Genomic DNA, 112,416 nt, shown 5'->3' with positions numbered 1-112,416 from the left:
AAAAGGGGGCTGGAAGTAAAAGGGGGCTGATAATAAAGCGGGGATGATAGTGAAAGGGGGATGATGGTAAAAGGGGGACGATGGTAAAAAGGTGGTAATAATAAATGAACAAATGAACAAATAAGCAACGAAACCAATGAGCAGTGAAACAAATAAGGGTAACGAACGAAGAAAAATCAGCAAATGGTGTCAAACAATACGGAGCGAGGGGGGAGGACCCGGCGCCCGGCGGGTCCCGCGGGGCGGCCGAGCCGTGCCACCCCCTTACCTGAGCGGGGCGCGGCGGAGGCGGCGCTGCCTTCGCCTCCTCCTCCTCTTCCTCCTCCTCCTCCTCCTCCTCCTCCTCCTCCACCCGCTCCGGCGGCGGGTGTAAAGGTCGCCCTCTCTGTCGCCTTGTCGCCCTGTCGGGCCGGCGGCCCCCCCCCCCCCCCCCCCCACCCTATCCCCGTAACCTGCCGGCCCCATGCCCCTCGCCTAGCGCTGCCCATGCCCGGCCATGTCCGCAGCCCAGCTCTACACCAAGGTGAGCCGAGGGGGGGGGTTTGGGGGGAAGATTTATGGGGTTTGGGGTCGTTTCGTTCTGGGAAAAGCGGGGCAGCAACTTGCCTGCCCCCAGGACACCCCCCCACCCCCCCTTACCTTGCCCCTCTCCATCCCTCCCCTGCGCCGCATCCGCGCCCCGACGCGCGGCTCCCCAACCCCCCCCCCCCGCCTCCCCGCGGGGGTTTTGGGGCAAAAAAAGCCGAATTTCGCCCGGTGAACCTCATGAGGGGCTCGAAAGGTGCGGCTCCGAGCCGCTCCTCTTCCCGGACGGGAACTTTTTGACGAATTATTCCCCGTGGTCCCGAAACACCGGGCTGGAGAGGGAAGGAGAAAAACCTGCCGGGAGCGGGGCGCTCCCGGGCGCCTTGGTGGATTTCCCTCTTGGTTTTGCAAATCCCAAATCGTTTATTTTTATTTGTTTGTTATTTTATTTATTTTTTTTCTCAGCAGCAGGCGAGGCCAAGCCGCTCCCTCCTGGCAGCAGGGAGGGGAACATGGCCGATGGGCGAGAGAGGAGCCCAGATTTGTTCCCCAGCGAGCCGCGCTTGTGCCAACGGGGGGGCTGCCAGCCAGCCCGGGGGCTGCCTTTTAGGGCTGGGAGAGGTGGCATTTGATTATTTTCTTTTTTTTCCCCTTGCTCTCCTGCTCTTTTTCTTCTCCTTTTCTCGGTTCTTTTCGTTCCGCTCCGTGCGGCTGCTTCCCAGCGGATCAGTTCCCGCTCTGCCCAGCCGGCCGGCCCCGGATAAGCAAATGGCATTTGCATGCCAGGGTGGAGGTGAGGTGCAGGGGAAAAAAAAGAAAAAAAGAAAATAAAAAAAAGGGGAAAGCGCCCTTGGGCAGGACCCTTCGACCTGCAAAGGGTTTGGGATGACGCCTGGTACCGTGGAGCCACCGCTGTGGGGTCCCCAGCCGAGGTGGGGACGTGCGAGGCAGAGGCTCAGCGAGAAAAGTTCTCGGCTCTGAAACCTTTTTCTGCTGGCAGACCGAGAGACGCCGGCGTCGCCTGCCGTAATAACGAGGATTTTCAGGTTTTAATGAGGCTTTTTGAGGGTTTTCTCCCTGCGAGCGTGGTCAGGGTGGACGGGGGGGACCGATGCTGGGCTGGCACCAGCCCTTTCAAGGAATGGCTTTCTGTCTCCGTGCCAGTCTCCCAGCTCCAACTTCGCTGCGGATTCCTGCTTCTGTACCCAGCTCAGGCGGCCCTTATGTAATAGTGGGGGGGGGGGGGTCCCGTCGCTTATTTTCGGGGCTGTCCGTATCGCACGGGCGCGGGATGAGTCGCGAATTCGGCAGCTCGTCCTTCGAACCTCTGCGAACGTGAGAATCCCTGCTGGACGCGGCAGGTCTGCCCGTGATTTGGCTGATCTCCTCCTTTTTTTTGGGGGGGGGAGCCCTTGTGAACCAAAACCGCGGGTTTTCCACGGCAAAAATCTCCGCGGGAGCCCAGGCGGAGACGCGGTCGGATGCAGACCTCAGCATCTCCGTCGGCCGAGCGCGGGGACGCCACAGCAAGTGGCCCCGGGCAGGAGGCTCGCCGCGAGCGCCGCGCTGTCCCTATCTGTGGGCTGGTTGTAACGGTGGGGTTAGCTGATTCTTAACTTGATGATTGGGTTAATTAGCCCGGGTTGCGCGTTTTTATGCTAGCTTGATTAGGTTTGCGCTCCCGTCCGTCTGCCGAACGGGCGTAAGATGCCTGCGGGTTATCCCGTGGCACCTGGGACGCCACGGGGATGCAGTAGCCGTCCGCGTGCCCTGTTTTCGATTTGTTTTTCATAATGATGAGATTCCTGATGAGCGCCGGTGCTTCAGCGCCGATCCTGCTGCTGGCACCCACCTGCCTCAAGGGGACATTTTGGGGATGCAGCAAAAGCGGGCAAGGTTTGGCCGTGCCGCCGCCCATCACCGGGGCAGGTTGGAGCCGTGCGTGGTTCGCAGATGTCCCCGGGCTGTCCTCTCCAGGCTGCTTTGGGAAAATACCAGGATGGATCACGGTGCTCACCCGTGCATCACCCTTTGCGTGTCCAGCCCCGTGGCCTGAAGCTCCGTTGAGCACCTACGGCTCATCCAGCCCCCAAAAATACCGGGGGGAGAAGACACCCGCTGCCTGCCCTGGGTTTTGTGGCACCCTCTTGCGTTTTCTGGCCCCCTGCACAACCTTACGCACGGAATTGAGGCAAGGAAAAGATGCCGGATGCAGGAGCGCTTCCGTGATGGATTAGGAGAGGACTTTTGGAGCGCAGGACGGCGGCGCCTCCTGGATCACCTTGCCGGCAGGACGGGAACGACGCTTTTTGAGCGAAGATGCGGACGAAGATGCGGATAACCCGGCTGCCTGGAGTCGATACTCCCAGCTAAGTGCCCATCGATCCGCTGCGGGGTGTTGCATTAACCCAGCCACAACATTATCCCCCTCCGAGCCCTTCCTCTGGCTGCGTAAACCAGAAGGAAAGGAGCTGCTGAAGGGCCTTTTGTGTCCTCCTGCCGGCTGCAGGAGCTGCGACATGGTTCAGAGACCTCTAACCTCCACTTGAAGCTTGCAGCGGGTCTCCTGGGCCCTCATGGGACACGCAGCACTTTCTTAGCACTTATTTAGTGCTCGTTAAGCCACGCTGATAAACATATTACTCTGAGGAGTTTATCAGGCAGGAGAGGAACCTGCCCTGGAAACATCAGCAGCTGCGAACTCCCGGGGAAGGCCCTTTTTTGCATCACGGCTCACCTGTGACCCTTCAGAAGGCATGACTGGTGTTTAATAGCCCCCCCCCGTCAAGCGAGATAATTAGCAGCCGTGCCTAATTAGGAGCAGGTGAGTGGCTCCCGAGCAGCTGGTGTGCATCAAGCTTCAGGCACGTGGGACTCTGCGTGGGTAAATAGTTCTGGGGAGACCCCGAGCACGGTTTTCTTGCTCCCCGGTCCTGTGCCCAACAGGAATTCAGTGCCCCTGGGTCCTAGGGGAAGAGGAAGGTGAGTAGAGGAGGCGTGGTGCTATTGAGGGATCCTGTTTGCATAAAAACACTAAAATCAGAAATAGAATAAAGCCCGTTTCAGACGGAGAATGGCTGGAGCTTTGTGGGACCCCGTGCAAAGGTTTTGCTGGGGCTGCTCGCGCGCTCCCGCCACGTCCCCAGGTTCCTCTTGCCCTGTCGCTGACGCTGCTAAAATGCAGCCGAGGCAACCGCAGCTCAATCCCTCTAAGCCCGGGCAGATGCCGGCGTTGTCCCGTAATGGGATAAGAGGGGAAGCTCCCCCGCCACGCGTCCCTCCCTCTGCGAGCTTTGCCTCCGGAGACGCTTGGATTTGCAGCGTGGGGCTCGCTTACGCGCCTGGCCTTCCTCCTCGGCACTCTTCGTGTTGCTAAATCGAACACAAGGACTTTTGCTTCTGGATATCCTGCTCTTAAAGGTGCCTCCTGACCCGTGCTAATTAGAAGTTTAAAGTTTAGCCTCGAAACCTCACGCCCAGCAGCGCTCTGCCTGCCCCGAGCATCGGCTCTGCCTTCTCCTCCAGGGCTGGCGTGCAGCTCGGGAGATGCTCTTCCGAAGTTTTGCAAGCCTTAACGAGTTAGAAACCAGGCTATTGATTTATTTAGTTTTTTTCCCCTCCCGTTGTGCAAAGTGACTCTTACTTGCCAAGGATTATTATTATTTTTTTTAATAGGCACCAGACCTTAACGCATGGAAAAAAAAAAATCCTTTCCTAACGTCTAAACTCTGACTTTCGTTTAAAGTTGCCTCGCGAAGTGCTGTAGCGGGAATGGATCGACGGTTTCTGACGCTGGGGAGAAACTTTTCAAAAGCCCAGCTGCCCGGCGTGATCCCCCGCTGGTTGAATGAACCGCTCGGCGTAAACCCTCTGATTTCTGAACGCCTTTCTGGAAACGTTTTGTCCTTCAAGGCTTCCTTAGCGAGTGCCTGTGTGTTGGTTTGAGGCTGAGGAGCAGCTGGGAAGGAGCAGAGAGGATTTTCTGCTTGTTACGCTGGAAAAAAATATTGGGAATAAGTGTGCCAAGAGCTGCCTGGCACCCTGGGGCGGCGTGGAGAGGAGTTAGTCCCATGCAAAGCCTCGGAGCAGGCAGAGCTGCTTTCTTTGCAGCTTTTCTGCCCTTCACGTGACAAATACGTCTTGGAAGCTGGTCTCGGTGACCGTAGTGCTGAGCACGTCAAAGCTTTTAGGACTTTTAATTTCCGTGTGGATGAGTTTGTAGCTTTGTCCTAAAAAAAGAGCGGAGAGCTGGGCTTGGCCTGGGGTGGTTGTGGGAAGCACGGCCCTACAACAGCCCAGTTTCAGCTCAGGGGTGGACTTTGGACCCTCCGAGTTACCGGCGGCGCAATAAACGGCCGATAGCGTGGGTTATCCTCTGCTCTTCGACCTCTTCTGCAAACAGCAGCGTTTCGGGGCGGTTAAAGGGATATCAGCACAAAGCACAGCTGGGATCAGGAAAAGGACTGCAGCGAAACTCAGAGCCCTGGCAGGCGCCCGAAATGTCTGCTCTTCTCCGAGGACAAGTCTTCTTGCTTCGGGTTGCCCAGCTTTGTCTTCTCGTGACCGTTTCCCATCCTGCCGATCCCCAACCGGCCCCTGCGGGGATGGGCACGTCTTCCACCCAGGCGTGGAGCCAGAGAGCCCCGTGTCCTCGCCCTGCCCTGTGACACCCTTACGGAGGTGTGGATACCCTTACGGAGGGGTGACGTGCTCCTGGGATGTGTTAAACACCATTTAGAGGGTTGTCTCGTGGCTGAATCACGGCCATTATTTATCAGAATGACATGTTGCATCCCAGGAATGCGCCCTAGTGGGTTGCGCCTCTTCAAAGCCCAAAGACCCGTAATATATTTTAAGGTCCCTCTTACATATCTCGAAGGACGGCTCTGGGAAGGTCCAGCTTCGTGCAGAAACCCCACGAGGATGACTTCTTGTGGCCGAGGCGAACCTCCAGGTGCTCTTTTGTCACCCGCTGTACCACATCCCCGGGCGCGCGAGCGGGCAGCTGGAGCGCCGACGTGCTCCTGGGCAAATCGGTGTCAAAAAAAAAAAAAAAAAGGGTGAAAAATAAATAAATAAATGCGTGGGATGGCACTTGGGGCGTACAGGCAGGCACAAGGCGAGGTTGCTTTGCCTTTTCTTTACTGCTTAACCTGGGGATGTGGTTTGGACGTGGGGGTGGGTTTGTCCACCTGCTGAACTCTGCAGTTGATGTCCCTGGTGAGTGAAAGGTACCGCAAGGCAGCGAGGGGATGCTGAGATACCGAGCTGATAGGAGCGGTTACTTTCAATCTAATTAGGCTGAGTACCTCCCTGGTGGATTTCTGCTTCTTAATTAAACCCCGAGCTCTGATAACGCGGGCGCTGCGCTGGTTTTGGGGTAGGGAGCGTGATGCCCACCCGGGCGGAGGAGCGGTACCCACCGAGAGCTCTCCTGCGGTGTTTTTATGGCCCTTGGCATTATAAACGCCCTGGCCAGAGGGATAGGAAGGCTGAAATACCAGGTTTGAAATGTGCTCGTTTTCTTTTTCCTTTTTAAGCCTTTTGTCATTTGGACCCACCCCAGGTGGGGTGACGACTTGTTCCTCCCTGTGCAGTGGTGAGACAAGCGCTTACATTTCCCCTGCTCTGCTTTATTTTAAAAAAAAGGAAATAAATTAAAAAAAAGGGTGTTTTAAGCATGTAAATCCAAGTTCTAGAAAATATCGACGTGTTTAAAGTGAAATTAAAGCTCTGATGCTTTCCAGAGCTCAACAGCAGCCACCCTCCAGCCCCTCTGTGCTCGGATATTTTAGGGAAATCCTTGCCCGTTGTGGGCATGGTCCCTCGATGCTGGGTGGAGGCGAGTGGCTTTGGGGAACCTTTGCTCAGGGGAGATCCATTTGCTGAGGGGAAATCCGTTTGATTTTCGAGGTTCTCCACGCTTTCACGGTTGTATTTTTATTTCTTAATCGAAAAAAAGTGCTGTCTGCTCGCAGCCCGGTACAAAGTTTCGGGTCACGTGGAGCGAATTAGCAGAATGCAAGCTCTGCTGGTGTTGGCTAAACTTTGCCCGGGTCTCATCTAATCGCTCGGTCAGGCTGTAACTAATCGCCAGGGTGACCCATTTTTTGCTCTCCCTGTGCTAGGAAAAGACTGGATGTTGTAGCTGACGGAGGAAAGATAGAAAATCCCCGAGACTTCAGTGTGCAAGCGGGGTTTTAACTATTGAATCTTTCCATTCATAAGTTGGTGAGGTTTCAGCCTCTGGAGGTGGTTTCTCATCATTATGCGTTCACAGAATAAAGTTTGAACATTTTTAAAGGAGAAACCTCCTAAAACAGTAAAAAAAAAAAAAAAAAAAGATTTCATTTTCTCCAGTAATATTTTGGGGGCAATCCGTTGGCAACTCTTTTATCCAGCCTGTCATCTCTCGCCTTATAAACCTCTTTGATGTGGCTCATTCAGGGGAAAAATGGCATTACACGCTGCCTCAATCACTCAGATGTCAGCGAGGATATTGCCTTTGACTAATCAGGGGAAATTTGGGAAGGTTTAGTGATGCCAGGAGACATGACCCACTTTCGGATAAACGCTTTTTCAGACAACGGAGGTTGTGCTACGCAACGGGGGAGGGAGAAGCATTCGCGGGGTAGGAATGAGTATTTACGTCTCTTAATTGTGCTGGCCCTTTTCCAGATTTAGGATGGGTTTCACAAAGCCCGCTCTTTCAACGGCCACATTAAAAGCTTCGAGCATCTTTACCAAGCAGACCAGCGCTTTCCCCAGGTTCAAGTCTTGCTTCTTCTGCCTTTTAAGCCTTGAAGCCAGAAGGCTGGTGGTTCTCTGGGTCCGACCGTGTCGGTGTATACCATTAAATTCTCTGTGAAGGTGCTGTTTTAGCAGGACCTGGCTCCACTCCTCCTGCAGGCACACCGCCTGTGTAATGGAGCAGTAAGGGCAGAGCAAAATCCAGCGGTCGAGGCCGAAAAGAGCCAGCGCGCCCGCTGGGTGTGCTGGAGATAAGAGGAAATCTCAATCACGGTTCATAATTTTAAGCCTTGAATAGCTTTGGAGCTGCCCCAAGTGTTGGAAGAGCGCTGAATTGTATTTGCCTTACGTACTTGAGCCCGAGAAGCAGTCCTGACCCTCGTCTCTTATGGGTTTTGTACCTAATTTATAACTGCTTTCAACATTGGCTGCTACAGCGACCCGGTGGGGCAGTCTCGTGGAAGCTGCGGGGCCTACTCGTGCGATTCACCTTAGATGGCTGAATTAGTGTTGTATTGAGGGTGTTTATGGTGTTTTATAGGAGCAAGCTGGTTAAAAGCGGAGGCTTGTTGTTTTCAGGCAGAGCTTGAGAAAGGCCGACGCCACCAGAGGAGCACCTGTAGGTCTTGTGCTCCGGTAAGCAGGCTGCAGCGAGGAGGGGCTGGGGTCTCCCACGGGGCCTCCTCCGTCCCAGAAACGTTTGATTGATCCCACTGAATGTGGGCAGCTGTGGTGGTTTTACTCGGGTGGGCAGCCGAGCTCCACCACGGCCGCTCTCTCACTCCCCCTCCTCAAAGGAAACGGGGGAGAAAATACGATGCCAAGGGCTCAAGGGTCGAGATAAGGACGGGGAGGTCGCTCAACAATTGTCGTGACGGGCAAAACAGACTCGGAGGAGGGAGACAGTAAGATTTATTGCCTATTACTAACAAGCTAGAGGGGTGAGAAACAAAGGAAAGAAACCAAAAACGCCTTCCTCCCATCTGCCCTCTTCCCCTGCGCTGTGGGGTCCCTCCCACGGGATGCCGTCCTTCCCGAACTGCTCCTGTGTGGGTTTCCCACAGGCAGCAGCTCTCCAAGAACTGCTCCCACACGGCTCCGTACCGCGGGGTCCATCCATCCCCCAGGAGCAAACTGCTCCAGCACGGGTCCCCCACGGGCGGCAGCTCCCCCCAGCCCCCCTGCTCCTGCGTGGGCTCCTCTCCGCGGGCTGCAGCTCCGGCCCGGGGCCTGCTCCTGCGGGGGCTCTCCATGGGCCGCAGCCTCCATCAGTGCAGGTCCCCCTGCCCCACCGGGGGCTCCTCCCCGGGCTGCAGCGTGGAGATCTGCTCCGTGTGGGACCCATGGGTGGCAGGGGGCCAGCCTGCTCCACCATGGTCCTCACCGCAGGCCGCAGGGGACTTCTGCTCCGGCGTCTGGAGCACCTCCTCCCCCTCCTTCTTCGCTGACCTTGGCACCTGCAAGGCCATTTCTCACTCCCAGCTGCTGTTCCCCAGCAGTTTGTTTTTTTTCCCCCCTTTCTTAAATCTGCTCTCACAGAGGCGCAAACAACATCGCTTATTGGCTCGGCTCTGCTCAGCAGCGGGGCCCTTATCTAACATGGGGCAGCTTCTAGATCCTTCTCACAGAAGCCACCCCTATGGCCCCCTGCCACCAAAACCTTGCCCCGTAAACCCACTACAGCAGCCGAGGCAGGTACAAAAATGTGTTTGTGGCAATGAAATCGAAGTGCAGCACTCCGTCTAGCCGAAGGAGCGGCCCGTATCCTCTTGTGTGCCTGGTGGCAGGGAGGGATTTACAGCTCGGTGTCCCCGGTGGTGGTGCGCAACGAAAACCTCCGAGAACGGGCTGAAGCGTCCTGCGAACAGGTTAAGCTGCTTCCCTAAGAAAAAGAGCCCTTGTGAAAAGCCGTACCTTGGGGATTCTCCCCGGGACGGCAGCGCTGGCAGTCGAAAAGTGTTTTGGCAGGCTGTTGTGTGATGGAGGTGAAAAGGCTGGGCACGGGCTTAAATTTGGAGAGCCCCGAGGCGCTGCTCGTCTCAATATCCCGTGAGGAAAAGAGGCAAGGGTACGCATTATTCATCAAAACTGAATCTCAGTGGCTATTCCGATTATTGAGTCGTTGGTTTGAGGTTATTTTATTCTTCAAACAGCCCGCGCTTTAGTTTGCTACGCGTTGCTTTCGTTGATTACATTCTAATAACGATGGGTTGCATCTGATATTCTGAAATTGCTGGGAAAAACGGCTATTGGTGTAGTTTCTGTGGGATATAGAGAGTCAACCCAAGCAGGGAAGTTTGGGATGTGATGGAAAGCCCTTCCACCTGCTAGGCTGAGCTTTGGGTAACTGCAGCTGTCCTGGGTCCCTGGTGCTGCCTTAGGGAAGTCACCGTCCCCCGGGAGCGTCCCCGAGCTTGTCCCCAGCCCAGTGGGGGCTTCAGAAACCTGAAGCACGGCTCTTCTTACTTTGTAAGCCGATAGAAAGTGCATTCCACGTCCTGATTCCTCCCCTTGCAGCTTAATATTACATATATTTTATATATATATATGTATATGAAGTGTATATATATGTGGTAGGCTTTTCTCTGAATTTCTGCAGAAGGACTGCCCCGAGTTTCTCTCTCATCCTACGAGGAACACCTATTGCTTGAGTAAAGTCATGTAATTGTCCCCAAAGCCCAATAATGGCTGGGTTATCCCTGATGTCACCTAGAAAAGCACAACTTCCGTGTGATGTAAGCCCTAGAAAAGAATTGACTCTTGTCTCGCCCGCCCCACCCAGCCGGGTGGGGAAAAAAAAAAAACCCTCCTCCCCTCTTACAGGTGGTTTTGGCTGGTGTGGCGAATGACTGCAGTCCACGTCGGGAATTTGACTTTAATCCCATGGTTGTTCTTGGTGCTTGTTCGTGATGCTGCCCTATAACGTTCAGAAGGCTGCCCCAGGTGGAGGGGCTGCAGCGCGATGCTGGGTTTGGGTGCTATGGGTGCCGCCCCGTGCTGGTGCTCAGCCAGCTCTCACCCTTCAACTCACGGCAACGGGTAAAACGGATTTCATTTGGGGCAGCGAGTTGGAAACACCTTCACCTAAGCTGAAGGTTAAAATTCCTCTAAGCCGTGCAGTCTCCGCGTGAAGCGGAGTTAAAGCTGCTCTGGGTGTTTCCACTCTGCATTTCTGGGGATTCAGCTCTGTGGGTCGTGTTTGGCTTCACACACTGGGGAAAGAAGCACGACATGGAGTCGAGTGCCCCAAACAGCGCTCGTAGGGTGGTTTTTTTTGGTATTCATCTGTTGGTTTGTTGGTCCTCCTGCTGGCTTTCGCTTCCATCCTCCCGTCGGACACGAAGGTGCCGGTGGGTGCCCTCCCGGCTGTGTCTTAGCAAGAAAATCCCGTGATTGCCAGGGTATAAAGGTGGCTCCTGCACGTGTAACGCTGCTGTAGAGGAGGAGGTGGACGAGCGTGCTCATCTTTTCTTGCAGCCTGGTGAGATGACTCTGGCTTGGCTTGCGGCAGCCTGTTTTCCCACTCGCTGCTGGGAGGGAGCTGGCAGGGAGGCGGCGTGCTGTGAAAAGCAATCGCGGTTCGGAGACTAATTGCTGTGGAACTCGAAGCACGGCTTATTGAGCGGCTATTGTCAAGGAGGGTGACGCAATCTTGACGCTGAAGGCTCGGGAAGCGGTTCCTGAAACACAAATTCAGGCTTGTTGCATGCCAGCTACGAGGCGGACAAGTCTCTGCAGATCCGCACGCGAGGCTTGGGGCAGGCTCCGGGCCGGGCAGACGCGTGCCTTGTCCCAAGAAAACACCCAGAAATATTTTTCTGAAAGCTCCCAGCCCGTGGCAGGACGCTTGCCATCGTGGGGAGGATGAGAAAGGTGGGTGGCCGGATGAAAGCGCACTGATGAAGGGACGGCGCTTCAAGGGAGAGCTCTTGGAGGCACCTTACGTGAATTTAAGTTAAAAATAGTTTTAATGTGATTTTTCGTTGTTTTAATTTCATTTTTAAGGCTCGTGCTTTCTTCTCCCCTACGTTCAGCAGAGGAAGCCACCTGTGGGATTAAGGGGATTGCGAGGGGATGGAAACCAAACCCCGTCCTTCCCTCCCGCAGAGCCCTTCTCTGCCCCCCAAGCAAGGGAAGCATTTGAATGATTTTTCTACCCCTTCAGCTATTTTAACTGAAGTTATTTATCCCGGTTTTGCTGCGTCTTGACCACTGGTGCCGTTCCCCAGGTATTAAAGGTCTCCCTGCCAGCAAACCTTATTGCTGGAATTTTTTAATTATCGCTACTAAAACGCCGCTTGCTTGAATCCTCAGCGATCAATGCGTTTTCCATCAGTTGTTTAGCAACGAAAAAGCCTCAGAGGTGGCCGCTGGGCCTTTCCAGCCCTGGTTAGCCAGGGCTGAAGAAAAGCTTCATAAATTCATTTACTTTTCAAACCTCCTTTGGGCTAAGCACGTGCAAAGTGATGCTCCGAGAGGGTTTGGAAAGCGTCAGTGCCGGCGAGGCGAGGGGTAAGCGTGCGGGTTTAATTCATCCTATTGGTGCTTTCTAATGAAAGATGTCGGGTGGAAAGATTGCTCCATCCTGTGAAAATTAAACCTGGATTTTGGTAATGCTGCTTGGCAGGAGCGTGCCGGGCAGGGAGGGCGTTTGCACGGGACGATGCTGTGCTGCTTGCACCTGCACCAGCAACGGGAGGGCACAAGATGCTCGTGGTGTTACTGCAATTAAATGCTGCATCTCCTCCATTTAAAAACAGTATTTTATAATGATACCTCTATTAAAAATCAGGTGCACGCGGTGTATATTGAGCGTTTTTTGGATCCGGGCTACGTCCGTCAAGGAGGTTACGTGGAATTCAGATGGGGAATGGCACCGCGAGGGCAGGGTTATGGCACGGCACTGCTGCTCGAGGCTTTGATTAATCGAGAATTAAGGGAGAGCAGGGTAATTAGCGCCAGTCAACGGGGATTTGCAGAAAGCAGCCAGGAAGGATTTAACTTTTGCGATTTTTGGGGGAGTAAAAGCAGCGACGCTTTATGCAAATCGCCATCCGAGTTAATTCGTGCGGGGTAATAAATTTCAGGGAGGAGGAAGAGAGCCGAGCTGGCGCTGGGGGGGGGACGTGGGGACATCCATCAGCCTGGCAGCCCCCCGGGGAAGGAAACAGCTCCGACCCCGTATGTGCTGTGCCCGTCCCAGTGCAGCAGCTCCGCATCAGGCCGCTGCCTTTCCCCCTGAGTTTAGTGCTTTGAGAAAGTTAACACTTCCATTTTATAGCTGTTTCTAGGGTTTTTGAGTAAGGAAAATGCCATTTATTTACTTTTCCTTTTTCCCCTGCCCTAAAGGAGTGCATGCCCCCCGCTGTGTGCCGAAGCACTGATTTGCACGACCTCTCCTTTCTGCCTTTTGGGGTTTTATGGTGAGCAAGAAGTCGGGGTCCAGGGGGTCCCCGCTGCAGGCGGGTGCCCTACGGCCAGCCTGGGGACACCGCGGTCTCCTGGGGTGGCACAGGCAGGTGGTGGCCATGACCTCAGCTGGCCCCGTGGGGCAGAAACCACCCCCAGGGTGAAAATCTCCTTCTGAGAGGCTGCCACAGTTGGAAGTAAAAATAATAATTAAAAGGCAATGATCCACAGGTCGCCGAACAGATTTTCTTTTGGTGTGTCTTCTTCGAGACCGTTTGGAAATACTGGACCATCCTATTTCTTCCATCCTATTTCTTCCTCGTGTAACGAGGCTGGCACTAAGCCCAGTGCAGAGAAGGGAAAAATAGAAGTGTGCTTTTCCTTTTCGAAGCAAAACGCCCAGATATTTGTCCCGGTGTCATTGGCCAACGCTTGTGTCCAACGGTTTGAGCCTTTCTAGCTGCTCGGGAGGCTGCGTTAGTGCTCAGCAGCCGAACAAATCCCGTCCCTTCCCGTGTAATGCTGCTCCTAATCTGCCTCCGCAGCGGCAGCCTGCTAAAATCTAAATCAAATCATGAGGCGGGGATTGAGTTTATTCACCAAAACCTCTGCTTAATTTGGGTCGAATAGCGCGAAAGGCTCCGAGGGCGCTGGGTTGTTCCAGTTGGGTGCGGGTTGGGTGTAAATGTTGATTTTCTCCCTTGAGTCTTGAGCCAGGATCTGGAGCCAGCCACCCAGCTGAGCACAGATAATGCAAAAAACACGTTTGAAAAGTGTCCCCGAGGGTGGGACAGTCGTGCCGGAGGTGAGGTTGTAGAAGTAGAGGCTCTCCAGCCTGGATGGGGACTTCCTTTTGGCTTGGTTTTGGTCACCCGGTGGCTTTGAGCTCATCCATCTTCCCCGAGGGCTCCTCGTCCTGGCCAGGGCTGGCTTAGAAAAGAGGTTTTTTGGGAAAAAAAATGGATGCTTGAGGAAATGCTTTCAGATCGGGTCATAACAGCCTCTTCTCCCAGGCAGCCTGCGGCTATCCGTTAGGGTGGGAAGGCCTCGGTTCGGGGGCGCAGGTGCTGGAGCAGCGATAGCTTTGGGGTTTCCCAGCTTGGGAACGAGCTTGCAAAGACGTCGCAAACGCGGCCATCTGATTGCTTTCCCCGCTGCACGATCCCTTGGACGTGTGTACGCACGAGGAAAATCACTTTTATTATTGAAACTCCGTAGTTTTGCAGCCGGGATGGACGAAGGGATACAAAACCCAGAAAGGTTTTGATTTTGTGGCTGCCTCGAGGCGGGTACGTCCTGATCCCCGACTATTTCGGGCATTTCTGGAACGCGTTTGATCTCCGGGCGCCGGGAGGAGAGATCAGCCCGGGGAAACTGGGGCGAGGAGCAGGGGGCGAGGAAAGGCTGTGCCCAGCTTGACCTGCTCCTTTCTCCATAGCAAGGTGAAAACCAGGGCTCCTGGCCATACCAGCCAGGGGTATTTGCTATATTTACGTATTATTTAGCCTTATAAGACAGGGACCAAACCCCTCTGTTCTGCAACACTGTCGGCATCGCCTGGATTTGCCCCAAACTCTCCTGTTCTGACCAAATATTTGAGGTCTCAGCCCCCCACTGGTTATTTCTTTGGCACAGGGGGAATCTTTTAGGCTGCCAGGGCAGAGTATTTATTGAAGTTGGAATTGCAGTGTTTCATAAAAAGCTTCTAAAAGGTGCTTGGAAATTAAATTCCCTGCTTACCTTGAGTTTGTACCCTGCTTTGTTTGATTGGTAGCAAGCCAGTTGTATACCTTGCCCGGGAGAAACCTGATTGAAAGTCTGCTTGGAAATCAGACTGCTGGCTTATAATTTACCCCCAAACCTAAAATTAGGACTTTTATTTTCAGGCTGACACAACGTTTTAGCAGCTCTGACTTTACAATGAATGGTGGATTGTGTCCACGGGGAATTAATTTATTTCTGACTTAATTTCTTGATGTTTCGAGCTTTTATTACTATTTTTTTTCCCGTGTTTGAGCTTTTCTTTCTTTCTCCCCCTCTGCAGTACACCAGGGTTTGGATTCCTGACCCTGACGAAGTTTGGAAATCGGCCGAAATTATCAAGGATTACAAAGAGGGAGATAAAAGCCTCCAGCTGAAACTTGAAGATGAAACTGTAAGCTTTTGAACATTGTTATTCTTTTCGGTAATTTAAACCCTCAAATTAATGTGTGGGAAAAAAAAGGCCTGAGCCATCTCACATTTTTCAGAAAACATTTTTAAATGCCTCAGCTCTTGCAGCTTTCCCCTGCCTGCTCCCTCTCCGGGTGCTTGTGTTAGAGGAGGCTGCGAGAAAAGCCTTTGACCTCCCTCAACGCCTTTCATCCTCTGGCAAAGTTGCGATAGCAGAACAATTTTATTTTTATGTAGCAGCGGAGTGTTAGAAATATCAGACTATGGGTTTTTGCTGCTGAGCAAATTGGAAGGAGCATGGCTGGTAACATCTACTTGAGACTGGACACCGATGGAAAATCAAATAGGACATGATCCTATGGTAAAAGATACTTTTTTTTCTGGGCTATATTTATTCTTTGTGCATTAAAAAAAAAAAAAAAAGCAGGATGGAGGCTGGGGTAGAGTGGCTACTCTCTGTCCTCAGCCCAGAGCTCGTGGTCTGGGACATCCTATAACTATAGGGGCTGCAAGTGGAGTTAACCATGGGGATTTGGGTGTTTTTTGGGAAGGGAGCAGCCGTGCCATGCACCTGCCACGAGGTGCATCCCACCTGCATGAAGAAGAATGTGGTTTTTTCAAGAAGAACTTCACCTAAACCAGCTTTCCTCGCTGAGCAAGCAGGGTTCCCGTGATCACGTAGCAGGTGATCTGCTCTGTAGCTAAAACATTTAAGAGAGGCCGCTTTCTCCAAATTGGAAATCCTCCGAGGATGGTGAGTAATTCACGTCCCTTGCCAGCCGCCCGTTTCCACGCGGGGAATACTTTTTACCGAATGACTTAATGGCAAGATGGAGAGGAGGAATGAGGCACGCTTGATTAGGCTGCTCTTCAAAACAATTTTGCTTTCAGAGCAGCAAATGCGGGCCAGTTGCAGGACGTCAGCGTGCTGGGCTTGAAAAGGAAGGGATTTGCGTTGAAATGTGTGCCTGGCGTGCTTTGGCTTGTGGAGCTTTTCTTGCACCGGCTTTGTTGGGGTCAGTCCCTGCCGTGCTCGTTGTCCTCCCCATTTTCTCTTCCCTGGGGGAAATGCTGATGTTTTGCAGGGCTGCGTGACCTGTGCCAGCAGGAAGCACGCCGGTGGGTTGTCTGCAACCAAAAAGCAGCGTAAAAGCCCAGCATCCGCACGTGCCAGTTCAGCCCCCTGTCCCCGTCAGCTCTTTTAGAGTTGAAGTTGAGTTTAGATTATTAAATTGAAGTCTTTCCTCCAAGTTATTTGTGCCTTTTACTGTAATACATAGTTTTTTTTTTGTTTTAAACCTTGTAACTGTCATTCAGCGTTGTGTTGTACCTTGAGTCAGAGCAGGTTTTTTTGTTGGATCCCACCTGTTTCTGTCAAACACGACACAAAGGGATACAGAAGTTTTTTCCTTTAATAATTCTTGCAAAACCTTTTTAATGCTCTTCCCCACAAAGCCCTGCCTGGACCCCACGGCATGTTGGGCTGAAGAGCATCACCAAAGGGGAACCGTGCAGGTGTGCATCAGATAAAAAAAAAAATCAGAGTATAAATAACTTCAGGGGAGTCAAAGCTGTTGAAAGCAAGCCTTTAGTTCCTGACAGCCAACATGCATTACCCAACGGGTTAATGCTTCCCTTTTGTCCTTGCACTTTAAGTGAATTTTCACGCGTTTTGTGGTTGCTGGCTGCATACAGCGTGCTCCTTCCCAACGATGAGCTAAGTTTTAAATATCACGGGGGATCCCTGGTGTGCTTGCCATTAAGATGTGAGGCTGAGTGCAAACTCTTGAAAATTGGCATCGGCTACGTGGGATTAGAGTATAAAACCAGCCTGAGATCTCCAAACGCGTCGTGTGAGCCTGTCCTTGTGCACATGGGTTGATCCTTGTGCAATTCACGTAGGCAGTGATCCGGCGGTGGCTTCCTTCTGCTTGCAAGCTGGATTCCTCCCTTTGGCTGGGAGCTGAGCGTTGGGGCCCCTTCCTGAGACACTTATTTATTTACTCCACTGCAAAGGGAGAAAAAAAAAATACGCTTTTTCTTTAGTTGGTGGCTCTGCTGCTCGTCTGGGGATGAGCCAGGAGCACTTGGCGTATGGGCAGCCGTATGCTTCAATGTTATAACCTGGCTCTTCAGAGATTGAAGCAGCAGGGACTCTGCTTCTCCGTGTCCTTCTCTGCCTGAAGGGGTGTAAGGATTTGAGTATTAAAGTAGCCTGAATTAAAGATGCGCTGAAAAGTCATTCTGCTGGGAAGAATGTGGTTTATTCTGAAATGAGGCTGTCCTTCAAAGAGCGTCAAGATGCTTAGATCAGCTGAAGCTGGGGTTTTCTGTAGGCTACCTCTTACTGTCCAGAGCTGGCCAAAGGCTTTTTGCCCCAAGGCTGGCCTGAAAACAACTCAGGTGTGCTCAGGTTGGAGTTTCTGGACCATCCCTGTCCCCTAGGACCATCTGTTGGCCATGGCCATCTCCAAGCTCTTTAGCAAGGGGGTTTCCTGTCTGGATCATCCAAGTCCCTGTAGTATTTAGCATCAAAAGTATGTAATTACAGTTAAAGCAGAAGGTACAGGTATTGCATTGTATCAAGCTGGAGTTATTCTTGAGTAAGTTACAAGATATTAAAGGAGCCGTTGGTTTTTGTGTTCTTACATTCCTCATGTGTGTCTCTTCAGCTCTACGAGTTTGACCTCCAAGGCAATGAGCTGCCCTTCCTCCGCAACCCAGATATCCTGGTGGGAGAGAATGACCTGACGGCCCTGAGCTACCTGCACGAGCCTGCAGTCCTCCACAACCTCAAAGTCAGGTTCCTCGAGTCCAACCACATCTACACGTACTGTGGTGAGTATCGCGGTGGGGCCGTGTCCAGGTCTTGTAGGCTAAAGGCTCCTTTCTAAACTCTTCTTCCTCGGATCGGTTGGTCATATACTATCTGACCCTATGCTGGGGTGAAGACTACTCTCTGAAAATTTATGTTTGAGTATGTCCAAGTGTCCAGACCATGTATTTATCTCCTGGAGGGCGTCAGGTCAGAGCACATCTACGCAGAAACCTCTTACCACCACGAGCAAGAGGCTGTGCCATGAGTAAGGTCCAGGACTGTGAATTTGGGGTGGGTGGGAAGCACGTGTGTGGCCAACAAGTTTTGGGTTATATATATCTGGGGGCAGGGGACATAGTACACGATTCTTGGTGGAAAAGCCTTATCAGATGACTTTGAGGCCAACTTGGTGGTCTGTGGAGAAAAAGTAGGACCTAGGAAACCACGGGAGAACAGCAGCATGCCAGGAAGATGTCATCCAACTCCGTGTCCATGGTGTGTTTTCCTCCCAAAAGAGAGTTTCCTGCTGTCACGGGTTTATAACGGGGACCAGATCTATGGGATTTGATGTCCCAGAAAATTGCACAATTTATCCAGTCACGAGAAGAATTACAGAACATAATTCTGTAATTACGCTACGGAAGAGTAGACAATAATGATGTTCGGTTAGCATTGTTGCCAAGCATTATTATTTTTTTTTTAATTTTCTGCAAGAGAAGCTCCTTTCTGGAGACGTTTCCATCCAGCACTTGTGATGTCCAAAGAAAATGAGTGTTGATGGCAGAGGTTAGCAGTGTGTGGGTGGAAAAGACTGCGAAACAAACCTCGCTGCCCTGCCTTTTCTTGATGATTTTTGGGGTCATCAGGCTCTTAAATTCAAAGCTCAAGGAGGCCAGCTGTGAACTTGGGTTTGTCATCCCCGGGGAGAGAGGCCTGCCAAAATCATTCAAGGCAGCAGTTACCTGTGGGTGGATGGCAACAGATCGCAACCTTTATAATAAAAATAAAATTAGAAAAAAAGCTGACTCAGCCAGTTTTCTGCAGTTAAGCGGGAGAATATTGAATATTGAACCCTCTTGCTGGCACTCGAGGTGATCTTGCTAGCAGAGTAAAACCCAAGGAGGTTTTACTCAGAAGTTTAAGCCAGGGGAAAGTCCGCCTTTGCACAACGGAGATTATTTTCTATTCGTTTTTCTCACCAGTTTCATGTGCCTCCTCTGTAGCTATCCTGCAGCTTATTCCCTTGCTATCAAAGCACAGCACTTTGAAGGAGATGCCGAGATAAGAACTAGGAGTCTTTCCCATTCCTTTTTCATTTCTTTTCCCCAAGCTTCGTATTTAAAAAAAATCAATTCAGGCAAGCCCTGTAAAGCCTGAAGCCTTAACTCCAGGCTTGCTTTATAACGTATCTGTGTATTTATCTCTTCTAAGGCATTGTCCTTGTGGCCATCAATCCCTACGAGCAGCTGCCGATCTACGAACAAGATGTCATCTACGCGTACAGCGGCCAGAACATGGGGGACATGGATCCCCACATCTTTGCGGTGGCGGAGGAAGCCTATAAGCAGATGGCCAGGTGAGTACTGCTCAGTCGCATCAAATTGTCGGATCAAAAATGGGCAAATAGGGAATTAAACGTGGCAAATGCACGCTTTTGAGTTAGGAGGCACCTCTGGTGGGTACCTGGAGATATTTACGGGTCTGCAGAAGCAGCGTCTTCCCCAGATGAATGCAGTGTGTTTTACTTTATTTCTGTATTTATCGTGGTGCTGCGGACAGATGTGGGATTTTGCTCTTATCAGATAAGCCACGGTCTAAAAGAGGATATAAGAGGAAGCCAGAAGTTGTAGTGCCGGGGATCATTTTGCTGTAGCTGGACTCGCACCGTACATTTAGATTTCTTGTGATTTGGCTATGATTTTTTAAAAATTATTCTGAATTACTGACCGTGCAGGATGCTTTGTATCCCCAGCTCTGCTTTCGGCAGCTGGGGTGCACGTGAGCATGGCGGGACCTGGGCAGGACTGAGGCTTCTGAGTGTGTTAAATTGGCGTGAAACCATCACTTCTTTGGGTTAATTTTCACATGATTACATTATGTCCACCAGCCGATGGGGCCAGAAACACAATTTTTGGAATAAAATAAGTGCAATGAGCTGATTTTACAGAGAAAAAGGTCTCGGGTAATAAAGGACTTGCAGGAGCCTCTGAAGAAGTGTGTAGACTGGTGGCAGGAGAAGTGCCGGCCTCCTTATTTGCGTGCGCATGCATCAGCTGATGGGGTAAGGGATGCACAAACATACCGTGATCTGATCCAGGTGTAAATCTGCCAAACTGGGACTGCAGAACATTGAATGTTCTCCTGCCAAAAGCCTGCCAGGGCTTGGCAGACCTTAGCTGAGCCTTGCGATGTCAGGGGGCAAACAATTGTGCAGGTAGCGCCTTGGTTAAGCGGGAATTTTCTTCTCTCCCAGCATTAGGATCTCTGAGCAGTGCTGTTTACATTTGCTGGAGAAGAAATAAAGTAAGAAATGCAAGAATGAAGGTGGGGATGAGCTCAGATTTTACAAATCTGGGCCATAGAATAATAGCATGGAATTTAGGAAACGGAGAAGCCAAGGGGGATGTATGCTGTTTGGGGTTAGAGATGGGATGGGGAGGAGAGGGTGAGGCTTTGGGAGTTATCCCACAAGCACAGCAGTTGTGTAGGACCGCAGGATTTGCAGAAAAAGCTGGATGCACGTTCTCCAGGGAGGGTATAAGGAAGGAAACAGGAGAGACTGCAGGTAACGCTTCCTAGGGGCTAAAGGAGAGATCCGCTGGTCTCACTTGCCCTGCTGTGGCAGGGAACAGAGATGCCACACTGCTGGGATGGCACTGGGCGAGCCTGGGCAGCGGAAAACCCCAGGAAATCCTTCCTGGGAGGCTGCAGAACAAAGCCTCCTCCCGAGACAGCTCCGCAGGGGCCAGCTGCTGGCTTGGGCTGCAGCCAGCGATGCTCCGCGTCGCGATCCCAACGCAGAAAAAGAGCATCTGGGTGTCAGGTAGCTGATAAAAGTGGCCAGGTGAGTGTTTGGCAACTCTCTCGAGACTGCACGCTGAGGAACCCCTGACCTTATTCACTGTGGAAGAAGGAGAGCTGTGTTCTTCACCCCAACACCTTTTGCAAAGCATAAATCCCAGGAGGAGGTCATCTTCCTTGTGTGCCCCCAGGAATTCATGGAAAGAGTGGAGACAGGTCAGCGTTTTGCAGCAAATTCCTATGCGTCAAGCTGGAGTAAGCAGGATTTTCCTTGCTGCGTTTCCAGCTGCCTGGGGAGAAGGTGCTGAAACGAGCCACGAGGGACTTCGGAGCCTGTGTGGGTGTAGGTTGTCGGTGGAAGAAATTCTTTTTTCTCCCCCATCTGCAAAAAAGCACTGTATAAAAGGGTTCTCTACCCCTCAAAAAATAAAAAAATAAAAAATTGTGTAGGTAACCCATACTATTTATCGAAGATACAGCATAAAAAAAGACCCAGGTGAATACATAGCATTTGAAAAAAACATCCTCATGTCGATGCTGGCTTTACCAGCTGCAGCATAAAATGAAATTAGAAATGAGAACGATCTGGGTCTTTGGGGGCTGTTTATCTTAAAAATGTGCGACTTCTGTCCCTTTGTTTGAAGGCAGGGTTGACGATCTCAGTTTATTTCATTGCTGTTATTTGGGGGAGTGCAATGCAATTGTATTAAATCCTTACATATTTATATACTGCTACCAATGCAATGTAACACCGACACGTGCTTTTAGTCCCCACTTTGGGACTTTAAGGGTGTTCTTGTTACGGTCAGGCTCAATTTGAACTACGGTGCTTAAAACATTTTTAATCTTCCTGCTGCTTTATGGCCACTAATCCTCAGAGCATCCAGCAAGACGGAGGTTAAACATCACTTCCACGGCGGAGATGCGGCGAGTCATTGACTCATGCCTCAACACGGAGAATTAGTGTCGGGCAGGGATTGGAGCTGGAGTGACCCCTGATAATTGCTCCTGGGATCTGGCTCTGCCCTCATTTGCTTCGGATATTCTTTTTTTTTTCCCCTCTTTAAGGTTTTTAGTGTGAGTGCCTTTGCTCTCTCTGCTGAGATCGAGATGAAGTTGTTCAGCAGTTTGCTTAAAGCTCTAGCGATGGCTTCCGAAAAAGAAAACAATGAAAACAACAATGAAAGAGTTGTTATATGACTTAGGTCTGGAGAATACTCAGGGTATATTTGTTTTCAGATACTCCAGCTTTCCAGAACTATTTCCAAAGGCTTAAGTTCTTGGCTGCATCCATGTGCACCAAGATATCCTCCATCTCTTCTCGCCAGTCAAAGGGCAGTCAGGAGCTGCTGGTGGTGGAAACCGTCGCTGTCCTGGGGCTCAAACCCTTGTACAATGCCCCGGCCGTGGTTTTTATCACCAGGTTTGGTGTCTTTTGGGGAATGATGGTGTTTTGACAAAGGCAAGCCAGGGGGAGGAAGGAACCACTCAGCTGAATGAGCTCCCCAGGTGGAAATGATCTTTGCCTCCCTCAACCAGTTGCACTCTTGTATCTGAAAAGGCATGGAAAAATGTCAAAATTGGTAACAAAAGGTCTTAATTATGAATCCCAGATTAAAAAAAAAGCCCAGCTTACACAATGTTACCTGGTGGCAGTGCTGATTGGATATTAAATAATGCATAATTCCGCTCTTTTGAGCTTTATTGGCTTCATTCAACTGAAGAGACACCCTGCCTGGTGTGGTTTTCATCTTCTGGCTTAAAGGAAAAAGCCTGGGGCTAAGTTCCCCAAAATGTGGGAACTTGGGCAGCATCCGTCCTGCTGAGATGTAAGGGTAAGAAGCAATAATTACCAAGTGACTTCTAGGCAAGAAGTCCAGCACTGGAAGAGTCCAGACTTGACTGTTTATTTAATTGCACGGGGGATCAAACGACTTTTGCTATTTCCTAATTTTAGGGCGCAGCAGCGCTTCGTGCAGGATTTCATCTCGTGGTGTCTGTGCAAACGCTTGGTGATGTTCTGGAGATGTTCAGGGTGCCCTTTACGCTTTAGCAGAGAGGCATCACAATTTTCTGTTATTTACCATTACTCTTGTAGAGTGCAGAATAAATTCAGGATTCGTAATGTAGGTGGTAACAAGGCAAGGGAGATGGAGACACAAGGAGATGGAGGATGATGGCGTGATGCGAATGTGTTATCAACAAGAGGACAGGTTGATTTATGAAAGTTTTTCTTGTCTGCTGTCACAGGGATGAGAAGAACCAGTCCATCATCGTGAGCGGCGAGTCGGGTGCTGGAAAGACAGTCTCTGCCAAATATGCCATGCGCTTCTTTGCCACCGTCGGTGGCTCTGCCAGCGAGACCAATATCGAAGCCAAAGTCCTCGCGTCGAGCCCGATTATGGAGGTAAAAACTGAAATTTCCTTCTGTCCTGCTCGCAGCGATCTCCGTTTCTCTCCAGATGTCCCTAAAACAGCGAGAGCTGTGCAGAGAGGCCGTGGGAGCTGTGCTTTTGTCTGGCGCTGGGTTTTGCTGGGGAGGAGCCCAGCCTGTGGCTGCAGAGCATCTCCAGAGGGCTTGGATAAAGCTGGTGGTGAAGGAGGGTGTGGGTGTCCTGTAAGGCAAAATAGAAGCGCGGTGGCTCTTCGGATGTCGGTGGTGGAATCACTGAAAACGTGGTATTGCCAGAATTTTTATGGAATTAAAACACACAGTGACAGAAAGGAGCATTTGTACAGCAAGCGAGGTCTTCCCCTAAGCCACACCGCTCCTTCGTCAGCTCCCGGCGCTCTCCCTTCTGCTGCTGGCAGGGGGATTTCCTCGAATCCTCCCATGACTATTTATGTAAAGCTGATTACAAATTTAATGTCTAATTTCCTTTCACGCAGGCAATTGGAAATGCGAAAACAACAAGGAACGACAACAGCAGTCGCTTTGGGAAGTACATTCAGATCGGCTTTGATAAAAGATACCACATCATTGGTGCCAACATGAGGACGTATCTGTTGGAAAAATCAAGAGTTGTGTTCCAGGTGAGGAGACCTTTCTTTCGGGGGCTGTACTCAGGGAATTCAATAGTCTGGGTCTTTTCTTTGCATTAAACAAGTCACCTCGCTGAAGGGACATTTGATTGCATGTTGGTTTGGGAGTCTAAATTAAACCGTGAGGTATCAGCAAAATGTCCCAAGACTATTCTTTTTTTTTTTTGTTTAACTTTTCCTGAAATAATCAGTGTTTCATACAATCAGTATTTCATACCATTCCTTCTTTCAAATGCAGAAGTTATTTGAGCTCCACAGTTGTGCAGATAGCCCCATTCGTCAGTGCAAGCAATCCCAGAAGCCAGTCTGTTATTTTTTTTCTTTCTCTTTTCCTCCAATCTTTCATCTCCACGCCTTCCCAGAGGCCGCTATACGGCTTCGTTACATAGGATTAATGCAAGACATCACTCCCAGGTTTGCATTACTGCAGGCAGATATAGAATATAATGCTCATAAACATGTCAGTCAGCGCATAATGCCCCGCTCCTTCGTCCTGAAGGTTGGGAAAAAAAATGATGCAGGCCAGTCTCTCTCCTGGCAGAGCTGTTAACGTTGGAAAATAAATCTACAGGTTGGTAACAAACGTGCTCCGTGTCACATAAACGGACCAACATGTAGATATGCAAATTGCCACGTATTAATTAGACCATGCAGACTAGGCAGGGCATGGAAATGAAATCAGAATCTTCATTTCTGAAGATCGCTGGATGCCCTGAAGCACATTGTGGCCTTCCTGGTGGGTCAGGCTCAGCCTTTTGCAGTTTTTCTAGATGGTGGGAGAGCTGCTGGCAACCTCTTCTCCCCCCCATTAACTCGGTGTTTTCCCCCGCAGGCGGAGGACGAGCGCAACTACCACATCTTCTATCAGCTTTGTGCCTCGGCGAGCCTCCCAGAATTCAAAGACCTTGGTCTCAGTGAGTATTTCCACCTCCCCGTGCTGTCTGAGGGCAATAGGAAAGCACGGTGGGGTTAGAGATGCCTGTCGCTGCGGGAGAAGGGGAGAAGCCTGCCTGTAGCCCCTAGAAACTGCACACAAAGCTGCTGTGGAAGATGCTTGCTGAAGCAGGGAGATCGTGTGTTAATGTTGTACGAAACTTTTGTAAAGATCTGTGTTTCAAATGAAGCCTGGGTTGATCCGGCCAGTTTCTTGGCAGGAGCACTTTTGTCCTTTGAGTCTATTCGCCTTCCAGGTCCGCTGTTAATGGTTAACCCCTGGGATGCATCCCGAGTTGTTGTGCTTTTTTTCTTTGTTTTTGTCCCGTTTCCCCCTGTGATTTCACAACCACAAGCTGCCAGCGGAAATCCAAGTCTTTTTCAACGTGGCTCTTTAAAAGCCCGGTCTGCGTTTGCCGTGACTGGGACACCGAAGGCTGAGAGCTCCCTGGTGCATCACCCAGGGCGTCCTGATGCTGCTGTGCAGCTTTCAACTTCACTTCTCGAGGGAGAATGCGAAACGGCAACAGCTGGCACCGCAGGAGGCGGTGGGCGCGGGGCTGCTGTCCCACGGGGCACTTCTCTGGAGGAGAAGCCTTTTTGCATCATTTCTACTCAAAATTTGATGATGTCGGTGTGTGTAGTCTCCAGCTGTGCTTTCCCACGCTGCTTGTGCGTTTGCTTAAAATGCAAAAAAGAAACGATTCTCTGCAAAAACGTGAAGCTCTGTCTTCGGTGTTTTCTCCCCTTTTTACTAAACTGAGCAAGATGTTTGTTTTCCCATATCAAAAGTAGGAGCTGTTGCTTCTCCTTGGAGTCTCACACACACAAAGAACTGTTGTTGCCCCGTTTTATATTGCAAAATGCTGGACAAGAGTCTCTAAACTTTCTTGAGCCCAGCAAAGCGATCCAGTAAGCTGGTTCTTCAGGTAGGGCAATGCACGAGATGTGCCGAAAAGTTGAATTTTAAACTGGCAAGTAAATGTGTGACTTAACACGTGGGAGCTGGCATGCATCACAGCGCCCTTTCTAAGCCTGGTGTTGCCCTGAAATAACTTCGCAGAGCGCGGATGCTTGGATGGGGTCACGAATGCTGACTCTGCTGGCGTCTCTCCATGCCCTTTGCCCCCCTGTGTTCGAGGCATTATGCTGAGAAGGTGCTAAAATACTTGAAGCTGTCACGAGTAGGTAAAAATATTTAAAAATATATTAAAAAAAATCAAAAGTAGGAGATAAAGGTAGGCAGATCCTAAGTCAGATGAAAGCTTTGATCCAGCAGGCTGGGGATGAGGCGAAGCGGCTGTGGTGGGCGAGTGCTGCTCGCTGAGGCTTTTTTGTTTCTTCTTTTCTAGCCTGTGCTGAAGACTTTTTCTACACTTCTCAGGGAGGCGGCACGTCTATCGACGGCGTGGACGATGCTGATGACTTTGAGAAAACCAGGCACGCCTTCACCCTGCTCGGTAAGGGGCTGCTGGGCTCGGAGGCTTCCCGGCAGCAGTCTCAGTATTTTGCCTGAAAAAAATCCATCTCCTCCATCTTTCTTTTGATCTACCCCTAAAGGTGTTGCCAAGCTCGTGGATTTGGGGTCTTGTCTCTGGCCCAGCCTGGCTCACCTCTTGTTAATTAATGCCAAGCAGCATCCTTGGCTTTGCGCACGTCCACAGCAGTGGTCAAATTGTTTTGATACGACCATTTCTGTAAAGACATAACAGCACGTGAGGGGCTCCTCTGGCATCTGAGCTGTTGTTTCGGAACCATGGGGTGAGGATGGGTTTGTTGGGATACTTCTGATAAGTCCCAAAAGTCACAAAATCAGCAGCCCAGGCGGGGAATCGAGCACCACGAGCGCTTCAAAATGAACTGAAAATTGCAGTTTGTGTCGTTTTGTCGTGAAAACCAGCTGTCGATTGCTCCCCTAGGAGTGAAGGAGTCTCACCAGATGGCCATTTTTAGGATAATCGCTGCCATTCTGCACCTGGGAAATTTGGAAATTCAGTCGGAGCGGGACGGCGATGCCTGTAGCGTGTTGGTAGGTCACCAGTGGGAGTGGGGAGCTTTGTGTGCTCGTCCATCAGCCCGTGCTGAGTGTGCTGTGCTTTAAGCAGTGCCCTTTTGTCTCCAGTCCTTTTCCTCCTGGCATTATTTCCTCGCTGATCCATTTTTCTTGGGAAATGGTGCCTCATTTCTCTTCTTTAGCCTTCCCATAAGCAAGATGATGGAAAGGTTGTTTGCCTCTGTATGTCAGCTTTTCTGCTTTCTTAAGAGTCTTGGTGCATGCCCTACTGGGGGGGCAAAATCAATTTCCTACAAGCACTTTGCTGCTGGCAAAGCCACCAGGATCCAAGACTCAAAGGAGGGTGGCACAAGCTGCTACGTATTGCAATTAATTAGCAAGAATAAATAAGTTTAAAGATGCCTTAGCTGGGATTTTTCCCTTTCTTTCTGTTGGTTCAGGGTTAAAAATAAATAAATAAATAGATGATATGGAGAGCACCGTCCTATCAATTATCATTGCATCCCAGACTGGGTCGTTTGTTCCTAATTAAAGTATTTAAATGGGCTCTGCACACGTTTTAGCGTTACCCTTGAGATAATGCGGTGTGCAATTAGTGGGATGCTGGGGGTAATTTGCTTGATATTTAGTCGTATGGATATGTAAAACTGGCCTGCTCCAACAATGTTGAGTTCTGTAATGGAGTTCATGGTGTTTAATTGCCTTCAGATGGAACTGTGTGGTATTAAATGAACCCCGTTATGACTTTGAATCCGTGGTCCAAAATATGTTGCAGCAAAAAAGCACCCCGGAGGTGTTTTAAAATGCATTTTTCTCCCCGTTCTCAAGCCCATTCCCTCTTCTGTACAAACAAGCATCTAACGGGAAATAATTGCCTTCCTTTTGATACATATTATTACGCCGAGTTAAAGGGAAATTGATTTCTCCTTGTCCAAAAGAAAGTGCCGCCTTAGCATAACAAAGCCTCCCCACTGCCATGGTTTATTGGGGGGAAAAAAATAGAACGCACTAGGGAAAATTGTTTGCTTTTCATTTCATCGATCGTGTAAAACGGTGCCTTCTGGTAATGCCTATTTTACAAGTTTGTTATTCAAAATTGAGTTAGTTTGTAAGAGGTGTTATGTGCCTAAGGTCTACCTGGGGGCTTGCTGAAGGATGGTTTTTGGGGTTGGGAGGCGCGGGTGGGTTGCACGGTGGGAAGAGGGTGCCCTCTCCTCTCCAAATCTCGGGTTGGAAGAGTCAGCACCCGCTCATCTTGCCTTCTGCTTGCCCGTAGAGCGAAGACGAGCACTTGAACCACTTCTGCAGCTTGCTGGGCGTGGAGCAGGGCCAGATGCAGCACTGGCTTTGCCACCGCAAGCTCGTCACCACCGCCGAGACCTACGTGAAGAGCATGTCGGTGCAGCAGGTGGTCAACGCCAGGAACGCGCTGGCCAAGCACATCTACGCCCAGCTCTTCGGCTGGATCGTGCAGCACATCAACAAGGCCCTGCACACCACCGTCAAGCAGCACTCCTTCATCGGCGTGCTCGACATCTACGGGTAGGCGTGCTTTCCGCTTCCGAGGCCCCGAAACTAGCACCCCTTGATGCGTTTCGCCCTTCTGGCAGAGCATCCTTGACCTTGGCTTGCAGCAGGGGATGGGAATCATAGAAAGGGGTGGAAAAAAGCGCGGTCGTGGAGTGCAGTTGGCAGTTTCACCCGATCCTGCTTTAGATTGTGCAACCCTGACCCCGAAACTGGGCGTGCAGACCTGCCAGAGCGCTGGCTTTCAGGATTTATCTCCCGCACCATTCGATGCTGTTCAAGTTTAAAGATGAGCTGGGCTGAAGGTGCAGATGTGGAGACGAAGACAGGCTCCTGTGCTGGGCTCTGCCTGGGGTTGCTGTGGGAAGACGGGGACTTTCCAGTTGTGGGGTGCGCAAGGAAAGAGGCCCCCTGGGTTTATTCCCTCTTCCCCTTCAACCTTGTCCCCTTTCTGTCCCTTTGGGGAGCAAGGAAAAGGGAGCGGTGGGGCAGTAGTGACCCGCTGTGCTCCCTTAATATACCGAGATGCTTGATTACTCTAAGTTCGGAGGTGGGGTGGGATGGACGAGCTGTAGCCACTCCAGGAACTGGTCCCTGACCCATTGCTGTGCTTTCTCAACCCCACATCACCTAATTGCAGACTCCTTGTACGGTCTGTCAAATCCAGGTAAACCTGAAATTCCGAATGAAATCCTGCCTAAGGGGTTCTGGGCCAGCTACAGAAAGCTTCTGTGGCTGTAATACCAGTTGAGTTACTGGAATTCCTCTGTATGAAACATCACGTGGGGTTCCTATGGCTGCTGGCTTTTGGGATGGGGATTTTAAGGTCCCGTTGGACAGCCTGACGGAAGTCAGTGCTGGAGCGTCGGCATGGCCCATCTCCATCAGCATCTGCTGCCACACGGCCAGGTTTATGGGAAAATTGTACCAAGTAGGGTAAGAGTGCAATCCTCTTGGGCCTGGGATGTCAGTGGGAAGGTTTGGGGTGGTGAGGTTGCTGTCAGAGGTTTGTAAGAGTCTGGGCTCTCCCAGGTGAAGAGCACAGGACCTTAAATGTCTACTCCAGTTTGGAGGGGTGAATATATACATTTTTTTGCACTGAGCTATAGCGCATTGAAATGAACAGATGCAAAGTTTGCTTTTCCCTTTGGGGTGCAGATTGAGAGCAGGTTGGGGTTTCCTGCGGGGCTGTTGGGCTGGGAAAAGCAAAAACCCTGCTCCTTTCTCCCTATTTTGCACTTCCTTTCCCCATGGGCTGACGCATTTTATGGGCATTACACCTGGCAATGACCGGGTGCTAATTACGTCGTGGGGATAGCAGGTCTTGGTCCTGGAAGGTATTAACCACTGTTTATGTTTTGAGGAAAAAAGGGCTTCATTCAGTGCTTTTAAGACTGTTCTGCTGGCTCCTACAGCACCTATTACCTGAGCAATTACTTCGCTGCGCATTAATCACTGCAGCGGCTTATTCATTTAGCACGGGGAGCTTTGCCACTTCTTCCCTTACTTTAATCCTTACAGGCACTTTTCAAAGACCTTCCCCCTCTCTCCTCCCTACTGTGCCTTAGAAATAACATAATTCCCCGTGGTAGCTGAAAAATGCCCTTTTATAAGAGCAAGCCCAGCTCCCCCAAGCTGCCCCTGTGAGGAACGTGTTGGATTTGGAGCTGGAAGCTCCAGTTCTGCCTTCGAGGGGTCTCTTGCTCACACGTACCCAGCGTTTGTGCCACCAGGGCTGCAACGCAGAGGCTATAATTATGAATTTAATATCTCATGTGCTCTGTCGAATTACACGGAAAATAACGTCGTGGGTCTCTTAAAATAGCAGCTACTCTTTCTCCGTCGCTTTTGCAGGAAATATATTTGGACTTAATATTTAATAATATTCTTCCCAATCGATGCTGTTAGATTTCTTATCTCCTTCAGTACTACCGCCTGATGGGCAGGAAGCTACAGTTGTACCAAATACCTGATACACGCTTAGACCTCTTGAATCCCTTGAGTTGTGGCCATGTTTTGGGGAACGAGGGCTAAAATGTAGATCTGGGATGCGAGCAACGCGAAGAGACGGGTGGATAACTGGCCTTCCCTGTCACACAGATGATGCTCTTGCAGAGTAAAGTAGATTTTCAGATGAAGCAACGCTTACTGCTGATTTATTCGTTGCTTTGCAGGTTTGAAACTTTTGAAGTGAATAGCTTCGAACAGTTCTGTATCAACTACGCCAACGAGAAGCTCCAGCAGCAGTTCAACTCGGTAAGGTCGGCTTGGAAACCTTCCACAGAACTTAGCAGAAAATTCATCAAGGCACGGCTGGCTTCCGCTTAATGGCACTTATCTGCAGCCTGACCAGAACCCGTGGCCAGCATGCATGTGGTCCCTGCGGTACCATCTCCTGGGCAATGATTATGCTGAGTAATTGCACTAAATATTCAGATCAAGTTGAAAATGATGCTTGGTTGATTTATAGGATGGATACTGGTAGCAGGCTTTTGCAGAGCCCCATTGATGTTTCTGAATAGGTAGAAAGTTTGTGCTTTCCCCCCTTATTTTACTTTTTTTTTGCACAGTTTCAGTCCTCACCCGTGCTAAACTTTTTTGGTCTTGTGCTGAGTCTGGATTTCCAGTGGAAACCTTCCTATGAAGTGTCTTTTAAACGGCTGCAACTAAAACTCTGTGTTAAATGGCAGGACTGGACACACTTCCCATTTTTCATGTGACAAAAAAAAAAAAAGAGAGATTCTTCTGTTTTATTAGATACAAGCACCTACCTGCACTGAAAATGAATCCATTAATGGGTCATCTTCTGCTTTTGCTGTAAGCAGGGAAAAAAATTACTGCTATTTTCAGGATATGAGGCAAAACTTGTTAAGTTTGAGCAGCTGTGGGGGTTAGTTTGGCACTTTGGACCCGTATCATATGCACAGACACGAACATTTTTGAGATATCTAATGCCTCAGATCACTGCTTCTAAAAATGAGAAGTAAATTATGGATTGTATTTGCACTATTCATATCTTTCTTAGTATGTCCAGCTATCACTTCTGAAGCTTATAAATTCAAACTCGGAGATGATATGTTTGAAGAGATTTTACAAAGCTATCTTTGAAGAAAAAAAATGCGTTTGAAAAATCTTTTTTTTTTTTTTTTTTAATGTCCTTAGAGTATCTCAGAAATAGCCAAAGACAAATTATCTGCTTGGGCAGAGGTCTGAGATATATAAGCCATGCAAAGATTTGATTTTTTTTTTTTTTTTTTAAATAATCTGCAGTGGAAATGTTCCTGAGTCGGTCAGATACCGATGCTGATATCTTCTCCAGGACGATGGGTACATTTTGGGAAACTCTGCTCACACATCAGGGCACAAGTGCTCAGCCCTGGCTTGGTCCCAGCTTGTGAATCTGCTGCAGGTCACTGGTTTCATCAGTGGAGCACCAGGAGAGAGGGATTTTTTGAAGCCCAGCAGCTATATTTCACTGCCATTCCAGTATGTGGCTTTCACCTGATGGCTTCAGTAATTTTCAAGTGAAAAACTGCTTTTTTCTTCCTGCCTCATGATTTCCTAGCGTAATACTTGTGTTTTCCTTGCAAGTGGCAAAGCCTGTATGAAGGTGTATGTTAAGGAACCTGAAGTTTCTATGACTTAAAGCACTGAAGGAAAGCTCTACTCGGGTGGGGACAAATGAGGAAAGGGGGAAGGGGCTGGCACTGGAAGGGGCTGGCGTCGCGGTCACTAACTGTGTGGTTTGTCCAACCCCAGCACGTGTTCAAGCTGGAACAGGAGGAGTACATGAAGGAGGGAATCCCTTGGACTCTCATCGACTTCTACGATAACCAGCCTTGCATAGACCTTATAGAGGCAAAGCTTGGGATCTTGGACCTACTGGATGAAGAGTGCAAGGTAGAGAGGACGAATCCCCTTTGTTTTTATAAGATGTTATTAAAGAAGGGCTTTACCTGTGGTATCTTACAATGTGTGAACATCTTCAAGCACTCATGGCTTAGGCAGGCTGTTGGCATTTGCTTTGCTTTAGCGCAATTTGGATCCTCCTTGGCAGAAGCTTGCAATTAACCTGGGTGCCTGATCTCACCGTGTGATGCCAGGGCTCGTGCTCCTGGCCCAGGGACAGCCCTTGCTTGCAACTCTTTATTCCCTCAGTGTTGTTCAGGAGCTGGAGTTCCTCCCTGCCTCAACATTTGTCTTGTCCCAAGGGAAAATCGAGTTTTCTTGCGATAGCTATTTGGGTAAAGGCAATTGTATTTAGACTTCAGACTCTGGAATTTGTGTTCCTGTGGCACTTGGTGTATGGGCAAAGTGCACCTGGGAGGGTCTCCTCTTTGGTTAACCATGTGGCATCGAGGGACATCGGCCACATACCAGGGACTTGCTGAAGGTGATGCCAAGCTCCGTCTGACTTCAGACAAGCCTGAGTTTTGTGTCTCTTTTGTAGAAGACTGAAATTGCATGTCCTCTGTGCTCCTTTGAGGTAGAGAAACAGGAGCTGGGATGACCTGTAGGAGTCCTACGGCATAGGCTTCTTGTTTAGCTCTTTCTTCACCAATTTTCGGTTGGTACTTGTGTAGTCTGTCTGCCTTTGTGAGTTTCAGAGAGGGGTTCAGACAATTTGGCACAAGACAAAGCGGCGTGCAATAGCTAGAGGTTAAGTTAGATTCAGCTGTGCAATAAGCCTTCTGAATGCCGAGGATAGCTTGGTGGGAAAGGGATGATGACTGCCTTTGTGCAGGTGAAACCCTTAAAAGAGCCTCCTAGCCAGTGCTGGCTAAGAAGGAGGTCAGATATACTTGATACTCAGTGGCATTTCATTTTGTGTTATTAAGCCTGTTAAATGATTCAGGCTCTAGCAGCTCTTGGGCATTTTGAGGACCGTAAGGAAAGTTTTCCTCGCGCCATATGGGTTGATAATGCCCTTTGCTCCTCTCCGAAGCACTGGTTGCTTGTGATGTTGCAGCAATTTCTATGCAACGGCAGTAACACGGGCAACTTCGCTGTAAAATCTGCCTAGCGCTTTTTTCACATGTGCCTTTTTGACCAAAAAAAATGTGAAACACATCATCTACACTCCCCCTTCCTCGCCGTCAACATCAAATTCCAATTATCTTGGTATTTACCTGTCACTGGGTTATGCTGCGATTAGTCACAGGCACTTATTACGGGCCCTCTAATCGGCTCTTTTATAATAACCCTCAAACCTTCTCCAGCTTTATAAAAATTTCAACAAGCTGTCAACTGAAAGCACGGGTTTATGGATGGAAACCTTCACCCCTGCGGTACCGCTTCACCTTTCCGTGGGCTCGCCGTGCCGTCGCGAAGGAGCCCGGCAGCTTCTGCCACAGCCCCGCGGAGAGACCGGGGCAGCGCTACAATTAGGGTAATTGCAAGTCACCTCGTTAAGCATGTACTGCAGCCTGTAAATGTACTCCGGGACCGAAATGGCATCGAGGGGGTCCTGCTAACATAATGAAGCATTAGCGCAAAAGGCGGAGGGTTTGTCGATAGAGTCCTCGCTTCGCAGTATGGATTTTTTTAAATTTATTTTTAATGTGAGGTTGGGGGGGGGGGGGGGGGTGGCTGGCTATGTGCTGAAGTAGTTCAGCTAACGAAGGTCGTAGACCCTTGGTGTGTAATGAGAGTCTTGTCACCATCTAGAGAAGAAGGGACCCAGGCAGGATAGAAATGGCAATCAGCAATGAAAGAGAGGGCTCTCGAGTCACAATTGGAGCTGTAAGGACTCAACCTATCGCATGAAAGGAAACGATAAAACCCTCTGGCTCTGTAAAAACAGAGGGCTTTAAGATATGTAGGGTTTACTTTTTTTTTTTTTTTAAACAACTTTGTGGTCTTATGAGTTGGAAGCTGCTGTAGAGTTACTGATTTTGGAGGTGGCATCTGGAGATCATTTGGTCCAACCTCTAGTTATCACAGAATCGTCTAGGTTGGAAGAGACCTCCAAGGTCACCGAGTCCAACCTCTGACCTAACACTAACAAGTCCTCCGCTAAACCATCTCACTAAGCTCAACATCTAAACGTCTCTTAAAGACCTCCAGGGATGGTGACTCAACCACTTCCCTGGGCAGCCCATTCCAATGCCTAACAACCCTTTCGGGAAAGAAGTTCTTCCTAACATCCAACCTAAACCTCCCCGGGCGGTTATGTCCATGGTCTGCCCAGGAAGCCTTATTTCTCCATGGAACTGGGACATTTTATCCTCTGTTAAGTGACTTTGGAGTCCTCAAAGAGTCTTTTGCCATCTTCCTGCACTGGAGAGTCACCTTGCCTGGATCTGGTGCTTTTAGGACCTCTTGGTTTTACTTCGGCATGAAATGGTGCCAGAGGAGCAGCGAGAGTCACGTCCCATGAACAGAAACACAACAACACAATGGGAACAACAGTGGGGTTACACAAACTGGTGGGCTGTGAGAGCAAGGAGACCGACATAGAGCCCATCAGAAGAAATGGTAATTAAGGAAGGGTTAAGAAAGGGAGACTGTCTTCTGAAAATCCAGTCCTGGGGAGCTGGGAAGGCATGCAGAAGACTTGCTGTGGATATCTGGGACAGCTTTAGTGTCTGGTTGTCCTCACTGTGCTGACTTTGGAGAGGACGGCGGACTCCCCAGGAAGACTTTGAAGGCTTTGAGGTTGGAGGGATCATGTGAAGAGTGACTTCAGAGCGCTGGAGAGGAGGAGCCGGTCCGGGCTGATTTTCAAGAGACTTAACTTATCCTCGGAGGAAATTGAAAATTCACTAAGAAATGCAGCAGGGTCTCTGCATCAAAGCTGGATGAGGTTTCTTGCTTTTCAAGCTAAGAAACCCCTTGCTGTGAGTGCTGTGCATCTTCCATACGCTTCCCAAGAGTCATCCAAGTGCTGTTTGGAGTTGCTGTGGGTAGCCAGGTTTCTCTGGAAGGTGCCCTGCTGCCTCCCTACTTTCTTGCTTTTATTTATCCTGTTGGGATGGGAGTGGGAGTGGAAAAAAATGCGGATAAAAATTCTGTTAGCAGGACATGCATTTAAAGGGGTTTAATCAACAACAACAGGCTGGTGGGGAAGGTTGACGTGTCAATCCTGACGTCTGCATCCAAGTATTTATTATGAATCTCGGTGAAATTCTTTCTGCTGAGCTGCGGTGTGAGCCTGAGGCTGCTAGAGGAGGACGTGTCTAACCAAAGCCACGAGCTCCCGTGTGTTCTCAAACTCTCTTGTGGCTCCCTTTTTGTGTTTTGTGGCACGTTGCCATCGCATTGCGCTGTTGATGTGCCAAATGCGTCTTCTAATGCCGTTCAAAAGATGATCTTTAACCTTCCCCGTGTCCTTCTGTCAAGTGGTAGAAGCACTGAAGGCTGCTTCCAACGGACCAGCTTTCAACCCTGCTTGCCTCTCCGCGCTGCTGTGAACTCGGGGATCTGAGCAAATGCGTTTTCCTTGTCTTGCCTCGTTAGGTTCTTGAACATCAGAAACCAGCACGTCGCCTTCCCCTACCGGTCGGTTTCATCTGAGGGGATTTCTGCTCCACGAGCAGATATACGTGACTCCGGAGCACAGAGGAAGGCTCTTTCCAGGATTTAACATATGTAGAAGCGATAAAGAGAAAAACCAAAATTTAAATAGCTCCTACTCTGTTTTAAGAGTGTGACTTAAATATTGTTTTAATGGACCTCCATTGCTTATCTGGTCCTCCTGCTGGAGGTGGTAGCAGGGGGAATTTCACCCTGCAGTCTATGTAGCTCCAAACACATCCTCAGCAGCCTCGTGGTCAGGGTAGGTTCTTAACCATAGGATGCCTCTGAAACTAAGGGGTCAGGCTCGAGCCTAGGCACTGCCCCTGGCTTCAGTGACTAGGTTTGAGGTGGGTTGCAACAGCTCCTGGCAGCTCGGAGGATGGTGTATGAGGACGGGAGGTGATGCTGGCCAGGATTCGGCCCCTATCAGGTGCTTCTCAGGCAGCTAAAAATACCCAGGCTGCACAACGGTGCGCAGGGAGCGGCGTGGATGCAGTGAAACCCTCTTTCCAGGAGGCAGGAGCGAAGCTTTTGAAGTTTGGCTCTGAGATAAGCAGGTTTCTCAGCAAAGTGGCTGGCCTGGAAGAGAGCCGGGGCAAGGTAAATCTGCTTTCCACAGAGCCAGGCAGCTCAGGTGTCTGCAATATTCCTGCGCTCCACCCATGGCTTGGTCCCAGAGAGCCTAATAAATACTCCAGAGAGGGTGTTCGCATCAGTTATAATGCATATAAATATGTTAAAGATAAATAAATAAAAAATCTGCATTTATATAGCTCCGTAGTTTAAATATGCACATCAATCTTGCATCAATAAAACGTGCGTAATTGCATAAATAAGTACTTTTTAATATTTATGTGTAATCTCTACATTACTGTGTCTTCAGAATTGGCTACGCTTAAAACTGTAAAACATGAAAATAGTTCTGGGATCCCATTTCTCGCCGATGGAGTAGGCAGGAGCAGCTTGTCCCTGTGTCCCCTTCTGGCAGATTTGGGGTTGTTGCTGTAAGAGGCTGCTCCGGAGAAGCATAAGGAAATATTCATCATCTGCCTCGAGTTGTCCTTCTTCTTGCTTGCTGCCCCTATTTCCTTTGTCGCTTTTCCTACAAAGGTCCCCGCAAAGATCTGACGGATGATCAGAGCTTTTCCTGACTCTGCACGATTGTTCTGGGTTTTATCAGCTTTGTCCTATCCCATTTTAAATATCGCCTAACTCTTCTCTTCCGACAGCTTTTTCTAACATGAATAATGCGGTCAGACTTTTTTTTATTAAAAATGGTATGTGTGAGTGCTCCTCTTGCAGTGATGTGGGGGGACGCCAGCCCCTTCCAGGTGGGCAGGAGGGATGGGATGAAGCCCCCCGTAACTTTTGGCTTTGTGTCAAGGATCTTGGTCCTTCTATCCCCGTTCAGGTTCCCAAAGGCACCGACCAGAACTGGGCGCAGAAGCTCTACGACCGGCACGGGGGCAGCCAGCACTTCCAGAAGCCCCGCATGTCCAACATCTCCTTCATCGTCCTGCACTTCGCGGATAAGGTAACCACGTGTGCTGGGGTGCAGAATATGAAATGCACGCCTGGAAAGAAGACAATTATAGAACCAGCGAGATGCTTTTTGGTGATAGGGATGCCCAGTTGCTGGTAACCTTGCTTCTGATCCGGATCAGCTCGGAGGACTTCAGCCTCTGAACTCTCTCACTAAGCTTTTAACAGCCGCGCTTTCTCGAGGAGAGGAAAATCCCCTTTCTGAAAGCTGTAGTGAAATGAGTTTCTGTTAGGGCAGCTTCACTGCAAATATATTGGCAGGGGGAGTTATTTTTGAAGAGCAGGAGCTTTGAGCAGAGGCGAAGGGTGGTGGGGAGGAGCGCAAGAGCTGACCATGTGCCAGGTCCCACTGTCTGGAGGAGAAGATGCTCCTTGTGCATCTCCAGATCCCGGGGGCTGAAGCTTTAGGGTCTCATCCATGGGCTCCAGTTATATTGAAAACCTGACGTGGCGAGCCACTCAAATAAGAATCCTGGAAGCTTGTAGTTATCCAAACACACCTCTGTTTGCAAGGGAAATGAAGGAGCAGCCTGGGGATGTGCCAGAGGAGCCACGCGATGTGCAGGTGCTGCAATCCCTTGCAGGAGCTTCTCTGTAACCTGGCATGCCTGGGATGCAAGAGGCACTTTTCATGGTGAAGGCTGATATTTTCCTTTCCTTAGACATATGATTTTGCACACATACACTTCAAAACCGATATTTCTTTGCAGGTGTTGCCTGTCAGCTTTGTGATAAGTTATTTCAGCTGACTTAAAATGTTTAAAAAGAAAAAAGAAACAAAAGTTTCCCTCTTTCTTCTCTTTTGTGTTCCCCAATCCTCCGCAATCTGAAAACCAAGAGACCTACAGGAGACACAGCTAGGAGATCTTTTCAGGTTCATTGATTGACTTGCAAGGAGCCTTTTAAACGAAACGTCCTGTTGAGGGACAGATAATCCTTGCATTTCTACCGCTGGCTTGAGTGGAAGCGCAGCTGCACCCAGAGCAATTTAATGACTTAAAGCAGTCTGTGTTTGCGCAGAGGATTTTGCTTTCATTCAGATTCACTTTCTTTAATAAAAAGCAACCTTCGGGTTCTGTCTGTTCCCTTGCCCTCGGGTTTTTCAGGTGGGCCGCGGGCAGAGCGCCTTGTAGCTGCGCTGTCGGCTTTTGGGTGGGCAGAATGCGACCTCTGGGCTTTTCCCTTTGTCCCGTGCTAGGTGGAGTACCAGTGCGAGGGATTTCTGGAGAAAAACAGGGACACGGTGTACGAGGAGCAGATCAACATCCTGAAAGCCAGCAAGGTAAGCGCAGCCCGTCGGGGCAGCGGTCGCGGCTGAAGCTGTTGGCACTGCTGCTTTTCCCAGGGAGAGCTTGGGATTTGCATTCATCTGCTGCGCAGCAGCGTGCTGAGTATGTGAAAGTGCCTGGGGACAGCTGAAAGACCAGCAGCAAAAAAAGCAGACCAATGGGGGAGGGAAAAAGGGGATGCTGGGGCTATATTTGTAGCCCCGTGAGGATGTGCGTGGTCCTCTGCTCTCCTCCACCCTAGTGTCAGTGCCCCGTTGGTGCATCAGAAAAAAATCCTTTCTGAACTTACTGAACACCAAGGGCAAAAATCAGCAATAAGCAGTTCAGGGGCAGCGTAAATCCCATTGAACTCTCGCTCAGAGCTTTTTGGTGCTGGATGGATGGGGCTTGCTGACCCCACCGCCTCCTGCCCGCACACGGCTGCCACCCATTATATTTCGCCCTGTAACTTCTGATGACTTTAACCCCCTTTTTTGCATATTCATTGTTCATGTAAGAAGCTTGAAATCTAAAGCCAGCTCTGAGGCAGTCCAGCTGCTGACAGAGCTATTTTACACTGCTGCCAATATGTAATATTAACAACTTTACACGTCTCGATGATCACGCTCGCTGCCGCTCCTGTACTACAAGAGTTTGTGCCGCGTAGTTTTCATCTCCTGAGGACTGTGGGCTACTCAACATCTCATTGCATCTCTGCCAACAGAGACGTATCGAATGACCCCGAACACCCAATTTCCTGCTCCTGAGCTTTTTGGCACCTGGGGTTTGGTGTGAGCAGCGACTGCAGTCCAGATGGCTCCTCTTTCCCAAAGCCCTGTTGGTGCTGGGAGCAGACCCTAAATAAAATGCAGGATGGGGGGGAAAGGGGACAGGTATTATTTTTAGGAGCATCTTAAGCAGGAGTTGGTTCCGGTCAGAATAAGAGAAATGGGAAATGAGAATTGGAAATTGAGTGTTGTCAGTGGCTTGCCTGGTGTCTCAGCGATGAATTCATATGAGGATGGCAAGATGTGCAATTTTCTCATCCACGGGGGCAGTTGCAAGTCTCCTAACGCTGAAACCGGGCTTTAACAATGCCCATATCAAAAGCTCTGTGTGCTCAGGAAGCTTACAGCTTTCCCAGGGTAAAAGCTGTGCAATATTAGGGCTTCTTGGAAACTCCAGGTAACCTGCAGCAATAATTGATGCCGCGTGATAAATCATTTAGCCAGTGCTGAGCCTGATGTGGTGCTGCAGGAATAGGGGTGGGTGACGGGGGTTTGTCTGATTTTTTTTTTCCCCCTGTATTCCTCTTTGTATTCCCACTAAGGTGATGTGCAGGCAAGGGGGAGTACAGTCCGTTTCGCTTGTCAAGGGCTTCAACACCTCCCTGTCAGCAAGTGCATCGCTGATGAGGAGCTCCCACCAAGGTGGAATTGCATCCCGCTAATTAGGAATGCAATTAGCGCAGTCAACAAGATGGTAGAAAGGACTTTCTAAAGCAGCTAATTGGTTTTGCTGGCACTGGCCAGCCAGAACTGTTGAGAGTTGATGTCCTTTGCTTTAAGGAAAATGATTTGAATGCTGATCGAAAGCATGCGGGCGTGCTGTTAGGATATATTCCAGTCCTCTGCAATTATGAATAGGCACCAGCAGTTTTGACTCTGCCAGTTGGGAAGGAAGGATCTGTCCCTTTCGCTTTGCATCAATGTCCTTTTCGCTAGGGATCAATGGGGCTCACAGCCGTGCACTGAGGAGATATTTTGAGTCTTGAAATTCAAGAATTGCTTTCAGTTTATTGCTTTTTCTTCCCTTTCTGCTTTAAGAAGGAAAAAACCCAAGCAAAGAACGCATCTTAGGTGGGTTCGTTCAGCAAAGAGCGGTGCCACGGGTGCTCAGTCCTTGTCTTGCCTTTCAGTATCAGATGGTAGCAGACTTGTTCCAAGACGAGAAGGATGCTGCGTCCGCCACCTCCTTGGGGAAGGGGACGTCCAAAATCAACGTCCGTTCGGCCAGGCCAGTGATCAAAGCTGCCAATAAGGAGCACAAGAAGACGGTGGGGCACCAGGTAACGTGAGCGGGCTGGTCGAGTGCTCTGCGATGCCTCTCAATACTGGTAAAAACAAAGAAAAATGGCATAAAGGTGACTGTGGCTGGTGGAACAGCCTTGTCATGAAAACCAGAAGCTCTCCCAAATCATCTGTGTGATTTAACCATACCCTCTTGAGGTTTGGGTTGCAAATTGTCTGATATCGGACAAGCTTAAAAGGAGGAATAAAAGTAGTTAGAGAGGTTTTGGTTCACTGTGCAAGAAGCAAAGAGGTGGTTGCGTGGCTTAAAGGTTTTTATTGTACCCGCAGTGGAGTAACAGGTGAGTAGCTTCCAGTTACGGGGATCCAAAGTGACTGATGAAATGGAAACCAAGGGCAGGGGAACAGGGCAGCTGAACCCAGGTATTTTCTATGGTTAAGATCTCATTTCTTCAGTTTGAAGCAGAGATAAATAAGAAGCTGTTGTGGGGGAAAGTGAGGAGACTTTCCTGTGACCCATATTGTAGGATGGATCCATTTGGCTGCTGTATTTTGTATACCTTCCAGCAGTGTCTCTGGTAAAGCAGATTTGAATTGTCTTGATTATAAGGAGCTGAGACATTGCTTAAGGAGGAGGCTGCTCTGGGATTCACTGGACTTGTATCCCAAGGTATCACAGTGCTCATAAATTAAGAATAGGGAGGTTCTGGTTTGAGAAAAAGCTTTTGCAGCGCCTTCATCCCTCCTAAAAGTGCGTGGTTTTGTTTTTCAGTTCCGCAACTCGCTGCACTTGCTCATGGAGACTCTGAACGCCACCACCCCGCACTACGTGCGCTGCATCAAGCCGAACGACGAGAAGCTCCCGTTCAAGTGAGTGGGCTTTCGGATGGGCAAACGTGCTCAGCTGTGTAGCACCGAGAGTGCTTTGGGCTCTCTTTTCCTAAAGAGATTGCCCCCCGTAATTTGGTTCCATAACCGGAAGGTCCCAGCGGTTTGCTGGAATCTCTCCTCTTGGATTTCATCAAGCATTGTGTGTTCCTCCTGCCCCTGTAATGGAGGCTAAAACAGATCCTAGCAATTCATTGCCTCGGAGTGCAGACACGGCTCCCACAGCATCCTGCAAAGGAGGACGAAGCACCTGTGAGCACGCTCACCCTTGGTCATGATACTGCTTGGCCCCAGGAAGCTTCCCCAGCTTGGCTCCTCACCCCCTGCAAACAGCAAAAGCAGCAGGATTAATGGTTAGAAGACGTTCAGGAACTGGCTCGCATTTAACAGACTCATTAGATGATTAGTTAACGGGTCTGGAGAGCACTGTGTTAGCTGTCAGGGATTCCAGTTTTACTCCAGTTACTTTCTTTAGACGAGGTAAGGAAATATTTTCCAACTTTGTGCAGTAGAAGCTTGGTAGAGGCTCTGCGCAAGGAGAACTGGCTTAATCTTTCCAGGAGGTGCTTCAGAGACTCCATTTCCCTACTGAGCTGAACGTTCAGCCCATCCTTCTTCAGTTTTTTTGCCTTTAACTTCACTTTTCATTTTTTTCACACGATGCTCAAGATAATATCGTTAGTATCCCTAATGTAAATGTACAAGCTCCTGGTGCTCAAGGTGCAATGAATTGTCTGAATGAACTCAGTTGTGCTTCTAACACATTCAGGTTAGCAAGTACCAGGAGGATAACGCTGTTTGTGGCCGAGTGGTGACCCGGTTCGATGCAACGCTTCCCATCTGACTGATGTCAGGGTTGTCCAAGCTCAGGATTTTGGGAACAGAGGGCAAGCCAAAATACAGACAGGAGTTTTTCAGGAGGAGCAGCGTGCAGGGGACTGTCTGCAGCCAGTGTCATTGCAGAAGCCAAGATGTGCTGGAAATGATGGAGGATGTTCTGGGTCATTGCTTCCCCATTTATGAGCCAGAACATAGTGCTGCAGGTATCTTATCCTCGGGGATTTTCTCCCTCCTCACCCATCATGGATTGTTTTATTGATGTTGTGATCTGGGGATGATTGCTCTTGGTGCCACCAGCTCGAGGAATTTGCATCCTTAGCATGACTTGAATAAAACCATCTGTTCGTACGTAAAACTCATGCCTGGAAAAATCTGGCAAATACTGGGATGGCTGTGAAGGACTCTGCATTTCATAGGCACTTGTGCTGAAAAATACACGGTGCCAGGAAGAATTAGTGAAATGAAGCATCAGCGTCGCTGCACTGAGCTAGCATTGCAGTGGTATCTTGTAGCATGCAGAGCACTTGGTGTTACATGTTCATTATTCAGTGAAAAAAGGTAGACCTTCTTATCTTGCTAAAACACAACATGTTTCAGCAATGGGAACGTTACATTTTATTTCTAAAATGAGATAATTGAGCCTGGAGAAGAGAATGAACGCACCTAACAGCAGCCTGCCAGTACCTACAGGAGGGTGCCAGGTTTGTGGTGGAAGGACAGGAGGGAATGGCCACAAATTGAAACAAGAGGTTGAGACTGGAGGTTTAGAAAAAAAATTCTTGCTCGTGCAACCTCTGTCCTTAGAAGTTTCCAGTCCTTGCCTGGATAAATCTCTAAGCAACCCCGTTTCTGATCCTCACCTTCCTTCTGGAAACCCAATGCAGCTCTGGGGATCTGCATCGTGTGAGTCTGAGCTTGTTCCAATGACCCCATCCAAGGTCCAATGTCTCGACGTGGAGATCTGGGGCCTCTTGCTGCATTTGGTGCCATGGGTGGAGGTAGGGAGAAGGGATGGGAGATGCTGACACCTGTGTGCAAAGATAAACAGCTCTGAAAGTGGGTTCGTGACAGGAACCAGAGTGCTGCCCAAGTATTTGTGAGCTCCATCAGCTGGAAGTGCAAAGTTCATCAGCACAAATTGCTGATGGAAGTGAGATCCAGCAGTGAGGGTTGGTGCCTGCTGAAGAGTGCAGACAGCTGAGAGCCGAAATATCTTGAATTTTCACATGACCCCTACTAAAGCCCCTAGTTTAAAACATCAAAATCACTCTTCTTGGAAAACTTAATGGTCTCCAAACCTGTGGGACCTGTTAACTACTTGGTTTTGGTATGGAATTTAATATATCAGATTTATTTTAGAGTTGAATTGGATTTCTTTCTGGAAATATCTCATTGTCCTTATAGCAAAAGCTATCCACAGATATATGGTTTTCTTCAGCCCCTACACCAAGGACGAGAGCAGAGCTTTCTTCCACAAATTGGAAACTAATTTACGTCCTCTAAAGAGTCGCTCTCAAGCTGATTGAGGCAATAGTAAGTTTTTTCTCACAGCATAATGCACCAGTGGGTTATAAAGGACTGAATTCCCTAACGCGCACCGTGTGTAACGGCGGGCTCAAAATTTGATACATTGCAAAGGATTTCACCATTTACGTTGTTGTGATTGATGACGTGGGTTGCCTTCTCACCGTGCTCCTCTCCGTCCTTCGTATCGTTGCAGGTTTGACGCAAAGAGAGCGGTGCAGCAGCTGAGAGCTTGCGGCGTGCTGGAGACCATCCGCATCAGCGCAGCTGGCTTCCCCTCCAGGTACTGTGCTGGGGTTTCGGCGTGGTGCTGAGCCACTGGAGTGCTTTGCTCAGCAAGTTTGTTATCTGGGGGAAGGGAGCAGAAAACATCTGCAGGACAAATGGTTTAATTACAGCAAAGCAGCAGTAACGGCTCTACGTCTTCTGCATTTGGCTCACTGGGAAGCAAGTGTTGCCCTAAAGGACTCCCCCTGAAGCACCCTATACAAAAGCTCCTTGACCTCCAGGGCCTTTAGAGTTTGCTTCTTTATTATTTATTTTTTTTCTCTGGCTTCAGATATTTGCTACAGTAGTCATTTCATCAAAAAAATAAAAAATAAAAAAAAATTGACTAGACTTGCAGAGAAAGAAAATAAGGGTTGTCAATTATTATTGCAGGGTTTCACAAAGCACGTCCAAAGGATATTGGGCTTTAAAGTCTTGCATCTTAAAAAAGAAAGGTTATGGGAAGTGTGGCTCTCGCTGGCTGTTATGCGAAATTCGAGAGAGGTTTTTAGGGCCTAATAAATCAGAAAACATAAACTGTAAATAATGTCTGAAAACGACAAGGGCAAATAAATCTAAAAATGCGTCAATAGCACTTTAGTGCCGAGCAGCTTTGTGTTAATGTCAGCATAGCCATCAGCCTTTTTTGTGTGGAACAAAGGAGTTATAAAATACGCCCGGCAAGGAGTCGGCTAGGCGTGATGGTGAGTGCCACCAGAAACTCCCCCCCCCAAGATTTGGGAAGGAGCATGACGACTGCCTCCCGTCTCCCGCAGTGTCACAGCCATGGGCATCATCTCTTGAGGATCATCTCTTGAGCCCTGAAATCCTCAAGGTGTTAGTGGAAGTTGCTGTTAATTTATGCGATCCTAAATTATGTGATCCCTGAGCCGCTGTTGGTTTTTTATTCCCTCCTTTGTTAAAGTAGCTGTGGGGCCAAATCTGGCTGTCTGTCCTCTTGTGATGAAAGCCCCAAGACTGCTGTGGCTTATTTTAGAAGAGGCCACGAAGGCAGTTTTATGTCTTTAGGTTTAATTTTCCCGACGACTAATAGCATTTCTCCATCTCTGCCACGAAACTCCGTGTAGCTCAGACCCTATAGTGCTAAAATCCACGTGTGGTTAGTAATTGGAGAGGGCAAAAGGAGAAAACAGCAGCACCTGGAGACCAGCCAAGGTCTATTTACGACAAATACTTGACCAGTGTGAAGAAAAATTCAAAAGGGACCTTCAGTGTGAGCTGCTTGCGTGCTTTTGAGTCCGCTTGTATGATTTTGGCCATGGGGTGTTTTTTTTCCCAGGACACTAAGAGTACAAAACTCTTCCATCACTGCAACTTGTCAGTTGTTGTTATGTCTCCAGGGGAAAAAAAAAAAAAAAAAAGGTGCAAATAGCTATTTCAGCCTTTCGGAGTGACCTTCTCAAGATCAGTGTTTGGGTTGCCTCAAGGAAAGATTTTTCTTTGTTTCAGTGTTTCTGCAACATAATCGTACATGGAAACATCTCTACACTAAATAAGATACTCACTTTGGGTTCTAGTAATTGTTTGCTCATCAAATTCCAGCCTTGAAAAGCCAGAGCCAGGAGTTTGTACATTGAAAAGTTGGTCTGTGAAGGCTATAAATTTAGATCTCTTAAAATAATCCTGCCAAACTTGAAATCTTTGTGAGATTTTCTTTCACTTAAGTGTCAGTAATTTACTTTCAGAGCAAGAGAGGTTTTTTTTAATGAAGTTTTATTAGAGAAACGGGAGAAAATGTTAATTTTTTGTCGTGTAGTATTTACATCCAAGTGACAGGAGTGACTTCTGAGATCGATGTGGCTTTGGGTTGGAGATCTCTGGACAAAGCCACCTTCTGCAATTACTTCACACTTCTCCATCACTGTTATTTATGGGTTGAAGGACTGAATGTTCTGAGGCTTCAGTCATCTTTTACCCGGTCCCTTTGAGAAAAACAAAACCAAAAAATATTTTAATACGGTTTTTAGCGTTCTTCAACCCACATGAGATGTGACAGACTTCCACTGAAAAGCGGAGCCTCGTGCTCTCCACTTTGGGTACGCCTGGCTTTCTTTTCTCATTTCCACGGTGCGCTGCATTCGGCAGCTATCTCAAGTAAATTGAAAATGTATTATTTGGCTTGAAATGTTACGCAGCAGTTAAGAAACGCATTTGTTAGCGTGTAGAGATACAACGCTGATGAATGGACTGTCTTAGATGCGTAGATAGTCTATCCATCATCATCTTCCAGGGGCAAAGCATGGAAGATGTCTCTAGTATAAGCCATTCATCTTTTTTTTGTAGAAACTAGCTACATAAAGATTAGTTTATAGAAAATGAATTGGTGCAGATCTCTGTTAATAGCAAAATACTCCTTTAAACATGTTTTTCACTTGGATATTAGCAGAACTCCAAATCTTCCTGCTGGTTCCTCTGGTTTCTGGTCAGTGCTACAAAAAGAGCAGTCGCTTTGAATAACGTTATCATTGCAGCCTCTCGGAGATGCCGTTATCGGACTCGTTATGTAGGATATTTATTGCTCAAGGATTCCTGGTGCTTGGCTGCTTCCTTTGGTCGCTGGAGCTGCCTGTCAGATGCTGTGTCTTTGTAAGAGCTCGGTAGGAAATCACGGCTGCTAAACTCTGCAAACCAAACATTAAACATCCATAATTGGAATGTTTCATGGGCGTCCTTGTACACAAGATCATTTTTTTTTAAATAATGTGCCTTTAGCCACTTTACAGTCTTTTCAGGGAAACAAATCCCATAAATGACTTTGGCTCCCAGCAGTTCTGTTTGCCCACTCCCCCCACTCCCAACAAAGGTAATATCTATAGTGTTTTTCTTCCTTGTTCTGCTCTTTGAACATTTTCCAGATAATTTCAAACAATGCCAGCCTGCATGCTTTAGAGCTAATTGAAAGGCAAATCTATTCTGCTGCAGTAAACAAGGCAAGAGAAATTTTGTCCCTGCATCAGTTTCCAAAATAATTTCGTGTCCAGTCTTGACTCAAATATTCCACCCACGTGCCCCCAAACAGTCTTCAGTTCCTACAGAAAGTTAGATATCGGCCGCCTCCTGTGCTGCTTCCAATATTGACCCCTTCAGCACCTCTGCTCCCAGGAACAGCCCATTCACTTTGCACCCCCTTGAAATTCACTGTAAAGCTTCCAAGTCTCATTCTTCAAGCCATGGATACAGGAATTAATTTGGGGCTTGCATTCTGGCTTATTTCATCTGTTTAATTCCAAAACGTTGCTGGGCTTGTTGACCAAGGCTCCAGCTCCTGGCTAAGCCAAACAGCCTACTTGCTGCTCGAGCCCCAAAGAGGTTTTTTTTTTTTTTGCAGGCTTAAGTTATTTTCCTGTGTCCTTCCATTCCTTTTAATGCCTCTTCCTTTAGTGAGCCGTGCTAACATCAAAGCAAAATTCTGATATTTGAGGCTGGTTGTGCTTAATCTTAGCTCCAAGATCATCTCCTTGGGAAAATTTGTGTAGTGCCTGTTGAGTCCTTTGTGCCTCCTTCTCTCGCTTTCTCAGTTACGCAGGCGCAAAATTCCTCCTGGGTACAGCTCTTCACCCTCACCTCCTGTAACTTCATAGGTTTAAGGAATTATGTTTATTTAGTGCCTTAGTGATGTCCAGCTCCTAGCAGTGAGGTGTGCTAGGTGTGGGGCAGCATCCTGGAAACCCAAGGGGTGGTTTTAATTTAACCTGATAATAAATTGAACTGAGATATCTTCCTATAATCTCCCTGACCTGTTAAACCGTGGGGTAGCAGGGCACATCATTTGTCTGGTGCTGGTAAGCACTTTGTGGTCTAGCAGGAGGAAAACGTTTCCCTTTTTTTTTCCTTTTTTTCCTAATGAAGGTGTATATCATAGATATACCATGTATGATATACCATGCGTCATGAGGTTCATCATCCACCTGTGATGTATATCATAGGTATATGGTGAACCTTTAAAGAAGAGGAGGGAAAAAAACAATCAACATGTAAAAATATGTGCAGAAGACCATGGAAAAAGTCCTCGTCAGCCAAAGCAGCAAGTTTCAGTATTTCTGCACAAGAGGAACCTCTCATGTAGGATTGGGGGATCATGTTCGTTTTTCTTGAAGCACGTAGTTGTAAGGTAATTTTATGCCGCTTTGAAGCAGAAGTGGTTTAACCAGCCATGTTGCATTGAACCCAAGTGCTTTAATTGTTCCTTTCCGTGGGGAGAGCCTGAACCAGCACCTGTGAACCTCTGCAGATTTTCTCTGCTTGTTAACTGGGACTGCAGATACCGTGGTGCAGCTCCTGATGGACCGCCTGAGCCCAGCATGACGGCTTTTCCCTTGCTATTCGGTGGACAATAATAAAAATGATGTGGACTCAGGACTGTCGCCTCCTGTTAAATCGGCTGGGATGGCAGGAGCAGCCTCGCTGCAGCAAGAGAGAAGCAGTGTTACACCACGGAGGCACGACGTGTGGCAGCAAACCCCTGGGACGTGTGGCTGGGGTGAGGTGGAGCACCGCAGGATGCTACCAGCCAATCTTAAAAAGTGAGGCATGGTACCTATGCTGCAGATGGACTTGGATGGAAAGGAGTGGAAAATCGGTTTTTACCACCACGTGAAGTGAGAGTGACAAGCTCTGAAGACAGATCCTCTCTACAGCGAGTTATGAACTGGCTTTAAGGGATTTCTGCAGGTTATCTGAGTTTGGGTTGAAAGCAGCTGTGGGATCTCGGTCTCAGTAGGGGAAGATGATGGATTTTGCTGCTTTCTGCCCGGCTTGGACCCATGCCCTCAGCTACGTGTGTGGCCTCTTCTCCATCTGCTCTTTGCTGGAGGAGCACGGGTGGCACCCACCAGACGACTTCTTCCTCCAAATCTTCCTTCAAATAGCAGCAATAATTAATATTATTTACAGCAGCCCCTAAACGGACCCTGGCAGGTTATTGGGAATAATCCATCCCCTCTTCTCCCACCGAGCTGCCCCACCTGCGGGACATCTCCAGCGCCACATTTATGGTATTTGCGTGAAGCAAAAGGATTAAGGTGCAGGTATGAGATGGGAAACATCATTATAAAAGAAAGACTTCCAGAAAGCAAAGAAAAAACAAATTTAAGCTTGAACCCTACATAACACAAACCTATAGACTTTGTCTTCAGTTGTGTTTCACCTCGCCCTATACCAGAAGTCTTATTTGTGGGTTACGGTTCTCTGTACCCAGTACTCGCCCTCATTTGGGGGCTGGCCCATGCAGAATAGGGTGAAACCTCCAAATCTGGCTATGCCAGAGCTCCCCAGAGCACTCTGAGCCTGGGAAATCCTCCTTTTTCTGACACTCATCACAACTCCCCTCTTACTCCTGTCTCTTACCTTGTGCTTTAGGTACGATACGAAGGACTCTAGTTTCTTGCTGTTCCCATGTTCTTTGCAAATGGCTTTTTTTTTGCAGTGTCTCCGTGCAGGAAATTCATTGTTTTTATCAGTCTGGCTTTCCTTCCCTGCTAAATTTTCTGGACAGATGTGAAACTACTGGTCCTGTGTTTTGAAATATGTGTTGTATTCCCCCCTCTCTCAATCCCTAGAATATTTTATTTTGGTGAAATGGGAAAAAAAAAAAAGTAAATTAGGTGTAATAACCCCCAAACAAATGCATAGACAGGGCTGCTGGGCTGAGGAGGAGATGTTTCTGTGTATTCTTCTCATTTTGGTACTGCTCTTCGTGGCCATGAGGGTGAGGTTCAGGCACACGAGTGGTTTCGTTGAGTGAGGGCACAAATCAAGATCTCTGCAGTTCTCTCCCATCTTCTTTCAACGTTCATTTGCATATTATTTTTTTGGAAATAACCATGGCTGTACTTGGCAGGGCTGGCAACACCTAGCGTTTTAATTAAAAACTCGGGTTTTGAGGGGTCCATAACTCACTGCGTTCATTTGGAGGAGGCTGAAACTTGGCAGACGCTGAGCCAATTTCGGGATCCAGTCTGCAGGCTCTAAATCTAACGGTGATGGCAGGAGATGATAGCTCCTCGCAGTAAGGTACAGTGCTCTAATTCCTTCGATTAGTGTTGGGTGCTTGGAGACTTTCCGGTGACAGCGAAGCATCTTCAAAGTATCTGCTTTGTGTCTTCAGAGTCCAAAGATTTCACGTTTGTTTTAACGTGGCGTTCCTGCTCCAGGCTGGAAGGGCGCCGATAAGGGTGCTTGGGGAGAGCCAACACTGGGGTCAGGTTTTGGGGTGATGGGGACAGATCCCTCAGTACCCAGGGCGCGTTTTAACCACGTTTAAACTGATCTGATGTTGGGACAAAGTGAGGGAAAAGCTCGTAATTTTGACTGTGGCAGAGGGTTGTTTCAGATGTTTGCATGGAGCCTCTTTTCTTTTTCCAGTGCTAATTCCTTGGGGTTGTATATGAGTTTCAACTCCAAATGCTTTATTTTTTAGGAAACAATGCCTGTCACACAGACTGATCCTGTCTATCTTTTGCTTTCAGGTGGACCTATCACGACTTTTTCAATAGGTATCGTGTTCTTATGAAGAAGAGAGACCTCTCAAAGAATGACAAGAAGCAGATCTGTCAGACCCTGCTGGAAGACCTCATTAAGGTGAGCTGGGACCGAGTCTTTAGCAGCAATTTTTACAGCACAGAAGCTCGTGGCTTTGGTATTTCTGGGCTAGTGGAGTCCAGAGTCTGCCATGACGGCCAGTTGTTCATGTACAATCTCCAGAAATCTCATCCCCCAACCTCTCCTCCCGTATGTGGCTAGCCACGCAATAACTTCTTTGTCTTGATGTATGGGAGACTCCTAATAACCACTTAGATGTTGAAAAAAAAAAAATAATTATGAATTGGAACCTTTTCACTTTACATATTTAAGCAAATAAGTTTCCGTCACGTCTCCCCAGCACCTTACTACTCAGACTCATGTGCATTATTTTAAATTGCAAATGTGCAGACTGCTGAGGAGCCCAAAATGTGCGCAGAATCTTTGGCGGGTTGTAATTTTTCACCCCTGCTCTCCTCATAGGATTTTGAGGAATTTACTCACTTGGGTTCCTCTCTGCAGAGGTTGTTCGCCTTACGCACCGGGTGTTTGGCTTCTCAGCTGTGGAGTCATTTGCAGTGTGTGCAGAATTTTGCAGATTTAAGGCCTAATCTTTTCTGTAAAATAAACCTTTTCTTGAAGTCTCCTGGACTTGCCTTGCTGTGTAAATAAATGCATTCAAAATTCGTGGAACTCAAGGCTGAATCCTAGTGTTTCATTCCCCAGTGGGTTTGTGGAAGTTGAAGTCATTTGGAGTCTAATATTATGTTTGTTACCCAACTTAGAAGAGACGTTAGCTGATAAATTTGACTCAAAATTTTGTAATCTGTATCTAATGAGCAAGATAGACTAAAAAAGAAGAAGAAAAAAAACAAGAATAATGTTTGCCTTAATTAAATTTAGTTTCCTTTATGCTTTTGAAAAGGATCCAGACAAGTTCCAGTTTGGACGTACCAAGATCTTTTTCCGTGCAGGCCAGGTGGCATATCTGGAGAAACTGCGAGCGGATAAGTTCAGAGCTGCCACCATCATGATTCAGAAGACGGTGCGGGGCTGGCTGCAGAGGATCAAGTACCAAAGGCTGAGACGGGCTGCAATAGTGATCCAGCGCTACACGCGTGGGCACCTGGCGCGGAGGTGGGTCCGAGGAAGCCCTCCAGGGAAGGGCTGGCTGGGAGGTCATCTTAAAACATTTCTGGGCACTCGTGTTCTCAGTACGTTCTGTCTTGCAGCCCTTGAAAATTGGAGGTTTTGGACGAGAAACACGCAAATGCTCTGCGTGGGGGGCTTCCTTTCAGCCCTTGTAGTAAGAAGCGTTTTGTTCACGGAGGTACCACTGTGGTGAAAGCTGCCGTGCTGAATTCACGCTCCTGGCCTCCCTCTCCAGCCTTATTAGAGGCCAGTGATCAAAGTTCCCTGCCTCCAACTGTATTAATTTGATTTCTGGGTGCTGGGCCAGGTTAATAGCGTAGGCAGCTAGGTTATAATTGGATGACTAAAGCACTCTGAGATATTTAGGTGCGAGTGCTTCACAGAACTAATATTTTTCTGGAACTACCGCTGGCAAACGGCGTTTGGACCGGGTAGCGAGCACTTCGCTAATTGGTATGCGCTCGTCTTCTGCAGGGACCGGGTTTGTGCCTCCTTGGTATCCAAGGGGAGTTCTCAGAATTGATTTACTGTATTCTTCGTAATGAGAAAAATCACTCCAAATCACTGGCAATGGGGCTATTTACAGTACGGAATGATAGAGCTGAAAGTTTAACTCCCTGCGTGCAGGAATCTCAGGCGTCCTAGTGCTGGCAGCTCGCTGGGTTTCTGTAAATAACGCTGCGTTGGAGAGTACGGCTGATTGTGAATGTGGGGTGGGTGTGAGGAGGCGGTAAAGCCCTTTGATAGCATCCCAACACATGGGTCACTGTGCATCCGTGCCCCTCGTTCACATCAAGCACTGCTCTTCTCCCACATCCAGACCAGCACTTTGCAGATAGGAACAAGGAGATTCGATTCAGGGAATGGGTTGGGTTGGAAGGGACCTTAAAGGTCATCTAATTCCTGTTCCTGCAGTGGGCAGGGACACCTCCCATGTGCTCAAATTTGGGTCCTTGGAGCTTCATTTCCATTCTTGATTGTTTTCTGTTTAGAGAAATCAGTTAACAGAAGAGCTTACGTGTTCCTTCCAAGGGTTTCCTATAAGTCACTCTGTATTTTGGAAGAACATCAGAGATGCCATTTAAATTTGTTCTATTATTTGTGCTTGTGAAAAGGGATTGGAGAATCCGGGGATGAGAAGGTCTCAAATGAGCAAAGCTGGGCAGTTTTGGTGACCTTTATTTAGAGCTGAGCAGAGATGTTTCTTGTCCCTAAAAGTCCGTGTGCTTGTCCAGGCTGCAGGACCCTCTTGTGCATCTGACAGCTCACTTGAAGTTAAAGCAAATGAGTCCTGAGCAGTAAGAGAAAGGTTGACAAAAAGGGGAGTTGGTGAGGAACTGTAGCCTCTCTGGTGGGCTCTACATGCACATATGGGGTGTTACAGACTTGAACTCCATATTTGCCTTGGCATCAGCCAGCCATCCCTCTTGGCAAGGGAGGGAGGAATCCCTGGTGAGGTGCCTCCCGGTGAGAAGGGTGCAAAATCCCTTCGAATGTGGGGTGGCAAGAGTGCCAACAAGAGCCCCCACTCATGGTTTGAACCATCTGCAGGTGTACAGAGGAAATAAGTCCAGAATTGGTTCTTTTAGCATTCATGACTTTGGATGCAGCCTGCTGTTCCCCACTAATATTTTCCTGGACTTCTTCTGCTGCGTTGTTTCTCCAACATGGCTAATCAGTTTGTTTCATAGAGAAGAATGCCATTGGGATAACTTCTTTCTCCTCTGCTTGGAAGCAGACCATTCCGCCTCCACATCAGCAAGCTCTGGTTCAGTGGGTCCTAATGAGAAACCATCTCGAAGAAGGATATATGGCCGATCTGATACGGCTCTTTTAGGTTTGCAAGGCATTTCACAAAATGCGAAAGTGGCTCAAATACCTATAAAATCCTTCATGCTGAGAGCAATAAATGAATCATAAATTCAGCAAAACAAGCTAATTATCAGATTAAATGGAGGTTTTATGGGCGTTTATTAACCTGTGTAACAGCAAACTGAACACGAATTCAGTCGGAGAATGGGAGCAGCACGTCGCGGAGCTGACCACATCCCTCATTATTTACTCTGTATGAATTGCTTGGGGTTCTGCTCATGAATGTTGCCAAACCAGTGCACACCGGTTTAAATGTCAGATCAATTTGCTGCAGTTTTCCTGGAGCTGGTAGATACCCAGCGCAACACTCGTGTTTTATGGTTCCGGAAGTGGTGGAGGCAACCTGGGCGTCGATTGGCTTGAGTATTTCATGCAGAGAGTTCAAACCTAAGGGAAAAGCTGGAAAATGTTTGTTTTTAATGCTGTTGAGGAATAACGAGGTGTGTGATTTCTGGTTCGAGTGCTCCCAGGAGCCGTGAACGTTGTCTGATTGCATACGAGTTCCCGTTATCCTAACGGAGACATGCTATCAGCTTCTCTTTTCTTCGCCTTACTGCTGGGATGGTCTCTCTCCAAGCTACTTTGGGACAAAAGGTCTTTCTCACCATAAGGTTTAATACTTTTGTGACAACAATATGGGGAGTTTTAGTCTTATTCCTAACCTTTTCCCCATGCTTTGCAGACTTGCGGAGCACCTGAGGAGGACGAGAGCTGCTATCACCTTGCAGAAGCAATACCGAATGCTGCGCATCCACCGAGCTTTCCAGAGGGTCCGCAAGGCGACCATCACCATCCAGGCTTTCGCTCGGGGCATGTTTGTCAGGAGGATTTATCGCCAGGTAGGACTCCGCAGACTGGCTTTGCATTAGAAACGAGTAGGAAAATCCTTTGTATTTGCCTCCACGGCATAGCACAGCGATTCATTTACAGTGGACGTTTTGATGTTTTAATAAGCCGACCGCCTCAGGTGTTTCTGGAGCGCACACATTGATGGCAAGCACTGCCATTTAAAGCTGCGCAAGCAAAAAATGATTTTGGCAGCGGCACCTCCGAGGAGAAGCTAAATGAAGTTAGTCACACAAATGCCAGAAGGCATTGTGGAAATCTGGAAATGTCATTTGATCCAACCCGTGCTCGGCAAAAACTTCCCTGTCAAGCAGAAGTTGTGTCGGAGCCATGCTGCAGGTGCCTTTTCCAGTACGGCAGGAAGACTGGTGGGGTCTGTCATTGAAGGTGACAAGTCGTTTATCGACAGAAATCTCTTTAATCGTTTCTCTTCATTAGCTTCCTGCATTTAGCCAGGAGCTGGAAGCACAGCAGTAGAGGTTTGATGACAGTCGGTGTTACCGTGACAGACCACCGCTGTGCAGAAACTGAGAACGGCTTTGGGAAATCCTCTGCCCACTCTTCAGATCCAGCTTTACGTTGGTAGTCACCGAGTCTTGTTATGCCTCATTGGGCGGTCACGGGGATGCTTGAAATCAGAGGCCAGGAGGGGAGAGCCTGCTCCTGGAGATGATGGGGTTACCTGGACACCTGGTGACCCACATCAGGGATGTCCTCCAAAACAGAGCAGTTGGGGTGCTGGCGATCAGAAATTTGTGCTGCCGTTGCTTTTTCAGCATCTCTTTTTCAAATCAGAAGCCTCTGCAGGGGAGGGAGCTGTTCCAGCTCTTAAAAAATTGTCTGGGATTCAAGACAACCCAAAATTTTAACGCGGTGTAGAAGCTGGCTGATGGTCAGGCGTCTCAAACCTGAGCGTCCTTCACCTCTGGAGCACCTGGACAGAGGTGCTGGTTCAGGTGGGTGCCTGGCAGCAGATGCAGAGCTGCAGGTGTTGCTCCCTGGAGTCAGGACAAGCCCAGTGCCTACAAAATCTTTGCCGTCAGGCTGGCGGAGGTCCCCAGGTAAATGCACTTGGGTGTTTTCTGCCTTTTGGGCCACCCCCGGGTAGCTCCATCTGTAAGAGCGCCAAGTTTGGAGACATAAAATCTCATTTCAGAGCAACTCCTGCTGCATCCTAAACTCGCACAATCCCTTTATTCTAATTTAAAATTTTCTAACGCAGACAAAGCCTTAAGGTGAAACAAAAGATGTATAAGAAGAAGCTGATGTGGTACCTTTTATGATGCAGCTTATCCCAAACTACTAACAGCAAGGTGTCTCATAATCTCGAAATTCTCCTGATATTTCTTTCCTCGTAATACTGCAGTATAAATCAACAGGAGAAAGTTATTAACGTGCTGTTGTCTCTCTAAAATATTAGCCTTCCGTTTGAGGGAGGAGAGTTGAACAGCCACCTACTGAAAAAGCTGCTGTAAAATTTTGCAGAGAAATACAATGCACAAGTGCCAGAAATCTCACAAAACCCGGTGCAAGTTTCTAGAAATCAAATCATGCAAGAACGCTGGCTGCAGACCGAAATGAAAGGTCCCCGGGGTTTTGCTTGAAGGTTATCCGCGTGATGAGAAAACCACCAGGGCAGCATTTATCTGCAGCAGAAATTATTTTAATGCAGAGATGGAACTCATAAAATATCACAACCTGTTCTGGTGTGAGTTATAGCTGATGATGAAGGTATGGTATGCTTATTGCTACATTGGTGCCTAGTAATGGCTAGGTAATTTGCTAGCTATGGGTCCTGTGGATCTGTGCACTATTTCTAGGTGGTCCATGAAGTATGTGAGCACAGATGTCCCCTAGTCACCAACCAGGATCCTATATACCCTCTTGTTTCAAGGCCAAGTGGGTCTTGACTCATTCAAGCAGGGTGGCTTCTAAGAGAGGACTCGGTGTCTGTGGAAATCCTGTAGGACAGGGAATTGAAGTATTCCTTCCTGATATAAAGGAGAATGCAAAATAAAAGCCACTGTCTCCAGCCATCACCTTCAGCACCTACCGGGATGCTCCTACTTGGAGGGAAAATCCTTTTGAAGGAATTTGGGAAGTGCTGGGTGCCACGCCGCAGCCAGACAAGGACCGCTGCGACCTGGCGGGTGCCTTTTCTCCCCTGATTTCTCGTTGCCTGTGTTTTCAAGGTCCTCGCGGAGCACAAAGCCACCATCCTCCAGAAGTACGCCCGCGGCTGGCTGGCCCGCACCCGCTTCCGACGGATCAGAGGTGCCACCATCGTCCTGCAGTGCTACTACCGGCGCAGGAAGGCCAGGCAGCAGCTGAAGGCGCTGAAGATCGAGGCCCGCTCGGCGCAGCACCTGAAGAAGCTCAACATTGGCATGGAGAACAAAGTGGTCCAGCTTCAGAGGAAGATTGACGAGCAGGTACGTCCCGAGCCGCGCTGGGGCAGGTGCGGGCCTGCTTCCTCTTTGCGCCTCCGTTGTCCGTTTCTGGGATGGATTTTGTCTTCCCGCAAGGTCTGGGGAGGACAACGTGCCGGTAGCAGCCTTCTCCTGCTGCTGGCCAGATATTTGTAGGGGTGGGGTGCCACCATGGATGCCACTTGGGTCTTGGGTCTCCATTTCACGTCTGATGAGCACGCTCAGTAAGCTGCACAAGTTGTGTGATAAGGGTTGTGCGAGCTGCCCAGAAGGAAGATAAAATCAGGAAACTTGGAAAACTGTTGCTTGAAACTCCAAGCCAGCAGCTTGGAAACACGCTGGACAATTAGGATGTGTCAGGAACCCACACACATCACGCTCAGTTTCCTTGCAGCCTTAAATCTCTCCCATCCCCGTATGAAGGAGAGGTCCTGCGATGAAGAAGATGAAAAATGACTGTGCGTTGGCTGGGATACTGCAGAGTCAAGCCACTTGGGGATTCGCATTGCTGCTGGCCGCTTTCCTTGCTTGTATTAATTGGCCACAACGTGTGCACCGCAGTAGTCTGACATTTAAACTGCGGTGTTTAAGTTTAAAATGCCTGCTCGCTTGCTTAGGCACTTGCAGAACTGTAGCTAAGAAGAGGAAAAACTTGGGCATAGGGTTTTCTGTACACCTGTGTACCAGAAATCTCTTTGATACGACTGTGCTTCGTTTAAAGGTGGAATTAATTACGACTTAATCTTTGGTTAAGGTTGGCTTTCCCGGGGAGGGCTGTGAAAGCAGCAGAAAGGGAAGGAGACACGGGGGGATTTTAAGGAGGCAGAAATAACGGGCCGGGGCTCGTCGCCGTCTCCCTCAATCTCTGCAGACGGTTTTGAAGGAGGTACTTCGATGCTTTCTGTGTAGCTTCTGCAGGAAAGCATTACCGCTCAGTATTATTACTCCTGACGGCCTGTCCAGTGAGCTAATTTTAACCCTCGTTTCAGGGCTGACAGGTTTCCCTGCGATGCTTTGGAGGTGCTAATGAGCATCGCTGCAGTAGAATTTAATTTCAGCGCGTTGGATTTTGTTTCCTGGCAGCAGGGAGTTTGTTGTAGCATATTTTCCCTGAAGTTACCCCTATTTCAGTCTTTGCTAATCTATAAACACGACCTTTTCAAATACCCATTAAGTTTTAAGAAAATACATTGCAGGTAACCCGCAGAGCTGCAGTTGTACCCTTATCTGACTAGCCGTGGAAGAAAACGTTTCTATTTCTGCCTCTTTAGCTCATGCATGGATAGAGATACACCGTGCTCGGTGTGCCCCTGAAGCAGAAAAGATCTTTCTCCGAAAATATTAAAACCTATTATCCTATATCAGCCACTGCTCATACGCTGGGCCTGCTTAATTCAGTTTCTAAATCATGTGGGGGACTATTGCACACACAAGGAAGGATTAAATCTGTTTTCCTAGAGAATATCCCAGCGGGAAGGGGGTATATTGGGATATATCCCAGGGGCCAAGGGGCTTTTGCTCCAGCACCTTTGCTCAAGGGGTGGGACGGGGACTGAAGCACGTACGGATGATCAGAAGAACCTGTGTAGACCTGGAAGATAAAACTCTCTACTTTCATGTTTGCTTTTCTTAACCAGGCTGCACGGTTCTTTGAAAGCTCTGTTGTGCTGGGACTAACGGGAGCCTTTGGCTCTGTTGCAGAGTACTTTTTGCACTTGAGTTTTTGTTCTTACTTGACTCCAGTGAATATTTGGAAAGAGGAAGAAGAGGTAGCTTAAGATCTGTGTCTTTGCTGCTTGTCCTGGCCAGTTAAAAATTGTGTGCCAGGAATTCTCTAGTCTATTGAGTTTTATTAATTTATTTTTTGTAAGGAAAAGGAAAAAAAATGCCAAAAATGTGTAATTTTTAACTATTTTGTCTTCTGACTTCTTCACCTCCACTTTTCCTAAGCCTCCACGTGGCACGAGCCTTCCATACAGTGGCACGAGCCCGGTCCTTCAAAACTATTGAAACCTTTCAAAAAGAAAACTTTAAAAGACAGATTATATTTTTTGGCTGGATCTTGCTGATGGTATTGCTTTCTCCTTTTTGGGACGCCGGCCGCAGAACAAGGAATACAAACTTCTGAACGAGCAGCTCTCTACGCTCACGTCTGCCCACTCCTCCGAGGTGGAGAAGCTGAAGAAGGAGCTGGAGCAGTATCAGCAGAGCCAGCAGGGTGATGGCAACCAGCTCGTCAGCTTGCGGGAAGAGATGGAGCACCTCCGGCTGGAGCTGGAAAAAGCCCACGGCGAGAGGAAGGTGGTGGAAGACAGCTACGTGAAGGAGAAAGATCTACTCAGAAAGGTGCGTGTGTTTGTCATGTCCTGTCTTGTGCAGGTCTCTTGCAGGTGGTCACGCAGGTGAAAGCTTTGCAGATCTGAAGGGGAGAGACTTAGTTTCCTATCCTTCAAACAGGAGAGAAATCCTTCAACTGGGAGAAAGAGAATTCAGCGTGGAAGGTTTGTTTTTTTTCAAGCAAAAAGCCCAAATGCACATTTTACCCTGAATTACTTCGCTGGCCAGGTTCATTCTGAAAAACCTTCACAGCCATGCTTGTCACCTGAGGTGTGGCTTTAGTTTCCTGCTGCAAATATTTGTGACTGCTCGAGTTAAATGAACGATCCTTCTGCAATTGTTATTCCACAACATGGCTTTTCTCGTGACAACCTCAAGGTGAGTTGCTTTGAGGTGGGGAAAAAGATCTTGGATTAGGGACCACCTCCCTTTGAGGGCCCTTTTTGCACGTGTGCTTGTGCATTGCCCCCACGTTGGGAGGTGTGGACTCAGTGATTTTCTCCTCTCCGACACCAAGCAAAAGGATCCTTTTTTGTCCCGGGGCTCGGTTTGTTGGCTGGCTGCAGCCCAGGCTTTTAGAGCCTGAAAGGATGTTTTATTTTGAAGGTGATGCAGCTGGGGAAAACCGGCTTCTCTTTGTTCTCGATAGCAAATCCCCCTCCAGCACTGAGGAGAAAAAGGCTGTTTTAACAACTGAGGAGATGCTTTCAAAAAGCACAAAAACAAAGCAAAAGCTTGCCCTTCTTGCAGAAGTGCCCATGGCTGAGTAAATACTATGTAGTTTGCCACGTCAACAAATGGTTTAATTATAAACCATAGCAGTTGTTTCCATTTCTACTGAGGAGTGCAGGCTCCCAGCTTTGACATGAGCTTCCAATTGCTCCCTTCAGCAGTGGGAAGACCTCAGAAACTGCCAGGGAAACGCTGCGGCGACTGCTTTGCTCTAAGAAATGCTTTTCGTGCCAGAGGTGCCCTGGAAATGGCTGGCAGTGGGAGGCAGGGGGCGAGCGGGTTTGTGGTCCTGCGCCGGAATGGTTGCAAAGGTGATGCTCAAAGGCTGGATCTCAGAGCTGGAGGTCCAGACCCTGGAGGAGAGGTGGTTTAAAACCTGCTCAGGAATTTTATTAGGAAAGTCCTAAATACCTCATCTCGTGAGGAGAGGATGGCGGTATCAGAGCCAAACAGGTGCTTCCAGCATAGGCATTTAAATAAAAGCTGAAGCCATCATTAGTGCTGAACATCTTCCACAGGAATTCTTCAAAGCAGCCACCTCTTTACGGATCCCGTTGGATCTGAAGCACCTTCAATGATCGGTTTAACACAGAAAGATGAGCAGGAAGTGCAGAAGGCACCGGTGTCGCAGCAGGGCTCTGGGGAAAAGCTGTGCAGCTCTTCCAGCACAGTCAAAAAGAGTCCAACTTTTTGTCCAGTTTTGTCTTCTGATCATCATAACTTTGTCTTCTGGATAAGAGAGTTCATTACCAGCACCTACTAAAGAACACTTGTCGAATAATCCCATCATCCCTTAGCTTTTCCCTGCTGGGATAAATGAATCGAGTTCTTTGCTGTCCTATTGCAGCATCGGTTTTCCTTTCCTTCTCTGTGTTATGATTGTTTTCGATTTTTTTCTTTCTTTTAAGAATTCTTCTGCACTTGAAGACATCAAAGCTGACCTAACAGCTGCTAGGGTATTTATTCGAAGTGGTACACGAATGAGGGGATATCGTTAAGTTGTTGGTGCAAAAATCATGATTAAAATCATGGCTCGGTTCAGACCATTTAAAAAAACAGGATTTTTGCATACCTTAAAATGTTTTCACTTTCTCGTTGCGTTTTCAGTCTCCAGCTTTCCTACTGCACATAGAGATGCATGAAATCGTAGTCACAGAACAAATGAATGGATCAGAGAGAAAGAGGCAGTGGGATCTTCCAATTTCTTTGCACGGATATGACTGCCTCAGGCACGATTTACACCAAAATAGTTTGTGTTTTTACCTTCACCATTACGACGTATCTGACATATCAATGTTTGATAAAATACCTTGATCTGAGCATGCTTGTGTAGAAGACTGAAGTCTGCGCTAGGGATGCGTGCCAGCTAGGCTGCCTATGTAATTTATCTACTGGTGACAGCAAAATTATTACTTGTGGGCAATGAAATCTTTTATTATGGTGTGTACAGCGTTGTTTATCGCCGGCATCTCGAGATTCCTCTGCTTTGTGTAGCTGTGGCTGTGTGATGTGATGGAGCAGGCGTGGGGATGGCGTTACAATGGGGTGTCAGCTTGTTCTCGTTCCTGACAGCACCAGAATCATCCTGCTTAACTGCAGCAGCGTGTCCCACTCGGTAATGCTTTTGTGTCTCGAGATGACGCTAGTGAATGCATCAGAATTCGTGAGGATGAACAAAATTACAGCATAGGTTGCTGTCAGCCTCAGCCCAGTGTTGCTGTTAGGTGACAAGTGGCATCGTTTCCCTTCATTTTAAATAAAGAAGCAGTAAAAAAAGGAAAAAAAAAAAACCAAACACACAAACAAACTGTTTAGCAGGATTCAGTTCCAGTTTTCATTACTTTTTGCTAGGCAATTGGTGGTGTTAATAGTTGATGTGCAAAGCACACACCATGCCTCACTGACCTGGAGCTTCTGCAGTGGTGTAAAGTGACTTTAATCTTGTAATACGGATGCAAGCTGGCCCGTGTGCAAGCAGTAATTTTTGCCTCGTTCCGCAGCGTATCTCCGACCTGGAAGAAGAAAACGCCCTCCTGAAGCAGGAGAAAGAGGAGCTGAACAGCAGAATCCTGTGCCAGTCTGAAGGTAAGAAAAAAGGTTTATGGCTTGGTGGTTTCTGTGCGTGTTTCTCTGGATGTAGAAGGCACCGTTCAGAGTTAGGCAGTGGCCGTCTGAAGCTTTCCGGTACGTTTTTGACAAGCGTGGGCACAGACGAACCTCATCACCCCCAATACCCGGGGTTTCCATCGGGTGCGTGAAATGAAGTGCTCCCAGGGAGAAGCCTGACCTTTCTGCTGTGTGGAGGTTGGGTATTTTGAAGTGGATAACGAACGTTGAAAATGATTAGGGACCTCAACTTGATCCCAGCAGAGCAGGAAAGGGAGCATTCATGCTTCTGGCTTAGACTTACTTTGGGCTCCTATGTGTTCAATAAAAACGGTGCCATCTGTTAGATGCTGGTGTCTCTCTTCTTACTGTTTTTCATGGACTTACACTTGCCTGGTTTCTCAAAAAGGGGAGAGGAGTAGATTTGCTTCCAAAGGGGAGTTTTTCAACAAAGAAATGAATTTTAATATAAAATAGTCTTAAGCCCGCAGCCTTACCATGGTAAGTGGTTGATGATTACACGAGAAAAAAGATGCTGCTGTTGATTTGCTCCTACATCCAACCTGGTGGTGGGAAGCAGGCAGAGAAGTCTTTAAATGCAGCGAGCACCAAAGGCACTTCTTAAACATCAATATATTTCTGTACTGTGCTAGTCTGTTTGCAAGTGGGTTTATGACCAGCCTGTGGGAGCTGGAGGTGGCATGGCTGAGCCTTGCAGAAGAGCCGGAGCTGTTCCAAATAGCAAGGAACAGGATTTAAATGATAAGTCTTTAACTACTAACAAATGCTCGTATGTATTTTAAAGCTTCTTGGCAGAGAGCGTTTTGTTAATTAGTCAACGTTATTGCACATGTTTACAAGAAGTTCCTTTCAGAGATGAAGAGCACGATTCACTGTTGTTGTTTCTTATTTTGAAGACGAATTTGCACGAAGCACAGCTGAGGAAAATATCCAGATGAAGAAAGAGCTGGAGGAGGAGAGGTCTCGTTACCAGAACCTGATAAAAGAGTATTCGAGGCTGGAGCAGAGATACGACAACTTGCGGGACGAAATGACCATTATAAAGGTAATGAAGCTGAAATTATTCTCTTCTGTCCTGGCCATCGTGTTGGTGCTTGGATAACGTGGCTCACTCATCCCCAAAACACGTGGCAGAGCTGACATTGTCGTATAGTTTGGGCTTGAGGTTTCTAAGACCAAATGTCCACGCTGAAGCCAAACCATGCATGTGTCTTGCAATAGGATGTTGATCTTTTTACACTTTCTGTTAACAGTTTGGAGAAACCAGGGAATCACAGCAAAAGCTGGCACCTGCATCTTGTTTTGCGTTTCGTTTCGGTGATGTTCACGTGCCAAGTGGGCGTTGAATTTGAAAAAAAACAAAAGCAAGGCATGAGAATTTCAAAAGGCAGCATTTTTAGATTCAGCTTTGCTGAAGTTTTAGGAGAACTGCTGAAAATGGGCTGATGGTTAGAGTGCTGCTGGGTTAGGCGGAAGGCTGAGCATGTAAAGGGAACCCCACAGGGTACTGTGAACAGAATAATCTTGAGCTCAGCTTTGCATGTTCTCACTTAACAGGCATCTGGTGTCATGAGCAGCCTGTAATTCATGCAGGATTTTTAAAGTGAGCTTCTGTATCCCTTTATATTTTATTTTAACATTTGCCTGCGTGTTAATATGAGCGTTGTGGTAGGACACAGGAATCAGAAATTAGAAAATAGAGACAGTTGAGCCTGTTTTGAAGGTAACCTTACTGTACACAAATATTTGCTCTAAGAAACAGTGCTTTGTGAGGAATCCTTCCTTAAACACTGAAGGCGTTGTGTATCCGTATCGCTCCTTGACAGCAAGCACCGGGGCACAGGAGAAACCCATCCAACCAGAGCAGCTTGGAGTCTGACTCTAATTATCCATCGATCTCCACCTCTGAGATAGGAGACACCGAGGATGTAATGCAGCAGGTGGAGGTACGGCAAACGGGGCAAAAGGGTGGGAGGAGGCGAGTCCTGAGTCCTGAAATAAATTGTTAGCTGTGAGGGAGATGCCTGGGTTGCAGTGCTAGAGAAAATGCTTGCTCGTTTGTGAGGTCAGACCTAAGTAGGGCTCTAAAAATAATGAAGTACCTTATTTTGCCCATACCAGCGTAAAGCCGGACAAAAATTCATCGAAGCAGTAAGCTCTACGTGTGGTTAACACTAGCATTGATGGAAACATCTCTACGGTGATCCTTCTTCACGAAGCTACTGAAATTGATTGCCCCTTTGCCCTGAGCATTTTCATTCCGATGCATCTTTATGGATGCTTTGCTGGCCAGCACGGTTTCTGTAAGCAGCAATCTCTTAATGCAGAAAAAGAGCAGCATAAATTATTCCCTGGCCGTCAAGAATCAGGTGGAAAAAGGAAAAATGCTTAGCTTACGTTTGCTAGAATAAGCTGATTTTAAAATCCACTTTCATGACTCGAGAACATTAATGGAAAAGAGACACATGGAAGAAGGGTGATATTCTGTCTCCCATGTACCACACCTGCAAACATCCCTGCTTCTTTTGCTGGCCGCTCTTCTGTTACATTTGTGTTTCTGAGGAGCTCTGAGAGCATTTGGTGAAGTCAGCCTTATCTTATAAACCGTGGCTTTAGGTTTTGGCATGATACCCGAGCAAGCACTATTAGCCATGCTCTAATATTAAATGTTCTTGGTGAAGCCAATTAAAAACCGACCAAACAAAAAAAGCCCGCTAATTAAAAATGCCTGAACCCCTTCTAGACAAGTATTTATCTTTTTAACTACGGCCTCAAGCAACCAGCTTATCAAATGGACGTTCAATAATCAATAATTTATTAAAATGGGTCGACTGGGACATTAAAAATAGTCGTTTAAAGAGGGTTTCTTCTTCAGGAGGCTGGGATGGATAAAGCAGCCATGGACATGAGCCTCTTCCTAAAGCTACAGAAGCGAGTGAGGGAGCTCGAGCAGGAGAGGAAGAAGCTGCAAACCCAGCTGGAGAAGAAGGAGCAAGAAAGCAAGAAAGCCCAGGTAAGAGATGCCTTTTAATTGGTAGGAATAGTTCAGGTTTGTAACTGGCTCTCCTTGGTTGCCTGAGGACACGCGATGTAGGAGCTGAGTTTTGGGAGCACCAAGGTCACGGAAAGAGGCAGAGAATCCACCGGGGAAATGGAGAGGAACTTTTTTTTTGGCAGCTGATGACAATTAGATGGGAGAAGAGCTTTTTTTTCTGACAAAATGCTTATAACACATTTAGGACAGTATCTCAAGTGAGCCTAAAGATAGAACAGAAAGCGTTCCAAAGGGTTCTTCGGGAGGCAGTGGAAACCCAAAACACGTTTCAAATCCCACTTCCAGTGGCTTTTGTGACCACATCTGGCAGGGATTCGTTGCAGGCTAAAATAGTACAATAAATCAGAAATAGCAAGATAGCTGCTAGCAGAGTGTATTTTTCCTTTCCTCTGTATTGCAGGACAGGGGGCTGCCTTTGATATGTTCTTTCTCCCCTATGGAAACAAAGCTCCTTCTATATTTTGGGTAGTTTGCCTGGAAGCCATTTAAACCAAACAAAATTGCTATTACTGATGCTACTAATTGCTATTAGCCTGATGGTAACTGAGAGGCAGGTCTCGGTCCTGACTTGTCACTGAAATCTGAAAATTCATCTCTCTAGAAAATTAGCGAGCTAATTTATGGCACGGAGGGAGCTTTTAATGGCAGTTTGTGTGTAGGTTTTCCCCTGCCATCTGTAACCAGAGCTCTGTGCTTCGTTACAGGGCAATGTGTGGGGAGATGATGGCTGTGCCTATGGGGTCCTGAAGCAATAAATAGCTGTTATATGAAACACCACGCAAGTGCCATCACTCTTAGTTGCATAATTGAAGTATCCAGGGCTTCTGGTGCTTTGTTTGGCAATTATTTTATTTATCTTCAGTGTGAGATCTATTGCATTTGTCAACAGATACACAGGAGACTCAACAAAATCCTCGGTGGCAATTATTCACTTGGATCACCAGATATTCCCGCTGACCCTCTCCAGCAGCTTGCAGGGAATGTGTGAAATGGGAAACTTCCCCAGCCTCTCGTTCTTGCTGCAGAGACAGATTAAAAACCTGTCTTTCAGCTGCTTTGGTGACGACCGATCCCCCCAGCAACTGTCATTCTTTGAAAGCTGCAATAAGCCACAGTTATCAAGATATTAACAAGAGATGAAACCATTTTCTCCCCAAGCAGCCCCAGCCCCTGCTACGTGGAGCTGGGACTCCATCTAATGCCAATTAATAACATTATTCTTGCTGAGCTGGCTGGTTCAGCCAGTTCAGTTCCTCCGGCTGCTCTTTAATACCAATTTCTCTCTTTAACCCCTGCAGGTAATCAAGACGGAGACCGAAATGGCTTCGGACCATGAAGATTTTGCATACAACAGTCTGAAGGTGAGCGAGGGGCTCGTACTTAGTGCTGGCTGGCCGTAGCCAGCTTGTGTCCTCCAAGCTCTTGCCCTGCTCTGCAATCCGTGTCCTTCCCAGGCTCTAAATCCCTACGTGTCTGCCTCCTTCCTTTTCTCCCTGTGACATACAGAGTGACCCAAACCTGCTAGGCTCCTCTCAAAACATCTCTGTGTCGTGTCCTCCTGCTCTATCTGTACCCAAATTGTGGCTTGGCTGTTAGATTAATTCTTGTGTCCTGCTGATCCTTGGAAAACCAGCTTCTGAGATAGGTTTGTAAGGGATTTTTTTCTTTTGTAGTGCAAATGTGCATTTCAGATCCTTCTTCTCTCCCTGTCCCCGTAACAAATGTTGCAATACAAGGAACATACGTCACCCAGGATAACATCATACTAAACCATCTGACAGCAATAACACCCCCTTTTTGCTGTCTGCATCTCCTTAAAAGAACTGGGGAGAAAAATAAAGCAACCAAAAGAAATTAGAGATGGAAAGGACATACATTCAACCCTCGCCAAGAGCATACCTCTAGCAGTAGCTTTTTCTGGCACTTAGTCCATCCAGTTTTTAGGCTCGAAACGTGCTGTTTTTGTTGCACTTGCCAGACATGCTGTTTGTGGCTGAGGGAAGCCCTGCTGAGTTTCCTTAGTACCTCTGCGCGGCCCGCTGGAGCAGAAGCATGGCAGGAGCTTTAGGATCATTGCCCAAGTGTCTCCCTGTTGGTTAAACGTGGCCGTGAAGGTTTTAAGTCTGATCTTTGACTCGACCTTGTAAAGCAAAGTGAAGTTGCAGGTTGGAAGGGGAAAACCCTGATGTTGCACTGCAAGAGCTCTTTAGGGATCTCCGGCACGGTGTTTTTTAAGGATCTCCAGCGCGATGTTCTCACTGTGGCTGTAGGAGAATGAGCTGCAGGTTGCAAAAATGAACAACCAGCTCTAAAAGCTTGCTTTAAATCCGTACAGTGCTCTGCGAGAGAAAGACGGACTCTGGTGGACCTGCTCACTCTTTTCTGGCAATTCCTCTTTTTATTCTGTGTGCTGGGAAGGATGAGCTGGCACTTGACCACAACTCCTTGCTGGGTTGTATCTTGAGGCCAGCATTTGCACAGACCAGGAGTAGCACGTGGGGTTTGGGGTATAACACACGGGGTGAATTCTGGTCTAGGAAGAACTGTAGAAAAGCCAGGAGCAGTTCCTTCAAACAACATCGTGGCAGGAAATGTATTCCTAAAGGAGAGGATTTTGCATTCCCTATAGATGGGTTGATCTTAGAGAAACCACTAAAAAATAAAGGCAAATACAGCTCACCGGCCCTTTTTCCACTTCTGAATATAGGATGCTGCATAAAGTCCCCATCTGCAGTGAAAAAATAACTTAGAGCTAATTGTGAGTGCTCCTCAAAACTCCCTCCTCCCTCCACGACACGTGCTTCTGTGACTATAGCAAAGCTCTTCCACTCTTCTTGCATCCATTTCTCCTGCTAATTTGCATCTCAGAAATACACGGCTCCTTCGAGAGTCACGTGTAATCAAATTTATTTTTCCCCTGTTGCCAGCTTAAAAAGTTTTTATGTGGAGGAGCTGGGCTGAGGTGTGTAAAAGCTGCACGTGGTGAATTCCTCCTGTGGATGGATATTTAATGGTCTCCTTGCAGGAGAAAACAAGGTGCTGCTGCTCGCGGATGGCTGCATGGGCTTGGGTTTTGCAGCCTGAGCTTCTTCAGACATGTTCTTGGTCCAGATTTTGGTGGAGGGGAAGGAGTGGGGCACAGTTTTTGCTTAGAGAGGCTCATTTGTGTAAGGATTGGGGTGTATTTTTTTTTAATAGTGCTGCTAAGGAATGTAAAAAACTTGGGTTAACACCGGTATGTTCACAGCAGACATTAATTATGTGTCTAATGGATAAATAGAGTTTTTAGTTGCTGCTGTCCCAAAATGTGCCCAGCCAGGCGTTTGATTAGCCATAAAGTAGGGCTGGAGGATGGGAAACTCCTTGTTTATTCTCCTGGGGAGATCCTGATGGCAGGTGTGACCGAGAGTTATGCACGTGCAACACAAAGTTCAGTGAAAAATGTATTTTCTGGATTGCTTTTTCTGGCTGGGGGAGCGGGAACCAACGCACCGAGAAGTCCTTGCACTGACTTTGTGCTCCTATAAGGAGCAGAAAACATAGTTTGATTTCTCACTCCTCACATAGCTGGGATGTTCTTGAATTTGTAAGCTCATCGCTAAATAAGCATCTATAAAGGGTGTTTTTTTTTTTTTTACTGTCAAGGTCCAGAAATAGAAGAGGGGATAAATTGCTGTCACAGCAGCACTAACCTCAGATTTATGTAGGTTCACCCTTCCAGTGCTGCTATCTAGGCATCTTGTAGATGCCTACAACCAGCCTGTAGAGTTACGAGTGTGGCTGACCTGCAAGAAAAAAAAAGCAAGCGAGGCTTCTCCAGCAAATAACAAAAACCATTTGGGTAGGAAATCAGTTAATGCCTTGCTTCTCCCCCTTCATCTGTCTGAGATTGACCAGAAAAGAGTTCAAAGGGAGTCAACGCTTGAGGAACCCAGCAAGAGTTAAACCCTTCTTGGTGAAGGTTTCCCATCGTGTACACGCTCTCCAAACTTCTTTTAGAAACCCTTGCTGAAAAGCTTGAGCCGTGGTTAATGTGGACGTGGAGGAATTGCTGGATCAGATGGATTTCTTACAATTTTTTTTTAATGACAGATGGCATTAAGTACCTTAATATGCTCTGTTAATGATGGTGTTTGCTCAGCCAGGAGCGGGCTGGCTGTCCAGATGCCAGATCAGCTATTCTGTTCACACCTCTGCTGCTATTTATAATTTGTAAGGATTTATAATTGTAACACCCGTTTCCTATGGAAATAAGGTTTGCACAGCTGTGCTAGCTACACTCTGTATAAATTGTATAAACTGCCCCCATCCCCCCCCCAGTCGCTTTCAGATTCATTAGCCAAAGCTGCTAATGAGGTAGATATCCCGTAGTTAACAAGAAAGCTGCGGGATGGGCCAGAAGGCAGTGGGGAGAGAGAAGCACCTGAATCTCCTGGGGGAGAGGTTGTGCTGTTGTAGACGCTGGAGAATCCACACGGAGCTCGGTCCCTGGGGAAGGGGAATCCACGTCAGTCAGAAGCCAGACACCGAGCTAGAGGCTGTCTAGCTGCCCGAATTTGTTATTCCTCTCTCTTCTACTGTCGTGAAAAAGCAAACGAGCCCTTCAGTTGTCTCAGCGAAACATCAACGCTCACGCGTCTTTATTCGGGGGGAGCAGTCGGCGTAAAACCTGGACGGCGTCGACCCCGTCTGTCAAATGCCAGCAGCTGACAAGATGCTGGGGAGGGAAAATCCTCCGACTGCAAACGTGATGGGGAGAATTACGGGTTGGGTGACAAAGGAAGATGCAATGGGAATTCAAACCCAAGGGGATGTTGGCAATGGGAAGGGCCGTGTAAGACTGCACCTTGCGGCTTATCTAAGGAATGCCAGAAATGGATTAAACACCGTGGGGTTTGGTGGTGATTTCTTGATCAAGAAGGAAAAGGGGCAGAGAGGAAAAAATGCGTTTGGGTTCTCTACTGGGTTGATTTTGTGTTTTAAAATGGTGTCAATGAATAATGCCAATTCTCCTCTGTGTCACCACGTAACATTAAATAGCACCAGGCTATTCATTGCAGCAAAAGTCTTTTCTGAAGGCTGATTTGGGCAGGAATTGATGGTTCAGCTGGGATCATCAGCACGAGAGGCATCTTAGAAGCAGATGAGGCAGTCGACCCGTTGCTCGGCACTTTAGCTAAATCTTGTAATGGCTTGGTGTTTTCCAGAGACAAGAGCTGGAGTCGGAGAACAAGAAGCTGAAAAACGAACTTAATGAGCTGAGGAAAGCTATCGCAGAGCGAGCAACCCAGAACAACTCTTCCCACGATGTTCAGGACAGTTACAATCTCTTACTGAATCAGCTGAAGTCGGCCAACGAGGAGCTGGAAGTGCGGAAGGAAGAAGTGCTCATCCTGAGGTCGCAGATAATGAAGGCAGCCCAGCAGAAAGAGCCGGGCAAAAATATGGTAAATGAGAGGATAATGGGATTTCTTCTGTTTTTTCCCATTCCGTCAAAACGGTGACGTTTTGTGACAACCGGCCTATTCAGGAAGGAAACGGGATGGTGGAAAATTGTTTCTGGACCAAATTCTGATCGTGTGATGCTGGTGCAGTTGTAGTGTCTCTACTGGCATACAGGCAAGGGAAGAGCTTGACCCATCTCATGAAGGCTTTTTTATTTAGAGCCTGTTATGACCGAAGGGTGTGTTTTCTGATACTCTCGCTTGGGTTTTTTAATTCACCACTTTATCATCCCCTGAGGTTTTAGTATGTTTTTGTGTTTCGGGCCACACACAGGCACTCCTGATCTCCCTCCCGAGTTCTCTTCATCCTCCTTCCATCTGCTGATCCCTGCTGTTGCCCGCTTGCGTGTATGAATTTGTAGGAACCCTCTAGTCCGAGGGAGCTCTGTTACATGTGGGACTTGTTCAATTTTGGGAACCTTGAAAGACTGAGGGATGTTCAGGAGGTCACGCTGCTGTGTTTTTTGTGTCGAATTTAGGAGACCCTCACCAGCCCTGCCAGCTGGCCCAACAGTGACAAGCACATCGATCAGGAGGACGTGCTCGAGGCCTACCAGGGGATATGCGAGACGAACCGGTAAGCGTGGCCCAAACCCTTCCAGCAGTTTGAAGGACTGAGAAAAGCGTGAGAGACGGGATCCGGTCCTAAATTACCAAAACGTTTTGGAGAATTAGAAGCTTCTGGGTTCTGCTCTGGGGCTGGGGACAAGGACAGGCCATAAAGATGGGACTGAAGATGCCGGTCTCCTCGTGGGTGAGGTGCCCTTGTCTTTGGGCCAGTGCCTCCCCAAGGGAAGGCAGATGTGGGATGGGTGGAAAAGCCAACGTGGAAGTGAGCAAAACTGGATTCGGGCTTGTATTGAGGGAGAGCAAAGGCAGGGATTGTGCTGGTAAGTTAGGGGTCTGTTTGAAGAGCTCCTGAGTGAGTGGTGTAGGGGAAAGCTTCCCTCTCTCCCAGCCTCTTTCCTCTCCCTCTGGCTCAGCCCTGATTCGGGGAGGGCTGAGCTTTCCCATTCTTCTGCTTCTGTGGCTGAAAAACTCACCGAAGCAACAGCTGAAAACCAAAACTCCTCTTCCAGTGCATAAACAGTAGCAAGAAGGAGGATTTGGAAAAATTGAGTTACTCATTTCGAGCAACTGCTCATGCTGTGCTGGGAAGGAATTTGTCACCATCTGTCTGTATGGTACCGGAGGGTTTATACTGTGAGGCATTAAATCAATCCTTGCCACTATCCAGGAGGATATAAAGTAAAAAGATAGTGTCCTGCAAGAAGACAAAATTACATAGATTAAACCGCAAAGTCGTATGTAAAGTAAATGTTTATTTTCCCGCATGGGAATTGAATCTTTATCTCCTTTTCTCTACCTGTTTGTTTGACAAATACAGATATTTCCTACACAGTTTGCATTCAACGAGGTATTTGGAGGACGTAACCGTTGTGGATTAATGGCTTTTAACAAACACAGGGTGCTTTGCCACTTTGTAAACTGGCTGCAGTAGGTTGCTAGCACACCAGGCTGGGAAAGGCCGTGACTTAATTAGGATAAAAAAAGTGTGATGGGGAATCGTTTGTGTTTTTTTTTTTTTTCACTTTGTTGTTACTGAATATTTGCGTTCCAAAAGTGAACTTGCAGAGCAAACTTTTAGCCCTCCTGCGGAGTAGGGATGAGGAGATTGATTGAAATAGTTTGCAGACCTAACTGCTGCAGTGAGGATTGAATCAAGCTCAGAAATCACCAGAAATGCTCAAACCATCCGATTTTCCACGATACTATGAATCTCTTTCCATGCAAGTGCACGAGTGAGCTGCAATTTAAAAATTCATGCGATGACCTCGGCAGTTTTTCGTCTCTTGAGGTTTGGGAGGGGAAATCTGCAGGCTCCAGGCTCCGTTTCCTATTACCCTCGTTTGCCTTTAATGTGAAGCTGGGCTGGAGGAACAGCTCCTGTAACGTGGTAGCAGCAGCTCGAGGTATGATCGTCCAGGTTTTTGGTGGTGATTTATCCAGCAGCTTGTAAATCATCACCAGCTTCCCCGTGCTATGGTTCCCTGTGCATTCGTTTGGATATCGGGTAGGTTTATAAGCTGTAGGCTGGAGCTGATGGCAGTAAAACACGAAAACAAATGCTCAGGGAGCACGGGCTGTTGTTTTGGGGGATATAAATTAACATTCCCTCCCCCCAGCACCAATCTGAAAAAAAAAAAAACCAACACAACTGCTTTCTCTTTAATCTTCATCAATAAATAAATATTTCAACGAGAAGCTTTTCTGGTGGGATTGCAATTCTGAAGTGGGATTGCAATTCGGAAGTAGGATTGATGAGCACGAGCCACTTTTTCAGTGAGTATTTCCATTTCTCTTTACCGTGATACCTCTCACTCTCACCCCTAACCAAAGGGGATGCTCTGACCGCTGGGGCAAACCTGCGGGTCACTCCTAGCTTGGAGTCATCGTATCTCAGCTGTTTAGGCTGGGACAAGCGTGGCTTTATTTTGGTGAGCGTGCCAAATTTCACTGAATTCACCGAATGCCTGATTCATCTGGGAATTTAAATACAGCAGGAGGAAACCGGGAAAAGCTGCCAGGTGCTGCTAACCCAGCCCATGGAGCGGTTCTGTTTCTCCCTGCTGCTCTTGAGGGAAACCCTTTGATGCCAGGTCAAGGGGAAGCTTGAATTAAAAGCAGCCCCTTGTAAATGCAGTGAACTCAGCTTTTTTTTTCCCTCTTTTTTTTTTTTTTTGACTTTCAGCAGCTAAAGAACAAAGCATCAAGTGAGTTTCCAGCTAATTTTCTGCTTCAACAACAGAGCGTAAACCTCAGTAGTCTCTTTGTTCCCCATTTTAGTTCTTGGGATCTTTCTTTCAAGGCTGTTTGATCTTGCTGGGAACACAGAGCCTACGAAAGACCAGGTGATGATGTTAGAGATAAGCGCAGCGTGCATGTTTAATCCAAAACAAATCTGCATTTTCAAGCGAAATGCCCCTTACTCTTAAGATGATAATGATCTGAAGACGATAAAAATGAACATCCCTGGGGTTTGGTACGCTCGCATCTCCTTTAAACTACTTGCATCAGGCTACACGGAGGGAAGGGAGGCGCCTGGGGCAGGAATTCCTCTCCCTTGCAAGAACCCAGCTTGCCAAATTCAGGTTGCCTGCTGCTCTTCTAGGTGTGTATCTCCAGTCCATAAAGGAGAAACAAGACTTTGTGAATTGCATCCTTTCAATTCATTTCAGGCTTGTTTGAATGAAGCATCTAGCATTTTAGGAAATGATTACGGCACGCGTGCTAATTAATCTAGTTAGCAAGAAAGGACCCCTATTGACTTTTCATGCCTTGGTCAATATGAACGTCTGGGAGAAGGGAATCTCAATGATTTGTAAGTCGGTGCCACGTTGATGAATACAAACCAAATGCTTATTTCCCAGGGCAGTTTCATCTTGGTATAATTGCACTCCCTTGAATTCCCAGGCTATTGACTTGTAACGCAATCTGAGGACCTTTCCTGGGTTTTTGCTTGTTTTCAATGTCTAAATACATGTTCTGTTAGGGTCATCTGGACAACAAAAGACCTGACTAATAGACTAATGCAAACCAGACCAATAAAACTTCCCCCCGTATCTGTTGGACCACAGATCCTTTTGGAAACCTGCGATGCATGGGTAAAAATCGGGTTTTAATCAAAATTCATACATGTGGCTTTACCAGATGGATTGGCCAGAAGAGTTGGCTGGTGTTGAACTGCCACTCCAGGACAGCAGCAGCGAGACGCTTCCTGGGTCCTTCTGTGGCAGTGCCACAACGCCCCCAAGCCTCTCTAATTCCCCATATAGGGCTGATTAATGTCCATTATTGGGGTTTGCATCAGCAAGGGTGGATTCAAAGGCTTATCAGTCCAGGCTACAAGGGAACAGATGACTTCAGTTGGCTTCCACTAGCAGTGCTGCATCCAGTGGTCCCACAGCGGTGCTCGAAGCGTGAAAATTGGATCTCATATGGATGCAAGAGAAGCTGGGGAAACAAATATCCAAGGGGGGTTTGGACCCAAGGCTGCACTAAAAAAAAAGGCTGATGTGTTTGGCTTGATGACTGAGGAAACCCTTGACTGAAATATATTCGGTTTTAGACCAGTGATATTTTCTGTAGAAGGAAGGAAATAGATGTCTTTTGCTTGATCAGAAAAATGTATTATTAGTGAAATGTGCCAGGGTACAGAAGGTCTGGAAGAGAAAGGGGTGAAATCCCCACTTATGAGTGAGATGTTTCAAGCAGGGCTGGATGAAATACCCAAAAATATATTAGGAGGTACGTGAGCAAATAGCCCTTCCCTTTAGTCCTCGGCTTCGCTTTGCCAGACCCGTAGAGGTCTGCAAGAACTGAAGTGGTATAGAAGTACCAGCCACCCTTATTTTGGGGCGATCTTGAACCTGGTTCCTTGTTTTGTAACCTGAACGAAGGGAGAAATCCCATCTGTGGGGTGTTCCGTGTACAGATCGAAATATGTTTTGTAGGGTGGTGGGAAAAGAGCTCAAGCCGTATAGATTTGCAGACAGAATGGGTAAGGGATGAGGAGGAAAAAAATAGGTCCAGCTGTTGTAAATACGGTTTAATTTAGGATGCCTCCAAGCCATCCAGGTGAAATGGGATAGCCAAAACCCCGTGGGCTGCTTTGAAAATGGGGAGTTTGCTGTTGGTGTGCTATAAAAATTGGGAAAATGGGTCTGTTTGCACTGAAATTTTAACGTGGATTTGAACTAGCTGCCATGGCTCGGGCTTCCCAGCTTTTTCTTGCAATCACGCGGGAAACGATTTGGAAATGAAACTCAGGCTTTCACGTCCAGAGATTGGACAAAAGACAACGTAACGCAAGTGTGCTTAAAAAAAAATTAAAAAATAAGGGTTCTGCTCTTCTTCCCCTTCTATTTCAATTGACCTTTTGTCTCTCTCTGTCCTCTTGTTTCCTTTTTTCTGTCCTTTATTTCTAGCAAGACTGAGGACTGGGGTTATCTCAACGAAGATGGAGAGCTCGGCTTGGCTTATCAAGGTTTAAAGCAAGTTGCCAGGTCAACCGCTTTCTTTTTTGCCCCTCTTCTTCCTCTCCCCCTTTCACTTTCCGTTTCATTTCTTTCTTTTCCTCCGCCTGTTGCCCTCCGTGGGAGGAGCTGGAGGGGGGATATCTGAAGAGGGGGGATCTGAGACCCTCCTCTGATCTTTAAGATTTTAAATTTTTTCATAAAAAATGTTAAATGAGCTGATTGAAAACATTATTTAGAAGAAAAGTCATCATAATCTTTTGTATATCATCTAAAGCAGTCACACCTAGAGGGGTCAGGGTAAAACCAGGCAATAACGGAGAAAAATAAATGGTGATTCCTTTACTTTTCAAAGGAGGAGCCCAAGTTCGTAGAAGGAACACGTTCTTGAGGGTAGCTCATAGTTAATCCGAACGCACACGAAGAAATAAAATGAAAATTAGGCACTTAATACTTATTTCATGGCGGGCCTGTATTTTCCGAGCCTATTAAGGATATAAATTCCTGACAACATGATTACAAGGCTGGGTGCATTATTGTCTGTGTTTATATAGTTGGAAAAGATCCTTTTGTATCTCTGGCTGGAAAATGGAGGTTGCGAATGGGTTGTACAGATCTTTAAAAATAAAAAACAACCGCAACAAAACCCTACAAAGAAACATGTTTAATAAGGAAGTTCTGTTTTTTTTTTTTCCCTTTCCCATCTTCTTTCAAAATTGTTTCATCTCCAGTAGAGTAAATGAGAGATTAATGTGAGTTATAGCCACACTACCCCCTTTGTTTCATTTTTATAGGGAGGTTGACTGGAAATATCTCCCATGTTGGCTGATTTTGAAGGATCTTAACTCAAACAGTGGATACTGCCACGATTGGGAAATAAATTCCTGATGGCTTTGCTCCTTTTCTCAGGTTGCTGGAAGCACAGCTCCAGGATCAGAGAAGAGAGCACGAAGAGGAGGTGGAAGCTCTGCAAAACCAGGTGGATGCGATGAAAGAAGAGCTGGAAAAACAGCAGCAGGCTTTCCTGCAGACCCTGCAGCTGTCCCCAGAGGCTCAGGTGGAGTTTGGACTGCAGCAGGAAATTACACGGCTCACCAACGAAAACCTGGTAAGAGACTGCTGAGAAGGCACAGAAGAGACAGGGAACATGAAGGGGAGGCACCTGGGGGTCTTCCAACCCTCCTAAAATCTCCGCAGGATCCTTCAGCATCTCCCCCTGGTGCTGCTGGTGTGCTTTGCAGCATCAATCCCCTTGAGGTGTTTGGTGCCAAAGGCTTTTGTCGCTCCTGTGTCCTTTATTCTTTTTTCTGAGCCTGCCTACGTGTGGCACTGCCTACCAGAAGAGATCAGCGAAGTTGCTGGTGGCCCTTCTGCTCTGTGATTAGGCACGAAGGCAATGTCAGCCTTTCCTTTTGCTTCTAGTAACACAATTTTCCTCTATCAAAACGCTCGTATCGCGTGTTACTGATACACAGACCAGGCTGTGAGCTCCTGGCTGCTAGTGACTCCGACCTCAAACTCACCCCAAATGAGTTGTGCTTGTTCTTTTTATTTTTAAACCCTCTGCATCTTCCGTTTTCCAGGATCTTAAAGAATTGCTAGAGAAGCTGGAAAAGAATGAAAAGAAGCTGAAGAAGCAGCTGAAGATTTACATGAAGAAGGTCCAAGATTTTGAAGGTGACTTGGCTGGTGGGGGGGGGAAACAGCGCTCTGTTTTGGCTGCTTGGGCCAGCCTTGGAGGCTGCAGGTTTCTTTTCCTTCCCCCCCTTTCTTTCCCCCCGTTCTCTGTTGATGCTGTGATTAATCACAGAACCCCATTCTCGTGAGCTGATCTGTGAAAACGAGGCATTAAGGGAAATTAAGCCGAATAACTGGCGAATTTCCACGGCTGGCACAGCTGCTCTTTGTCAGTGTGCTTTGCATGCAGCAGGCTGATGGTTCCCGCTATACACGCGTGCTGGTCTCTTCCATTTTATTAACATTTTATGGGTGCACAGTGCTTAATATTGTGCCTTTGTGGTACTTAGTTCGGCTTTACAGCCAGCCTGAAGCTGAGATGCTTGGGTATTTTTCATTGCCTGGCTTTTTTTTTCCTCCCCCTCCATGAAAATGATGCATTAAAAAGTTTCCCATGGGGTTACCGGTTACCACCTTTTAACTGCAGCCTGTAGTTCCTTGGAAAATAGCAAATGACTTCATCTTTTACTCTTTAGGTCTGACTTCTGGGCTCACTCTTTCTTTCAGTAGACTGGTAATTCAGGATGTTGTAACTCAGGACCTGCTTCTCTGAATTTTTATAGGTCTGTCTAGGCTAAAGGTTTTATTGGAAACTTTCTATAAAAGACAGTGGCCTGCTGCCTGCTCTAAGGCCGATGAATTTTGGAAATCTGGGACAAGATGCTTTACAAATAGTCCTCGGTCACCAGATGCTAATTTTCACCCTCGTTTCACCCTCCCTTCTCCTTACAGCGTACCAAGCCATGGTCCCGGAGGAGAGGAGACATCACGAGCGTAACAGGCAGGTTGCTGTCCAGAGGAAGGAGAAAGATTTTCAGGGGATGCTGGAATATTACAAGGAAGATGAGCCGCTCCTCATCCGAAACCTCATCACAGGTGAGGAATTTGCTCTGCTCTTGTCCGGCTCCTTGTGCTCTCACCTGGGAGAATTTGTAAATTTGACATCTCAAAACAGGCATGGTTTTTCTCAAATGAATCCTTCCTAGGGCCGCGTGTTTATGGTGATGACAGTTTTGGCAGGCAAAGCTGTGTGTTGCCTTACCAAGCAGATAACTGGCATGGATATGATCCTTAGGGGTAGAAAAAAATGGAAAGTGCAAAAAAAGGAGGCTGTAGATCCCAGAGCAAGCAGCAACTGATGAGCCTGAGAGAGCAGCAGAGAGGGATACAAGTTGCAGAGCCAAAATCTCAGCATCCTCAGGGGCAGGGGAAGAAGAGTTTGCCTGGGTACATCTGCTCAGGTGTTTCTGCTTCACCTGGCACCAGCAAATTTTAAGAGGATTTAAAAATAAATGTCAAACCTTCTAGATCTCAAGCCCCAGGCAGTGTCTGCTACCGTTCCCTGCCTTCCTGCCTACATCCTCTACATGTGCATCAGGCACGCGGACTACATCAACGACGACCAGAAAGTGCACTCCTTGCTCACCTCCACCATCAACGGCATTAAGAAGGTGCTGAAGGTAGGCGTTGGCTTCCTCTGTCTTAAAATGGTTGTAAACCACGTCAAAATGTCTGATGTTCAGCTCCCGTTGTGGTTTTCAGACCCGGTCACGCTTGAAACGATAGCTTCAAGATCTAGGTGGCGAGACTCCAAGCCATTTTGTCTTGCTGTGCCAGCTGCCCCCGTTGAAGGAGGGCCTCACGTGTATTTCATTTTGCTCCTCCAGAGACACAACGACGACTTTGAGATGACATCCTTTTGGCTGGCGAATACGTGTCGCCTCCTGCACTGTTTGAAGCAGTACAGCGGAGATGCGGTAAGAAACTCGTAGCCGATCTGAAATGTTTTGGCATTCCTTCCGGGGGTGGTGTTCAGGTCCCCTGGGTCCTAGTGGCTTTGCTCTGGCAACGATTTGGGGTCATCTTTGACTTCCCTCCTTTCTTCTATTTGGATATAACGTGAGGCTGCTCCTAACAGAAGTCCGTGGGGCACTGCACACAGACAAGATGTTTGGAAGAAGAAACCAGCAACCTTGTAATGCACTTTTTCTGGATGATCCCCAGAAATTTTTGAGTTTCAAAGCCAGTTGTGCTATTTGATTTGTCAGAACAGGGGATTTCCTTCTGGTAGGCTGCTCTTGAAGGCCGTTTCCCTCAGTTTGGTAGGTCCCACAGCTTTTCTTTAACCAAGATTTTCAGACGAGGAAAAATGTTCCAAATCTTGCAATATTTTTGTGAGTGTTTCTATTGCTTTTTCCTGTTCAGCTAGTTCAAAATAACAACACTTACTCATACCATAATATTTCAGAAGGAAATCCTCTCGTTTCTTGCCACCTCAGTGTTTCATCTTTCAGTTCTTTCCTTTATTTATAGCTGTATCTGATCCCTTCTGACAAAATCAGATCATCACAATCCTCTTGGTACGTTACACGCCGCCATCCTTATAGCCATACGCTGTTGGTATTAAAATTTGTAGCATCACCCAGTTATGTAGTTTGTCATTCAGTCGTGACTCGTGCTAGATGCATTGAGCAATCAAGCTTTAGGAATAAAGAAACATTGAGAATTTAAAGCAAAGTTTTCAAGCAACCAAATTTAAAAATTCAGATCATTCACGTGACGATGACCTCTGAGTCCTCTGGACCTCTGAGTTTTAAATGAAAGAGTAAAATTATTTAGTTAATACTCAGTTTATGCTCTAGTTTGCCCTCTTCTGCCTAGATAACAACATTACATTTAAACAAAATCCTGCTCCAGAAAACAGCAGGGGAAAAAAAAAAACTTTAAATTTCACATTCTTTGCCATGATTTGCTGTGTTAGCTGAAGCAGCTGTTTACAAATCCTTTTAGTATTACCTGTAGTTTGAAATCCATCCGATTTTTTTTTAAATATGTTTGAAAGAAAAACCCAAGCTAAATTCAGCAGAGCACTCCTATTAGTCAGGAAAACTGATGTATCTTGAGTTGATTTCAGAATTTGCATATTGTATTTTTGCATTTTGCCAGTCGGCAAACAACGAAGCAGTCGCACACCTCTTGTTTTGACACAGAATTGATAAGAGCATATAAACAGGCAATTACAGTGGCTGTGTTAATTACATAATTGTGTCACGTTTGCCTCCGCCAGCAGAGTTGGCATTAATGTGTAAGCCCAGAACTCGAGGCTGCAGCATCCATTTGCGGCATCAGAAATCTGCTGTGTTTTCAGCAAGAGGCAGGGAAAAAATCAGCTACGAGGGAGATTTTGGAACTTCAGAACGGTTGAAAATGTTGTCAAAAAACATCAGCACGTGGTTATCTTTTTTTAAAAAAATTATTTTCTAAAATTTTAGCCTCAAAATAATCGGTCTCACAAATAATTGTGACTCCCAGGGATAAGCAAATGTTTCCCAAGGGACTGCGGAGTCACTTTTAATTTCATTTCTATATTGAAAATTAATACAGATGTGGTTTTTCTTGCTAAAGATAAAATGAAGAAGTATCATTTAATGATGCTTTTTTAGCCTTCCTAGTTATAATTTATGACTGAGATAATCACACGTGATTTATGACTCTTGATTTCTTTTCCTATAATAGAGTTTCAAAATGCCCCCTGGTAACATATCTGGACGTGTTATGCTCTAAGGTGTTTTGTATTTCTTAATTTTTAATACGTACGGTTATTTTACTGGACTGCAGAGGGTTGGAATAACAAAACCAGATGTCTTAATCTTCTTCCTCAGGGTTTTATGACGCAGAACACGCCGAAGCAGAACGAGCACTGTCTCAAAAACTTCGACCTGACCGAGTACCGCCAGGTGCTGAGCCATCTCTCCACCCAGATCTACCAGCAGCTCATCAAGGTAGCGGAGGGCATACTGCAGCCCATGATCGGTAAGTTCCCAAAACGTTAGCTTTTAGGAGTGTTTTATTTGTTCGTTTGGGTGGTTTGCTGCAGTTACATACTCCACGAGTGTTCTTCAGTCCTTTGTGCGGTGCGAGCAAGACTTCTTCCCAAAGGAAAAGCCTGCAGAGGCGCATGTTAGGGAAGAGAAACGAAAAGGTCCTCACGTTAGCAGTGTCCTGGAGTGGAGGAAGCAGACCTGAAAATAAGAATATGCACTAGGGAGGAGTTTTTATCCCCAGCGATGGAAAATAGCTCCTTCCTTTCCGTTTGGGAGGTAGGGACAGAGGGGAGGTGGCGCTGGTGGTTCTCTACAAATGCTCTTCCCCTGCAGGTTTGCGGCTAAGCTTTTTATGGGCGGAGAAACTTATAAGGAGAGAGGAAAAGAAATGAAAGAGGACGATGAAGAACATCTGGTTTGCTTCGCAAGGGCGAATCAGTATGAGAAGGGTCATCTCCTCAGCTAAATCTGGCCTCCTCCTTGCTGAGCTCATGGCGGGGGCTGTTCTCAGCGCTTTCCATCTCACAGCTGGAGAGCTGCTGGTATTTTCCTCGAGCTCACAGCCTGGACCCCGCTAAAGCTGGGACTCTTTCCCTTCGCCCTCTGAGCGTCATTGCACACGCTCTGGCTGTATCTGACAGCGTTACCTCCTACCACGGCTGCATATGCCCTGCTCCTTGCAGAAAAAGTTGTCGTGTTCAAGTATCAGCGAGCCAGGCTGTAAGAATTTGTGACGTTTAATCTGTCTTCGTTTAATCTGTCCTCATTTCTCCGAGTTCTCTGCGCCAATTAAGGCTCTGTGGTAGGTGTAGAGGGAGAATTGATTACAGCTCGAAGAGTTCCTGCAGCGTGGTAACTTATTTCTGAGTAGTAAGGCCAAGGAAAAAAAAAAAACATGATCTTGCGGGTATTCTGTATGCTTCAGCTATGTCATCCTACCACAGATAACTAGCAGTGCATGGATCTGTTCTCCTTTCAGACCTCTAGTGATTATTAAATGGTCGTCTCCGCTAATTTTTTCCCCTTTGTCAGTGTCTGGGGTGTTGGAATATGAGAGCATCCAGGGGCTTTCGGGGGTGAAACCGATGGGCTACCGGAACCGCTCGTCCAGCATGGAAGACGGCGACAACTCCTACAGCTTAGAGGCCATCGTTCGCCAGCTCAACACGTTCCACACCACCATGTGTGAGCACGGCCTGGACCCCGAGATCATCCAGCAGGTCTTCAAGCAGCTCTTCTACATGATCAACGCCGTTGCCTTGAACAACCTCCTGCTGCGGAAGGACGTCTGCTCCTGGAGCACGGGCATGCAGCTAAGGTGAGACGAGGGATCGGGCTGAGGATGGGCCCGCTTAAGTAAATTTTGTTAATTTCCTAAGTGGGAAATGACTTCTGAATTAAAATCATTTTGCAGAGGTTATCTCCGGGGTGTGCTTTCCCCACGCTTGCCTCACCCCGCCAGAGCAGAAAGGCTGCACATCCACCGGAGGGGATGCAGGATGGGTTGCTTAATGGGATGGAGGAGCCTCCTCGGTTCCCTCCCAGTGCCACGTCTTCTCTTTTTAATCCAACAAGCACTCAGAGGCTCCGATTCTGCAGGTGGATGCTAAAGGCAGGCCCCTGTTGCTGGGTGTGAAGGGCTACAGACCTCACGGGAGCTGTAGGCAAGCGGCAGAGTGGGGACGGGGCTGGGATCCGGGACCCGTGTGCCCCAATCCTGTCTCAACGCGGTGTTGAGATGAGGACTGAAATCCCAAAGGGACAGCTCGTGCAAGCCTGCCAGGAAAAGGTCATCAATATTTATTAGCCCTGGCATAAATCTATCAACTTCCTTCTCACTGTAAATGATTTAAACCTTCCCTTCGCCACCCCTTCCCCATCCCACAGGGGATTCTTTGCGTGCTGCTCTTCAGCCTGAGAGTGGGTGCAGACAGATATTGTCAAAGGTACTCGGGTACCTCGCAGGATTTTGTTAGTGCTTAGAAGCTCATTAGGAGCTTATTTTTTTTAGGGGCTTATAAAATTTGGATGTATCTGAGTGCTGTAGGAAATGACATCCCTTGTGTTACGTGGCTCATCTATTTCTAAGGTACACAGAGCATAAATTTTGCTTTGAGCTGTAGAGTATTAAGCTTTGCTCTGGTTGTCTTATGCCATGTGAATCACAAATATGCCTCAAAAATCCCAATATACCAACGCTGCAAGATACCCTTAAGCCTCGTGAGTGATTTCTGAGATGCTACGTCTTACCTCTCAGCTCGCCTCTTCCCTTTGTTGCTCCCCCAGGTTTAACATAAGCCAGCTGGAGGAGTGGCTGCGTGGCAAGAACCTGCAGCAGAGCGGAGCCCCACAGACTTTGGAGCCCTTGATTCAGGCAGCCCAGCTCCTGCAGCTGAAAAAGAAAACCTCGGAAGACGCCGAGGCCATCTGCTCCCTGTGCACAGCGCTCACGACGCAGCAGGTGGGGAACAGGAGGGTGCGCGCCAGGAATCAGGGCAGGTGCCGCCCCAAACGAGCGTGTCTCCAGTTCGCTCCTCGCACCCTGCCTGTGAGCAGGATGGAGCCCTCGGTGTGGGAACGCTGCGAGGCAACTTCTGGCCGCCCTGCTGGGCGTTTGGTGCCCGCAGAGTCCGGCGTAACCAGGGCAAGGCCAGCGATCTGCTGCAGGAACCACGGGGATAATCCAGCAGCTTGGGGATTTAGCGGAAAAACACCTGGAGATCGTTCCTAGGCGCTAACAGTGCTGCTGAGCCGCCAGCGACTCTCCGGTGTGAAGTAGATAGGTTCAGAGGAAGCTTTCAAAAGCCAGCTCGTGGTACAAGCCAGACCTTTTAGGTTTTATGGCAGGCCATAAACCCACCTGTTGTCTTGCTGGGCTCTTAACCTGCGGGTTGCCCTGCACAGATTTGTGTTGGGGGACCGAGGAACCAGCGTGATAATCGTGCTGTCTCCTAGGCAAACAGGCATACTGTAAGCAATGCTTATAAATGTGCAGAGCACACCACATCTCTCCCTCTACGTGTAAATTTAGCTACTGTATTTCATCAGTTCTGTGCAGATTTCTCCCAGTTCTGCTCCTCAGTGAGGTCACGGGAGGTTTGCTACGGCCATGCCTTGGCAAAATGTTAGCGGTGCTCCGTGCTATGGAAAATTTTGGCTTCTTACGATTGCCTGTAATCCTATTTTGTTTCCAACAGATTGTAAAGATACTTAATCTCTACACTCCAGTGAATGAGTTTGAAGAACGGGTGACAGTAGCTTTCATACGAGACATACAGGTAAATCAGAAGGCTACGAAATGGAAGAGACAATAATGATTTAATATATAATATCTATGTTGTTACAAATAACTCAGGTGTTTTGTAACGGGTACTGCTGCTGCACGTTGTCCTGAACTTAGTGCTGTGTCGCAACACACAGCTGCGGGGTTATCCAGGCTGTTAATCACAACGGATTGAAGACCAAGATAAGCAGCGAAATTCCCAGCTCAGACAATTTTGTAGCGCGCTGGGATGCACGGTAACAAGCAGCACAAGCCCACGAGAAATTTTATTGTCAGAACAAGGTGCCAGTACGATTAGACCCCTTATTAAGAAATTTATTTATAATTTGAACGGGTTTACTCATTTGGACTTTAGATCCCAGATTTGACTTTGGGAGCAGAAAAGTTTCTTGGGGGGCATGATCATTAGTAGCAACACGACTCAGAAGTCAGGTTGCAGGAGCCAGCGAAGCACCACTGAAATAGTTACCTCTGACATACAGATCAGAAATGGGCAGCTAAAGGGAAAAAAACAAATAAATGAAAACCAAAGGGTAGGCAGACATCTGATGTTTGTAGGGAGGAAGGGTGCTGCAATAGAAAAGCAAAATAGTTCTCAGTGGTTTTTGCGGTATCTCTAAAACTGCTATCAATTCAGAAAATCCCTTTGTAAATATGTTCCATGCTGTCAGACCCAAATTCGTAGGAGAAAGTGAAATCTGTGTAATTTAACCAGTGCATTTAAACAGAGTCTTTATAGTTATTTAAGGCACGGGATGTTTCAGGTTATATTATCCAGCTCCTACTCATAAACCAAGCTTCCCCTTGGGCTGGAAACAGAATCCGTCTCTCTAGTATCCCTTTTGTAAACGTACACTCGCAAACCTTTGATTATATTAAACAGGGCAAACGCCAAGGAAAGGCAGTGACTGAAACTAAACGTATGTTTTCTTCTTACACCTCCTAGACGCATTTGCAAGAGCGAAACGACCCCCCGCAGCTGCTGCTAGACTTCAAGCACATGTTCCCCGTTTTGTTCCCCTTCAACCCTTCCTCCATAACGATGGACACTATTCATATTCCGGCTTCTCTCAACTTGGAGTTTCTCAATAAAGTCTGAAGAAAGCATTATTAAAGCCTTCGCTCGTACCTAGAGGCCTCCGGCAAAGAAAGAAAAGCCGCAAAAGAAATGCGAGGAGCTCTTTAAATACGGACCAAACAGGTTTATGGAAGAGCCAATACACAGTAATAAATGGATGCTAAGCTGTACAGTAAAAAAAGAGACTGATCTGTATGATTTTTTTGGTAATTCACATCTCAGAATAAGGATACTTGAAATGTAGATTCATTTTTTACTGCTTAATTTTATGTTGACGTAGTTCAAAGCCCATAACAACCTCCAAAAGCCACTAACAAAAAGAACGGTGAGTGGGAGACAACTTATTTTGACCTTCATAGGTGTCTGTGAAGGAATGACAGTTCAAAACAAAATCTGAGACACGCTACCTTCAAGGACGTGTGGTTTGCCTAATAACTAGGTGGTGTGGATGTGCCAATAACGGAGATACACAATTCTGTCTCTTCTTCTTGCTCGGAGCTGTATTGTAAAAGTGATTTCAGAAGGTGCAAATACGTATTTATGACACCGGTTAAGGTCACACTTGTTTCCACTGATGCGTGATTTGAGAAATGCTGTTGTTCGAGCTTCATATTGTGCATCTCTTACTTACCTGCTTCAGAGGAATCAAAGAAATTGGCAGTTTGGCCTCTTTTGCACAGATAAGACACGCCAATGCAACCCAGTTAAATAATTAGGTCCTCAGTCCTAATCACGTTCAGTGGATTAGTCCTAGCCGTAGCAGTCAATGGAAAAATACTGTGCGATTCAAGCAATGTTTTAAGACAAAAAAAAAAGGTAAAATGTAGAAAAAATATAGTTGTAAACCAGTATGTTAGTGATGTAAGCCAATTCTTTAAGAGTAAACAAGAAGATCTTGATCTACAGCCTTAAACTGATAAAAACAGCGATCAATCTGAATTCTAACCATCAGGATTTGTTTGTGTAGCTTATAAATTAAAACAGGCGAACCCTCTGACGTCCCCAGGTAGGCACTGAGAGGGGACAGCTACTCACAAAAGCAGCAACTGAATTGTCTCGGTACGTACTATAAGGTGTTTAAGAAAGCAGAAAGCCACCAGCCTTGCAGAAAAGAAGGTAAAAAGGAAAAAAGATTGGGTTCCTGGGGCTGCGTGATGCCATACAGTAATGCTGATTGCCTTCAGTCCATAAATTAGGACTACACTTCTGTGGGGTGATCCTTCTGCCACAGCTCAGCGTGCCAAAAGGCAGCCAGGAAATTTAGAAGCAGTGAAAGGAAGTTTAGGAGCAGTGAAATGCTCATCTTTGTGTTGCGAGCATTTTTGGCCTTTCCACTTCCATAATGGTCGTACCTACGTAGATGTTAACTTACTTGCTTTTGGGGTTGCCGTTTCTGTAGTCTCAGCAATTCTGCCCCCGTTAAGAGCTTTCAGAAAACCTCTCTGCATCCGACTGCGTTCAGTTGGTCTAAATCATATCCAAACAGCGAATTTCTGATCGGGCATCCTGTCAGCTTGGAGTATTAAAAATAGAATGTAAGGTCTCTTAAAGATTGACGCCGCTGAAACCTGCCATGCCGCAGGCACCTTTTGAGATAAGGTGTGTGTTTTGATTTAAACACCGTGTATATAATCGATGTATATACAAATTGTAATAGACCTGTATGTACTATATATGTATATTACTATCAAAAAGCACGTTTTTAAAGAAAAAAAAAAAAAAAGTTGAGTGCTGTTAAGAAATACATTGGTCTATGCCTGTGTTGTTTCAGATGGATGATGATTTAGTACGCCTGTTACCAGTGAAGGACAGACTTAAGGTCATTCTCTAGGGAGAAGTTACCTTTCCTTCTAACCATCACCCAGCTAATTACTGAAGAAAATTGATTGCTTGTATAGTACCAGCACTACCTCCAAACTATAGTCCTTGAGCATTTGCATCCGCTACGTATGTTCAGTAGTGCCTTCATCGCCCCTTCGAACACAGTAAGGATGACACCGCCATTTTGCTGTGTCCAGCAAGCCCATGCTCTTCTGCCACTTGCTCATCTGCAACATTTTTATTTATTGTACCTACCTCTTTTCACGTTTTGCAAATGAATGCGTTTTGTTTTTTTTTTTTCCAATGCTCTGAATTTAATTTTTGATGATGTTTTATTCCTTTTTCCATCCTGTAGTAGTCACAATACATTTAAAAAAAAAAATCAAAGCAGAATTTACTCTTTCCATAAGACAGTTATAACACAGTGCTATTTCTCAGAATTCACCTTAGGCCGGCAGTTTCCTCTCAGGCTCTTCTGGTCTCTACCTCTCTCTGCTGTAAATTATTCAGTGTACAATTCCCAGCAGGCTGATTAAACCAATGCTCATCATTCAGACTAAATGACAGGTTGCTGCAGCATCCTCTTCTGCAATGATTTTGGTACTGATCACAATCACAAACGTGGTTAATGCTCTTCTAGGGGATAACGGTCTTTCACTGGCTTTTTCAGGACCATAATTTATATGTACAACAAAGATTTTCTTAAAAAATAAACAAACCAACAACGACAACTCTTAGTATATACAGATAGAAACTGGGACTTGATGTCCTGGTCTGTAATAATGTAGCTTACCCATTAAAATCCATCTGGAAGAGGACTCTACTAAATATCTTTAATATATTTTCATCTTTTCAGTTTGCACTTTTTAAAACTTGTCTTTAAATATTAATTTTGTTAAATCATTACGTTCGAGCATGCCTTTCTTTCCTCAGATGGGCGCTTCTTTATTTAAAGTATACATTCAACACAAAGCATGGCTTTCAGAAAGCTGGCTGTTTTCCAGGTCCGCCTTTGTTTTTAAATATCGATTCTGAAGTCGAGCATTTTCCCTACTGTGTGCCTTTAGCTGTTACTAAGGGAACTGACTTCTCAACCACCGTTAAACTGTGGGAGGTTTTTTTTTATTATTATTCTGCCACGAACAGTTTTCTGTGGAGTTGTAAGTCCACTTATAAAATCTCTTATATAATCTTATATAATCTCTTATATATCCCACTTATAAAAAGTTCCTAGGAAAAGACAATATTGAACCATATTGATTTTTGCATGTATAATGTACCTCTGAAGAACACTACTGGCAGTCAAAAAACAAGTTAAAAACAAAATACAAACTACACACACCACCACCGAACCAACACCTCAAAGGCAAGTTCAGGTTTGTGCTGTCTGACCTATGAGAAGTGTCTAGGACAAAATACACATTTCATTTCCAGCTGAAACTTGACTTTATTTTATTCTTTTTGCTTTTTCTTTTTTCTTTCACTGGCGGTTTTGTAGCTGCGGTTGCTTATCTTTCAGCTAGTAAGGCTGTTGTAGTTGTCGACTGTAGAAAAGAACGTTAAACAATGAGAATTAAGTTATTAGAATTAATTTATGCAACTGTAAATCAAACATTTTTTGTTTACACAATTTATCTAACGGCACTTCTGCGAGTGAAACAACAAAATGTGGGTGTATTGCAGGCAACAAGCATACGCAGTGGCTGCTACCTTGCCCGGTGACTTGAACATTGAAATCACAACGTATCTAAAGCCTTTGCAATATCTGACCCTCAATTCGCGTGACTTGCAAAAGATACAAGTGTCAAGGATGCACTTGAAACAGCCAGTCCTTTTCCTCCCTTTTCAACCATAAATGAGCAAGAATATGCAAACTCATTCTTCCGGACCGTTTAACTGAAAAATTAACATTTTACCATCGCATATAAGTATGATAATCTAATTAAAATGAATTGCATGAGCTGCCATGAAACCTATTCCTCCAGCTTCATTGATTCACATATATTGCAGTCATAAATTATTTTTTCCCGAAAAAAAGTTACAGCACTGTAGATGTAAATTAAAATAATCCAGAAGACATATGCCCCGACAAGCATACAATTTATTTCAAAAGGTAAATGCCAGTGGACTAAGGCTTTCAAATTAAGTTGAAATTAAAAGAAAACAAATTATCAAAAATGTTTATTATTATTGTAGTGCAATATCTATTTTTTGGGGGGGTGGGGTGAAGTCTAATTACTTTAACAAGCAGAAGGTATAGCTGCTCTAAAAGAAGTTGAATGATATACAGGAGCGAATGCTGTAGATGAAATACTACTGCTTGTAAAATATTTTTCCATTTTGAACAAATCTGTAAACTACACCTCTGTTTATAAGAAAAATGCTTGTAATAGTCACTGTAATATTCCGCTGTGGATAAGAAAAAATGTGAAATAAACACTTTTGAAGAAATCGTGACTTGGTCAAAAATGGACTGTATTAAATACACATTTCAGTACTTGCTTCATACATCGGAAACATTGATATTTCTAATTTACAAACACAAAGAGCCTGAAACCTTTTACTTATGACTTCCAAAGCTTTAGAAGTTGTGACAACTTTAGAGATGTTTACATATTGTGAGGTAATGAAAAGCCAATTGAGCGTGAAGTGTTACGGCCTTGTAAACCAATGCAGAGGAGCTGAGGCAGTGCCAGCCCTCGTGTATGTGAAGTGAGACAATTCAATGGCAAAGAGAGAAAGTAAAGTAGAACATTTTTTTCCTTTTGCTTATGTTTTTCCCCTTTTTTCTCCCCTTTTCTTCCTTTTTTTTATTTTTTTAAGGTTAGGTTACAGGTACATTCACTGGTCTCCAGATTCATTGAATCATCGGAATTACGTCAGCAAAGCAGTTGAAAGACATTTTGAATAGGACACTTAGTTTTCATATGGAAAATCTAGAAGAAAAATGTTTTAAATTCCTTCATTGAAGACATATGGCACTTTTCCTGTTTGTAATAAAGCATTTTTATCGATCCTCCCTTTGGCAGCCCAAGGTGTTCCACCAACCACCACACTTTTTACACCTCAGCGTGCCTTTTCTAATACTAGAAATTTGTGAGGTGCTTTGGGGGGCATCCCCCGCACCAACTGACAAGGTCGAGGTACAGACAGGGAGAAGACCGGGAAGAAAAGCCCCGTTTCCTCCACGTAAGGCCACCAATATGGACAAAACCAGGTAGCAGCGCCCTGGGCGACCCTCACGGGGCCGCCCGCCATTTTGTGCCGCCGCCGATTCGCCTCAGGCCGTCCCCCCGCTCCCCTTTCCCCAAGCGCGGGGACGGCGAGGAGGGGACACATCAAATAAAGATAAAGAAATAATCAAATCAACAAAAAGCGGCGCCTGCGCGGAAATCGTTACAGGCGCCTCCTCTCTTGGCGTGGCGAATGTGCGGGCTGAGGGGCGCCACAGAGGGCGGGCGCGGAGCGGGGCGGCCATGGCGCTCCTCAGGGGTGAGTCGGGCTTGGGGGGGCCCGGAGGGGTCCTTGTGGGGTCCTGTCAGCCCGGGGCGCCCCCCTGTCACCCGGGGAGGCTCCCCAAAAGGGCTCGGGGGTCGGTGCCACGGGCTGGCCCCGCTGCCTTGCCCGAGGGGGCAGCGCCGGGTGCGGGGGGGTGCAGCAAGGGCTGGGTCCTTCAGCCCCTCGGCGGGTTGTGGGATTGAGGAAAAAAAAGGGAAAATGGCATTTTTGAGCCCCTTTCTGTCTGCGGGGGGGTGGTGGGGTTGTGGGTGTTGGTTGGCTTGTGGGTCTTGCTTGGGTTTGTTTTGGTTTCTTCTGTTTTCCTCCTCACTGCCTTGTCGGTCCTGTGTCAGCATGGATAAACGGCTGGGAATAACATTAATATTTCAAATAAAGCACAGAGTGTTGGCACACCTCCGCTGGTCTAAAGACCCGTGACAGGATTATACTGTCCTTAACTTTCTGTAGGGCCGGAGGCAGCACACAGACCTATATGCAGGCATATGAAGTAACAGTGCAGGTTGAACGCCGCTTGTAAGCTCCAGCAGCTCCTGCAAGTGTTTTGTGTAAAGAACTACTTTGTGTGGTTTAAATCGTACGTCCTCTAAAAATAAGGTAAAGGAGTCCTGGTGAAGAAATATTTTCATACCAAGCGCATTTAAGAAGTGTTGGAGGGTTACAGAAGGTTTCAGATCTGTGTCTGATTTTGGCGGAGGGTTCTTAACAAAACCAGATTAAAACATGTCTTGAACTGAGTATTTGATAAGAATGCCCAGTTACCTTTACTTTCTAGTCCCAAAGGTTTCCAAATCCGTATGCCTTTGGTAATATTCTGCTTTTGTCATGCATTTGTCACCTTGGGAAATAGCGGAGACTGGGAGTCTTGCTGTGGTGATGTAGGACAGTGCTAATTAATGGGGACTTAGGAAAAAGGGCAGGGTTCCTCCTCACAGGATTTGATCTACCTCTTGTCATCCCTCCTGAAATTCAGTGAAGGGTGTAGCATTTGTAGATGATGTCTCTCCCCACAAGCAAAATCAGAGTAATTGCCCTCAGGGGAGTATCTCTGCGGTCAGTGTAATTTCATGCCTGCGAGGTAAGGTTGTGCTTTTTTTTCTTTCCTCGCTAGTTCACTCCAATCTTCTCCTTTAGTCTGAAACTACTGTTTTACTGAGCAGCCACAAAGTGGACTCGGTTGCAGAACTGATCCACATGAATATCATCAGCCGTAGTCTTTATCCTTCTGTTGCATGATGTGGTCTGGGTTACACTTTGGCCCTGTGGTGCTGTGGGGGAAGACGTGGGCAGCGGCGAACGGTCAGGTTGGAAGAGAAAATGTTGTTAATTGTCAACTGAAGGGCAAAGTTCTACCCCACCCCGGGCCTGTTTGTAAAGCTGTCTGTGTGTGATTCAGCAGATAATGCGGGCAGCCAACCTCCAGGTCAAAAGGGAGGGGAAAAATTCTTTGGCTTGGTCGGGTCCTTGACCTGGTTCACAGCAAAGCCTTGCAGCTGAGTACTAATATACTAAATGTGGCTGTTTTCCATAATGATAAATTAATTAAAGCATCTTTGTTTAGAACAAAAACACCTGTAGGGGTTCCCAGTTTCCATCTGTTATTAGTTTTCAGTTTTTTTTTAAATAAAACCCACATGTACAAGCTAAGTAAAAAAAACTTTCGGTGAATGGATTTCAGTCAGTGGCTGTTCGTGCTTATCCTTGAAGCTGCAATTCTTGCTCGGTCTACATCAGGGCATTTCCCAGACGGTTTTCAGAGCGTAAGGACTGCCTGCTTCGGGTCCCAGCACTGCATTCAGGTCCTTGTCAGTGGAGCGAGCTTGACCTTCACGAGTTTGGAGAGTCCTTTCCTGTAAATCGTGCAGCCTGGGGTCCGCGTAATCCACGTACACGAGAGATGGAGGAGCACCCTCAGTGACAAACCAGCCAAAGATCGCGCAGCCTGTAACAGAAGGCCTGAAAGCAGTCAGAAGGGTGGTCGCGGGCAGCGTAAAGAACAGGCCTTTTCGTTTGCCTTCATCCTTCCATCTGTGCGTATCCTTCCAGCGTTGCTTAAAATAACAGCGGCTGTCCCATGGCAGCCGCAGAGAAGGCGCGTGAGCTCAACTGGGGGAAAGTTCACAGCCTGCTTCCCTCTTGTCCCGACACGTGGAAGGGGAGAGCTGCTGTGCCGAGCAGTCGGTACGTGTTCTGTAGGGTGCGGGGCTTTGCTCGAGCTCAAATCCTCTTAGGCTCCTTCCGGCCGAGGCGTTTGTGCGCCTGCACAGGCTCTCCTTTCCGTTGGAAACTGGATTTTCTTCTCCGAAGCTGGAAGACCGGTGCTAATGCAGCTTAGGTGACCTATATTAATTAGGAAAATATCATTATATTTTTATAAGAGAACGTTTCTTTTCTCTAAAGTTAAAGGTGTCAAATTTAAAACATTTTTAAAAAAAAAACAACAAACCTTTGTGAACACTGTTTCAGTGAGTAAGCCCCAAATTCCCTGATTTTTGTAAGATAGGAAGTGGCCGTTTTTGGTTTTAAAAGAACAGTTCCTCATCTGACAGATTATTTCACGGGTATCCAGTGTGGGTTTTCATGGAAGTTCCCTTCATGCTTTTAGTGCGCTGTCACTGATATCTGATGGAGTGTGGCAGCCTCCTTTGTCTGCCCCGTATCCAAACTATCTACTTTTTCCAGACTTCTTGGAAAGGAGGTGTCCCTGGAGTCTTCTAGCTTTTCTTTCTGACCATTAATTCCGGCATATTTTCCCTGTCTAAAGTATCGCTGCCTCCTGTATCTTACTTGTCTTGAGCTGCTTGGGTTCACGCTGTCTTTTAGGATGAACGTAGGATGTCGATAGCGTTTATGAATCCTGTTGTGAATTTAGGATGTTATTCTGTTGAGGCTACCTTGCTCGTTTTCTCTTCGGTACGCCCTGTGTCTCCTTTTTTATGTGCTTCTCTTTGGTGTGGGTCTGGCTGTTAACTCACGTAAGCGAAAATAAGAGTGCCTGAGTGCTCCCTGCTCTGCAGATCTGGATCTTTCTCGCTTCTGTTGCAGGTGTCTTCATCGTTGCGGCGAAGCGAACGCCTTTCGGGACCTACGGGGGCTTGCTGAAGGACTTCACGGCCACCGATCTGACAGAACATGCCGCTCGGGCTGCCCTGGCTGCCGGCAAGGTCTCCCCTGAGATCATCGACAGCGTCATCGTTGGCAACGTCATGCAGGTTGGTAGCACGGAAAACTCGCCGGCCGGGGATTATTTCAGTCATCTTCAGCGCGGTCCTATAGATAGCTCCCTCTGTTTTGCAGCCGAGAATAAGCCACAGGGGTGGAAATGGAAGGGGTAAGTAGCGCTCGTAGCGTAGTGCTTCCCGTTCGTGTTTAAGGGACGTACCCTGCGTGATCGGTGCCGTTGCTGGGAGCAAGGCTTAGCTTTCTTCTAGCTCCACAAAAATAGTTTAAACCAGGTGAGGCTGATTCAAAAATACGGGTTCATCGCATGGCTAGGTGCTAATCCGTGCTATGTTTTTCCTGTTTTAATGACCTGTGTCATTAAATCATCGATGAATTTGCCCTGGATTGTATAAATCCTGTTCTTTTAGAGACTGGAACTGATTTGGGCCCATTTCCCTCGAGCTTTCTAAAGAGATTTTTTTAACAAAGAGTTTTTGATCTGGATGCTGTTGTATGCAGGGCACCGGCGTTACAAAGCCACAGTTATCCACACATGTAGGTGAGGGTATTTGTTTTAGGCAGGCGCATTTCTCTTCCTACGTTTGTTTTGCATTCTGATTTTATTGTGCTAAGGGTGGACGCTGACACTTTCCATGCAAATCTGACTATTTCAAGGGTGCAGAAGAAAAAGATACCAGGGAACTGAAGTGATAAGTGACCAAACACGCTGTATTCCTTCTAAAGGATCCGTAGCCAAAAGAGTGGCTTTTGATTCTTCTGTCTGCCACGGCTACCATCTCGGTTTCGTTTACTCAAATTTTTGGGCTTTTTGTGAGAATTATTTGTCAAAAAAACAGATAAATTGCTCCATCGTGTAATTCGTTTTCACGCAAGGAATAGCAGTCTTTTCACGTTGGAATTATATTTCTTTTCCTTTGCATCATACTCTTCCATCTCCCCCACCAGTAAATTTTCGATTTTTTAGTCCGTTTTCTACTCGGTTAAGTACAAGTAACTACGAAGGGGCTATTTTCAACTCCCCTTCTTCAGCAGAAATGACTCGGTTCCACTTTTTTTTCCACGGTTTCCATGGTCAGGTAGCGTTGTGCGCAGAATCGTGTGCTTATAACACCCGTTAGCTTGGGGCACGATCCCCAAGAGCGTAAGTTTTTTTTTTTTTTTCTGTTTGGAAAAGATTGGTTCCCTGCCGGTGTGACTTTTGCTCAAGACGTTCGCTTCCCAACGAAATGTGAGTGTAACACAACTTATTGTTTGTTCCGCCCGCAGAGCTCCGCGGACGCAATTTACATCGCGCGACACGTCGGGTTGCGGGTGGGAGTTCCCGTCCCGGTTCCAGCCCTCACCGTCAACAGACTTTGCGGCTCTGGTTTCCAAGCCATCGCCAATGGATGTCAGGTACTGAGCTCTTTTTTTTTTTCCCTCCTGTATTTCTGTATTAGTTGTAACTTTATCACGTTGTTAACTGAGAGAAGAGGTGTGTAAAAGCATTTATTGCGCGTTTGAGATGAGTTATGGGTTCTTGGCTACCACTGCTAGAGGCATCATATTGTCCTGCAGGGTCGTGTGCCTATGCAGTGCTGTTTTTTTACGTCTGGTTTTGTAATTGTGTCTTTTTAATTGCGTCTTCGTTCAAAGATCCTCATACTCTCATGGGTTAGGTAGTTTATGGCATCGCTTTTTTTAAAATAGAAAAAAAAAAAATCAACTTATTTGCAGCTGACCATTGCGTGAGATTTATGAGAAATCCATTAGTGGCTTGAAATCACATCTCCTGATCCACCGTCTCTTTATTTCTGCTGGACTCTTCGATATCCTTTGTCAAACACGAAACTCTGCCACAGTTTCTAACGTGCGCTTTGGAAGTTTCCTGTGATGCCTTTTACCAGGGGATTTTTTTTAAGCTTTGCTTACTCCGTTCCTTCAACAAGTTCACTTGATTGCTGTCAAGAATAATTACATCATTGTTCATTTGACATTTTTCTGCTTAAAAAACGAGGTGTTTTTCACGCAGAAGTGTTGCTCATCTTTTTTAACGTAGTATTTACTCTCTGCCTAATCACAAGTTTCTCATAGTTCCCTTCAGAAAAGCAGCAACACGTTTTTTTTGTCTGAGGAGCAATGAATCGTTATGAGAGTGATTTTTTTCCCAATAATACTGATCTAAATGTTCTCCCTAGCGCTTTCTGGAAGTCTATACGCACTCCACTGAAAAGATCTGTTGGAGATTTTGTCCAAGCATCGTCGTGAGATCTTTACCCACGGTGGCATTTCGTCAGTGGTGCTTGTTCCTGTATTTTTCTGGCACGTGACCAGGCTGTTCACAACTGCTTAAATGTGCAGTTTCTAGAAACTGTAGGAAGCGTCTCAGCACGTAATGCCACAAATCAGTCACAATTATTAACGAGTTACTGGTGGTGAATTAGTGTGTGGCTGGTGTTTCTTTTGGCAGTTTACCTGGCTAAAATTTTCTAAAATTATGTCCCTTTATTTATTAAGAATCATAAAGTCTAGTTTCAGGCTTAGAGGTTTAATTTGTGTTCCTTTTGAGACGATTGGGAGCTGAAGAGGCAACAGATGGGGGGAAAAAAAAAATGTTTTGGTTTTGTGGCAGGGATACTCAAACCCAAACCACAGGCTCAAACGTCTGTTAACCTAACCACACAAGCATGGAGATGCCATCAGGTTCTCAGTCCTGTTCCTCTTTCCTGTTATGTGTGCGTCCGTATTCTCTTCCTCCCTCGTTGTCATGACTGTTCCTCACTGACAGGAGGGGGAAAGAGCATGTGATGAAAGGGAGAGACCCCAATCCTAATAGGATAAGCCCAATCCTAATAGGGTAAGCCCTTTTAAAGTATGCACAAGTAAGCATGAATTCATTCTGTGTGTGGCTTTATAGTTGACGAGGTATTTTTCTAAAACGATCGTTACCGTCTTTCAAAACCAGCGAACTAAATCCTGAAATCCTAAATCTGTTTTGGTTTTATGTTAACAGGAAATTTGCCTTAATGACTCCGAAGTGGTCCTGTGTGGTGGAGCTGAAAACATGAGCCAGGCTCCTTATGCAGTTCGAAACATTCGGTTTGGAACCAGATTAGGAGCAGAACTCAAGGTCTAACTTCCTTTTTATTTCCTGTGAACGAAGTTGTGTTTCAAAAGGAGTGTAAAGTATCAGCCATATAGACACTGCAGTCTTCTGAAGGAAATCGTTGGAGATTAGATCCAGATTTAGATGGTCAAAGCATTTATCCAGTAGTATGCAGACAGTAGGTTTCCATAATGCTGACGGTTTTGTAGCTTTTCCAAAACAATATTAGAATTTCTATTCCAAGGTAAGCGTAATAAAACGCTCAGACCAAAAACTTAGGTCACTTGGTGTATCCCATCAAAGTGCTCCATATAATAGAAAAGCTAAAAAATCAGGATAATTAGAAACTGTCAGTAATAAATATTAATATTGCTGTGCTTTGTGGTCTTTTATGTCTTTTAATACTGTTCCGTGCAGTTGGAAGACACCTTGTGGGAAGGTCTGACTGACACGCACGTGAAAATACCCATGGCAGTTACGGCTGAAAACCTGGCTGCAAAGTACAGCATCACGCGGGAGGACTGTGACCGCTACGCCTTCAAAACACAGCAGAGATGCAAAGCTGGTTGGTAAATTTAGGAATGCAAGCGTTCATGTGACGCCATTTTCAAATACAGAGAGTTTTTAGCAACAATCCGGACTGTTTGTAAGTTTTATGTGGCTCGTGCATATTGGCGTCACTTGTTTTTGGATTGTCACTTGTTTTTTTGGTGTCGCTTGTTTTTTGGTTGTCACTTTTTTTTTTCCCTGGCTGCACAGCATGTGGCTTCGTGCCCTTTTGGTGGGATGCCTGACGTCCCCTTCTTTCTTTCTTTTCTGCTGCAGAGTAGTCCTCTTCCACACCAGCCCACGTCCTTCTTGCACATCAACGTTTACTGTGATTGACCTAAATTGTTCTTTTTTTCTTCTGCAAGTCGTATGCTGTTCTACAGCCCTTGAACATTTAGAGCAGATGGGGATCTAAGGAGGGGAAATTTCTTCAGGAGCCGTTTTTAAACTTTCCTCTGGGCAGTTTATATCACCAAAGCCATAACTCAGAGGCGTTGTGTTACTACGAAGTCGATCGATAGTGTAAACAGGATAATAGGCAGTTGTGACCTTCAACATACATTGCAATCCAAAGGTGGCCGCGAGATAAAGGACCTAGGCATGTTTTTAGATTCAAATGATGTTGGTTTTTATCAGCTGCTACTCTTGAAGGTAGCTTTTATATTTTTAATGGGTGTGGAAGTCCTGTTCCTCAATATTCATCAGTATTCATCAATAATCACAGGATCATCTAGGTTGGAAGAGACCTACAAGATCACCCAGTCCAACCTCAGCCCTAACACTAACAAGTCCTCCGCTAAACCATCTCACTAAGCTCTACATCTAAACGTCTTTTAAAGACCTCCAGGGATGGTGACTCAACCACTTCCCTGGGCAGCCTGTTCCAATGCCTCACAACCCTTTCGGGAAAGAAGTTCTTCCTAATATCCAACCTAGAAATAAGGGGATGCCCTCCCTGCTGACATTCGAAGCTAATTCCTGCCGTTTCTGGAGCCTTTGCTGAAATAATACTTTAATATTGGAGATTTTATTTGGAGAAGTTTTAGAACGTATTCGTACAGTTTTTGTTCTGTTTCCAAAACAAACAATAAACCCCCAACTGGCCCATTTAAACTAAAGGAAGCACAAATGGTACTGTCCCTGAACTCTTGGCTGAAACAGAGCAAAAGGCAATCGTATACTGCATTTTTTTTAATCCGTCTTTTATTTTCCTTTGTGTGCTTGCAGCTCAAGATGCTGGCCATTTTAACGCGGAGATGGCACCGGTGGAAGTGAAAACAAAAAAAGGGAAAGAAAGCATGCAAAAGGACGAGCACCCGAAACCCCAGACCACTCTGGAGCAATTGGCAAAGCTCCCGGCCGTCTTTAAAAAGGATGGGACGGTCACGGCTGGGAATGCTTCAGTGAGTACGTCAAAGCCTTGGCTTACGGAAGTGTCACCTTTAACGTTCTCTAAATTTGTTGTCGCTGTCGTTACGCCTTTCTGAGCCACCTTCGGCTGTCAGCAGCGTCTCCTGATGGAGAGGATTTCTAATTCTTTATATTCGCAGTGGCTGCGTGGATTTAGCCATTCTGCTTTCTTCTGGGGGCGACGATTACTGATACCTGCTTTACAAATCAGCCGTTATCCCCCTGGGCACGCTGCTGCTTCTCTTCCTGCCACAATTAGTATCCTCTCTAGCCCAAACCACGCTCTGCTGTTACTCGGAGTAGGCTGAGAACTTAGCAGCGCGTCCTTCGGGACAGTTCCTCTTACAGTCATCACCTTCATCAATTGATCGATGTTCTTTGGGCCGCGGCGAGAATACAATCCCAATTCCTGCCTAAAATAGACCGTGGCCACAGTAAGGATGGGTGTCTGTGTAGTATCTTTTCCTATTAATGATACGTGGGTTACCTAATATTAATAGGGTCCCCGCAAATCTATGGAATGATGTTTCCCGTATAAGGGAGGCTTTCAGCGGCAAAAATGGATTTTACTTTTCTGAAACGTTAAAATTAATCACCTACATTTAACAAAATTAATCGTCTGTGTTTAACTTTCTTTCACAGTCGGCAGAATAGTGAAAGATTGTGGTACGTTTTGAGTAAACACTAATATAATTCTTCATTAAACGTTAATGATAGCATTGTAGACTGAAAGTGGGTTTTGGTTTCTCTTTGAGGGGGGCATATTTAGTTTAAAACGTGGGTTTTTTTTTTTTGTTTGCGCTTTCTCCCCTAAGAATGCTTTTCTCTCTTACTGCAAGGGGGTGTGCGACGGAGCCGGCGCAGTCATCGTTGCCAGCGAATCGGCCCTTAAAAAGCACAGTCTCACTCCTCTGGCGAGAGTAGTAGCTTATCACTCATCCGGCTGTGACCCTTCCATAATGGGCATCGGTAAGCGGCAATAAAGCACATTTTTCTTACGGCATCAAGCACGCTCTTCTTGTGGTGGGCGTCCTAAGAAAGGAGGCTGCAGTGTACCGAGTCTGGTAGCTCTGAAGGAGAAGTTTGGGTGGCTTCCTGCAGAGGGATTGTCCCGCTGCATCCATCCAACCCTTCTACGCAGAGGGATGGACTTCGGTTTGGCTGAAAGGATATTTGCAGTGCCTGACCTAGAGCGTTAGCTCTGGACTACAGTCCCTTCAGCCACGTTTTTTCCCCTTTTTTTACTCTCTTAGTTAAGAAAACAGGTTTTTCAAAAAAATAAGAGTTTTCTCCTGAAGCTTACCTTAGTTTCCCGTAAGCTTTTCATCCCATTATCGCGTAATTACGAGTCACCTTGTTGAAAAAATATTGGCTATGTGTACCCTTTCGAGCCGTAACTCAGTTGCTCAAGTTAAGACAGGATTCCAACAGATGTGTCCGTTTAGGCATTATTCTGGCAAACCAACCGACTTTTTTGCACGTCCCGTATTTTACGCTTTCTCACCAAGCAGCTGTTAACGCAAACAAACCCTCAAAGCTGATCCAGACGTGCCGGGAGTCTTCCCTTCTGTTCAGTTCGTAGACAGCATTGTATCCCAGCGTTACTTTCCCTCTCTGCCCTTCTGTTCAGAGAAGTCGTTGTTGGCTGGTTTCACGTGTCAGGAGAGATGCAAATGAAGCATTGTCAGATTTTGCTTTCTCGCTCGGGCTATCCGACTAACCCAACCTTCAAAGCAAATGTAGAGGGAGGGTTTCTTTCGCTAGACTTCACGCTGTCGTTGTGCTTTCTAAACCAGCCCATTCTTCGTAGGTCAGGCAACTCTTTCAGCCTGTTTAAAAACTTCGTAAGTCATACGGAGAAACAGCTCGTGTCTTCGCTTCTTAATACCGCGGCTTGTCCCCAGCAACCCAAAAAGACCAGAAGAGATTCATAGACATGACAGCAACGGATCTGAGAGAACAGAGGAGCTCAGACCGAACGACTGCCTTTTCACATACTGACGGCGTTAGGGAGCCCTGCCTTTACAATCTCTGAGAGAATTCATTATTTAAGAAAGAGAAAAGGGAGGTTGGGGGGGGTGGGAAGTTTAGTCTCCTTGTCTGTCATTAGGAGTCTTTGTGTTGTCCACGAGACCCTCCCATTTCTCTCTCACACAATGAGCATACTAAAATCAGTCCATGAAATACATCTAGGGCCTAGTATTAAGCCGGAGTCTTTCTAATGATCCACTGAGCTTTGACCTGGGCCCTTTTTTCTTTTTAACCTTTCTGCCTCTTAGGTCATTTACTCATTTTTATGCTTTGTTTATTCCTGAGCTCTGAGTCATCCGTACCATTTCTTGGTAGTGAGATACTTAAAAAGCATTTTAGGATTGGTTTTATTCGTCTGACGGTCAGCTCCCATCTAACGTCACGGTGTCCTTGACCTGCAAGCACATATCGAAACAGCCCTTTCAAATTCTCTTTGAGGGTATCTTTCCTTAGGTAGCTGTGCTTTGAGATGAATCTTTCTTAGTGGATTTTACTAGGTTGCAGATGTCAGCTTTCTTCTAGAGACAATTTTATTGCCAAACTAATACTCTCCCCAAAAAATCTTACTTGCTTCAGTGGACTGCTTCGGCCTGGGTCCAAAGCGACATTTTGTTGTGTGTTTTTGTTGTTTGCTTTTTTTGTTTGTTCGTTCTTAAGCTAGATTTACAGCTAAGTTATACTAAGAGCACCAAAACAGCAGTACCCATAATTAAACACATGACCACCAAGCTCCAGAAAGCCTGCCTTATTTTTTTGTGTGTGTGTGTGTGAGTACTGGAGAGGAGAATGCCTCAAAAGGTGGTTTTACTTGTCATGGGATTCTGTCCTCTTGACTTGAAACTTAGGTACGCGTTCACCAACATCGCTGTGCAGCAGCAATGACGCTCCTAACTTTCCTTGGCAGTTTGTTGAGGAAGATGCCAAATAGTTAATTTTTTAGGTTTTGGAGTTCTCTCGCCAACTAATAAAGTAGGTGAGTGCCATATCCGAGGTTCATGGGCTCCACAGCAGCTCATGGGGATGGAATCTGTTGAGGCTTTATAAAGCTATCCAATGTATAGCATGTTTATAAGGCTTTATTTTTCCTTTCATTAACTGTGCACATAATTTTCCAAATAGGCCCTGTACCTGCAATTACTGAGGTTCTGAAGAAAGCGGGACTGACCCTGAAGGACATGGATTTGATAGAGGTGAGAGGATTTAACGCGAACAGCGAGGTTACCGATCTTTTTAGCAGGAACGCTTCCCCTCGTACAAGTGGCCAGTTGAACAGAAGTGAACGGCTGTATTGTTTCTCCGGTGTTGCAGGTGAATGAGGCATTTGCACCTCAATATCTGGCTGTTGAGAAAGTGTTGGGCCTCGACCCTGAGAAAACCAACGTCAACGGAGGTGCCATCGCTATCGGCCATCCTTTGGGTGCTTCGGGAGCACGGATCACAGCTCATCTGGTTCATGAATTAAGGTATGTGTATGGCCAACAGCTACTGGTAATGCAGTGCTGACGTATTCACGCCTGCAAAGGAGTTGTAGCGCAGACACTGCGCGACTAAAATCTTCCAGTCCACTGGCTCTAAATTGTCATCACTGAGGTGTTCCTCTTTGTACACAAACGTTGCCTGTGTCCTGCAGTCCAAGTCCAGCCTCGCATTCCATTCTCTCGTCATTACAGGACTTTTTGCCTTCCTCTACTTCTGATCCAAAGCCCCCAGCAGTCAGTGGAAAGCTTCCTTTATTGAAATTGCCTCGATCAAAGTCTGTCCCTTCCTTAACGGGCTACATTTAAAAGGCTTTGCCATCGCCCTCCTTCTCCTTTAATCCGTTTTCAGAAATGCTGACTCTTTTGGCTTGCTTGGTATGTTCAGTATCATTTTAATCTGAATTTTCCCTTTATTTTTTTTTCCTTCCCCCTCCCCTCCCTTCAGGGCAGAGATCCCTATATGTTTTCGCTGGTACTTGCAACACTCTACTAATATTCAACCATAAAACCTTAATTTACAGCTTGCAAAAAATGGTTGAGTGCGGCCGTAGAAAACTTAGCTTTTAAAGACCACCTTGGCCATAAAATTATATTTGAGTTATGCGATATTTTACCATGTGTTGAAACCTGAAGTATCCCCTAATGCCGTTCCTTTCTGTTTTGTGCTCCTAAGAGCAATATAATAAACTGTCTTTTAGGTGGGAAAGACCCAGACGCGGAACTCTGTTTTTCTACAGAAATATTTCAGTAGCAGCTGAGGCTTCGTAAGATTTTCCCAGGAAAAGAAGATTGGAAAATCTCCTCGTTATCAGTACCTTTGAAAAGTCGATAGCTAGTTTCTGTTGATAAAATCGGGACAACAGCTACCGTGGTTTCATAAATGTAAGTCATTTTCACTGTTGTATTTTCTCTACAGGCGGCGTGGTGGGAAATACGCAGTCGGGTCAGCTTGCATTGGAGGTGGACAAGGTATTGCCCTTCTCATTGAGAACACCGCCTGAGAGATTTTGGAGAGTTCAGCGGTGCCCAAATTCCTGATTCTGTGGAAAACTTCTGCCTTCTGTGACAGTAAAGCATCACTGCCTCCCTTCACGTGTTCCTGCAAGATTAAGGAATAACTGAGAAGTCTGAATTCTGAACGAGAAGACTCAGTAATGTCTTTGTACCTAAAGAAAGTGTAGTACCAATGTAATTTCACACTGATGACGTATTTTCTAAAAGCCTCTTTTCAATCAAGTTTATTATATTTCCGTAGGCAAAATTCTTTTCATTTCCTGAGGAAATTGCCTGTCAAACTTTCACCAAACCTGCCTTAAAATAGCAGTGCGGCTTGTTAAGCAAGTATTGCTTTAACTTTCCTTATTTCAGCTGCTGCTGCTGTCTGGCACATGTGCCTCTCTTACCAGGAAATGTGGAAACTTAATTGGAGACCATCTGAAGTATATACTGATCGTAGATCGATGGCTCTAACCTGTACCCTGCTGTTTTGCAAGGTAAAAGAAAATGAGGGGAAGCTGAAATCGTCATTGTGCCTCTTGAAAGAACAATAAATGTAATGAAAAAGGGCTCGGCGTGTGTTTGTGAATTTGTTTTAAATCACTGTACTGTGCTACATGGGCTAAAGTGGTAGCAAAGACTTTAGTCTTCAGTTTCTCATCTTCATCCTGTTGAGATGTGACTTCTTCCTGCCACTCCACTGCCTTGAGCTGTGGTGATTGTGAAAGATTTGAGGCCATTCAGAACCAGAATGTCCAGACGAGCAACGAGTTCAAGTCAAGGCAAGTGGCGTTAGAATTGGTGGGTAGCAGTTAAAAGTATGCTGATCACCATTCCTAAGGTTACTTACGGATGCAGTTTCTTTAAACAGCACTAAATATTTCTGAAGTCATTGCAAGGATTCAAAAAACCAGCTGCTATAAGGCAGCAAACCAGATGCTCATTTAACACGGTGTCTTTTTTCCTCCCTCTACTATGTTTTAGTAAGTTAGGGTTATCAGGGTTTCACTGTTCAAGATGGATTTGCCACATGGATTTTATAAAGCAGGATGTCGTCTTGGCTCCTTCTATAGTATCAAATATCTAATTCCTTCTCACTTTTTGACTGTGGATAATCATCGAACTCGTCTTTTCAGAGGTCTGGCTCCAGTTTTTCCAAGCTCTCTTCCCTGCGTAGTAACAATTCTTTCAGAGCTTGTGATTCTGTAGGTACAGTAAAAAATAATCCCCTTCATGTACGTCATGCACTTATTTTGCCCGTAATGTTTAATTGCCCTCTTGTATCACTCAAGTTCTTGAAATCCACGTGTAATTCTCTTTGAGAGTTGCATTTGGTCATCCAGCATAATGTTTCTGTAAAATGCATCATGATACTCACTCCGTTTTCCAGATAACGAGTATGTTACCAGCACGGGTCATCATCGTACATCCTGCTAGAAACCTTTCTTTGCCCACTGTTTATTCCCGTATCATTCTATTTTTATCCTGTCCGTTTCCTGTAAGAGCCTCTGGTGAGGGGCTTTGTCGAACTAAAGTGAAAGTGAAATCCTTTCCCATAAAGTTACCGGGACTTAATGTGTTATAGTTCTAATATTTGCAACTTCTTCCACAGCTTCAAGATTTTAAAGTTCAGCGTCAGTTTGAAGAGAGCCTAAGGGAAAATGCTCTTGTCTGGGGAGTAGACTTAGTTCTTTTTGCCTCTCTGTGGTCTCAGGTGGCAATGCCTGGTGGTATAAACACTCCAAAAGATGACAAATTAAGTGTGGTTAGGAAGAATGCAATTCTTTCTTTAGGTTTAAAACTGACCTAAGTGTTCTAAGTTGGACAATCCACATACAACTGAACCTCATGTGTACTTCTGCTCACTGTTGTCCGTTTGAAATTTGGCTCACTTGTTAGACTGCTGTCAAAAGCAGTCTGACTTGGGGTTAATTGACTTGGGGTCAATTAACTGTTCTGGGGTTGAGACCACTGGCAATCTCTGTGTAAACTGCCAGTCATCAATAGCTTTGTCTCCAGCAGGAAGCTGTTCCGAAAGGTGCGTGGATGCTCTGGGTTTGGGGGAAATACACTGCTTTTCTTTGCTATAATTCCTGGTTTTGCTTTTAAGCCTAGAGTGTGATATTCCCTGAGACAGGTCTGTGCCAGGTGATGGAAAAAATACCACTTGCTGTGCTTCAAGAGTCTCGTCTTTTTCTTTTCAACTATAAAAATGAGCATACATTCTATTTTTCTTTTTAGGCGCTGGAGTATTCTTCATTTTCGTAAGTAGTCTGTATGGCACATTATAATGAAAACACTGATTTTTTATCCTTCTTGAAATGCGTGGTAAAAAGAAGCATTTCTGGGAAAGCTATGAATTTACTGATAAATGTAGCTATAGCTTTCTGCCACTTGGTGGTGCGTTTTAGACATTTCTCGCTGTATTGCTGTGGCATCTGTCCTCGCAGCAGTAGCTCTGCTTTTCTTGCAAGTCTGGCCTAGGTTAATGTTGGAACCGCATGTACCATAACCCTTCGTGCCCTGCCCGTCAGCCAATTGCTCACCCATCGTATGATGGTTTTATCTAGCTGTGTGCTGGACATTTTGTCCAGGAGGATCCTACGGGAAACTGTACCGAAAGCTTTAGTGAAATCCAAAAAGATCACCTCAGCTGGTTTCCCTTGATCGACTGGATGGGTGATCTTATCGTAAAAGGAAATCAAATTTGTTAAACAGGACCTACCCCTCATGAACCCATGCTGGCTGGGACCTATGACTGCATTGTCCCCCAGGTGCACTTCAATAATTCCCAGGATAATTTTCTCCGTAATTTAACCAGACACTGACGTGAGACTGACAGGCCTGTAGTTACCAGGGTCTCCTTTCTTGCCCTTCTTGAAAATTGGCACAACATTTGCCAGCTTCCAGTCAACTGGGACCTCTCCAGATTCCCGAGACCGTTGAAAAATAATCGCGAGAGGTCCCGCGAATAGGGAATATAAGGTTATGATATACTTTCGCTGGGCGCTCCTGCATGCAGGACGCTCGACATTGCACTCGCGAATAAAATAGCTTCACAGAAGATCCCGACTGAAAAAATTATCGTGATTTTTCTCACAGGAAGGCACGGGAGGAATTAGTGTCCAACGAGTCTCCTGCATACCCTCACCCCCCTTCAGAAATGTCTCCTGTGAAGCACTGCGCTCTCATGGCACACGAGGAGCACGGTGTCCACGGGCTCCAGCACCCAAATTTCTTTCCACAGACGGCCCTGGGGGCTCCATGGGCTGCGTAAAGGGAGCCCGGGGAGCTCTGTCCGGCCCTTGGGTGACGCCAGGGCCTGTGTGGGGACCGAGGGCAGGGCCTGCGGTGGGGTGGGGGCGCGGGTGCCACCACAGAGGACGATTCGTAATGGGGGGGCTGTTTCTAGGGCCAGCAGCAGACAGCGGTGCTGCAGTTTGGCCTGAGCCACCGGTGAGTGAAGCAGCCGGGGGGAAGGCTGGGCCATGGCCGGGGCACAAATGCTGGCCCCCCCGAGGGGTTGCTAAGCCTGCAGTGAGGGCCCAGCCGCTCGGGGCAGGGCTCGTGGCCTGTGTTTCTGGCTCTGGCCATAGTCCCTGCTGCCTCCCACCTCCCTCATCCCCTCTCCTACCCGACCCCAGGGGCCTGCGGGTCCTGCCCAAGCTCCCTCAGCCGCCAGCCAGCCCCACCGACCCCCGTCTCTCTCAGCTTTTTCAGACCGTGAAGTTTCCTTTAGGTTGATAAGTGAAGTACTGCATTCGACAGAAGACGCAGAAGAGGGTAAATCCAAAGATTCCTGTGTCCAGAAAACAGACTATTAAACCTGAGCCCGAAGCAACTGTACGTGTGAGAGGGAGAAGGTATGGAGACTCGATGAAGATAGACTTAACCTGTCACACTCCTTTTGGGGCTATGTGTAAGCAGTTCTGCCATGCTGTGAGTGGAGGGCTAACAGTTAAAATGTCATCTTATCTAACATGCTGTTAAAAAATATCTATTTTTGAAGCTCCTCAAGTGCACAATTTCAGGCAGATCTCACCTCACCTTTTAATTTTATAATGGATAAATATTTCTTGTAGAAAGCGAGGTAAAAAGATAAAAGGCAACGTTTTAAATGTATTTAAGGCTGCCATGTGATAACAAGTCCCACTGGGAGTCTAGCAATGCCAGGTCAAAATACAGTAGCCATATGAATTGCAGGGTGGATCAGGTGTAAACTCGGGTTGCTAAACCACAGCTATCTGAAAATGCCAGAGCGATAATTCATCCCGGCAGGTGTTGTACCAGAGCAGCTATTGGTTATCCTCTGGTGGGCATACATTTACACGGATACAGCAGAAGTAGGGCTGCGTGTTCACACCCCACCTGGACTGCATCTGTTTTCTGGGAGATCGGGAGTTGCCCAAAGGTGGCATTAACGATTGTGAAACCACAGCTTTAATCTCTGGGAAGATCAGTGAGGCGGGGAGCTGTTGCACGGAAGCTCAAGATGACAAGCTCAAGACAGCTACTGTGCCAGTCCGCGGAGAGATTGCGGTCCCTAAACTAGACATTAACAGCAGGCAGTCCAAATTCCTGTCTCAAGGTAGAGGGAAGTGTTGTGGGTTAACCTCGGCAGAGAGCTAAGCACTACATCACCGCTCGCTCGCTCCCCTCTTGCCCCCTGTGGGATGCGGGAAGAGAAAAAGGAAGAGTAAAACCAAAAAAAAATATCTGTGGGTTGAGATAAAAATTGTTTAATAAGCAAAGGAGAAGCAGAAGAAGAGTGAAAGAAAACAAGTGGTGCAATCGCTCACCACCTCCCATGGGTAGAGTAATAGCCAGCCTCCCAAAAGCCCCTTTTTTTCCTTTTATTGCAGAGCGTGGTGCTAAGTGGCATGGGGTACCTCTGGTTAGTGTCTATGAACCAGAAACTGTCCACTGGGGGCGAGGAAGAAGCAGCAAGAAGGGGAAAAGTTTCATGCTTTTATTTCTGGTTGCTGCCTGATAACCTATGTGAAATGCTTAATCCTTCCTTTTACTAAATAATCTGTTTAAGGGAGCTGGGAAACACCATCTGACTACATCTCAAAGGAAAACTCGCCCAAAGAGTTGCACTCTTTGAGATCTTAATATTGGCCCCAAGCTGGAGCTCAGAATTTTCATGGTTAGATTCTGCTGCAAGTTCCTCACAGTACTGTATCCAAACATGTTTCTTCACTGTTCGGCGAAACTCTTCTGTCTCACTCATTTTTCTCTACAAGAGTATTTATTGTAGCTGTTGCCAGGGAGGAAAAAAAAAATCAGAATCCCTCTATAAATATTTATTTCTAATATAAGATACTGCACCACCACCACCAAAAAAAAAACACGGGTTAAATTGATTGTTTTATTTGCTTAGCTTTTAAGAATGTTGTACACTTCAATGTTTTTCCCCTCTTCTGTGGTTATTTATAAACAAAGTTTCTTAAGTTTTGAAAAGGGCTTTACAAGGTCTAGAAAGAGCGTGAAGCAGAAGATAACATAATTTAAACAGAAGAAAAAACTTTAAGCAAGAGATGGCAGAGTGTTGAGAAGTCATATTTACTGGACATTTGATCATTAAATTGACCATTAAACAAATCATGCTGCCAGGAGTTTTTTCCGCCCAGTCACAAGGCTAAAGTTTCCCATGCATGCAAACCTAAAATTATGCTCTTTTTAAGAAAATGTAGACTCCCCCAACTCCAGAAACTTCTAAATCATAACAAAATTGTGAGATCTGGCAAATCAGCAGTTGGTGGAATGGTACAAATTGGCCTCGTTTGCAGAAAAGCACGCAAGGTTGTGGTGGACAAGAAGTAGGACTCGACACTTGTGACTAATTTTACTCCAATGGTGGCAAAGGCCAATGTTTGAATACCCGAGATTCAGGGGAAGGAATGCCTGTAGCATTACAACCTGGAGATCTGGACCCCAGGTGCTATCGTCAGGTCTTTGAGAGCCATGGACGTAGCGGACAGAGTCCAACGAAGGGCCACGGAAACGATGAGGGAACTGGAGTGCTTCCTTACGAGGAGAGGCTGATAGAGCTGGGGCTGCTCAGCCTGGAGAAGGGGAGGCTCAGGGGGAGCTCATGGCCATAAACACCTGCAGGGAGGTGTGGAGAGGACAGATCTGGGCTGTCTCCATGATGTCCATGTCCAGGCCCAGAGGCCCTGGGCCTAGCATGGTGGCTCCCCCTGCCCGCCAGGCCGCGGTTCTGTGCTGGGCTGCCCAGAGAGGAGCCGGGGGCTCCTCGGGAACGTCTCCAGCAGCCCCCTGGACATGGGGCTGGGCACCCTGCTCGGATGGGCCCTGAGGGGACCCAGAGGTCCCTTCCAACCCCAGCCGGTCTGTGATTGTGTGGTCAGTCAGGTTCTCAAGACCTTCGCGTTGCTTCACTCCTCGTGATGCTTGAACTGACGTTGTAAAATGGCTCCCTGATATCTCAGTGGTGGACCTACGACTCTTGTACTTCCAAGCACGTCTGCTCCTCGCTGGAGTTTGTGTTTCCCATGCTGGAGGGCTGGTCTCTGTCTTTAGCCACCGGTGGCTGCCCTTTCTGCTCTGCCCAGTTCTGGGGCTTGGGGCAAGGTGAAAACTTGAAGCACCGGGAAAACTGCAATCGCAGGCCTAAAAATAGACGCCCTGAGACTCATTTCAGATCCAATCAAACCCGAAGAATTTGAGGCATGTTGCTACCACCTGGGTAACTCCGGTCTAAATCACTGGCTTGGGGGTTGGGAATGATTCCACTGTGACTCTCCTGGGAATGAAGGGGGAGTGTCGGTGACTCCATCGGTGCACATGTGATGGAGGAGAAGTAGCTTGTCGTTACCACATAGAAATGTTCCATTTCCTTTCTTTCTTCCTTCCCTTCCCCGTTTTCCCCTTGTTATTTGGACATCTGTGAGACTACACGGCACATCCTCCAGAGACAGCGAGGTAGCCAGAGCGATAGCTAGGTGTGACAATACTGGGACGGGCATCTCCGTGGGGTTGCTGCAGGTTTGGTGGACTTTACCCTCCTACCTCAGCCTAATTCTCAAGGGCTGCCAACCGCAGCAGAGTTTTTTTGTGTCAGGAGATTCTCTGACTCTGTTTAATGTTGCGGGTGGGCCCCCGTCGTTCTTTCCCGCCCCCTTGTGCATGGATCTGAAGAGCATACCGCATAAGAAAAATAAATAACAAGGGACATTTGGAAGCAAGATGCAAAGCTCCAGAGTGCAGTACAGGCCCCCAAAGGCTTAAGTCCCAAGCTTCCACCCTCCTTGATGTCAGACAGTTGCAGTCTTTGGGCCTGGGTAGAATTCAGGGGCAGAACTATTGGCCTGACAGTTAGCTAAAAAATGAATAGTAGAAAGTTATTTTTCTGTGACATAAAGTATGTTAAAATTCTGGAGTGAGTCCCTGCACAAGACAGCTCATTAAACTATTATATACCACTGATAGAGGCAGGATAGGTGCCTGGTAAAACCCTGTAGCACGTTGCATAAAATCGTTGTCAGAGTCCAGTGTATTTTAACTGTCATCCCCCAAAATAGTTATTCGAAATCCGAATTTCAAATTCATGACCCCAATCTCCTGTTCTTTGCCAGCCCTTGAGCTCCTCCTGGCACTGGGTTTGCTAGATGCCTGTTTCCCGACATGGACCTGAGCAGCTGAGGGCTGCTGCTGACCGCGATCAAAAACAGGCTCCAGGTGGGGAGCTCGGGGACACAATTCAACACCTGGCTCTCAGACCAGTCCCCTGCAGCATCGCCAGCTGAAACAGATCCTGAAACGCTTGCGGTAAAGGGATCCAGGTGATGGAAGGAGGTATTTAAGGCCCAGGAGCCCCAGCTCTCAAAATGGAGGCTATGGTTGTTGTAATGCTGGAAGGGTGTGGGGGTTTAAGAGGGAGTGGAAGCCTTCACTGTTTTGTGGAGCTGCTTGGTTTGCCCTGGCCTGGTGCTTGAGCTCTGCCGTGCTTCTTTGTGTGGCACGACTGCTGTGCAGGCACGCAGTCTGAACCCTGGATGGGGTAAGGCAAGGTTACGTTGGTGTGTGTCACATTCACGAAGGTCGGTTAAGAAATGAGTGTTCTCAGCGCTTGCCGAGTAAAGGCATTGTGCAGTCTGGTGTTTGTTCTGAGGGGAGCTTGATTTCTTATGTAAATGTATTGTTTTTGAGACCGGTGTAAGGGTCAGCTGGGCGTATTTTGAAATGACCATCAGCTTTTTAAAGCATGTATTTGTTTCAAGTGAAATCCTTTGGTTCATCAACCACCACAAATATTCCTGAAGCTTATCAAGGTACTTGCTGGGCTGCTAGAGAGCTTGCAGCTGGCCTTCTCTATGTCCCTTTACATCCATGAGTTTCTGCCCTGAAAAGCAAAGGGAGGGATCTTCAGGAGAAACAAAGCTCCAGTGATGTAGACTGTGTTTCTAATAATGCTTTGTGTGATTTATAGAGCTGCTTGTCGCACGTGCAGTGAACAGCTCTCGGTGCGTTTACGTGGTGCTGACAGTTTGATGCTCACACAGCACATGAGCTGAGGCGTTGCTGGCTTCTGCAGGCTTCGTGGCAGCATTCTCCAAGCTCTCCTCGAGCTGAGAAGGGGTAAGGAAACTCCTCTCTTCCCACTTCTTCTCTCCAAACCTGGATGATAGGAGCAGTCACGCACACATGGAAGCAGTTGCTAAATGTGGTGGGACTCATCCAG

General features: G+C 46.9%; 2 protein-coding genes and 1 long non-coding RNA gene across 6 annotated transcripts in view; all 3 read left to right on the top strand.

The window, feature by feature from the left end:
• Positions 1-365: 365 nt before the first annotated feature.
• LOC310888669 (unconventional myosin-Vb-like) lies at positions 366-86,479 on the top strand. 4 transcript variants are annotated; one of them, XM_083815605.1, is made up of 40 exons: positions 366-523; positions 14,729-14,839; positions 17,529-17,694; positions 19,106-19,250; positions 22,946-23,102; positions 23,585-23,728; positions 24,570-24,651; positions 26,023-26,130; positions 26,590-26,699; positions 27,961-28,226; positions 30,386-30,467; positions 31,971-32,111; positions 37,141-37,263; positions 38,470-38,553; positions 40,458-40,607; positions 41,342-41,439; positions 44,018-44,104; positions 50,577-50,688; positions 51,554-51,765; positions 54,335-54,491; positions 56,691-56,930; positions 59,034-59,273; positions 61,997-62,081; positions 63,020-63,168; positions 63,950-64,069; positions 64,999-65,136; positions 66,477-66,539; positions 70,386-70,625; positions 71,162-71,259; positions 75,671-75,748; positions 76,628-76,826; positions 77,302-77,395; positions 78,188-78,331; positions 78,764-78,915; positions 79,123-79,212; positions 81,118-81,268; positions 82,312-82,597; positions 83,566-83,740; positions 84,477-84,557; positions 85,509-86,479. In XM_083815605.1, exons 1-40 carry the CDS (start codon positions 497-499, stop codon positions 85,659-85,661), a joined length of 5,538 nt encoding a protein of 1,845 aa, XP_083671731.1. In that variant the 5' UTR covers positions 366-496; the 3' UTR covers positions 85,662-86,479. The 4 variants fall into 4 exon arrangements, with proteins under 4 accessions (XP_083671731.1, XP_083671728.1, XP_083671729.1 ...); XM_083815602.1 differs by lacking the exon at positions 75,671-75,748; XM_083815603.1 differs by lacking the exons at positions 366-523; positions 75,671-75,748 and adding an exon at positions 11,125-11,148.
• A 4,296-nt stretch (positions 86,480-90,775) lies between these two features.
• LOC310888656 (3-ketoacyl-CoA thiolase, mitochondrial-like) lies at positions 90,776-104,276 on the top strand. The gene is made up of 10 exons (XM_083815566.1): positions 90,776-90,953; positions 94,023-94,189; positions 95,427-95,555; positions 97,153-97,269; positions 97,663-97,810; positions 99,022-99,197; positions 100,044-100,173; positions 102,355-102,425; positions 102,544-102,698; positions 103,630-104,276. Exons 1-10 carry the CDS (start codon positions 90,938-90,940, stop codon positions 103,712-103,714), a joined length of 1,194 nt encoding a protein of 397 aa, XP_083671692.1. The 5' UTR covers positions 90,776-90,937; the 3' UTR covers positions 103,715-104,276.
• Positions 104,277-111,579: 7,303 nt separating this feature from the next.
• Positions 111,580-112,416, top strand: part of LOC310888654 — a 61,120-nt gene continuing 60,283 nt past the window's right edge. The window contains exon 1 of the long non-coding RNA XR_014575996.1: positions 111,580-112,313. This is a non-coding gene — a long non-coding RNA (uncharacterized lncRNA). The remainder of the gene's footprint in view (positions 112,314-112,416) is intronic.

This window comes from Anser anser (assembly GCF_964211835.1).
Source record: "Anser anser genome assembly, chromosome: W".
NCBI classification, from domain to species: Eukaryota; Metazoa; Chordata; class Aves; order Anseriformes; family Anatidae; genus Anser; species Anser anser.
The sequence above is the reverse complement of the archived record's forward strand: the minus strand, read 5'-3'. Positions and strand labels throughout refer to the sequence as shown.

What these genes read in the sequence shown, in the direction of transcription:
- LOC310888669 (XM_083815605.1), top strand. Translation starts at nt 497, where the DNA reads ATGTCCGCAGCCCAGCTCTACACCAAG. An exon ending in AGAGGAAGATTGACGAGCAG is followed by an intron (nt 56,931 to 59,033) that starts GTACGTCCCGAG and finishes CGCCGGCCGCAG; the next exon opens with AACAAGGAATACAAACTTCT. An exon ending in CATCCGAAACCTCATCACAG is followed by an intron (nt 78,332 to 78,763) that starts GTGAGGAATTTG and finishes CAAACCTTCTAG; the next exon opens with ATCTCAAGCCCCAGGCAGTG.
- LOC310888656 (XM_083815566.1), top strand. An exon ending in CCATCGCCAATGGATGTCAG is followed by an intron (nt 95,556 to 97,152) that starts GTACTGAGCTCT and finishes TTATGTTAACAG; the next exon opens with GAAATTTGCCTTAATGACTC. An exon ending in AGGACATGGATTTGATAGAG is followed by an intron (nt 102,426 to 102,543) that starts GTGAGAGGATTT and finishes CCGGTGTTGCAG; the next exon opens with GTGAATGAGGCATTTGCACC.